The sequence below is a fragment of the Bos taurus genome, chromosome 1 (genome assembly GCF_002263795.3).
Source record: "Bos taurus isolate L1 Dominette 01449 registration number 42190680 breed Hereford chromosome 1, ARS-UCD2.0, whole genome shotgun sequence".
Taxonomy (NCBI): domain Eukaryota; kingdom Metazoa; phylum Chordata; class Mammalia; order Artiodactyla; family Bovidae; genus Bos; species Bos taurus.
In genome coordinates, this window is record NC_037328.1 from 112,476,263 (window position 1) to 112,620,441 (window position 144,179).

The following is a 144,179-nucleotide window of genomic DNA, read 5'->3' on the forward strand; positions in this document are numbered from 1 at the left end:
GTATGGAGGGAGACCAATGGAAGAGTGTGGCTAGATCAGTCCTTTAGCATTTTCAGGGGAAAAAAGAAACCCAAGCAGACCTTCCTAGAGCACATCTCTGTTCTTACAGAACCACTTCAAGTAGTCAGGGGGAAGTCCATCAAAGTCTCCTGCCTTATGTTAGGCAGCGTGTGTAGAAGCCACTTCGTAAATCTGAGAATTAGCCTGTTTTGTGTGTGCTTGTGTGGCAAGGCAGGTGAAGATGAGCGAAGGAAGCTCCTGACCCAGATTTTTTGCACTTGGATCTAAGTAGACTGAGATACCAAACTGACTAGCTTCTTAAATAAATCAACATAGCTTAAATCCAGGGGAATTATATTTCTCTTTTTTAGTCATTTCCCCCACCCCGCCCCATCATTCTTTCCCTTCCATCCTTGCTCCCATACTTCCTCCTTTCTTCCAAATGGTAAAATGTACCATTTTCACATTATAGAAATATTAAAATGCAATAAAAAATGGAAATAAGAACCACCTGCAATATCATCAACTGGAGACATTCCCTACTAATTTCTGGCATATATTCTTCCAACTCTTTTCCATGCAACTCTATTTAAACATGATTGAAATCATAATGCATACTCAGCACTGTGTCCTTTTCATATTTTCTTTGAACAAATCTAAACATTTTCTGCTGTTTATTTTTTCCTTCGGTATCATGGATAAAGATGTGGTGACCATTTTAGCATTCATTGCATCTTTGACAACATATTGTAGGGAACAGAGAGCTTGGCGAGCATATGTGTTGAATGATTAACACCAAGGTAATCAATATTCTTGCCTGAAAGATCCCACGGACTGAGGAGCCTGGCAGCCCACGGGGTCTCAAAGAGTCAGACAAGACTGAGTGACTTCACTTTCAATCAATAATCCAGGTATGTGACAAAATCAATAATCCATTTTTATCTTCTCGGATGTAGAGTAGATCTTCAGGATGCATTAGAATTTGAGATGATCAGGTCAGAAATGACAGCAAGTGCATTTACCAAAGTTGAATTAGATATGACCTGAAAAAATGATTGTTAGTTTTGGCAAGAAGTATAAAAATTAGTCATAACGGCTAGATGTCATCTTTCTTCATTCCCCAAGCTGAGTCCATCCTTGTTTCCAGCAAGAGCCAATGCCCATTCTTCTGCTAGACTTTGCTTGTACAACCTAGAGGATCTGCTTTGTCAAACAAAATAGAAGCAGTTTGGCCATGAGGTTGAAAATGCTAGTAGTATTTCTCACTGTTTTAGAGGAAATGCAAAAACAAACAATCCCCCTCCTCTAAACAAATAAACAAAGGAGTTGAAATTAAGACAGGGTTGTTAAAGACTAGAATGCAATAAACACGTGCCACTTGGACACCAGTCACATGTGGCTTCTCTCGTCACCTGATCAACCAAAAGTCAAGTCTCAGTCCTGGTACATTGCACAAAAACACTTTGGTTCCTGCCTAAGTCATCTGATTATACCTGTAATTCTCTATAGCATTTGGCAATCTTTTTTCTTAACTTCTGAAAACAAATCAGATCAGAAAACTATGGTATCTTTGCAAGATAGGTGTGGTGAAAACAAGAAAATACAAGTCAAAAACATCTGTCATTCATTTTTAAAAGATTCAATTTGAAGCTAGCAGGAAGTATAAGATTACAGTGACAAATGCTCCGTTTGGCCTTAATGTTTTTCCAGGCATAAATGCTGTGAAGGTTTACATGAGGGGTGGTGGGGAGGCTGGAACAGAGACTAGAAATAAGAGCAATAGTATGAAATATATGTGTTTTCACTATATATTTTTGAGACTGGAACCTGATAACAAAGGACTCCTCTCCCAGGATAGCATCCTTTCCACTTTGCTTCTAGAATTTATGTAGACAGTGCAGCACAGAGCAGGCACCTCACCAAAGTTGTTGCCAAGAACTTTTTCCTATTTTCATTCATGAGTAACATCAGCCCCCAACCCTTAGTGTCTCAGCTTAGGAACTCTTTTCTTGACCAGGATTCAAGCATGGTTAGACTTATGTGTGAGATCATTACAGATAGCTTTTATCTGATGGGATAATACCAAGTGATTGGGCATGGTTAAGAGAGACCATATCACCCCATACAACTCAACACAGTGCCGCGTACAATGGATGATGTCCACATGTGTCAGGGTGAGGAGGCGTTGGTATTCTGACTTTGGTCTATTTGGTAGTCTTCTATTTCTAGAGATAAAAAGATCCAGTTGACAGTTGGGAGGAGGGGCTTCTCAGGCACTGGTAATGTTGAGTTTCTCAGAGTCCTAGGCTATAGGACGTGCTCGGCTGAAGAAAGTTCACTGAGTTGTATGCTTATGCTTTATGAAATTTTGGTATATGTATTTCAATACCATTAAAAAATGTAAACAGGCATTTTTCAAGAGGTAGGAAAACCAACACTTGTATTTTGGATATTCCATTTTCATGTTTCACTAGGAAAAATAAGGATTTTGGACCCCTTCTGTAAAATATTACTCAAGTAATGAACTGAACTAGCTAACAGGACAGGAAAAGAGAACAAAAAAGCTTCAAGAACTGAACTGCTCTCAGGCACTAGATCCCTGCTTCCAGAACTCTAGGTGAGTCAGAATTTTAGAAACAAGCCCACTGGATATGCAGAAGCCTCTTATTTCTATTCAGAAATGCACTTCCAAAGCTGGACGGCTGGTACAATAAGCTTAGTGAATAATGGGTTCACAATTTCAATTTATTATCAAAATATTTCCATCATGACAAATCTGAAAAGACAGGAGATGCAGAGCTACATAAATGCAGTTGTGCCTTTTTATCATAGCCACCCTCAGAGAAGATTTCACGTTGAAAATCCTGCTTATAAACTACAACTTTTATGTTATCTTTAAACCACAACTCTTATGTACCTCTAGCCAACTGTCCAGGGGCAGTTTTTAACCCAAAGTTTGTGCTTAAAGCTTTTCATCAATATGATTTATAAGTTTAAAAAGTCTCAAATCTTTATCTGTACATCACTTTACAGACCTTGTTGTTTCATTAACTATTTATCTTGATCTGAAGCTTCAATATTCAATGGTTACTTATAATAACAATTATTTAGTCATAAATGTAGTTAATAATTAAATATAAAAATTATTATTTATACATTACTACAAATCTCTTAAAAAGACCAAGTTTTGAGAGAGAACAAGAAACTGCTTAGAAAATTGCAGGGAGCCTCAAGAATCTCATTATCAGTGGAAATAGGTACAACAAAAAACAGTTTTACACATTCATTTTAGCCCTAAGAGTGCTTAGAATACTCTCAGAATGAATAACTGATAACTGGTAAAATTAGATTAAAACTATGTTGAGTCCCAAGGCCCCAATATGTATAAGATTTCTTTGGAAGAGTTCTGAAGGAGTGTAAATGTTGCAAATAAAGGTAAAAATAGGTACACAGGCTTCATGTTTTTAACTCTTATGCTACTGCTGTACTTTTGGGGCCAAGTGAATTATTCTACCTTTTCTTTCTCTGTTTCATTAGAAATTCCAGTCCACATCAAGAGACAACATCAAACTGGCAGATCATATGGGAAACTGAAATGAATGGTAATATTCTGTCTAGAGATTAAGCATGATTTAGACACTGAGAATGAGTGATTTGATAGACAGTAGACCCTTCCTCCCTCCACACCTTTTCCAGAAAACCAAACTTCATTTTTATTGCCATGTTCTCACCCCTGTGAACCACCTCCATGTAATCAGTGACCTCTCTGACCCCTTCTCTCTCGGATAGAGTTCCCCATTTCTGTGATTTGGGCAAGCTTAGCCAAGGGCTGCACCACTTCTTCTGAAGATTACCAAACCCGGCATTTCTTTTCTGGATTCATGTATGAATTCTTGCGACAATGGAAGGCTTCTGAAAACTGAGGAGAGTTCTGCAAAGTCCCAATAATCCTGGGAAACAAACAAAAATCACCATCAGCATTTGATACTCATGTCCATGCCGTGTAAGAGCTCTACAGAATTTATGTAGATCAATTGAGTGAGTTTGGAACTTTAAGTTTAAAAGGAAACTAAAACGAAACAAAACAAAAAAACTGGTAGCCCACTCCTTTTCATTAACAGAATGTTTTAAATAGAGAGATAGCGAACTACAGGGGTTAAGTGCACAGATTTTGAAGACAGACCACATGCTCTGAATCCCAGTTATGAGCTGTTTTTATTTAGCCTGTCTGTGCCTCAGTTTCCTTTTCTGTAAAATGCATATAATAATATTACCTGCATTTTAAGCTTGGTTTGGGGAGTTAATTTATAAATACTCTCTATATTTTGGTAGGATAAATGAATAATTCAAGTTTGGAAGTGCAGTTATTTTAAGAAGAATTTGGTCAAAGAATAAAATTATGATTTCTTAAAAAGCAGAGACATTTCTTTGTCAACAAAGGCCCACCTAGTTAAGGCTATGGTTTTTCCAGTAGTTGTGTATGGATATGAGAGTTGGACCATAAAGAAAGCTCATTGCCGAAGAATTGATGCTTTGGAACTGTGGTGTTGGAGAAGACTCTTGAGAGTCCCTTGGACTGGAAGGAGATCCAACCAGTCCATCCTAAAGGAGATCAGTCCTGAGTGTTCATTGGAAGGACTGATGCTGAAGGTGAAGCTCCAATACTTTGGCCACCTCACGTGAAGAACTGACTCACTGGAAAACACCATGATGTTGGGCAAGATTGAAGGCAGGAGGGGAAGGGGATGACAGAGGATGAGATGGTTGGATGGCATCACTGACTCAATGGACATGAGTTTGAGTAAACTCCAGGAGTTGGTGATGGACAGGGAGGCCTGGCATGCTGCAGTCCATGGGGTCACAGAGTTGGACACAACTGAGTGACTGAACTGAACTGAATATATCTTGAAAGGTATCACAGTGTAACTTTATGATAGATTTTAAATAGGTATCTGTTGATTTAATAGGAAAAATAATAATTATTTCCCTTTCCCCCTCAAAGAACCCCATAGATTATCAAAAACTGGATTTAACCTGAGAACCTGGGAAGGGTTGGAAAAATACCAATTTCCTCTTATCTCTGAACCCCAATGGGCAAAACCAACACTGTCCAACCCACTATTGGCACCAAGCAGTACTTGAAGGACACTGGTCAGTACAGTGATGGAGAGGTGATGTTTTCCCATCAACCATGAACCAGCTCCTTCCCTTCTCTTTCCACTGGGACCATCCCAACTCAGCCACCTTGGGTTGGGGGCATGGGGTCAAGAGGCAAGCAAACTGGAGTCATCAGAAGACTATGAACATGTTCTAACTTGCTGAGATCTCCCTACATGGCAGATATATGAACTTCATGACTGTTGTTTAGTTACTAAGTTGTGTCCAACTCTTTGAGACCTGTGGATTGTAGCCCATCAGGCTCCTCTGTCCATGAGATTTCCCAGGCATGAATATTGGAGTGGGTTGCCATTTCCTTTTTTGAACTGTATACATCCCAACATTTCTCTCCTCCTCCAACCCATTTTCCACACAGCAGTGAGAGTGATGTTGTAAGTCAGAAAGAGAAAAAACAAATATTGTAAATTAATGTATATATGTGGAATCTAGAAAAATGGGACAGATGAATCTCTCTGCAAAGCAGAAATAGGGACACAGATGTAGAGAACAAACCTATGGACACCAAGCAGGAAAAGGAGGGGTCAAGTGAATTGGGAGACTAGGACTGACATACATACACTACTATGTATAAAGCACATGACTGATGAGAACCTACTGCGTAACACAGGGAGCTCTACTTAATGCTTAATACTGAATGTGGTGACCTAAAAGGGAAGGAAATCCAAAAAAGACGGGATATATGTATGACAGGTTCACTTTGCTATACAGCAGAAAATAATACAGCATTGTAAATCAACTATACCCCAATAAAAAGTTTAAAAGTATTTAAATCAGTAATTCTTTTACTTATAACCTTCTAGAGACTTGAAGAAAATCCAAACTCCTGTCCATCATCTCCAGTGTCCTGATGGCTCCAGCCTACCTTCCAGCCTCCTCATGATCTGTTTCCCCTATTCCTCATTAGGCTCAAACTACATGGATCCACCTTCCATTATGCAAACTGGCTAAGCTCTTGCCCTTGTCTGGCATTGTTGTGCCTGCCGACCCCACTCCCTACAAAGTTACTCCCCAATGACTATGCAGCTAACTCCTCATTGACTATGTGGCTAACTCCTCAGCCCCTGCTTCAACACATCATCTTAGAGGCCTTCTTGGAATACTGTCCATGTGAGCCCCTCTCACCTGTACCAGCCCCATCACAGCACTTATCATGAAATGTGATGATTTTTTTCTCCTTCTTTCCTTCCTGACATACTCTCGACACTGTAATCTCTATGAGGACAACATATGGAATATACTTTGCTCCCTGCTGCTCCACCACAGCTTAGCACAGTCCTTGTTTATTGCAGAACTCCAGAAATAATGAATGAGCCCGTCACCTGGTCATGGTGATTACATATAGAGAGCAACAGGACATTATGAAGAAAAACAAAGCTCAGTGTTTTTGGTATATTTGTTATAATGAACCAACAGGAGGGAAAGAAAGCATTTCCTTCCTCTATTTCATTCCACATAGAATTTGTAAAAGTCCTACTTCCTAATGTGTAACCCATCACCACATCAGTTATTTCTCAAATTTCCCATTCAAGGAGGATGTAAATTTTTTTGGTTGTATGTTTTTGAGGATTCCTAGAGCGATCTTTGGGGAAGGCAATGGCACCCCACTCCAGTACTCTTGCCTGGAAAATCTCATGGACAGAAGAGCCTGGTGGGCTGCAGTCCATGGGGTCTCGAAGAGTCGGACACGACTGAGCGACTTCACTTTCACTTTTCACTTTAATGCATTGGAAAAGGAAATGGCAACCCACTCCAGTATTCTTGCTTGGAGAATCCCAGGGATGGGGGTGCCTCGTGGGCTGCCATCAATGGGGTCGCACAGAGTCTGACACAACTGAAGGGACTTAGCAGCAGCAGCAGCAGCAGCAGCAGCAGAGCAATCTTGGGGCTACCCTGGTGGCTTAGACAGTAAGGAACCTGCCTGCAATTCAGGAGATGCAGAAGACACGGGTTTGATCTCTGGGTTGGGAAGATCCCCTGTAGGAAGGCTTGGCAACCCACTCCAGTATTCTTGCTGGAGAATCCCATGGACAGAGGAACCTGGTGGGCTACAGCCCATGGGGCTGCAAAGAGTCGGACACGACTGAGTGATCTCTCATGCATGCACTCAGAGCACTATTAAAGATCAAAAGGAATCTTCCCAGCATAAAGTGGAGTAGGGGAGAGAGGTAGAGCAGAAGAATCTATCTGTTCACTGGCTGAAGAGGGAGGTCTCCTCAAGCCTGAAAAGGGGCCCAGTAAAGGCAAGGATGTGTCTGCCTCTGAGCAGAGTCCAGAGAGGACCCCTGATAGGATGGTACGTGGCTGTCAGTGAGGCTGAACGTCAAGAGCAGTGGTTGCTGCCTAGCTTGACCATGACCAACGGAAGGAAAAGGAGCCACTTGACTTCAGATAGGACGAGAGGACTGCAAGGATGCCAGTACCCATGGCAGACCAGAAAAGGAGGTAATTTCTTGATTTCTAGGCTCATCAGATGCCTTTGGATTCCTGTATAACCCCAAGAAGGACTACACTGAAAATGACTGAAACTGAATTTCTCACCTCCTGGCTTAGGGTGGGAGCTTAGACTTTGAGTTAATTTGATTAATGATAATAATAATGTCCATGGTGTAATTTCTTACACTTGAAAGCTCATGAACAGATTTACTCGATACCTGGTCAAAGTGATCATACATATAACAATAGGAAGATTTCAGACATCAGGGATTTATAGGTGTACTTAGTCTTTAAGGTTGTAGGCTCATAGACTTGGAGTTGAGAAGGGCTTTGGTTCATTTAATCTGATTCTCTTCCTTTATTAGAAACCCTAAGTGCTCGCTGAGAGACAGTATGCTGGTGGTCTGACTATTCCTCTGAGGAGCAAGCTCCCTGATGGATGGGGTCATGACCATTTGAGCATCACTGGCTGGAAGAGCTGATCTCTTTGCTCTTACTTTATTAATATTTTTTCAAGGGATCATTATCTTAGACATCACCACATGGGGATAAGTACTTCAGTAAAAATGTCCAAACCCAAGACTTAATTCTACGTTTCTCTTAAAAATATTAAAGACATTTAAAAGAATATACCTCAAAACAAGAAAGCCCACAAAACACCACTGGGAGTTGGCCATGCAATGACACTCAAAGTAAGGAACACTCAGCCCTCCATTTCCATTCCAGTTCCTTTCTTTCCATCCAAAAACTCCAGTTTAGATAATCTGATTCTGAAAAATTAGGTCAACAGTGTACCAGGGCTTCACTTACTTTCCTAGGACTCTAATTAGTGCTTGTGTGTTTATAACATCAACTCTTTGGATGGATGACATAAATAATCTATTTCAAAAAGTAGATATATTATTGATAAATATAAATTTCTTCTCTAAGAATAGGATCATATTTCATAATTTTTAAATGCTATATGAAAACTATATATATTTGTGTTTATAATAAGAGGAGACAATAACATCTTTTATTATTTCCTAAAGTAATTTTCTTGAAACTTTTAGTTTATTATATAAAACATATATTACTGCTATTTTATCATATTCCTACTGCTTATTACCTTGGCAAATAATCACTTGTACTGAAAATATCTAAGAGATGTGCAGTTGAACATCATGTAATCAAGAATGAACTTTATCTACCACAAATCTGACTACTCCTGCTTGAAATTAACTGTTTTTTAAATTACTGAATGAGCTTTTAACAATTTATGAGTTCTCTGAAAATCTTTTGCTACTTGTTTAAAACACACAACAGGGATACAAGGTTAATTAGCTTCATTCATGAATAAACTGTTTAAAATTTATCATTAACTAACATTCATGATTCTTTTAAGGTAAGGTCACATTGGTCCACATGTGTTCCATTATAAATTCATCAAGAAATAAATGTGTGAATAGATTCGCAGGCATGGGCTAAAGATTAGTAAGTGCTAAAAGAAATTCTACAAAGCCCACTAATATCCACACCATGTATAAAATACCAGAAATGAATCCTAATATTTAAGGTAAATGGAGGAAACATCAGTATTTCAAAGAGGGCTTAGCTTCGACATGCTAAATCATAGAATGTGCTGTGTTGTGCTTAGTCACTCAGTCGTGTCCGACTCTTTGAGACCCCTTGGACTGTAGCCCACCAGGCTCCTCTGTCCATGGAGATTCTCCAGGCAAGAATACTGGAGTGGGTTGCCATGCCCTCCTCCAGGGAATCTTTCCAACCCAGGGATCAAACCCAGGTCTCCCACATTACAGGCAGATTCTTTACCATCTGAGCCACCAGGGAAGCCCGAGAATACTGGAGTGGGTAGCCTATCCCTTCTCCAGGGGATCTTCCCAACCCAGGAAATAAAACTGGGGTCTCCTGCATTGCAGGTGGATTCTTTACCAGTTGAGCCACCAGGGAAGACCAATCATAGAATAATAAGGAACAAAATAGCCACATTACTTTAAAATGTCTAAATAAATCATTAGAAAGAATATTCTTTTAAAAATATTAGATATTGCTGCTGCTGCTAAGTCGCTTCAGTTGTGTCCGACTCTGTGTGACCCTATAGACGACAGCCCACCAAGCTCTCCCGTCCCTGGGATTCTCCAGGCAAGAACACTGGAGTGGGTTGCCATTTCCTTCTCCAATGCATGAAAGTGAAAAGTGAAAGTGAAGTTGCTCAGTCGTGTCCAACTCTTAGCGACCTCATGAACTGCAGCCCACCAAGCTCCAAGCTGTGTTAAACATTTCTAGCATTAATAGTGGTATAGAATCTATCCAAGAAAAAGAACACATGGCTGTCTGGGGAGGCCTTACAAATAGCTGTGAAAAGAAGAGAAGCGAAAAGCAAGGGAGGAAAGGAAAGATGTACCCATTTGAATGCAGAGTTCCAAAGAATAGCAAGGAGAGATAAGAAAGCCCTCCTCAGTGATCAGTGCAAAGAAATAGAGGGAAAAAATAGAATGGGAAAGACTAGAGATCTCTTCAAGATAATCAGAGATACCAAGGGAACAATTTCATGCAAAGATGGGCTCAATAAAGGACAGAAATGGTATGGACCTAACAGAAGCAGAAGATATTAAGAAGAGGTGGCAAGAATACACAGAAGAACTGTACAAAAAAGATCTTCACGACCCAGATAATCACAATGTGTGATCACTGACCTAGAGCCAGACATCCTGGAATGTGAAGTCAACTGGGCCTTAGGAAGCATCACTATGAACAAAGCTAGTGGAGGTGATGGAATTCCAGTTGAGCTATTTCAAATCCTGGAAGATGATGCTATGAGTGTTGCACTCAATATGCCAGCAAATTTGGAAAACTCAGGAGTGGCCACGGAACTGGAAAAAGTCAGTTTTCATTCCAATCCCAAAGAAAGGCAATGCCAAAGAATGCACAAACTACCACACAATTGCACTCATCTCACACGCTAGCAAAGTAATGCTCAAAATTCTCCAAGTCAGGCTTCAGCAATCATGAAATTCCAGATGTTCAAGTGGGTTTTAGAGAAGGCAGAGGAACCAGAGATCAAATTGCCAACATCTGCTGGATCATTGAAAAAGCAAGAGAGTTCCAGAAAAACATCTATTTCTGCTTTATTGACTATGTCAAAGCCTTTGACTGTGTGGATCACAATAAACTGTGGAAAATTCTGAAAGAGATGGAATATCAGACCACCTGACCTGCCTCTTGAGAAACCCATATGCAGGTCAGGAAGCAAGTTAGGACTGGACATGGAACAACAGACTGGTTCCAAATAGGAAAAGGAGTACATCAAGGCTGTATATTGTCACCCTGCTTATTTAACTTATATGCAGAGTACATCATGAGAAACACTAGGCTGAATGAAGCACAAGCTGGAATCAAGATTGCCGGGAGAAATATCAATAACCTCAGATTTGCAGATGACACCACCCTTATGGCAGAAAGTGAAGAGGAACTCAAAAGCCTCTTGATCAAAGTGAAAGAGGAGAGTGAAAAAGTTGGCTTAAAGCTCAACATTCAGAAAACTAAGACCATGGCATCTGGTCCCATCACTTCATGGCAAATAGATGGGGAAACAGTGTCAGACTTTATTTTGGGGGAGGGGGTTCCAAAATCACTGCAGATGGTGATTGCAGCCATGAAATTAAAAGACGCTTACTCCTTGGAAGGAAAGTTATGACCAACCTAGATAGCATATTCAAAAGCAGAGACATTACTTTGCCAACAAAGGTCCGTCTAGTCAAGGCTATGGTTGTTCCAGTGGTCATGTATGGATGTAAGAGTTGGACTGTGAAGAAAGCTGAGCACAAAAGAATTGATGCTTTTGAACTGTGGTGTTGGAGGAGAGTCTTGAGAGTCCCTGGACTGCAAGGAGATCCAACCAGTCCATCCTGAAGGAGATCAGCCCTGGGTGTTCATTGGAAGGACTGATGCTGAAGCTAAAACTCCAATACTTTGGCCACCTGATGCAAAGAGCTGACTCATTTGTAAAGACCCTGATGCTGGGAAAGATTGTGGGCAGTAGGAGAAGGGGACGACAGAAGATGAGATGGTTGGACGGCATCACTGACTCAATGGACATGAGTTTGGGTAAAGTTGGGAGTTGGTGATGGACAAGGAGGCCTGGGGTGCTGCAGTCCATGGGGTCGCAAAGAGTTGTACACGACTGAGCGACTGAACTACTACTACTAGGATCTGTAAAATATACTTTATTCTGACTGGTGGATGATCTCAAGCAATCTAAGTATCTAGATTAGCACCCGTACTATTTAGGAAGCAGACATGGGTATCATTTTTGTCTATTTGGATTTACTTTAAAAATGATCAGACCTTTATATCTTATACAGAAATATTATATCTGAATAACCTTAGAAACACATTTATAGATTGTATAATAAATAGTATCATAGCAACCATTCCCTGAAGTGACTGTAGAGAGCTAACAAAAACTAGATTTCCAAATGAAGTCATTTAAATTTCCAGAATATCAGGAGGAAAGGTTTTTAAATACTAAAGTTTAAAGTACATAAGACTTTAGTTAGGAGGAATAAAATAATTATAGCCTAAACCTAGTGTTGTGTGTGAGCTTCCCAGGCGGCTCAGTGGTAAAGAATCCATCTTAAATGCAAGAGATGCAGATTCAATCCCTGCGTATGAAATGGCAACTGGGTCCAGTATTCTTGCCTGGAAAATCCCACGGACATCGGATTCTGGCGGGCTACATTTCATGGGGTTGCGAAAACTCAAACATGACAAAGCAACTGAGTGCACACACACACACACACACACACACACACACACAATGTGCTTCTATAGATTCAACTTAAACCAACTATACTTGGCCTTATACTTTTGATAGTGTGGTTATTTAAGTTACAAAATCTCCCTTCATTTCAGGTATATTTCTACAGAAACCACTATGCACAGTTTTTCAATAGCAACTCAGTGTCTATTGGTTTTTAAGGTTCTTTTAAAAAAAAATGTATTTTACTTTGTACAGCCAGGAAGCAGCCTGTTTCCAAAACTAACTATGACCTCAACCTTTTGCTGAGGAAATCCCTTTACCTCCAGAGAAAATAATAATTTTCCTGGAAAAAAGGTTGGCATTCCATTTACTCTTTTATAAAAAAATCAACACATACTTCTCTTATTATGAATGAAAAATAGTCAAAGAGGCATCTTTTGGGCCAGAACAAAGAAAACAAAAGTTACAAATAATTTTACATATTTATAACAAAATACTATTTTCAGTTTAAAATTGGGAGTGGAAAAAAATTCCTTGTTTACCTATATGATCACTTACTGGTGATCAGTTATTGACATTTTGAACTATGCAGACATAAGAAATGAGAGAAAAAAACCCAAAAAACCCTTGACTGTCAGCTAAATAGGGAATGACTGCAAAATCCATATGCTTTATTCATAGGAACTCTTATTCTGTTCACATTTCTCTCACATAAAAGTAATTCAGGCACTAATTTTCAAGCACATACATGTAATAGAGATTTCATATACATTAACATTAGCCCCCCAAGCAACTCTTATTATATATCAAGAAATTGAGACCCAGATGATTAAGAAACAGCTCATAAATGGCAGAGCCCTGAATGGAACTCAACACTTTTCTTAATTCAAGGTTTGCATTCATTTTCTACCATAAACTGTAGGATATGTTTTTTGAGCCAATAGGAATGGACAAATGGGATGGCTGAAGGCAGGCAATTTCATAATAAGAAAAAAAAAATACTAGGGAAGAGACAACAGGTAGAAAAATCCTAATAAAAAACCTTAACTGAAAAGTAAATAAAATCACCATAATGGCTCTATAGTGTAGGAATTACTCCACATGCTACAGCCTCTGAGGCCGTCTCTAACCTAATAAACAGTGAAACCATAAGTATTACTCATAACAAAAATCTATATCATCAAAAAAGAAAGCTGAGGTTTTCTTCAGGATGCTGTGTTAATAAGGCAGGAAGTTGGAAAATTTATTTTAAACACAGAAATTTTAATCCACTGGTTAAAATAAAAATGGTAATACTCAAGAGATAAACATTAGCTGTCAAAATATTAATATGCTACCCCTTGTTCTTTGAGGATGCTGTACATACAAAGTACTGGATAAAATTACTTAAATTAACCTGGGCATTTTATGGATATATGCTTTGGTTCATGATGCTCTATAGGGCAGAGCTTTGACAGATTAGTTATGGTCATTTGTGTGAGCTTATAAATACTCTGTTATCCCCAGATTTTTAGACCTTAACTTCTAAAGACTTCAGTAAGGAAAAAGACAACTTTAAAAAATTAAAGCTATTGAATCACTGTTTTGGAGCAGGAATTAACATGGTATTGTAGGTCAATTATACTCAATGCATGATACAGGATGCTTGGGGCTGGTGCACTGGGATGACCCAGAGGGATGGGATGGGGAGGGAAGTGGTAGGGGGGTTCAGTGGGGAACACATGTACACCTGTGGCGGATTCATGTTGACGGATGGCAAAACCAATACAATATTATAAAGTAATTAGCCTCCAATTAAAATAAATAAATTTATATTAAAAAATAAAATAAAGAAACACACTCAGAGGAAAATCTATCAGATTTGTGGTTATCAGGGGGAGGGGAATTGGATGAAGGTAGTTGAAAGGTACAAACTTCCGGTTATAAAAGAAATAAATACTAGGGATGCAATGCACAACATGACAGATAAAATTAACACTGCTGTATGTTACACATGACAGTTAAGAGTGTAAGATGGAAGAGTTCTCATCATAAGGAAAAAGTATTTTTTAGTTTAATTTTGTATATATTTGAGATGATAGTTCAATGAAGTTATTAATGTTATGGTAATCACTTCATGATGTATGCAATTTGAACCATTATGCTATACATCTGAAACTTATACCGTGGTGTATGTTAATTATATCTTAATAAAACTGGAAGTAAAATTTTTAAAATTAAAAAAAAAAAAAAAAAACACCTAAAAATTACAAAACCATAATGAGAATTGGTCCAGGGATTATGCTGCTCATGCCTCAGACAGTACAGGATCTACCTGCAATGTAAGAGACCAGGGTTCGATCCCTGGGTTGGGAAGATCCCCTGGAGAAGAGAATGGCTTCTCACTCCAGTATTCTTGCCTGGAGAATTCTATGAACAGAGGAGCCTGGCGGGCTGCAGTCTGCGGGGTTGCAAAGAGTTGGATGTAACTAAGTGACTAGCACTTCACTTTTTTATCTAAAAAAGAACCTAATTTGTACATCTTAGCAAGGATAAATTTAGTTTGCACTATACATATAATAGGCATACAATAATCAATTGTTGAATGAATGAATTTGAAAAAACTGTTAAGGCAAATACTAAATGGTGATGATGCTACAAGAATAAGATGAGTAAATTCTTTAATTTTAAATATGCTTTTTTATTATTTCACAATTGAATGTGTATTTTTCTCAGGAATGAATGATCTGGGTAGTATGTTTGTGTTTGTTTTAGGAGAAGCTTTTAAAATTAGCCCATTAGTTTCCTTTTGTTCTCAAACTGTTTCCCAATAAGCCTACAGAAATTTTAATTTGTTTCTCATACATTCATGCCTGAGAGGTGCTGCTGCTGATCAGCAAATCAGTGATGAAGAGTTTAGAACCTGAGGAAGGGGTAGGAATTAGGAACTCGGCCCTAAAACAGACACACAGGGACTTAAATTTAACATTCAAATGATAGCTGGTTGATCTTCTTTCAATCTGGTGTTCTCTTAGATTTTCTGAATTGGGAAGGACTTTAGATACCTTATAATTCAACCTTCTACTCTGCACAGAGTAGAATTTTCCTCCAGCATCCCTGCCAGGCTATTCTCTGACCTCTGCTTCATCATACTCTTTCCTGGAGTTTTGGGAACAACTTTACTCCACGTTGGGACCTTTTAATTACTAGAAAATTTTCCTCTGTGTTGAATGGAAATCTTTTTGGAACAGCTACTCACTGGTTCTAGGCCTTTGCCTTTTGTAGCCTTAGAAATGTCTCTGCTAGCTTTAAATAGAGCCACTGTTCCGAGGTGACATCTTTGTTGGAATTCATTAACAACTGGGCCTAGGTTATATACAATCTGAAGATAAGAGCAGTCAAGGCTATGCTTGGGTAAACATGACATATATCTTGATGTGTTTGGTTAATTCTTTCTGAGACCCTCAAAAAACAAAAAGAAAAAAATGAAAGGAAAAGAGTACAGATTGTACAGAATTGTACAGAATCCAAATTGTACAGAATCAGAGTCAAAAACAACCCTCCAAATCTGAAATAATGGAGCCAATATTGGAGCACTTTGACCCTATTGATACCCACACACCTGAAATTGCCTGGACTGTGCACATCTGTTTTAATGGAGTTGAGAGCATACTCCGTCCTGTAGGTTCCACACCACACCTAGGGACAGAAATGGAGAAAGGAAAGCAGTATTCTCAGGTTGCATCAAGGATTATTTGTTTGGGCAGTTTGGAAGAAAAGCAAACTTCCTATTGCAGAAATTAAATAGAAGTTCTGCATTCCACAGCCAATTACTCTTCAAATAATGTTTAATAATAGGCAACCAGAAACACAATTATCATTAATACGGTCTGACAGACTATTACACACAATGAAAGTCAGTCAATCAAATGCTCTGCCACAATCAATTAAAACAAGAAAACTCAGTATGCAATATCTAACTTAGTATGAAATTATAACTCAAAATGATTTTCATATCTATCAATCAAGAAAGATAACAATACCTGGGCAAAATTCAGGAAGAACAGTTGTCTGTGATTTAGGTCAAGTCCAGGAAGTAATTTTTCTTCACCATGCTTTTTAACATAGTTTTGATAGGCCTAGGCAGTTAACGAAATAGAAACATGATGTTTATAATTTTTAAATTTATACATAAACCTATTTGAAGATCATGTGACCAAGTAATTAATATCAGAATCACCATAATAATACATTTAGTTATGGCAACCTTCAAGTATTTAATGGATTAGAAAGAAAACTAGAATTTATTTACAAATACTCTGAAAAGAATAAGATTAATGATTAACAGATGATAAAAGCCTAGCTAATGTCAGAAAATCAACAAATGTTAACTGAAAGGATGGATTTACATAAGTGATAAAAAACTTATCTAAATGTTGTTCTATAGATGAGTAAGTCTAGCCAGTTGGAAGAAAGAGTAGCCAAGAGAATCTGTAATTGCTATACTTGACTGGGTTATCACTCTCGGTAAAAAGAGATTCACAACAGATTTCATTTGAGAGATACTTGAGAAAAGTTAAGGGCGTCTCCTGAGATTCCTTAGAGGTTTAGCACCATATGACTCTAAGAATAAGGATGAGCAATTATTATGGCCCCTGAAGACAGGGCAAAATAAATTGAACCTCAGTCATCCTACGAAGGAGGAATTTAGATTACTGAATGTTAGGAAATGTCCTTAATTCTTAAGGATTTATAGACACTATTGGAAAATATAGTTTTCCGCTACAAAATATACTTAAGAATGGGATTGACAACAAATTTCTGAGATGTGTTAGCTTTAATTGAAAAAAAGAAAGGTGATAATTAGATACACAGAAGATATATTTCATTTCTTCTTGCTTGTCATCAACATAGATTTTCTGCATCTCTAATGTGCAAAGATGCTGGAGATATAGGAAAGACATGAACCTACTCCTCTGAGGGATTTCACAATCTACCAGGGAGTATTACAAGTCAAGACTTCATATATAATAATATATTTGCACAATTGTAATTTGCTTTGTTATTCTTAACCTGTACTTGTTCTACATGAGGATCTCCATGGAATTACACTTAACTCAGACTTTGGCCGAATTTTTACAGCAGTGATTCTCAATCTGATTGTGTATTAGAATCACCAAGGACTATTAAAAGGGTCAATTCCTTCCACTTCCAGGCAAGATGGAGAGACTGAGACTGAATTTATCCTTCCGCTGAAACAACCAAATAATAGACAAAATATATTAAACAATGGTTTGCATGACGCTAGACATCAGGCAAAATCTGATCTCTAGGAGATAGTAAACAAAAGGAGCCCTATGACTGTCCTAGCTTATAACTTGAGCACTATGGAACACAAAATAGAGCAGCAAACCCCAGTGGAGCCTGGTGGACTTTGCGAACGGGTGAGGAAAAGGCATTGAGAATTCAAGGACACCAAGGACAGGGTGAAGAGGAGAAAATGCAGAGAAAGAGACTCTCAGAAATCAAACATCCCCTCAGTATTCAGCTGAGTACCTGAGTATACATGTGGGCAAACTATCCAAGGCTAGGGAAGGGACTGCAGAAAAGGATTCGAGATAAAATGTCTGGTACTCACACAGTACAAGAATGGAAGACCTCTAGGTTCACACAGGGTGTTGCTCAGCAGTGAAGAACTATCCCTAGACTGAGCACTACCCCAGACATACCTAACACGATGTAAAAGCAAGATCTAAAAGGATCTAGCCATTTCTGAGGGATTTAACTGCACCCTAAAATAAAGCTCAAGAATATTAACAGGAGAACAAAAATTTTCTCCACCCAAAGATGTAAAATGTACAATATGTGGCATCGAGTTTAAAAAAAGAAAACAGATCAAATATTCAAAGAAGCAGTAATCGACCATCCCCCAGGAATTGGCTGGGATTCATTCTTTAGGAAAATTTCCAGCCAGATTTATCTCCCAAGCCTCACACTTTGGTCATTCAGGTCACTGCCAATTTACAGGCCTCACAAGTCACCTCTCCCACATTGTTCTGATCATTCCTTCTTCCTGACCCAACCACCAAGTCTCTTCTCCCCTCCAACCCAAACATCTCTATGGTGAACAAAAAACACTACATCTTCATCCACTACAATGAACATTCCACCCATCTTATGTCAGTAGCCTGATTCTCTCCTGTGGACACCTTGTCCCGTGTCCTCTCACGTAGCCTCTGCTTTTTTCTCCCACATGTGGGCTATCTCAAGGTTGGGAAAACAACTCAAAATCATACTCACTCCATATTTACTTCCAAGATCATTATTCCCCCACTCTTTTTTGAAAAACTCTACTTTTTTTTGTGCACATAGTATCCACTAGGCCATCTTTGGAGAAGGCAATGGCATCCCACTCCAATACTCTTGCCTGGAAAATCCCATGGATGGAGGAACCTAGTAGGCTGCAGTCCATGGGGTCGCGAAGAGTCGGACACGACTGAGCAACTTCCCTTTCACTTTCCACTTTCATGCATTGGAGAAGGAAATGGCAACCCACTCCACTGTTCTTGCCTGGAGAATCCCAGGGACGGGGGAGCCTGGTGGGCTGCCGTCTATGGGGTCACACGGAGTTGGACACAACTGAAGTGACTTAGCAGCAGCAGCAGCAGGCCATCTTTAATCCTGGTTCAGATCATCAAATAATGGCATCTTTTATGAAGGGTTTGAAGCTGGATCTCTAGCACCAAGAATAGTGCCAAACACAGAGTGAAGGCCTCAGAAAGTATTGTTGAATGCAAGCCTAAATGAGATTCTAAAGGATATTCCAACAATATACTCCTCTGCGTTTACGGTATGGACCATTACAAGGCTACTTGCAGGAACCATATCACTTCAATCCTTCACTTATCACTGTAATTGGACTGGGTTTATGTTGATTATTATTCCCAAATACTGCTTCACCTGCTAAGAAACTGAGAGTCCTGTTCAGTACGTCAGTGAATGATTCTATAATAAATCTTTTTGTAGACTATCTTTCCTAAAAAACTATCTCAGAGATTATTTCTTAGGAAAATGTTGCCTCCTCTATGGAACTTGCATACTCCTCAATTCTGTCATTATAATATTCTGTTTCCTTTTCTCTTTACTTTCTTTGAAGCTTAGAGAATGGTATCTAGCTCAAGCCTATCAACTGTATTGTCCCTTCTTATTAGCATATTTACAATCCCCTTTCTCCTGTGTATTTTCAATTTTCTATTGTTACATGTATCTTTTGCAAAAAGCTTTAAAATGAATGATTAAATGTCATCAATATCCACTCTAACCACTAAAATGGAAAGAAAATATTACTCACTCTGTATGCTTGGCCAATACCACCATTATCAGCAATGTTTTCTCCCAGTGTATTAATTCCATTGAGCTGTTAAAAAAAAAAAAAAAAAAAAAACCACTTAAAGATCCTTAACTATGTTTGGATTGTTAAGAAAACATCAGTAATTCACTTAAGGTTGAATACAACTTTTGAAGAGAATGCTGATGACATACATGCTGTCCATTTGCTAGGTCCCAGGAGAAGTTCCCATACTGGTACACCATGCACTGGGATAGGTCTTTAAAATTATTTGCAGACTGTTGAGTCCACCAGTCAACAAGGTCTCCATCCTTGTTAAAATTTCTGCCTGGAATATATATTTATCTAAGTAAAATGAGAACTCATTACATCAAGAGTTGCAATAAGATATCTTTAATTCAAAGTGCAAGGACTGAAATACCAAGCATGCAAGAGAACATTAACCTGGACAGATGAGTAGATAAACTGTTCTGCTTTCTCATCTAGGGTTGATAAAAACCAGACCATTTGGGCTCTCTATGCTGATATGCCCTAGTATTAATCCAGATTAATCCAATTTTACCCACTTGGTTGTTGATGTCTCAGCCAAGGCCACCAGATAAATACTCCTGAAATCATGACTTGTTTCTGTTGGATGATTTTTGCCTGAACCAAATCTGTTCACTTTGATGTTCTGAGATTTTTAAAGAGGTCAGTATTTCACTATGGCATTCATTTCCTATCTCAAACCCTTCATTAGTAATTGTGGACTCATAGTTTTGCCCTACTTCAAGCATGAAAAAAAAGTCACCTTTACTCTTGGGGCTTTCTTGCTGATCCTAACTACATTGATCTTTCTCCTTCTTGAGCTTCAGCAGCATTTATATACATTATAGTTTTGACACTTGATTTTGTCATCTTTTAAACAGTTATCTATGATGTAGTGAATAAGGTAAGGGCTATAAAGACAGACTACCTGAACCCATATCCTGGTTCCACCAATTCCCAGTTTTGTAACTTTGACCAAGTCTTATGTGTCTCTATATTTTTCTGTTTGAAACGTGGAAATAGTATTAATATCTACTTGTGAAGATTGCTATATAGTTTAATTGAGTCAACAGACCCTTAGTATATCCCTCCTGTCTCCTTTTCTTCTTCTGAAGCTTTGAAGTTAGATTAAGGCTTAATTATTTTCTCGCTACTGTTTTTATTTTCTTTCCAATTGTGAACTGATCTTTGTTACAGCTTCAACTCCTACCTCTTTACATCTCTCATGTCTTTACTTCTATTCCTCTCAAATTTCATTGAAACTCGAAATCTATGTTGCTGTTTGGGGCAGCATGTAAACATTTAATTTCCTACTGTTTGCAAGGCTGTGAACTAAGTAGTAGATGTGAGATGCAGTCAAAAAAAAAAGTCTCTGACCACAGGAAGTTTAAAAGTCCTGGGGGCACCTTACTTTCTGAGTTTACATCTAATTTTAAGACATGGACTCTACCCTCTAAAATTCTGGAGAGATAAGACATAATCATGAAATGAGAACAAACATTATCATTGGTGTTGACAAATATCAGTGTTTTCTCAATGTGGATATTGTTTTATTCTGTCAGAGTAAAAAGCACACGTTACTAAACCTCACTATTAGAAAATTCTTATCTTCTAAAGCAACAATTTAAAAGGAACATTAAAAGTGCAGTGATTGTTAGGCTAATGATACACTGATGAATAAATGTGTTTTATATCGATACATTATTATAACTCCTAATTAGGTTTACTAGGGTATATCTCAGGCAAATAAAAGCATCAGTTGTACTTTACCATTGTCATCGAAGCCATGGGTGATTTCGTGTCCTATGACCATGCCAATGCCCCCATAGTTCAATGACTTAGGCTGCTGGGCACTGAAAAAGGGTGGCTGCAGAATGCCAGCTGGGAAGACTATAAGCAAAGAAGATGGTTAAAGATTACTTGTAGTTTTTTTCTGTAATGGCAGGCATTGGATTGGCTGTTTGCCTCCTAAGCTGCTTTCCAGTATGTCAGTTTCATTTAATTGTATACAAAAATCTTCTGTGACAGAAACAAATGCAGGTTATCTATTGGTTTTTTTTTTAAAAAAGGATATTAAGATGCTGTTATTTCTTTATATTTTATTTTATTTATTTTGGGTGCACCGCCAAGGCAAGCGGGATCTTAGTTCCCCAACAAGGGATCAAACCCATGCTCCCTGTAGTGAAAGAGCAGATTCTTAACCACTGGGCAACCAGGGAAATCCCCAGGTCATCATTTATTGTTGATGACAGTAAAGAGTTTATCCCAGAATGCATCATATCTGTGATTTATAATTACAACTGACTGTATAACATCCGTTAAGATTGTTTTCATGCTACAAGGAATTTAGAGCAAGGGAAAATTATCATCTCATTCAGAAGGTCTTTCCACTGCAAATATTTGGGAGAAACAGTTAGTAACAGAAGTAGTGTTTTTAACATGTCTAATAGTTTATCCACCTACAATAGCTTACTAAATAAACAGAGACAATCAAAAGTACCCCCTAATCACATAACTTCTTTAAATTTTCATCAAGGCATGTGACTATTTATTTATTTATGGTTGTTTAGTCCTTCATTTTTCATGTCTTCCTCAAAGCACCTCAAGTATTAGCTCTTTGAGAGCATAGATTTGGTTGCACATACATGTATTTGTTTATTTGTTTTTGAGTCCATTTGAATTTTTAATTATCTCTAGCACCTTAAATTGGATAGTGCCTGGAACATAACAGGTACTCAGGAAATGTGCTGAATAAATCAATAACTGATGAATGAATGAGTGAATTTTGTACAGTGTCCTAAAGACTTGTAAATAAATGAATTATGATTTTTATATCTACCCTGACATCTGTCTTAACTAGCTAATTTTCTATACTTAGACATTTCATACTGTTTAAATTTCATGTGTCACACATCAAACTCCTCATTTCCCTTCTAAACCATCTGAGTTTATTATTTCTGCTAATAGCATGTGAAGAGTCTCAATCACCCAAAGTGAACATTTTTCTGTTTATCTTTCATGTCTCCTTTCTTTCTACAAAGTCCTTATATGATCTAGTATGGAAAACATCAGGTCCTGTGCCTTCTTTCCAGAAGCATTTCTTCTGTTTATCTCCTCCTATCAGTCTTACTGGCCACCTTCTGAGTTCATGCTCTCATTTCTTACCTGAAGAATTACTTAATTTCCTAATTGGCTTTCTTAGATCTTCTTACTTCCAGTCTCCCCCAACTTCAGTCTATCCTAAATCTACTCTATCCTGCCTGCCAATTAAAGTGCCACTGTGGTCATTATCACTATCCTGCTAAAACACCTTGGACAGCTTATCATTGTTTCCTAACTAAAGACAGCATATTCTTCCTGGCCTTTGTCTCTATGGTGTTCTACTTCTCCACCTCCCCTATGCCCTTCCCTTCCCTCATAACGTTCATAGTTTTGAGATTTTATCTTTCACATTGTAAAATTCTACTATCCACTGAAGTATTATGTTCTGTAAGCAAAAATAAAAAATCATTAGTATCAACATCTGCTACATGTAAAGGCCTGGGCTATTGCTGCATGGAACATTAACAGCACAAAACAAAGGCCCTTATTTTAAGAAATATAAGACCTAGTTAATACAGAGTAGCAAACGTTGTTTTGTGTCATTCAGCTGGTGTGTGAGTATGACCTTAACTTGTTAGTGTTTCAGGGATAAATACGAGCTATTTACAAAGGAGACCTTAAAATATACACTGGGCAATTTAAGTACTCGTTAGATCTTTAAAAAATATCTGGAAAGTTGTCTTAACAATCAAAATGACTAAGTTAAAAAAAACACACAAAATTTTTGTCCTTGGAGAATTCTGATGAACATTATATGTCACGTGTAGCTGCCTGAGCTATCAACGGTGCCAAGAAATTATTTTTAGCTTGAAGTATAAAAATTATGTGCAGTACTTTATTAACTTAAAGTGAGGACTATCTCCCACACTATGTACTTTGATTAAAATCCATCCATTATATAAAATGCTCTTATGAAACACACTATTAAGACTAAACATTAACTATAAAGATCCTGCTGCTTTAATTATACCCTGATATACATTTTTCAGGCAAGTGATAAGATTTTTATGGCTCATATTAAATACTAGTCTTCAAGTTCAACTTTGCAAATCATGATTTCTCCTTTTACTCTGTCAGCTAAATATTTATGAGGATTTTACTGATTAGTCTTATCGTTGTTACTAGTAGACATCACAACTGTTGATAATTACCAACTGCTTCGTTGTGCATTTTTTATGTTCATGATTGTCAACAAGTTAGTTAGTTAAATACACCATTGTTCCATGAAACAAAAGACAGTGTTTCTCCTCACGCCTATCCCCTCACTTCCCTGGTTTATTTTGTTAAGGCTGCAAGCAACTCAATTTTAGAATCTTTGATATAAAGCTCAAGAGTGCAATCAGATAAAATCAATTTTGGTGGAAAAGTTAAACATTGTTTTTATATTAAATGAAATAGCAACCTGTTTGGAAAAATTTACTCTTAATTCTCAAGTCTGAAAATAAGAATCCTAATGACACCACTCTTATGGCAGAAAGTGAAGAGGAACTAAAGAGCTTCTTGTTGAAAGTGAAAGAGGAGAGTGAAAAAGTTGGCTTAAAGCTCAACATTCAGAAAACTAAGATCATGGCATCTGGTCCCACCACTTCAGGGGAAATAGATGGGAAAACAGTGGAAACAGTGTCAGACTTTATTTTTTGGGGGCTCCAAAATCACTGCAGATGGTGATTACAGCCATGAAATTAAAAAAGACACTTACTCCTTGGAAGGAAAGTTATGACCAACCTAGATAGCATATTCAAAAGCAGAGACATTACTTTGCCAACAAAGGTCCGTCTAGTCAAGGCTATGGTTTTTCCAGTGGTCATGTATGGATGTGAGAGTTGGGCTGTGAAGAAAGCTGAGCACCAAAGAATTGATGCTTTTGAACTGTGGTGTTGGAGAAGACTCTTGAGAGTCCCTTGGACTGCAAGGAGATCCAACCAGTCCATTCTAAAGGAGATCAGTCCTGGGAGTTCATTGGAAGGACTGATGCTAAAGCTGCAACTCCAGTACTTTGGCCACCTCATGCAAAGAGTTGACTCATTGGAAAAGACCCTGATGCTGGGAGGGATTGGGGGCAGGAGGAGAAGGGGACGACAGGGAACGAGATGGCTGGATGGCATCACTGCCTCGACGGACATGAATTTGAGTAAACTCCAGCAGTTGGTGATGGACAGGAAGGCCTGGTGTGCTGGGATTCATGGGGTCGCAAAGAGTCGGACATGACTGAGTGACTGAACTGAACTGAAGGATGAGTAAGACAATTTTACAAAGTTTAATTATGTCAAGGTAGTCACAGATCACCCAGGCTGAATATACTCTAAATTACTTATAAATTACCTAAAATTGGAAAAGAATTTTGTTGTTACTGAAAAAGGAGAATGCAGCAGTAGTAAGACTTCTCAAATGACTTGTCATTTCCTTGGATAAGACTTGAAAGTTTAATAAGATGACTGGATAGTGCCTGAAACTTACAGAGAAACACTTGACAAAACATTCAAGTGCAGCTTTTCTAATAACATGAAAGGTCCCTAAAGCTCTATGGTACAATTACATAAGGAAGAGGAACAAGTGAATTTACTGCTTTCAGCATGTCTTCCTGTCCTGAAAGTTGACTTTTTGTTTTTGAGAAGGGGCAAGGGTAATGGCACCCCACTCCAGTACTCTTTTGCCTGGAAAATCCATGGACAGAGGAGCCTGGTAGGCTGCAGTCCATGGGGTCGTGAAGAGTTGGACATGACTGAGCGACTTCATCTTCACTTTTCACTTTCATGCATTGGAGAAGGAAATGGAAACCCACTCCAGTGTTCTTGCCTGGAGAATCCCAGGGACAGGGAGCCTGGTGGGCTGCTGTCTATGGGGTCGCACAGAGTCGGACACGACTGACGCGACTTAGCAGTAGCAAGTGTGCATAAAAATTGGAATGTAGCCTACATGTGTGAGTTATGACAAAAAGTGGTCATAACTTTTTGACCACTTTTAGCCTACATGTGTGAGTTATGACAAAAAGTGGTCATAACTTTTTTCTACTTTTTAAAAAGTAGAAATTTTTTAAAAGTAGAAATTATTAATATGGATAACTCCCTATATAATAATAAAACAAGTTCTTTTTTCACCATAACATAAAAAGATCAATCCTGCAAGAAATTGCATGTGATATAGTTTAGGGGATTTGTGTGAAGGTGGGAGGGTCATTTATGAGACATGTTATTCTATACCAGTTCTAATTCTGTGATGCACATGATATCAAATCCATTAAGAGAGTTGCAAAAGCTGTATATCTAGGTATGGATGGACATGGATAGGCATACAAATACACTTTTATGAAGAAGAAAGTGAGAGATCAGGATCTTCAATTGTTTTTAGTTAAGACAATCCCCATTTTGGAGATTCAAATGAATTGTCAAGGAGAAAATGTACACGTCAAAGCGTTCTCATGCATGACACTTTCCCTTTCTCTGAACTGCTGTTATTAGCAGATAAGCATATGAAAAGAGGTTAGCAATTTTTCAGATTTCTTATTTCCATCAGAGGAATTTATATTAAGCATCTTTAAGAGGTCTTTCTTATACATTAAGAATGCTTATTACAGCCAATTCTTGATTATTCAGATGATAATTGTCTGCTTTGTGAGATGTCAGGCCACTTTTAACTTCTTTTTCCTTTTGCTGTAGCTTGTTTGGTTTGAGGGTATTAAATTCAAAATGAGAACATACCCAGGTCTTCTCTGCTCAGGGAATCTCTGAGGCAGACCAATTTTGAGCCAGCTTCAGGAACAAGGGGTAATTTAGAGACAAACGAAGTCTGTCTTGACCTGCCCTAGAATACTGAGAGGATGAACATGCCAGAGTGGTCTTCTTGGGAATGCTTCAGCACTAGGTCTGATAGGATACTGAGCTGGATTAATAGAAAGCAGTATCCTTTAGTCTGCCCTAATGCACAATTGAAGTTGAGGCTGCCTCACTTTGCCTTGGGAATCCTTTAAAAGTCAATTATCCTATTTAGTCTAAGTCTTGAATGAACGAGAGGCTTCCTAGGTAGCTCAATAGTAAAGAATCCACCTGCCAAGCAGGAGATGTGTGTTCAATCCCTGGGTTGGGAAGATCCCCTGGAGAAGGAAATGGCAACCCACTCCAGTATTCTTGCCTGGAGAATCCCATGGACAAAGGGGCCTGGCAGGTTATAGTCCATGGGGTTGCAAAGGGTTGGACGTGACTTAGTGACTAAACAGCAGCAGCAGCAGAATGAACTAGACTTTACACCGACAGAACTGCTGAACATCAAAGAGGTCTTCAAAGTAAAGACTCTCCAGAGAAAAAGCAAAGGTCTTTAATGATAAAGAGTTTCTCTGGTGGCTCAGATGGTAAAGAATCTGCCTGTAAGGCAGAACTGGGTTCGATCTCTGGGTCAGGAAAATCCCCTAGAAAAGGGAATAGCTACCTACTCCAGTACTCTTGCCTAGAGAATTCCATGGAAAGAGGAGCCTGGCAGGCTACAGTCCATGTGGTCACAAACAGTTGGACGCGACTGAGCAACTTTCAGGAAAAGATCTGAATGGTTTCTAGGAATACTTTATAAAGGACAGAGCGCACGGGTTCTCAGTTGATAATTAAACAGGCTCTGATCTAGTTTCAGGTAATCATTTTACTAGCTGGGAGATGTATCAGACTAGTTTTAAAAGCAATGCTAAGAAGTATCATCAAACTTTACCTTCCCACTTGATTTTTGACTACACTTAGAAATGAAGAGCTGGACTGAACAAACCTGGAGAAGCTGGCTATACTGTTAATACTTCCACTGAAGTACTAAATCAGTTGGTTGTCTTTCTTCATACTAAAATCCTTGGGGCAGGGGGAAATGTATCTATTTGTAAGATACTTAAGAGAGAGCTTCAAGATGACAAGGTATTCCCAGGAAGAGAAAAAATATATCTTTGGTTTATTAAGCCATTGCATTATTCATAGTGTTATTCACTGAGGTATTAATTTCTTTTTTTTTTTAAATTTTATTTTATTTTTAAACTTTACATAATTGTATTAGTTTTTCCAAATATCAAAATGAATCTGCCACAGGTATACATGTGTTCCCCATCCTGAACCCTCCTCCCTCCCCATACCATCCCTCTGGGTCGTCCCAGTGCACTAGCCCCAAGCATCCAGTATCGTGCATCGAACCTGGACTGGCATCTCGTTTCATACATGATATTTTACATATATCAATGCCATTCTCCCAAATCTTCCCACCCTCTCCCTCTCCCATAGAGTCCATAAGACTGTTCTATACATCAGTGTCTCTTCTGCTGTTTCATACACAGGGTTATCATTACCATCTTTCTAAATTCCATATATATGTGTTAGTATACTGTATTGGTGTTTTTCCTTCTGGCTTACTTCACTCTGTATAATAGGCTCCAGTTTCATCCACCTCATTAGAACTGATTCAAATGTATTCTTTTTAATGGCTGAGTAATACTCCATTGTGTATATGTACCACTGCTTTTTTATCCATTCATCTGCTGGTGGACATCTAGGTTGCTTCCATGTCCTGGCTATTATAAACAGTGCTGCGATGAACATTGGGGTACACGTGTCTCCTTCCCTTCTGGTTTCCTCAGTGTGTATGCCCAGCAGTGGGATTGCTGGATCATAAGGCAGTTCTATTTCCAGTTTTTTAAGGAATCTCCACACTGTTCTCCATGGTGGCTGTACTAGTTTGCATTCCCACCAACAGTGTAAGAGGGTTCCCTTTTCTCCACACCCTCTCCAGCATTTATTGCTTGTAGACTTTTGGATCACAGCCATTCTGACTGGCGTGAAATGGTACCTCATAGTGGTTTTGATTTGCATTTCTCTGATAATGAGTGATGTTGAGCATCTTTTCATGTGTTTGTTAGCCATCTGTATGTCTTCTTTGGAGAAGAAGAGCTAACACCTATCCTGCTCAAACTCTTCCAGAAAATTGCAGAGGAAGGTAAACTTCCAAACTCATTCTATGAGGCCACCATCACTCTAATACCAAAACCTGACAAAGATCCCACAAAAAAAGAAAACTACAGGCCAATATCACTGATGAACATAGATGCAAAAATCCTTAACAAAATTCTAGCAATCAGAATCCAACAACACATTAAAAAGATCATACACCATGACCAAGTGGGCTTTATCCCAGGGATGCAAGGATTCTTCAATACCTGCAAATCAATCAATGTAATACACCACATTAACAAATTGAAAAGTAAAAACCATATGATTATCTCAATAGATGCAGAGAAAGCCTTTGACAAAATTCAACACCCATTTATGATAAAAACTCTCCAGAAAGCAGGAATAGAAGGAACATACCTCAACATAATAAAAGCTATATATGACAAACCCACAGCAAACATTATCCTCAATGGTGAAAAATTGAAAGCATTTCCCCTAAAGTCAGGAACAAGACAGGGTGCCCACTTTCACCATTACTATTCAACATAGTTTTGGAAGTTTTGGCCACAGCAATCAGAGCAGAAAAAGAAATAAAAGGAATCCAAATTGGAAAAGAAGAAGTAAAACTCTCACTATTTGCAGATGACATGATCCTCTACATAGAAAACCCTAAAGACTCCACCAGAAAATTACTAGAACTAATCAATGACTATAGTAAAGTTGCAGGATGCAAAATCAACACACAGAAATCCCTTGCATTCCTATACACTAATAATGAGAAAACAGGAAGAGAAATTAAGGAAACAATTCCATTCACCATTGCAACGGAAAGAATAAAATACTTAGGAATATATCTACCTAAAGAAACTAAAGACCTATATATAGAAAACTATAAAACACTGGTGAAAGAAATCAAAGAGGACACTAATAGATGGAGAAATATACCATGTTCATGGATTGGAAGAATCAATATAGTGAAAATGAGTATACTACGCAAAGCAATTTATAGATTCAATGCAACCCCTATCAAGCTACCAACGGTATTCTTCACAGAGCTAGAACAAATAATTTCACAATTTGTATGGAAATACAAAAAACCTCGAATAGCCAAAGCTATCTTGAGAAAGAAGAATGGAACTGGAGGAATCAACCTACCTGACTTCAGGCTCTATTACAAAGCCCCAGTTATCAAGACAGTATGGTACTGGCACAAAGACAGAAATATTGATCAATGGAACAAAATAGAAAGCCCAGAGATAAATCCACGCACCTATGGACACCTTATCTTTGACAAAGGAGGCAAGAATATACAATGGAGAAAAGACAATCTCTTTAACAAGTGGTGCTGGGAAAACTGGTCAACCACTTGTAAAAGAATGAAACTAGAACACTTTCTAACACCATACACAAAAATAAACTCAAAATGGATTAAAGATCTAAACGTAAGACCAGAAACTATAAAACTCCTAGAGGAGAACATAGGCAAAACACTCTCCGACATACATCACAGCAGGATCCTCCATGACCCACCTCCCAGAATATTGGAAATAAAAGCAAAAATAAACACATGCGACCTAATTAAACTTAAAAGCTTCTGCACAACAAAGGAAACTATTAGCAAGGTGAAAAGACACCCTTCAGAATGGGAGAAAATAATAGCAAATGAAGCAACTGACAAACAACTAATCTCAAAAATATACAAGCAACTCCTACAGCTCAACTCCAGAAAAATAAATGACCCAATCAAAAACTGGGCCAAAGAACTAAATAGACATTTCTCCAAAGAGGTATTAATTTCTATGCTTATTTATGTGATATTACTACTAGTGAACATAAATTTTGGGGGGGATCAAAAGTGGTTGCTGCTGCTGCTGCTAAGTCACTTCAGTCGTGTCCGACTCTGTGCGACCCCATAGACGGCAGCCCACCAGGCTCTCCCGTCCCTGGGATTCTCCAGGCAAGAACACTGGAGTGGGTTGCCATTTGTGGTTAAGCAAACACAATTCCACATGGTTCAACCTAGTAAAACCGACTTTGCAACTTTCTGAGCTTCTCTCTTGGAACCTTCTAGGAAAAAACAATGATACAGAGCAGGATCATCTCTACCAATGCCTGCATACAGAACTGAGAAAAAAATTGGATTTCTGAAACTTTGGTTCTTGAAACTTAAACCACTTAAGATGCTGATGCTTAGAAAGTCCTAAAGTTAGTATAACTTTATGGAGATATAAGGGAATTTTTTTAAAAAGCAGTTTGAAATAAAAGTACTTAACAATAAGATAAACCACTTAGCTATAAATGAGAATGTTATAAAAGAAACAAAACCACTTAATGTGACTTATACTGATTTAAATTTTGCTATTATAGTGAAAAGAGGTACATGGATACATTTATTTCCAAGGAGGATATTCAATAAATCAGTAACTCAGCCTCAACACTGCTTTTATAGGGAATATAATAAATTGGTCATGCAAAGCACTAAAGCGTGGGACCAACAGAGAAATATTATACAGTTATTTAAGAACAGACCTTACCTATCTGATTTCTGCCTGACGAGTAAAATGCATTGACTACAGCTGCTCCGCTTATCCACCTATAGAAAACATAAGAACTTGTTACAAAAGATACTAAATTATCTGATTCAATCTGTTCACAACCATAAAAGCATTACCACTATTCCAAGATGAATTTTAATTTTCTGTTTGAAATATGATCAACAAATTAAAATTAATTCACTAGATGAGAGCATTCATTTAAAAATATTTCCACTTCTTGAAAAATGAGTGTACACAGGTCTTCAATCTGTTATTTAATTTGCATACATTTTTAATGATGGCATCTCACAGTGCAAAACCCATTCTAACACATCTCTTTGGAAACTGCAATGGATTAAAATTATATTGAAATTTATTTAGTTCTGTGTTCCTGATACTAGGTGACTATGCCAACAATTCTGGAACAGTTGACAAAATATAGAAATAATGCTAAAATTTCAATTCAGCAGATTTCAGGTTGCTAAAAAGTACATTTAAACTTTTTAAATTCTTGGTTTACAAAGAGCATCTTTGGGGACTAAGAGATCCCCTTGACAGGTATTTAGCTTTGTGTAGTGTGCCTACTCTGATTATTGTCACTTAAAATTTAAAAAAAAAAATATGACAGATAAGTGAGCAAAGGTATATTTTTGTATAATGACTGCAAAATGAAATCCAGGTGATTCTTAAATAAATCTGTCTGTCTGTATATGCCATGAATTAGGCTCTATATTGGACCTAGAGATTTTATAAAATACAATTCTTGACTTCAGAAGACCCTAGTTGAGGAAATGATAAAGAAGCATAAATAGCTTATACAAGAGTGAGTGAGAAAAAAACCAACAATCCAGTTCCCCAAACAACAATCTGAGAGCAGCAGTAAGGTAAAGGATGGAGCCAGTGTTCCCATGTCTTTCTGCTAAGATGTTATGAAGACTGCATATCAACAATCACTGTTAAGCACTTTTGTGCAACAGGAGTAATACTGTCTTCATAGGCTGTATTCTTATATACTCATTAATAGACACATATCCTTATATTGAAAGTGTCAATTTACTTGAATTCTGATACCTTCTTAAATGTCAGCACACATACACACACACACTCAAAACAACCATATATTGTTATCTAGTGGCCGCATAGTTACCCCACTTTTAGGGCAACAATTCAAGTGAAAATTATTATCCTACTCATGAAACAAGTTTACAGTAATTAACACAATGAGGTTAAATCAGAACTGTTTCCAGACCCTGCTTTGCAAGGTAAGCAGTCCAAAGTCAGCTGCCCAAATCAGCATTTTAGTTAAATTTTCAGTAACTATTCTGGGATATCAGATGTAAGTCCTATTTTGATCTATTAAAAGTAACTCAGACAGGGTCACATATAACAACTGTTAGATAAATTCTAATTAAGCATGAGTTTTACCTCCAATAACAAGACTAAGACATTCATATGAAGGATATATGGCTTAAAAAAAAATTCAGATAGAGTTTCTGTAGATAAAAAAAATTCAGATAGAATTTCTGGGAATTTTTCTTTAGGAAGAAAATAAGTTTGAAGATGGAGGGTTTGGGTTGGGGGATGGTCAATCAATGTGTTTCTTCTTTAGTTTGATTTTGTTGTTTCAAATAGAGAAAAACATTTTCAAACAGGATGGTATGACCAATATTTCAGTCCTCCCTAATTTCACCACAGCTGAGTCATCAATATTTTAATTTCTTGCAGGTTGATGATTATAAGCATACAATTTTATTTATTTTAATTAAACTTGACTTGCTTCCCACGTGCTTTGTAGTGACTCACAACAAAAACACGTATTTGTAAACCCAGGGATGTTAGACTAAAATCTTGATATCAGAAGCTACATAGGAAAAGTTGATTTTGTGTGGCCCAAAAGTATTATGAAAGAAAATATATAAATAAAACTCACGATCAGGAAAAATGATGCATTAGGACTATGTTTAAATAAATTCACACAGAACCACATGACTCACATATGGTTCAAGGCTATCTGGCAGGAGCAGAAAATAGGAAACATGCTCACCCCACTCCTGAGCAGAAACACTGCTCCTTGTGGTGAGTTTAGAGGTATTTCTGATGTGTCATCAACATTCTGAAAGTGTAAGACAGCAAAACTTGCCACCCATAAAAAGTCTCTTTGGCATGAAGATAATTTTGAGATGAAAACAAATCTCCCGGAAGACTTAGGAAGAAACTTCGACCTGCCCCATGACTGCCTAAAAAAATTTAGATAGAGGAGACCTGTTCCTGAAAAAGAGCCATCACCAGAGGGATCTTCAGGGAATATGGACTAGATGTGGTGGGGTAACTATTCAGAGCCTAGAGATCAGAGTCCATTCTGTATCCCTTTGTGACAGCATGACGCACTGAATAAGCATTTCCCAAACATTTGATTTTCCATCTTCATGTGAATTGCCTTCCTCCCCTTTGAGGTCCCAAACCACTATTCTCAACATCCTCTTTTGTCTTTAGCTGAAGATGGTATTTAGGGTTAGGGGTTCAGCCTTGGCAAGTTACTCAGTTTTCCTGGGTCTCTCTTGTGTATACATGGTATTAAACCTTGATTTTTCTCCTGTTAATCTGTCTCATGTCAATTTAATTCATAGACCAGCCAGAAGATCCTGGAAGGGTTGAAGAAAATTTCTTCCTCCCTGATAATAGCCAACATAACAGATTTTATGCATAAATAGCTTATACCTATTAGAATTTCAATTGTTTAAAAATTACTTTAACATATTTCTAGGCCCCAGTTGTTCAGTTCTGAACTTCTGATTTAGTGATAATATACTCTGCATGGACATTAGTGGGTAATCACAGATAATATATACAAATTGTTGGTTTTGCACTCAGGCACAGTACTAATAATGAAACACAAAAGGTGCCAAGTCAACATGTTTTCTATTTTTAAATTAGTATATTAGAGAGGAATAAACTAGATACAGCAATCTGATGTTGCAGATAGCAACAGATCTCAAAAGTTGGACATAGATGAATGGAGTTTGTATTATCCATCTCATGTTTATTGCTTTTGTAAAAATAAATGTCCCACCTGTTGTTTTAATGATTTTTTTTTTCTGCTCTTCTGTTTAAAATTGTACTTTGATCAATGTTTGTAACTTCTTAGCAGGGAAAGTTTTACATATTAAAATGTCCACTGTGAATTACACCTTCAAGAAAATAGGTAGCTATTTATGACCACAGAACACTCACATAAAATTAGAATCATGGTGGTTAGTTTCACAGAGCACAAGTGTGTAGTGTTTGCCTTTTCTTCCCCAAGACCTTTCACAGTGCATCCTCAGGCCAACCCTGGGTAATTATCCAGATCCAAAAGCACAGGGCACTTTGTCCCTGGGAATGACCAGAACTTAAGGTACTGTAATTGGATCATTCATCTTAAAGTGATGATAGCAGTTACAGACTCAGTGTCTAATATTTGTGGTCAATCATGAAATATCTCACTATGTTACAGCAGAAGCTAAATTAAAGGACAAAGAATATAGTTTTTAAAGTAAATGGTGATATAACAAAAACTGTAAGATCTTCTGATTTGGATGCAGCCTCAGAGTTTCAGGAGAGGCTTTCGTTTATGGAAAACAGACAAATGTGACCCTGAACAGCAGCACAGAAAAGAGAAAATGCACAACTAACGAGAGAACCAAGTGTCCAGTAACAAAATGGATAGTGCAAGTTATCTGAAGATACCTTTAAAGTATGGAGGCCAGACACTAGCATCTCCTACAGCAGGTACTGGAGCTGAGAGAGAGTGCACATCACTCTGTTCTTTGACTTCTCTTCCTGCCTCCACTATGTGGCTGTAGAAGGATGGGTATGTGCAGTATAAAGTGAAGGGTGGGGAAGCAAGAGGTAAGCAAACTTTACTTTCCATTTCTGAGAAACAATTTTGTCAAGTAATCTTATTCTGGTTTGGGGGCATTTACATAGAACAAACTGAACTAACAATGTAGTTGGGAAATATAACTGAAATCTCCTGGAGAGGAGGACCAGGTGCGTTTCTCCTCCACCTCTTAATTACCCTGAGGAACCTAAGTGATGATGAGATGAAAGCACAGGACACCGTTTTACCCAGGGCACTGAAAACAGAAGTCTACAGCCTGATCCTATAGCCTCTTGGATATAATAAACCGACTGGATTGCAAAGACATATGGAATAAAACTTCTTTCACTTATTCATGTGTAACTTTAAAACAAACATCTTTAAACAACAAAATCATGAATGCTCCTTTCCCTGAAAACATTTAATTTCCCAGCATCTAGTGGCTTTGAAGCAATTCCTTTGAAATCAGCAGTATAATACAAAGGTTTTTCTCTGTCTTACTCAAATACTTCTGGAAAGGAGAATTCTCATTTGTAATGGTAATTATCACTGTAATTCTTTATATTTATTAATATCGCCTCAGCAGGACTTCAAAGTTTTCTATATATTTTCATTCATCTTTCAAACCACCCATATAAGATAGATGATACCTCAATTTTCATGTATAGAAACTAAGGTACATCATAGATCAAACTCTTTTTCCTAATTTATTTATAGAGTTAGTGATACAACTGGGAAAAGAATATATAAACTATGGAGAAATATGACACACTCATCTTCCAATCAATCCCCTACTTCTAACATGTCGATCTGCACCATGCATAAAATTTCATTACAAAAATCAGTGCCATTTCCTTGCTAACCTCTTTAAAAATGAAGGTGTTCACATTTTTCATCATTTTTAAAGATTTATTTTATTTTTTGGCTATACTGTGCTTAGGATCTTAGTCCCCCGACCAGGGATCAAAACCATGGCCCCTGCATTGGAAGTGCAGAGTCTTAATCACTGGGAAGTCCCAGTGCTCATTTTTACATTACTTTATATTTAGGGCGGCCCCTACCCTAACAAGCTTTAGGATGCTGGCTTATACACCACCCTGAAGTCTCATCATGACCCAATCATAACGATGGCTACTGTTTAATGAACACCTAAGTTATGTGGCACAATACACAATACACAATGACCTCACAAAGCAAAAGTAAATGCTATTATCCTCAGTTTATAAAGGGACCATTGAGGCTCAGAGGTATCATGGTGGTTGTCTAACTTCACACAGTTAATAAGTGGCAGAGCAGGAATCTTAACTCATGGTTGCTCACTCTCTCTACCATCCACCTCAGCCCCCTGGTTCCAGAGTACAAGCTCTTTCCATTGCTGCATAAAGTACAATATTTTATACAAAGGCAAAAGCATAGTAGGACCAAAGAGCCTCAATAAACTGGTCCTTTAAGAGTTGTTAACAAGCACTCTGAGTGATTCACCTGATCCTCGGAGGTGAGAGCCAAGGTTCTTTCTCTAATAGCACAATAAGAGAATCAACTTCTCTTTCAACCAAAAAAAAAAAAACCAACCCCAAAATCATTGATTTTCTTCCTAGAAGTCATCAGTTGGTTGTGTATGGTTATACACTGGCAACAAGACGCAATCGCTTTAGTCTTCAGTAACTCTATGTGTGTGTACATGCATGATGTGTGCACTCATGTGAGCGCTATGTCAAATTCAGAGAAATTCCCAATTTGGAACATATAGGGGTGGGTGGATTTTTTTCTGTTAGAATTTTCTTGTAGTATTTATTCTCCTGACTGAGAATAATCTTGTGATCTTTCAGGAAAGAACTGAAAGCTCTTACATCCTATATACCCCTTAGCAAGGACATAACATTACAAGTCTATTGTCTGTCTAGCTCAGGAAATAGTGACTCCATGAAGGCAGCAATGTTTCATGTTTTGTCCTTTTTCTAAATTATGGCAATAATACTTACCATGAGATCTACCCATTTAATATATTTTAAGTATCTAGTACATTATGGTTGACACTTGGCACAATGCTGTAACTTACTCATTTTGCTTAACTGGAAAGTTTTTGCCTGTTGATTATTAACTTCTCATTTCCCTCTTCCCCCATCTTTTGGTAATAATGATTCTCTCCTTTGATTTTATGAAATTTGACTATTTTAGAAACCTCATATAAATGGAATCAGGCAGTACTTATCTTTCTGGGCTTATTTCAATTAGCGCATTTTCTTAAGTTCGTCAATGCATACTGCATAATTTCCTTCTTTTTAGATACTGAGTAGTGTTCCACTGTATACACAGATATTTTTTTTCCAACCATTCATCTGTTGAGGGAAAGAGGCTGCCTCCACATCTTAGCTATTGTGAATGGTACTGCTATGAACACGGGACTGCTAATATCTCTGAGATCCTGAGTTCAACTAGTTTGGCTATAGGCCCAGAATTGCTGGCTCTTATGACAGTTCTATTTCTAACTTTTTAAGGAATGTCTATGTTCTTTTCCATAACTTTTGCACCCTTTTGCATTCCCACCAATTGTGTTCCAATTTCTCCACATCCTTGCCAATACTTGTTGTCTTTTTATTTATTTTTTTAACAATATGTCATCCTGACAGGAGTGATGTGATATCTCACTAGGGTTTTGATTTGCATTTCCTTGATGATTAGTGGGGTTTCCCAGGTAGCACTAGTGGTAAAAAAAAACCACCTGCTAATGCAGGTAGACACAAGAGATGCAGGTTTGACCCTTTGATGGGTGGGAAGATCCCTTGGACGAGGGCACACCAACCCACTCCAGTATTCTTGCCTGGAGAATTTCATGGACAGAGGAGCCTGGTAGGCTACGGTCCATTGGGTCACAGAGCGGACATGGCTGAAGTGACTTAGCACACATGCATGATGATTAGTGATGTTGAGCATCTTTCCATCTACCTGGTGGCCATTTGTACATCTTTGGAGAAATGTCTATCCAAATCCTTGTGTGCACGCTCAGTTGCTAAGTCGCGTCTGACTCTTAGTGACCCAATGGACTGCAGCGCACCAGGCTCCTCTGTTCATGGGTCATTTTAAATTGGTTATTAGGGTTTTTTTTTTTCTGCTACTGAATTATAGGAGTGCCTTATATATATTGGAGATTAATCTGTTACCAGATATGTGATTGGCAAATACTTTCTCCCATTCCTTAAGATCAGATCAGATCAGTTGCTCAGTCGTGTCCAACTCTTTGCGACCCCATGAATTGCAGCATGCCAGGCCTCCCTGTCCATCACCAACTCCTGGAGTTCACTGAGACTCACGTCCATCGAGTCAGTGATGCCATCCAGCCATCTCATCCTCTGTTGTCCCCTTCTCCTCTTGCCCCCAATCCCTCCCAGCATCAGAGTCTTTTCCAGTGAGTCAACTCTTCGCATGAAGTGGCCAAAGTACTGGAGTTTCAGCTTTAGCATCATTCCTTCCAAAGAAATCCCAGGGCTGATCTCCTTCAGAATGGACTGCTTGGATCTCCTTGCAGTTCAAGGGACTCTCAAGAGTCTTCTCCAACACCACACTTCAAAAGCATCAATTCTTTGGCACTCAGCCTTCTTCACAGTCCAACTCTCACATCCATACATGACCACAGGAAAAACCATAGCCTTGACTAGATGGACCTTTGTTGGCAAAGTAATGTCTCTGCTTTTGAATATGCTATCTAGGTTGGTCATAACTTTCCTTCCAAGGAGTAAGCATCTTTTAATTTCATGGCTGCAGTCACCATCTGTAGTGATTTTGGAGGCCCCCAAAAATAAAATCTGACACTGTTTCCACTGTTTCCCCATTTTTTTCCCATGAAGTGGTGGGACCGGATGCCATGATCTTAGTTTTCTGAATGTTGAGCTTTAAGCCAACTTTTTCACTCTCCACTTTCACTTTCATCAAGAGGCTTTTGAGTTCCTCTTCACTTTCTGCCATAAGGGTGGTATCATCTGCATATCTGAGGTGATTGATATTTCTCCCGGCAATCTTGATTCCAGCTTGTGTTTCTTCCAGTCCAGCGTTTCTCATGATGTACTCTCTATATAAGTAAATAAGCAGGGTGACAGTATACAGCCATGATGCACTCCTTTTCCTATTTGGAACCAGTCTGTTGTTCCATGTCCAGTTCTAACTGTTGCTTCCTGACCTGCATACAAATTTCTCAAGAGGCAGATCAGGTGGTCTGGTATTCCCATCTCTTTCAGAATTTCCCAGTTTATTGTGATCCACACCGTCAAAGGCTTTGGCATAGTCAATAAAGCAGAAATAGATGCTTTTCTGGAACTCTCTTGCTTTTTCCATGATCCAGCAGATGTTGGCAATTTGATCTCTGGTTCTTCTGCCTTTTCTAAAACCAGCTTGAACATCAGGAAGTTCACGGTTCACATATTGCTGAAGCCTGGCTTGGAGAATTTTGAGCATTACTTTACTAGCGTGTGAGATGAGTGCAATTGTGCGGTAGTTTGAGCATTCTTTGGCATTGCCTTTCATTGGGATTGGAATGAAAACTGACCTTTTCCAGTCCTGTGGCCACTGCTGAGTTTTCCAAATTTGCTGGCATATTGAGTGCAGTACTTCACAGCATCATCTTTCAGGATTTGGAATAGCTCAACTGGAATTCCATCACCTCCACTAGCTTTGTTCGTAGTGATGCTTTCTAAGGCCCACTTGACTTCACATTCCAGGATGTCTGGCTCTAGGTCAGTGTCGATTCCTTAGAACCTTAAATTTTTTTTTTTTTTTTTTTGCTGGGCAGAAGCTTTTAAATTCCAAGGAGTCCCACTCCCACTTATTTATTTTATGCTTAGTTCTTAAAGCATCTCTAGGGCTTAACACAATATTGAGAACATGAAAGGCATGCACACACATATAGGTCTTGGGATACCAATGAGTCCTTCAGGCCCCAAGAGTACTGACTCTTTTCAATCTGGAAGGGTGATGCGTGGTAAGCCTAGGTGAGGCACTGCTGCCCTGCAGACTGTGGAGAGTCATGACAACCAGAAGCCATGCACTATCTGGGCATTGTCCTCTCAAGAGGGCACACTGGTATCAAGTTCTAGACTTCTTTTGCAAAGCTCTTCAGTTTAAACCTTTAACTTATTAGCCTTCCTTCTCTATCTCTTCTTTCCCCTCTGAAACAAACCTTCCTTGGTGCTAATTAAAATGCAAAAAAAATTTTTTTCACTGATAAGATATATTTTGCTTATAATCAAAAAACGTGTTGAAAAATCACAGTCTGTTATCTTAATGGGAATCTAAATAGATGGAACTTAATATTTTAATCTATTATTATAGGTGTAGAACATGAGCACACCAAGGCAGATACTGCCACAGGAAATCAGAGTGACTTGTCCAGGTTTAGTCTGTTAGTCTTTCTGACTAAGTAGTACTTGATGAGTCAAAACCATCTGCTTTATGTATCTTCCCATACATCTACACCATGGAGAGTCACTTGTGTCCCAAGTCTCCAGCACTCTAAATGCCCACCCTGCATGAGTCTTATCAATTTTCCACCTCTGGGCCATCTCATTACTTCACAGAAATCCTCTATAGCTATTCTTTTGAAATTCAAGTTCAATGATACAAGACTTAATTAGAAGACTAAGTCTAGAAACATCCCTGAAGGGGAAATAGCAGAAAAGATACTTCAGAAAGAAGTGAGGTACATCCCTACCTTATAAGAATATGGTCTTTCTCTCCTGGGTCACTTGTGGAAAAGCCAAGGACTAAAACATCTTGGCTCTTATCAAAACTTCACAGTAAGGGCCCGAAAATTTTAGTGCTGAAAAGAATCTTAAAGATGTTATAGGGTCTAAATCAACCTGCTCATTTCACAAATACCGAAACTTCAAGGCTTTTAAAAGGCTACAGATAGTAACTGGCAGAACTGAGACACTGAAAAAGGGGTAGCAAGTCACTGCAGCAGCAAAACAACAGTGGAACCAGCCACCCTGTCTTTTTGGTGCTGTTGGTTTTTCGGGAAGAACTACACAGAGCCACAGCTGTTGGCCGCCAACCTCCGTAGCACCACTTATTTCAGGGACTAGCAAACATCCAGTTGGTCCAGATTAGAAAAAACAGCAGACTTGAAGCAATAAAGGAGAAGAAACGAATCAATCATTTTGTTTGTTTTGCTCTAGTTCACCTCAACATTAATTTAAATGCTGACATGTTCCTTCCAGAGAATGTTTTACTAATAAGTAAAAGTTTAATTGTGGTTTTAGAAAAGTGCTATCCTAGCACCTTGTTGTCTTGTAATCGCAACAGCCAACTCCGCCTTCCATTGGCTTTCACTGTTACATACCTGCCTCTTCCATTAGATTGCTAGCTCTGAGTCTTACTCATCTCTGTATCCTCTACAAGGTAGCACAGTACTTTGCACACTGTAGCTATTTGGCAAAATGTTTATTGCTGCTGCTGCTGCTGCTAAGTCGTTTCAGTCGTGTCCGACTCTGTGCGACCCCATAGACGGCAGCCCACCAGGCTCCTCTGTCCCTGGGATTCTCCAGGCAAGAACACTGGAGTGGGTTGCCATTTCCTTCTCCAGTACATGAAAGTGAAAAGTGAAAGTGAAGTTGCTCGGTTGTACCCAACTCTTAGCGACCTCATGGACTGCAGCCTACCAGGCTCCGCCGTCCATGGGATTTTCCAGGCAAGAGTATTGGAGTGGGGTGCCATTGCCTTCTCCAATGTTTATTGAGTTGGCTGCTATTACTGTCAGATTGTTTTGAGTTTCATGAACAATGGCAGGAAAGATGCAGCAGTGAAATAAGTCATTGTAGTTTATGAAATGCAACTCCACATGCTCAACAGTCATAACTTACCAAGGCTGGTACTACTTGTCCAAATTATATTACAGAAAATCCTGTCTTGAGAAACTAACAAAATAATGTCAAGTCTAAAATTAAGGAATTCACTTTATTTTGTCCTAGTACGTTGCTTCTTTTTAAAGGTTTATGTTTGTTCCATAGAGTCTAAGTGAATACTCATGTTACTGAAAGTAAATTATTTCAGATACTTCGCCAAGTCACTTTGCCAATGGATATTACATTTTCAATCTAACATTATTACTATTTGATAACATGATGTGCTTGAAATTATTTACAAACTGTCATTAAGTCTGCAGAGAACATGATGTTTGAGGTAATTTTGGAAACATAAACTAGGTACTCAGAAACCCCATGAACCAACAGCCTTGTAAATTTAAATCTTTGTCCTTTGCAGTTGCCAGCTGCTTGAATGGGCAGAAGGAGGTTCTTTTAGCCAAATGACTAACTTAGGCATATCACACTCAAACTTTCTGACTTTCTCAATCTTTTGAATTCTTAAGCAGAGAAAACAGAGATCATATTGGACGTATTCACCAACGATGATGGTGAAATGCTTGGATATATCAGTATTTATTTTAGTGGCTGAGTTCACTTTATCAGCACTGTTACCAATTGACTGTTTTATCAATCATTCACTCTGTCATCATTGAAGGAAGGTCCACATTCTATTCATCAATGTTCAATCTCTGGTGGCACAAATACATGACTTCTGCTTTCTTTCAACAAGGGCTATTCCAGCTAAATGTAACATAATATACTGGTGACTAAAATATGTGTAAGGTATCATACAAGGACAAGGTGAAGAGAGAAATGTAAGGGATGCATGAGTAAGGAGATAACACTCAAGAAGAATTATAGTAAGTGTAGGTTTCTGATAAATGAACAAGGGTGGAAAGAGTGGTCCGAGGTAAGGGATAAGGAGGAAGAAGAGATGGAGCAGTGATTTTAAAGTAATTCCTATGGCTGGAGATTTGGGACAATGCTGTGGGGTAGGGTGACTCTGAAGGGATTCTAGAGTGTGAGCAGTAGATTGTAGAGCTTTGTACAAGCTTCATGAGATGGGCAGAACACATTGAAAGGTTTTCATCAGAAAACAACATGACTCAGTCTGTGTTTTTAAAAGCTCTCTAAGGTGGTAGCCTGGAAAATTAGCTCAAGATTGACTGTGAGATGATTGAGAAGATTAGGAAAAATATTGTAATCACTCTGGTGAACAATGAGAAATGTCCGAATAAGGCATGACAATGGAGATGTAAGATGGATCCACATGCCCTCATGCCAATAAAATAGTTAATTAGCAGCTGGTGGATATAAACATTTTTTAAGATAGGATTTGTAGTAAATATCACAGCAATTGCGAGAGATGATAGAAAAGAACTGCTCTGAAATGATGAACCCACGTGTGTGTGTGTGTTAGTCGTTCAGTCGTGTCCAACTCTTTGTGACCCACGGACTGTAACCCACCAGGCTCCTCTGTCCATGAGATTCTCCAGCCAAGAACACTGGAGTGGGTTGCCATGCCCTTCTCCATGGGAATCTTTCTGACCCAGGGATAGAAAACAAACTCATATCAGGACCTCCCTAGTAGTCTAGTTTCTAACACACTGTGCTCCCAATGCAGGGGGCTTGGGTTCCAAGCCTGATCAAGGAACTAGATCTCACATGCCATGGCTAGGATCCAGTGCAGCCAAATAAACAAATAAATATATTAAAAAAAAAAAGGAAAGCAAACTTATAGTTACCAAAAGGGAAAGGGGGAGGGGGATAAATTGGGAGTTTAGGATTGACATATACATACTGTTATATTTAAGGTAGATAACCAACAAAGGCCTAGAGTATAGCTAGTATAGTATACTAGAGTATAGCTATACTAGAGTATAGTATAGTTCCCTAGCATAGGGAACTTTACTCACTATTTTGCAATAACCTAAATAGGAAAAGAATTTGAAAAAAGAATAGATATATGTATAACTGAATCACCTTGCTGTACACCTGAAACTAACACAGCATTGCAAATCAAGTATGCTGCTGCTGCGTTGCTTTAGTCGTGTCCGACTCTGTGCAACCCCATAGACGGCGGCCAACTAGGCTTCCCGTCCCTGGGATTCTCCAGGCAAGAACACTGGAGTGGGTTGCCATTGCCTTCTCCAATGCATGAAAGTAAAAAGTGAAAGTGAAGTCGCTCAGTTGTGTCCGACTCTAGCGACCCCATGGTAGCGACCCCTGCAGCCTACCAGGCTCCTCCGTCCATGGGATTTTCTAGGCAAAAGTACTGGAGTGGGTAGTCCAATATAAATTTAATTTTTTAAAAAAAATCAAAATTCCTAAATTAAAAGTATCATCTTGTAAAAATATCTCACAATATTGAATATGAGCAAGTATGATTCAATATAAAAAGGAATTAACATTAATGCAAAGATTCTGACCTGAGAAGGGGGTGTGGTACTTAAAAAGAATACCAGTACCTGAGACCCCACCTAGAGGCAAGTCCATCACAATCTAGGGTGGGAAAGCTGGAGAATCAGTCTATTTCAAATGCTCTCCAGCTGAATCTAAAGTGCAATCAAGAGTGTTGAACCCTTGTATTCAGCATACAGGTAGAAGATGAAGAAGGAAGAAAAACTAGCCTCATATGGCAGTGAAGACCTTAAAAGGCATATTGCACTTGTCACTGACTGTCAGAGGCTCATGAAAAGATCCAAAAAGTACTACTGAGCTGTGCATGCTATTGAGAAAACATTCATTAAATCTTAGATACAGTCTTTGCTATTGAGTATCTGTGGTAAAGAGAAAAGAACTCAGAGAAGATCAACACATATGATGAAAAGGAGTGAAAATTACATACTACATTACAAAATTATTAAGGAACTGAGAATATATTAACTTCCAAAGAAAACATCAAGCAATAATTCAACAACGATTTTTTAAATTATGAAGAAATATTCTGATGTCAGGTGGATGCAGCTTATATTAGCTCTTTTCGGAAGGAATATTTGATGATAATTATATATAGGTATTTTACAAAGTGCTAACAATTATTAAATGTAAGTATATAGTATGTAACTATATTTTGTAAAGAAATAAAAACATTCAGACTTGATTATAAATTTTTCCACAAGGTATTCTTTTTGATGACTTTCTGTCAATTTCTACAGCTAGAACTTGACCACTGAGTATGACAGAAGCCATATGTACTCAATCTCTTTCTTTCCCACCTGGGGCACTAAACGTTCTCTGACATTTGCTGCCCTATTTTTAGTACCAGATAACATAACATTTGCTCCAGTGGAAACACAGGGGTCAGTAAAAGAAATTGCCGTCTTTTTCAGAATACCTGAAGGATTAAAAATGTTGTACAGGGATTGAAATGTATTGGCATTTTCATACTGGGAATTTTGTCCAACCTGTACTTGGTTTACTGAGAATAGAACACTCTGTCATCAAATAGTTCTTCTGCACTTTGTCCCTTTCTTGGCACATTTCCCTCCTGGAGGCAGTTTGTTATAACACATCTTTCCTACACTCTACTATTGTAATATAATGTAATTGAATCAAGGTTCACCTTTGATTTTTCCAGTTCCCATCTTGACTTGGTCGCTATTCCAAAATATTAACTTAATAAATGTTAGTGAAAGAATAAAGGAATATAGGAGTGAACCATACACTTCACTAGCATGGTATTGTGTCAGTTACCACAAAGATCAAGTTAGTATATTTACTTTGCACTTGCTCACTCATTAATTTAGTTTTAATTGAAAATCTCCTATGTATCCAGCACTGTGCTGAATGATCTCCTATTCTCTTGGAGCTGTGTGGGGAAAAGTCCACACAGTTCTAGGGACTTAAGTGCATAAACACTTATGTTGATAAATATTTTAAAGACATCCATTTAACCAAAAAATAAACATTAAGCTGATCATTACTATGATGTACTAATACCACTAGTAAGCAGAGACTGAATCATTTGAAAGCTATGAATGTGACTGAACCCTGATATCTCAGATTTGGTTCTCACAAGGTTGAGAGAAGTGTTACCTGGACAAGCTAGGTAGGGGATGGAGTTGCAGGATGGCTGAACAATAGAAAGGTAGGTGGGTCTGAGGGTAGATGATAATTCTGAGTACAGTAATAGACCCAAAGAAGGTTTGAAGGATCTAAGGACTGCTTAGACTAAAGTGTTCTAGGGAGCTCTGTCCACAAAGTAGAAGGGACAGACGATAATATGAGAAGAAACCAAGGGTAGTCTAACACCGTAAGGAAAAAATTTATATTTTGATTAAATCCTCCTATATTCTTAGATGCTCTTAGAAGTACTCAATAGAAAGAGAACATTTCACCTTTTAACATTTATTCTAAGTCAGGTTCTTAATCCAACAAAGGGCCTCTTCTGAATGAACATATTAGAAAATTGAAATATACATACTCATCCTTGTCCACCTTTTCTCGAAGCTTCTTTAGTTGTCTATTTTGGCCAAACTTCAAGTTTTGAATTATATTCTCAAAGTATTCTTCTTCCTGGTAGCTCAACTATATTAATTTAAAAGAATTTTGAGAACAATATTAAAAATGTGTCTCCAAAGTTTTGCTAAATAGCATTAAGAGATTATTACTTAATAAAGTTAGCAGAGAGCATTAAAACTTACCAAAGAAAAATTAAGTTCTAATTAATTCTATACAAGTCACTGCTGCTCTGGCTGAATTACTTCTTCAGTGTATTCTTTTCTAATTAATCAAATGAAACTAAGTGTCAAACAAGCTTTTCTATATTTGTATCAATCCTTACATGACAGATAACAGCATTCTTATTTACTGTGTTATAAGAACACTTATTCTTCTAATCCTCAAAATAATTTTATGAAGATGGGCTATTATCACCATTATTAAAGTTGAGGAAACTGAGGCACAGACAAGTCACTTGTCCAAGTTAATTAGTGATGAAGTTGAGATTTGAACCCTAGGAGTCTGACTTTGAGTTGATGCTCTTAGCCAGTTAGTGTGTGGTAGAGCTGAGATCTGAACCCATGCAGTTCAGCTCTGAGGCTATATGCTCAGCCACTAGACTCCTGCCACAAGGGCCCCAAGGATGCACATGCTACAGTGAGCTCATTTTTTTTAAAAGTCAAGCTTTTCTGCAATAGAAAAAGAAATGAGGACACTGTGCCTTGCAAACTCTCAAGTTAGGCTAGTAATCAACGATTAGAAATCATCATCACCGGATCTAGGCAAGGACCACCTTGTCACCAAGGTGGCAAGTAGTCGTGGAGACTGCAAGGTTAGCAATAAGCTCTTATGTGACTCTGAAATCCATACTTCAATCAACTCTGGTTTCATCATTTACATTACACAGGGGAATAAAACAGTTTCTTATTCTCGAATAATAGATGCTTTTTTTCCAAATAGAGAAGACATGACCAGGTTAATCCAGTGGAGAAATAATTAGAAATTGGAAAGAAACCTGAAGATTTGACTTTTCAGGCATGTATAAGAAGCCTGAGTACTGCCGGTTCATCACTTAAATATCCATGCCTTGATGCACTTAAAAAAAAAAACACCAAGTTTTTATCACTACTCTTAAAATGGACTATATAGAAAGCAAAATAAGAAAACCAAATACAGACCAGGCCAATGAAACAATAAGCTAACACTAAAACAAACAGTTCTGGCTTCAGTGTTAAAGGCTTAATATAATAAGAGCTCTCTGTGTAGGCCCTCATATGTTCTGGCCCCCCCATAGCAAGAAATGACATTGCCCCCAGCCTCAGGCATCATCAGTGTAGAGTCCTTTTAAGACTTACCTCAAGGTACTCTTTATTCAATTTGTCATCATTTGAAATAATGTCATCAGGATAGCCAATTCTTTCTTTAATTGCTAAGGCCTATGAAAATTATAATATTGAATGTGAGCATGATTATGAACTTTCAAATGCAAACTTTATGATTGTGCCCTTGACTGGAAATTGAATAACTTGATCCATACTGTTTACAAAATGAGTATTTGACCACACTTAAACAGAGTCTTTGCATGGCTTCTTCCTGGAATTCAAAATAAAAGTGTCCTGAAATTTAGCTTCTAATACCCTATTCTCATAGTCTGAAGCTTGCCCAAGAAAATTAACATTAAAAACTGACAAATCTTTGTTCCACAGGTATTGAAACAAAGGTATTACAAACACAGGTATTACTCTTATGAACTTTTTCTCTATAAGGCTTTTTTCGTCAATCTTACAGTCCATGGGGTCGCAAGAGTCGGACACAACTTAGCGACTTAACTACTACGACTACTACTACTATAGGAGAAATAATATTTAGAACTTCCCTTCTAGTAGCTTATCTTTCCACTTCACCAATTTGGCTGAGAAAACAGATGTGGGCTTACAGGTTCAGTGCCAAATATTCTTCTTGAATATTGGTTCCTGGAGTTTTTATGTTCTCTTTCGGTCTCCAGAGCTAGAGTACCCAACTTTCCACAGTTAAATGAATGATATTAGTTAAATGAGTAGAAAGCAGGGTTTTCCTTGTTATACCATCTCATGTTTACCACTTGCTTACTACTGTTTGTATATGTGCATGCTAAGTTACTTCAGTTGTGTCTGACTCTTTGCAACCCTATGGACTGTAGCCTTCCAGGCTTCTCTGTCCATGGGATTCTCTAGGCAAGAATACTGGAATGGGTTGCCATGCCTTCCTCTAGGGAATCTTCCCAATCCAGGGATCAAACCTGAGTCTCTTAAGTCTCCTGGGTTGGCAGGTCAGTTCTTTACCACTAGCACCACGTGGGCCATCCTTAAAATTGTTTACTTATAATTATTTCATTATTACCACTTGCTTGTGGTTGCTAAGTCACTTCAGTTGTGCCCAATTCTATGTGACACTATGGACCATAGCCCACCAGGCTCCTCTGTCCATGGGATTCTCCAGCCAAGAATATTGGAGTGGGTTGCTAAGCCCTCCTCCACGGGATCTTTCCAACCCAGGGATTGAACCTGTGTCTCTCATGTCTCTTGCACTGGCAGGCGAGTTCCTTACCACTAGCGCCACCTGGGAAGCCCACTTGCTTACTACTTGCTATTTCTATTTTTCACTTCTCTCATTTTTCTCAAAGATATTGGATTCAATCATGCCACACTGCTCTTAAATAATTTAACTAATTTACATTTTTCATGAGGTATTAAACTTGTATCTCTGAGTTATTAGTTTTGCCATCAAATGGATGCGGTTTTGTTACAAATCTGTTTCATGAGTCTAGGATTTCCCCAGTGGATCAGACAGAGGTGTCAGCTAATCTAATAGGCCCAGCCTATTTTCTTTCCATACTGTCAGCCCATAATAAATCACTCCCCTCTCAGTGGTATTTTCTTTTCTAGAAGATATTTCCCCCAAAAGTATTCTAAGGGATACAAAATCTACAGAAATGGGAGGTACTACATAAGAAAGGATATATTGTAAAATATTTGGGGTAAATACTGTGACCGCTTCCCAGGTGGTTCAGTAGGTAAAGAATCCACCTTGCTGGTGCAGAAGACTCAGGAGACATGGGTTCAGCCCTTGGGTTGGAAAGATCTCTGGAGAAGGAAATGGCAACCCACTCCAGTATTCTTGCCTGGAAAATTCCATAGACAGAGGAGCCTGGCAGGCTACAGTCCATGGGGTCGAAAAGAGTTGGACATGTCTGAGCGACTGAGCACGCGAGCACTATGACAGAAACATGAGCAGGCTCTTTCACTGAAGGATGTCTTAGAGTCTATAATTAAGTAATTGCAAGTATCCAAGAGGATGAATTAGTCTGCCTATTTATTCATTCAATTTGTGTTCTAGGGTCTACAACAAACCAGGTACTTTGTGAGGGGTTGAGGATACAATGCAAAAATTTCTGCTCATGGAGAGTTTATTGTAAAGGTCAATGGTAGGCAATCAAATGAATATTAACTCTCAAGTGTGATGTATGATGCCATAAAATCATACTCTAGAGGCATGTAACCTAATCGAGGGTAGGATCAAGGAAGCCTTCCTTCAGGAAGTGTTGCCTAAACTTTTTGAGTATGGGACTCTTTCACAAAGCAATTTGCAGATCCAGAGTTTTATATCACCTTGGGAAATTATTAAGTCTAGAACAACTTAATTGGTTACATCAAAAAGAACCATGTTATGACAGCTAGAACACTAAACGAGCAAATCCAGCCTGAACTTCTGAGGAGCTAGACACAGTGCTGCAAGGACAGCTATCCTGGGGTGCCAAATTCTAGATCTGAGTCATCCAGGGTTCTGTGGTCACTGAAGAAGATGATCCTTCTATGTGATCTAATCCTGAAGGAAAACTAGACTTCAGTTGGATTCTCTTATTATAAATAGATTTATGGACTCTTTCTGTGTTAAGTTTAGAGAATGGTCTGTTCTTCCTGCTACTCTAACTACTGAGGAATAATCAGGTTGCATGTGAATACTGCTTATAAAGCACATACAGTTTTCACTGGACATGTTCCTTCTAGTTTTATATAGTTATCAAGACAATGGCATAGTAAATTTAAACCTGGGATTTCCTTAGAATTTCCATTTTGCTTATTCTATGCAAGATGTTAAAAATCTCAATAAACGGTGAATAGTGGGGGTAAATAAGAATAGTTTATAAAGAGCTCCGTCAACATCTCTGTAACTGTAGGACACTCCATAGTATTCAAATAATGCACTACCTCAAATTGGCTTAATAGAAATTTGGTATTATTTTCCCTAGGTTATATTAAAAAAAAAAAACAAACAACTAAATAGCATATGTTTACAAATTTTTAGCTAGAAATTTGCATTAAAGATTACTGAATATTGGTAGAAGTCTTTTAAATATGTTTCATAAAAGGGAAAATATGAACCACTGATAATATCTTTTAATGCTTTCTTATTCACATAAGATTTTTCTCTTATTTTCTTGGTTTGTAAAGACTTCTTTTTTAAAGAAAAGGAGTTTTTCAAAGTTTTGAGCTGAACATGGAGAGTAGGAGCTAGTTGCAAAGAAATAATGAAAGACGAAAATAATAGGAAAAAACTTCATCCATGAAAATTGTTCCTGGATATGTTACATCTTGAAAGAGTGTATTTTTATTTTATACAATTCTTGATTAGCATATTTCCCCCAAATATCATAAAAGTTCATCATTTCTTATAGATTTTTCTTTGGTAGTTAGCTCTGCCTTGCTCTTTACCTTTTCTTCAGCTTTCTTTTTTGTTTCAGCATCCATCCAAGTTAGGTCATCTAAAGTTTGAATAAAAACCGCCCGGATCTGGGCAATTAAATCCTCAACCTTAAACCAAAAGAACAGAAAGCAAATATGAGCCATGAGATAATTTTTTGTAATAAAAATTAAGAAAAATAGAATTATAAGCTGTGTTGATGTGATTCAATAATATGTTAATAAATATAAATTTATAAATGGTCTAAACAAATGGATATATATGGATAATTATATTTTTAAAGCAGCACTTCCATTATCAACCCTAACGACTGAATAGATCCTAATGTATACATTAATAAAATTCTTCTTTAGAATGTATGGTTTCCATTATCAAGAAAGAAGAACTAACATAAAATAGTAGCTGTCATTACTATTAATAGTTCAGTTAAGCATGAAGTAGCATTTCAATAGATTCTTTCACCTTGCCTATAAGTTCCTTTGTCTTCCCTTCAGTAACAATAAAATATACAGTACTTGGCTTATACTTCAAATGAACTCTGATTTACTTTCTGTTTTTTTTTAAGAAAAAATACTAATTCTTAGTCAATTTTGCTAATAGAAGAGACTACAAATGACTATATTATAAGAACATGTGATTAGGTATTGTGAATACACTGCTTTTGGAAAATGGACAATTGCTTTTGGGTTAAACAATATTAGGATTAGAAAAATACGCAGACCCTTGGGGGAGGGAGGATAAGATTTATTGGGTAATAATGGCAAATGGTAATTCAGAAGTTCTCAGCCAATCAGTAAAATTTTAGGAAATGATGGACTACTGTGACTTCCCATTGATGCAAACTGATAGAGTACTGTGCTTAAAACATTACCACATGTTTACTATCTCCAGGAAATGCCGCTTCCACATAGAGCCTTCCCACGGCATTTTCCATATTCCCATTGACATAGTTTGCGCAGCGCCTCCAAGTTGCTGTTTCTGATGTTGTGCCATAAAGAGCCTATGGGAGAGAGAAAGGAAATGGCATTTGAGCAGGCGTAGATAGCCGAAGTGCAGTGAGAGCACAGATTTCATAGGACTCTACTCTTACATCTCAAATTCTTTCAATATTCATTGCTTCTCCTCACACGTCAGGATGTCCGTGCACAGGAAAAAATGTAATCCAATAGAATTATTACTTATATATGATCTGGAAATAAGGTATATTTTCAGTAGCAAGTCCTAGAAGAACTGTTGGCTACTGCAAGTTAATATCCTTCTGGACCACCTTAGGGAAAAAACTCTGCCCCGCCAAATCTCAAAATAATGCTGTTGCCACTGCATAAACATAAACATGAAGCAATATTCAATATATGTACCAAGGGAGAGACCTGGTATACAAGAAAACACATTGCTGTTTTTCAATGCTTTTGCTGAACTTCCAGTACTTAGAAGAACTGCATGTGTACACATTTAAGTACCAATAAAGGGATACATTTGTGGAAGGAAAATTTAGCAAAACACAGCTTTTATCTTCTTTAATTTTTAAAATATCTACATTTTCTTTTAAAGGGTAAAAAATTAAAAATTTCAATCAATGAGAATTATTCCCTTCCCATGACACCAACCAATACATTTGTGAGAATTTCTTCTTTTTCACATTAGGACTTTGTCTTTCCCCTCACATTAGGACCAAAATGATGATTGTTTAAATAATATGGGTACAGCCCAATAAAAGGTCTTAAGGGTATCTCCAGGTAGGTGTGTTCTCAGTGGGTAATCCACACAATGTAGTCCATCTGTTTGTATGTCTACTGTGCTGTGAGTACTAGAAAAATCAAATTAATTGAGATAGATAGCCCTGAAATTACTTGGAACACAACACCAAACCAAACCAGTACTCTTTCATGAACTGTGTAAATAACCAAATGCCCTTCCTTCCAGGGCAATTCAATCATGGTGCCAAAGTAGACAGGACAACAGAGCACCTGAAACCTGGCTTTCCTAGGCAACACGGCTTGAATACAGGCAAAGTAAGCAACATTTGGCCTTCTGTCTCTTCGCAAAGTTTACCACATTCTAGCAATGGACATGGCAAGCCTTCATAACCATGGATCTCTTTATGCTTTAAGTCTTAAGAAAAGAGAGATTTTTTCTTCACCTTGCGGAAAGCATTTCTGGACTCCTTGTAGTTTCGGCTGAGGCTGCTTACAAGATCCATTATGAACCGCCAGGACATTAAATTTTGAAGATCTCTGTATAAAAAAACCCACCACCCAGCAACAGAAAAGATGAGGCTGCAAAGCTTCTAAAGAATGATATTAAATGCAAACTTTGGGGACACGGGGACGCTGACATACCTACCTGGCAGAATATTTGGCAAGAATGAGCTTAAGATTGGTTAAATATTCTGGAGCATAAACAATCACTTCTTCCTCATGTGGAATATTGATATTCACGGTTGACATGATTTCATTTGTGAAATTTGACCAGCTGAATGGCTGGAAAAAATCAGGCACAAAACATTCAGTAATTATGGATTTTTCTTCTTGGTTCCAAGAATCAGTTATGGTTACATGGTCAGACATGGTTACAGTGTCAATTGTATCCTATATAATTATCACAATGGTCAGTGTGATATTTGTTTGGGCTTCTTCTTTAATTGCTTCTGTCAGTTTTTGAATAAAAATTAGTTCTGCAGCATAATTATTTAAATGCAGAATTAAACCAACCATTTAAGAGCAATAACAAAGCCTCTAAGAGTAGTAGTCATATGGTAGAAATCAGGCTCAATGTCATATTCTTGGTCTAGCCAGAAGAGAGAAAAAGAAATTTAGCTATAATGTTTTCTAGGTTTAAGCAAAAATTTAAATGGGTATAATATGCATATTCCTTAAAAGTGTATGTTAACAGACAATTCGTTTTAACACAGTAATCCATTTCAGTGGAGACTGTGTTGTACATGAAGGTGAAAGCACACTATTGTTCTAGCAGAGGTATAAGTAATGGTAATGACACAACACACATGGTCTCGTGAGGATGAACAAAACGTATTTTACGCTATCAATGTCAGGTCTATATAGACATGCAGTTTTCACACTTCAGAAGCTGGATTTGGAGTTACTGAGAGATAGAATCTTGTTTCTCTATTATTCTTTCAGTGGGAATTGTGGGTATTCAACCACCAATGGATATAAGGAAAGATAGCAAAAGTGAAGACTATGCAAATCTTGCTGAAATGTCACATTTCAATGCTTGAGAATGTTTAAGATTACAGATATATTAGGCTACCTAGAAGTACATAAATACACTGATCACTTACTCAGTATGAGGTGCTATGGCTTTTCTTGATTTCTTTTAGTGGCATGGACTATTTTTTCAAAACATTTATTAAACACTTATTAAAAAGCTTTATGTAAGAAATTCCTTGTTTATTGCAACTAGACAATAAACAAAACAACAACTGCAATTGTTTATTGCAATTCCAAATAGAATTCCATCACTGAATGTGGTAGTTTGTCGATTTTATGAATGTTGCTTCATTATTCAATTGTGTGCATCGGCTCACACACAGAATATATGCATAGCTTAGAAAAGATTATTAAATACTAGCTAAGGAATTACTACTAAGCAAAAAGATGTCAATTGACATTTATAAATGGTACCCACAGATTTTTCTGTTTCCTGTGTTCTATCTCTCCATTATTGCTTTGAACACCTCCATAGATGGCCCTGATGAGAACATGGCAAGTTCTATGAATAAATTATTCTTTTTTTGGAGGTAATAAGTCTGGTACATATTATATGACTGTCCAAGTCCCATAGTTATATAATGGCCTTTCAGAAGGATTTTCCCTTTTAATGTTTCTAAATCCTTTTTTATGATACTTTCTAATACTATTCCATAGCTGCTTTGAAAAGGCTTTTTATCTTTGAAATTCACTCTAATTAAATATAAATAGAATAGTTTTTTTCAAGTCTTTTCCTAAAATCAAATGATTGGTATCATCTAAATTCATTTTGATGTTCAATTTATCTCAATAAATTAAAAAATCATTGAATTTTAACTTCATTTTAATATTAACTTTGAAAATGACATAATAAGTACTTAAATCTTGCTACTTACCTTCCCACTGAATTCCAGTGAAAATTTATTTTGGACCTCAGCTAATGTCATTTTGTTATAAAGAAGCATTGGATCATTTCGATCTTCAGATTTAGTTGTAGCCTATGGATTTAATGTTTTATTATTATTTTAGATCAAGAATTCTTTTGAAAAATACACCTTTATACAAGGGGGAAAGAAATATGGCATTGGTACAACATAATTATATTTGTTTTTATATTCTGTATTTGTTTCATGATTTATCTTGTCACATCAAGAAGAAAAGAGAAATTAAGAGATTTTAAGTATATTTAGTAACAATCATCAAGATTTGGTTAGTGTTAAGTCTGAGGGCTTCTTTGCTGGCTCAGTCAATAAAGAATCGGTGAGCAGTGCAGGACATTGCCTGCAATGCAAGAGACCTGGGTTTGATCCCTGGGTCAGGAAGATTCCCCTGGAGCTACCCACTCCAGCATTCTTGGCTAGGAAATCCCATGGACACAGGAGCCTGGCAGGCTACAGTCCATGTGGTCTTCAAAAATCATTTTGTATTTTTATAACAATGAAAAACATCAGCAATATTTGCAGCCCTCCTTCCTTCCATGGCTAATGGGCAGCACAGTTGTGCCTGTGGCTATTTCATATAATGATTTTCTTGAATAAAGTAATTTCCAATTAATCCCTCAAATACTCTGCTGCTGCTACTGCTGCTAAGTCGCTTCAGTCGTGTCCGACTCTGTGCGACCCCATAGACAGCAGCCCACCAGGCTCCCCCGTCCCTGGGATTCTCCAGGCGAGAACACTGGAGTGGGTTACCATTGCCTTCTCCCACTCTGTCTGCTACCCACCACCATTCAGTGTCCTAGTTAAAATTCAGACAGGAAAACACACATACACACACCCACAATGATTTCTGCCAAGAACTGAAGGCAAGTGAGACCAAGAAAATCCCTAGTACACAGTGTAGGTAGGTGCCAAATTATCTGAGGGGAGTGCTAGCACTTACTTCTGTGACTGTCCGCTCATGTGGCCTAACGAGTTTAGTAATATCATCATCATCCAGTATTACTGTTTTCACTGACTGAAAAAAGAAAATTTCAATAACAACTCCCCAACTAGTGGTTGAAAGGAGTAGAAGCAATTTTAAGTGAAGAGAGACAAAAGGTAAAAATGGGAATTATTTCTCTAGTTAACAATGACTTGTGATTTCAGTTCACGGATTTATTTATTTACTTCAAGAAACATGCAAAAAGGCAAAATGGTTGTCTGAGGAGGCCTTACAAAGAGCTGAGAAAAGAAGAAAGTGAAAGGCAAAGGAGAAAAGGAAAGACATACCCATTTGAATGCAGAGTTCCAAAGAATAGCAACGAGAGAGAAGAAAGCCTTTCTAAGTGAACAAAGAAAAGAAATAGAGGAAAACAATAGAATGGGAAAGACTAGAGATCTCTTCAAGAAAATCAGATATCAAGGGAACATTCATGCAAAGATGGATATAATACAGGACAGAAACAATATGGACCTAACAGAAGCAGAAGATATTACGAGATGGCAAGAATACACAGAAGAGCTGTACCAAAAAGTCTTAATGACACAGGTAACCACAATGGTCTGGGCACCCACTTAGAGCCAGACATCATGGAGTGTGAAGTCCAGTGGGCCTTAGGAAGCACTGCTATGAACAAAGCTAGTGGAGGTGATAGAATTCCAGCTGAGCTATTTCACATCCTAAAAATTATGCTATTAAAGTGCTGTGCTCAACATGCCAGCAAATTTGGAAAACTCAGCAGCAGCCACAGGACTGGAAAATGTCAGATTTCATTCCAATCCCAAAGAAGGGCAATGCCAAAGAATGTTCAAACCTCACAGTTGCTCTCATTTCACTTGCTAGCAAGGTAATGCCCAAAGTCCTTCAAGCCAGTCTTCAACAAAAGGTGAACTGAGAACTTCCAAGTACACAAGCTGGATTTAGAAAAGGTAGAGGAATCAGAGATCAAATTGTCAACATCTGATGGACCATAGAAAAAGCAAGAGAACTCCAGAAAAAGTCTACTTCTGCTTCATTGATTACACTAAAGCCTTTTACTGTACGAATCACGAAAAACTGTGGAAAATTCTTAAAGAGGTGGAAATACCAGACCACCTTGCCTGCCTCCTAGAAGCTTGTATGTAGGTCACGAAGCAACAGTTAGAACTGGATATGGAACAACAACCGGTTCAAAATTGGGAAAGGATTATGACAAGGCTGTATATTGTTATCCTGCTTATTTAACTTCTATGCTGAGTATGTCATACAAAATGCCAGGCTGGATGACTCTCAAGCTGGAATCAAGATTGCCGGGAGAAATATCAACAACCTAAGATAGCAGATGACACTACCCTAATGGCAGAAAGTAAAGAGAAACTTAAGAGCCGCTTCATGAAGGTGAAAGAGAGCGAAACAGCTGGCTTAAAACTCAACATTCAAAAAAAATGGCATCTGGTTCCATCACTTCATGGCAAATAGATGAGGAAACAATGGAAACAGTGACAGACTTTATTTTCTGGGGCTCCAAAATCACTGCAGATTGTGACTGCAGCCATGAAATTAAAAGACGCTTGCTCCCTGGAAGAAAAGCTATTGCAAGCCTAGAAAGTATATGTATTAAAAAGCAGAGACATCACTTAGCTGATAAAGGTCCGTATAGTCAAAGCTATGGTTTTTCCAGTAATCATGTATGGATGTGAGAGTTGGACCATAAAGAAGGCTGAGTGCCAAAGAATTGATACTTTCAAACTATGGTGCTGGAGAAGACTCTTGAGAGTTCCTTTGACAGCAAGGAGATCAAACCAGTCAATCCTAAAGGAATCAACCCTGAATATTCACTGGAAGAACTGATGCTAAACTGAAACTCCAATACTTTGGACACCTGATGCGAAGGGCTGACTTATTGAAAAAGACCCTCATGTTGCGAAAGACTGAGGGCAAGAGGAGAAGGGGGCGACAATGGACAACTTGTCAATGGACATGAGTTTGAGCAAACTCCAAGAGATAGTGAATGATAGAGAAGGTTGGTATGCTGTAGTCCTCTGGGTCACAAAGAGTTGGATATGACTGAGTAACTGAACAACAACAACTTAAAGATTATGTTTGTAAAATCTGCCTGCAGTGATATGCTGGACATTGTTAGAGACACATAGGTGATTCAGAGAGCACTAAGACCCCACTAAATCTCAGTGTCTGAGAGGAGAGAAAATATAGACACAAAGAATTTTGAAGTAAGATACGACTATTATAGAGCTGAGGCTGATCAAAGGAGCACACAGTCTGATAAGGTACAAGTGGTAAAAACCCAGGGTAATAAACTATGCTTCTCTAAGAATTCTGTTTCCAACACAGAACCATGTGTAACCCATCAAACTGCCACTCATCCAGCTGCAGCTCCAACCAATGTCTGGTTCTGATTCTAGACTTTTAGTTTCATGTGGCCCCAGGAAAGCTAAAATTGCCCTCAAAGATCTTTCATTTTCAAGATTCTGATGGCAAACTGCCAAGCAGATGGGGATTTAGGACTGTAGGTTGCTGGTGGCAATGTCACAGCTCTGTGGATCCTAGACTGAAACTGACTATGAGATCAGTCAATAACCTGGATGCTGTTTAGACAGAGTTCACTTGCTTGAGACTGCAGATCCTGTCAGAGGAACGTCAGAACAGAATGTGCCAACTCAGCCTCTAAGGGCTGACCCAGAACCAGAGGAATCTCAGCAACAGACCCCTTTGGCTTTGCTGATAAACTCCTCCTGTCAGATCTCCCCTGAGCTAATAAGCAGCCTGACAGTCTGAACTCAGTGAATTTCATATGGTAGTGTGGCCATGTTAAGAGGCTAATACTTCTTAGCAAAGGGATAGAGACAATTTCTGTGGTCACCTTAAATTTTAAAACTTTAAAATAAAGCAAAATTGTATACATTAAAATTAAAACAGCTTTGCTGAATAGTCATCACATGTGTCCTGAATCTCAAGGGCATCTCAACAACAGTGTGACTGCAAATAGTTAAGATCTTGACGTGCTCCAGTTATAATAGGTCATTAAACAAATCTAGTTTAATATTTGTCAAACTTAGTATGTCTCCTGGATGTCTGGAATTTGGTTTACTGAAAAACTCCAGTTTCAAAGGTCCTCTTGAAGTCAATGATCCATTACTGAGCTGTACATTTTTATCACTTAGTTGAGGAGCTGTACCTTTTACCCTTAAAATACAATAGAGAGGAGAAAGAAATAAAAAGCAGTTGACATTATTCATTGTATAAGAGAATATGTGTTTTACATTGGCAATTTCTTTTTCCAAATCCATAACTTTATTCATTTCCAAAGAAAGCTGGTTTTCATCTATGGGCAGTCCTCTTTCCTGACGAATCAATTTGGCCACAGAAATCATAAAATCCACATATGCCGTACAAGCCTGCAAGAAATAAATAACAGTACATTACTGAAGAACCTTCTAAATATTCATCATGGCACTTAAAATTAAAATTTATTTTCAATTCAATATTCATTTTTGGTAACAGATGAAGCACAAAATAGAAATTCGTTTCTGAATCTTAAAAGAAATGACCTGCACAGATTCAAACTCAGTGTGTCTTTGAATCATAACAGATTCTCAATGTACCTTTGAATTAGAACAGAACAATGAGGGATCACTCTAAAAGTACTAAGTCATTTAAAACTATGTGGTTATGGAGATTTTATAATCTTCAACTTTTAACCAAGTTATACTGCTTTAATAAGAATACACTCGCAAAACACTTGGTAAGCAGTAAACTAGTATTTTTTCCTTAAAAATACATTATTTTGCCAAATTTCCTTTTATCAGGTTTTCTCTGCTCATATAAATTTTTTTCAATTATCCATGAAGAGATGGCCACAAGCATATCATATTATCAAGACATCTTTTAATTGTCTCCTCTAGCCAAGCAATATTTTTTTTTAATGAGACTGTTTTCCCATGAGCTCCTCCAAGACAAATCTGTGGGCTTTAGTTAATTCCATAGCTGGTTCTCATTACTGTGAAATTTCTAATATGCCATTTTGACTATCAGCTTTCTTCCAAAAACTCAAAATTTTCCATTTTCTATTCACACACATTTAACTGTATGAAGATAACCTATAACCTAATTATGTTATTGACCTTTTACAGAATATATAAATCCCTTATTCAAGTTCTGACTGGCACTGAACCCAGGAAATTGAATAACACTTTCATAAATCTCAGCCCACTGCTATTTAGTTATTATCTATCAGCAGTTTAAACAACTTAAAATTTATTCAAAATTTCAAGTCCCACATCAAAATTTACTCAAAATTTCAAGTCCCAGCATCAATTTGGTAAGGGCTTCCTGGTGGCTCAGTGGTAAAGAATCCACTTGCCAATGCAGGAGACTAGGGTTCAATCCCTGGGTCAGGAAGATCCCCTAGAGGAGGAAATGGCAATCCACTCTAATATTCTTGCCTGGGAAATCCCATGGATGGAAGAGCCTGATGGGCTATAGTCCATGAGGTAGCAAAAAAAATTGGACACAACAGCAACTAGACAACTACAATTAGGAAGGCCATACCACACATTTGGGATCAATGGGTAGTTCTGAGCTTCAAATATATGTCCACACAGGATAAATATGAAGAAGAGCTGAAGAGTACTTAACCCTTTCACAGTTTCCAGGGGGTTTTATAACCCTACTGATTATCAGTGAAAGGGGCATCCTTCCTGTCACGCTGAGTGAAAAGGCACATTTAAATTCACAGTGACTCAAGAGGATCACACAAAAAATTTGTAGGGAAATGAAAATATTTTATCAAACAAGAACCTAAGCAAAATGTAAGCTGTTATTAATTTGAAATTCAAGAGGACATCTTTAAGTAACATTTAGATACTGGTATTCCATGACCATTATTAAATGCTAAGTAAACAATTTCCTGGGGAGAGGGCTCTCTCTTCCAAGGATACCCTGCAATTAGGAGGCTGTCTAACTAGCATCTCTATCCTGGATCTGCTGTTCAATAAAAATTTCATCTGTTTCTGTATTAAACACTTAATCACTAAGGTAACAGGGATAAAAGGATGTTTTTATGTATAGTCCTGCCAACTCCATTCTTTTCCTATTAAAAAGTAATCAGAATTCTTGTTTCACTTTGAAGAAAATAAACATGTCTGAGTTCATACCTAATGGGACCAACGATTCCAAAGTACAAGCATGCAGTGTTTTGAATTAACTGTATTTCAAATCATATAAATTCATCTGCATTCAGCAGGGAATTGCTACTTGACTGCAAAGAAATGGTAATTTGAATTTTCCAATATCAATCTCTAAGATTTTTTTATACACTATGGGATGCTTTTTTGTTAATGAGGTGAGAAAACACTAGCAAGAGTACTCTCCTCCATTTCACTGACTCTGCAAGGGTGTTACTCCTGTGTCTTTATCCCTAAAGATGTATTTAAAGGCTACAGAACTTGGTGAGCACAAGAACTTTGTACAATGCTTCCAACCTAATGAACTGGTAAGCTTCCCAGAAAGCTAGAAGTATATGATATCATGGACTTCTGAGATGCTTGAATATTAAATACAGTTAACACAAAATACACTCTTTCCTTTAATGAGCTCCATTACCTGGCAAAATTGTACAGTGTGACTGATTAAAACATGTTTCAGTATTTTTTTTTTAAATTGGAGGATAATTGCTTTACAATGTTGTATTAGTTTTTGCCATACAACATGAATCAGCCATAAGTGTGTATATATATATATATATATATATATATATATATATATATTCCCTCTTGAGCCTTCCACCCACCACCACCCCCATCCCACCCCTCTAGGTCATCACAGAGCACCAGGCTGAGCTCCCTGTGTTATACAGCAATTTCCCACTAGCTAACTGTTTTATACATGGTAATGTATGTATTTCGATGCTACTCTCAATTTATCCCGCTCTCTCCTTCTTCCACTGTGTCCACAAGTCCATTCTCGACATCTGCATCTCTATTCCTGCCCTGCAAATAAGTTCATCAGTACCATTTTTTCTAGATTCCATATATATGCATTAATATGGTATTTGTTTTTCTCTTTGGAGATTTCCTTCAAAAACTAGGAATAAAACTGCCATATGACCCAGTAATCCCACTACTGGGCAAAGATTCTGAGAAACCGTAATTCAAAAAGACACATGTATCCCAAAGCGTTCATCACAACACTACCTACAATAGCCAGGACATGGAAGCAACCTAGATGTCTACTGATAGATAGTTGGATAAAGAAGTTGTGGCATATATGTACAATGGAATATTGCACGCTCAGTCACTCAGCTGTGTCTGACTCTTTGTGACCCCTTGGACTGTAGCCTGCCAGGCTTCTCTGTCCATGGGGTTTTCCAGGTAAGAATACTGGAGTGGGTTGCCATTTCCCCCTCCAGGGGATCTTCCTGACCCAGGAATCGAACCTACAACTCCTGTGTCTCCTGCAGTGGCAGGCAGATTCTTTACTACTGAGTTACCTGGGAAGCCCACAATGGAATGTTACTCAGCTGTAAAAAGGAACAAATTTGAGTCAGTTGAACTAAGATAGATGAACCTAGAGCTTGTTATACAGAGTGAAGTATGTCTTAGTATCTTGATTTTATCTTCTTTGGATTCCAAATTTATCCAGTAGCTGTCAAAACCCAGGCTTACTGCTGCTGTTAAATCCTTTTTACAAGGGAGGTTTCCCTGGTAGCCCAGTGGTTAAAAATCCACCCTGCAATGCAAGGGACACAGGTTTGATCCTTGGGTCAGGAAGATCCCATATGCCACAGAATAGCCAAGCCTGTGTCCCACAACTACTGAGCCTGTGCTCTAGAGCCCTCAAACCACAACTACTGAGCCCCTGCACTGCAGCTACCAAAGCCTGCAGCACGTAGAGCCCGCGCTCCACAAAAGAAGCCACCTCACTGGGAAAACTGCACACTGCAGCAAAGAGTAGCCCCTGCTCGCCACAACTAGAGAAGTCTCATACAGCAACAAAGACTCACCATAGTCAAAAAAGAAAAAATAAATAAACCTTTTAAAGTCTTTTCTACAAGATATGATTCTACCTTAACATATTAATTTTCTTCCTTGAGATACTTCTAGATATGTAAAATGCCAAATAATACCAGTTATAATTTGGGGAGAAAGTAATCAACACATATTTTAACCTTAAACAGTATATTAGCCAGAATATTTTTTAAATCAAAAATTTAATTTTTATTTTCTGTCACTAATAGAGCAACTAGATATTAGGACAAGGGTGAGAGGCAGCTATCTTCTTTGACAGTCGTAAGGTAGCCTAGTTAAAGCTTTGATACAGTGAATCCTTTACATGACAAAAAAAAAAAAAAACACAGAAAACAAAAAACCTAAATATCTATGTAGTCTTTCCTTTAAAAATAAAACATTATAAATCCCAATGCTTGTAATAGCAGGTTCGAAGATGATAATTGGTTTTAAATGGTTGGGTAAAATCCACAATCGCAGTTTTGTGAGCTTTTAAGTTATACACTATTGGTGAGATATTTACCAATACCTAACACCAGGAACTGTTACTCTAATTCTTTAATCTGCAGGACCAGGCAATAATATTTTTATGTTGGCTCTGTTCAGAAATTAGATTCCTTCTGCTAAGAAAAAAAGCTGCTATTTGTTTGAGTTGCCAAAGAGCAAGAGAGCAATGCCATTCAACTATTGTCCTTCACACTTAATATCTTTGTTAATAAGTAACAGCAAGTCCCAGGGAGGAACAGAGAGCACTCTGGAAATACTGCCTGATATTTGTGCACCTTGGTATGCCAACAACCATGGACCAGAAATTTCATTTCCCGGACACCTTAGTCTTAGCAATTTTCTGCCCTTCCCTTTCCCAGATATTATGTGGAGCATTAAACAACTGAAAAGTCACAGAACTGTCTTATTCCTAGCCGCTGATGCCAGGGGTGTTATTTAATAGTGTTACACAGGATGTTTCATGAGGGAACACACAGGGCCCCCACCAGGAGAGATATATTTCCTCTCAGAAGACTATGAATTTTTTTCCACTTGACGAAGCATGTCAGGGATCATGCAGCTGCCAGAACACAGAGACTTGCTCCCCAAAGATGGATACGAACATACAGAATCACACAGCGGATCCTGGAGACAGGAAGTGAGAAAGTCCCCAGAAGCTAACAGGGCTCAGAAACAGGAGAAACATAGGCACAAGAGAATCTACTGTGGACGAACATGGGGATGGTCAGAGGCTTTTGTCAGGTTACTAATGACAGCACCTGCAGATTCACATGAGAATTTATTGTGTAACTTCTAAGGTTTGTTGCTTATGTTTGGGAAGGTGCATGTACTTCTTTTTACAAACTGAGTTCAGATGATCTAAAAAAATTTCCCTTGACATACCCACTGAGTCCCAAGTTCAAAAGCTCCTTTATGTTTTGTTAAATACAGATACTTGGGTGAAACCTCCTGACTATTAGTCACCTGATGCCCAGAAAGAACAAAACGAGGTCAGCAGTTTCCCTTGCAGGATCTGTTTTATCAAGTCAACCAAGCAGCAGTCAGAGCAATCCTTGTAAAAACCAAATCAAATCACATCTAAATTATCCACTGACCTGGAGCGCCAGTCATTCACCTTTTATAACACTGCCTCCATTCACCTCTTTCCTTAAATTATTTTTTATTGTCTATCTCCTCTGATTAGAACATGAGCATTCTATGTGAATTAAAGACCATTTCTGCCTTGTTTCCTTGATATCCTTCCTGTCCAGAGGAGTATCTGTCACATAGTAGAAGCTCAATAAAAATAGTTAATTGTAAGTATACTGAGTAAATATCCCTCACTTACTGTGTCATCAGCCTTCTAATCGTAGTCCAAGTTCAGAGCAGTTTCTTTGAGGTTGCATTTTGGGTAAGCAGGCAAACAAAATCCTCTCTTGGTTTACCCTAAGTTCTAAAACCTGTTCATCTAAAGGACTGAAAATCTCAGTTTGTGCTATTTCCAGAGTAGGTACAGCTTAGAGAATTTCCCTGGATTGTGGTTGATTTCTCTTATTCAGTACACAAGCCTTGGATCATCTCTTTTTGGCTTCTAACCATCTCAGCCATATTCTAAGTCCTCTGTCTTCATCCCTAAAGTGTTTTCTTTTTACCTTTTTTTCATTTTTTTTAACTGCTCTAAATTTCTTCATAACTCTCATCTCCTCTTCCTACCCTGCCATGCCTCATAGCAATATACTATATAGCTTCTAATCTCGAACCCCTTTGCTACCTCCTCAGGCTTTCATGGGAGAAGGCAATGGCACCCCACTCCAGTACTCTTGCCTGGAAAATCCCATGGATGGAGGAGCCTGGTAGGCTGCAGTCCATGGGGTCGCTGAGGGTCGGACATGACTGAGCGGCTTCACTTTCACCTTTCACTTTCATGTATTGGAGAAGGCAATGGCAACTCACTCCAGTGTTCTTGCCTGGAGAATCCCAGGGACGGGGGAGCCTGGTGGGCTGCCGTCTATGGGGTTGAACAGAGTCGGACACGACTGAAGTGACGTAGCAACAGGCTTTCATTAACTAGATGAGAGATTTTCTCACTTTTATTTTAGCCCTGAAATGCTATATTCAGATGAATGTTTTGTTAATGTATAAACAAGTAAAATGAATCTTTAAGAATGTATACTTGAAGGTGTGGCTACACAGAACATTGTCACTGGCACACGCCAAGTGGTCCGAACATTCAGAAGCCACTCCTGTGGCTTATTCTACCTTCTCAGACAAACAGAACATAAACATAGCTACAATCCAATTATGCTCCAATATGCTGGTTACCTAACCTGTAGATTTCCTTATGAAGGAGGACAAGATAACAATTAGCCTTGAACCACTAAGGAGGTAGAGAAAGAGAAGATTTGAAACCAATTCCATTCTCCCGAATAGAGTTTAAAAACTCTTCTGAAGGTGTGATTGTTCAAGAAAATTAAGGTTGCTATTCCTTTCAGTGAATCAATATGCAAGCACTTTCCCACACTAAGTAGTTGGTTGGTTCCATTTGAAAATTCTGTGAATGGGATGATTATTTTTTATGGGCAATGGGTATCTCTCACATTGTTTTGCTAGCATAGAAAAATGTATGCTCTTGTACAGGATGGAGTTGTCTCAAATCTCATTACTTCTGTCCTCTGAGGTAGCAGTGTGTCATTAAGCGATCTCTTCAGATAATCAGAGTACCTCCAAAATAAAGTTCTATCTCTCCAGCAAGAGACTTCCAGCATGAGTGGCTCCTTAATGAACCCATTTTGAGAGCACAATTAAATCCCAATTTTTTAAATAAATGTATGTATTTGTTCGGTGTCTATACAGATGTCTATGTGGCCTTTCGCCTAATACTTGGCCAGAGGGACACTGTGTTAACAGTTTTACACTATAAACTCCTGGAAAAAGACAGTGTTTATCTAGTTGGGCACCTTATGTCATCCACATGAGCCAGCTTAGTTCACTATTTTCAATGAGAGCTGCTCTCCAGGTCTTTTTTTTAGAAATTGCACCATCTAGAAGTAAAACTAGTTGGGAATCGGAAGACAGGATCATGACGAGGGGAGCTACCCAGTAGCTATTTCTCGACAACTGCTCACAACAGAACCCTCTGTTCTTTTTCTTCTTGGTGGACAAGGGGTCTAGTTTCCTGAACCATTGAGATGGGTTGACAGTCAATCAAGGGGTCTACTTTCCTGAGCCACTGAGATGGGTTGACGGTACCAACTAGCTATTCAGAGAGCCTGGTTCCCTGGACATAGTGCTTGGTCAAAAGAAGGGCAGGTGGCTCAGTCAGGATCAGAGCCCTTTCCTGAGAAATCGATAGATAATAACAGAGATGGGATTTCTTTTCTCTAGATTGCAAAGCTGCCAAGGATCATCATTTAGCTCTTACAGTATGTGCATAAGTAAATATACTATGAAAATATATGATACTATGTAAAAAATACAAGAATATATTTCTTTGAGTTGCTACTGCCTTTAAGGCCTATTCCCTCTTTAGGAGGGAAAGCACAGAAAACAAAAAGGAACTGAGGTATTTAAGTTCAGAACAATAACGAGAGGAATACAATATGCATTTCTCAAAATATAACATTCAAAACTGCTGAATAAAAGCACACGTTTGAAAAGCAGCGTATTTTTTTTTTTTTAACAAGAGAAAAATAGGTTTTGTTTTAAGGAAGGAGGTTAGATATAGTTCTTTTAAAAAAATGCATTACCTATTTTCATCACTTAGTGGTATAATGACACATTTTACTATTTTGAATGCCAAACAAATATTTGAACACAAAAATTCCATTCCTAGGATATCAGAAGCCCCCAAATACCTCAGTGTGGTGGAATAGACTTCCTTGTAATCACAGGGGCTGTTTTCATTGCTCATAAGAAGTCTGGTTGTAGAATTGTAAGATGATTCCCTAGAAACAGGGATCAAAAAAGACCTGGGGGAAATGGCCTTAGGTAATGATTTGATCAAGGAAATCTATAATTAGGGTCCCTTTGATCAGAAAGGGATGCTTCCTCTTCCCCAGCCCCTGAGACAGATCTGCAAACCAGATGCCATATCATAGTGTGAAAATCACTGGCTACAGTGACAGACAAAGAAGCCAGTCTTCTCTAGTCAAAGATAAAGTACCTTTCCTGTCTTCCCTGACATCTTCCCTCTCAACCATTCATCCATAGATTCCACTGCTGCTGCTGCTACTGCTAAGTCGCTTCAGTCGTGTCCGACTCTGTGCGACCCCACAGACGGCAGCCCACCAGGCTCCGCCATCCCTGGGATTCTCCAGGCAAGAACACTGAAGTGGGTTGCCATTTCCTTCTCCAATGCATGAAAGTGAAAAGTGAAAGGGAAGTCGCTCAGTCGTGTCTGACTCTTAGCGACCCCATGGACTGCAGCCTACCAGGCTCCTCCATCCACGGGATTTTCCAGGCAAGAGTACTGGAGTGGGTTGCCATTGCCTTCTCCAAACCATGAATGATAAAATCCTAAAGAAAAAAGTACTTGAAGGGACTGAATTCTTTCAGAGACTGCAGAGTAGTGGAAAAACTAGAATGAACTTTAATTTGATATCTGGCTGGGGATGCAGATGAAACTAAGTGAGGGATTACAGGTAGTAATGAATGGGAAAGAGTAGCAATTATCATGAGGGAAATAGGTAGAAAATTGGAATTTTCTCCATAGTTATATACTCTTCGCCCTCCCCCTAACACTCCAAAAGAATGGATTTTAAGATGGGAAGAGTACAGAAATGTTCTAGCAATTACCCATTTTCAGGATGACAGAATTTCATCTCATTTAAAAAAAAAAGAATTCCATATTATATGCAGACTCCTTGCAACTGGAAGCACATTGCTTGGAGCTTGGAGCACTAAGCTGAGGCATATTCTGAGGTCGGAGGTTAGGGGGAAAGAGTGCAGTGACCATATAGCCATAGTTATGGAAGCGGGGTAAGGCACCCAGCATGCTGTGTGTTTGCTTCTCTTATCCAGATCACGGGAAGGCACCTAATTTGAGCTAATAATAACTTCCTAGCTGAAAGTGCTACTGCTACTGAGTTTTCTAAATCATTTGTTCCCGTAAAGAACTCTACTACTATGAAATACTACTCTTAGGAAGTTGGAATGATGTAATGGAAGGAACAGAAGATAGGGACTAAAGTTCTATCTCTGGTTCTACTATTGTTTGAGCGTTCTGACAAAGACTGACAACCTTTAGGCCTTGGATTTCTCACTTATAAACTCTAATCACATTACTAATTCCAGATTTAATCTCCACTCCATTGTTTGACTACAAATATTTTGACTATAAGTATTTTCCCGACCAGTGGATGCAATGGGTAGTAGAGACTGCCAAATGTAAATATCTTTGGTCTGAGCTCCTCTTCTTTTCAGTAATAGAACCTTGTTCCCATTAACCAAATTTTAATAAGGCATACACATGGCCACTTGTTTAACACTACATTTCTCAGCCTCACTGATACTTAGCTGTGTCCACATGACAATATTCTAAGCAATGAAATGTATACAACTCCTGCATCACTTCCATGACAAGAAATTGCTTGTCTATCACTACCTCTTTTCTTTTTCCTATGAACTGAAATGTGAACAGGGCACTGGTCAACCAACTTTGACCAAACTGACTACAAATAAAACACTTGAGGAGGTCAATATTAGAGGTCAAAGAAAACAGTGCTCCTGGCCATTCCCATGAAGAGAGCTTCCTACCTCTCCGGAGACAGAAATGAACTTCTCTCTTGCTTTTTCAGTCTCTTTTTTACCACAGTTTAGTAAGATCCCAACTAATTTACAAACTCAAATGTCTAGAGGAACCACAAAGTCAATAAAAATCAATGGATTATCTCGATGAGGACTGCCCAAGTCTGGAGAACAAAGGCCCTACCTGAAGCAAGAACCATAAAAAAACTCTGTCCCATAACTACATGGGGATGTAGGCCTAGGGTTTCCAATTCTGCTAATTTATCAGGAGATCTGGATTCTCAAGTAAAATCTTCAATTTTTAGAAAATCTTGGCAACTAATATAAAATTTTTAAACAACTAATCTCAAAAATATACAAGCAACTCCTCCAGCTCAACTCCAGAAAAATAAATGACCCAATCAAAAAATGGGCCAAAGATCTAAATAGACATTTCTCCAAAGAAGACATACAGATGGCTAACAAACACATGAAAAGATGCTCAACATCACTCATTATCAGAGAAATGCAAATCAAAACCACTATGAGATACCATTTCACACCAGTCAGAATGGCTGTGATCCAAAAGTCTACAAATAATAAATGCTGGAGAGGGTGTGGAGAAAAGGGAACCCTCTTACACTGTTGGTGGGAATGCAAACTAGTACAGCCACTATGGAGAACAGTGTGGAGATTCCTTCAAAAACTGGAAATAGAACTGCCTTATGATCCAGCAATCCCACTGCTGGGCATACACACTGAGGAAACCAGAAGGGAAAGAGACACGTGTACCCCAATGTTCATCGCAGCACTGTTTATAATAGCCAGGACATGGAAGCAACCTAGATGTCCATCAGCAGATGAATGGATAAGAAAGCTGTGGTACATATACACAATGGAGTATTACTCAGCCATTAAAAAGAATACATTTGAATCAGTTCTAATGAGGTGGATGAAACTGGAGCCTATTATACAGAGTGAAGTAAGCCAGAAGGAAAAACACCAATACAGTATACTAACGCATATATATGGAATTTAGAAAGATGGTAACCATAACCCTGTATACGAGACAGCAAAAGAGACACTGATGTATGGAACAGGCTTATGGACTCTGTGGGAGAGGGAGAGGGTGGGAAGATTTGGGAGAATGGCATTGAAACATGTGAAATGTCATGTATGAAACGAGATGCCAGTCCAGGTTCAATGCACGATGCTGGATGCTTGGGGCTAGTGCACTGGGACGACCCAGAGGGATGGTATGGGGAGGGAGGAGGGAGGAGGGTTCAGGATGGGGACACATGTATACCTGTGGCGCATTCATTTTGATATTTGGCAAAACTAATACAATTTTAGATAAAAAATAAATAAATAAATAAATAAATTCCATATATATGCATTAAAAAAAAATAAAAAATAAAAAATTAGCCACAGGTTAAACAAAATGTCTCTCTATGACTCAAACCTATGACCTAGATTATGACATTCTATTAATTATGAGACAATATTGAATACAAAATGCACATATACACCATCCTCTTAACAACAGGATCCTTTCCAAAAGAAAAAAAATGCAAAAAGGAAACTTTATCACATTACGTGTATACACTGACTGCCAGGTATACCTTGATATCAGGAATTTAAAATACAAAAAATATGTATCCTTTTTGTTGCTGTTGAGTTGCTAAGTCACGTCTGACTCTTTTGAGTCCCCATGGACTGGAGCCGGCCAGGCTCCTCTGTCCACCGGATTTCCCAGGCAAGAATACTGGAGTGGGCAGCCATTTCCTTCTCCAGGGGATCATCCTGGACCAGGGACTGAACCAACATCTCCTGGATTGGCAGGCAAATTTTTTGCCACTGAGTCACCAGGGAAGTCCTCACACATCTTTATAAGGTTGGATAAATATAGTATGTTTTTAGGACAAAATCCTAAATTTGAAAAACATTCCAGTTAATAACAATGAAAAGGTAGTGTAATGAGCCAAAATTCTTCAATCACCCTCAACTCTGCAATAGGAAGCAGCTAGATAGCTTGTAAAGACAACTGCAACCCACATGATACCTGCATTGTCAAGAACTCAAATATCCCACGCCCATTTGATTGTCTATGACATTAATTGTGGACTTTTATATTTACCTTTTTCTTCATTTCAATGCTGTGTAGCCACTCATAAAGTTACTTTATACTGAATTTATTCCATGGCTTTTGAACTTAATAATGAGGCAAAATGCACACTCAGTATGAACATATAGAGCTAATCATTTTAATTAAGAAGTAATTTCAGCCACAACACCTCTGATCCATTAGAATAAAAGGTAACTAAACTTACTTCTGAGCCTCAAATTAGGAAAGAAAACATTTATGGAACCAAAACCTTCCCCAAATACTTAATACCCTACTCTGCTAAGTTCATCTTCTGTGGTTCCCTTATATCAACAAGCAAGTACACACCAACACCAGCTTGAGCAAGGCAAGGCTGTGAGACAATAAGAAGCAGTGTTGTGGGGTGTGACGAACAGAGTCAGAAGGTGGCCACAAAGGATTGTCTAACCCAATGCCCCTATGTGGGCAGCCCTCTGAAAGTCAAATAGGAAGGCTCTAGAAAGAATGGTGCCGAGCACAATGTATGTACTTACTGGACCATTCCCTGGTCTTCACTGGCACTGACCTAGACTATGATTCATCTGTTCATTTTTAAATCATTTGAATTTATAAAGAAAAAAAGACATTTAAAATTGGCTTTTCAGGGAAAATGGATATACCATGATATGGTTGTTGATAACAACCTCAGATATGCAGATGACACCACTTTAATGGCAGAAAGTGAAGAACTAAAGAGCCTCCTAATGATGGTGAAAGAGGAGAGTAAAAAAACTGGCTTAAAACTTAACATTCAAAAACCGAAGATCATAGCATCTGGTCCCATCACTTCATGTCAAACAAATGGGAAAAAAGTAGAAACATAACAGATTTTATTTTCTTGGGCTCCAAAATCACTGTGACTGCAGCCATGAAATTAAAAGATGCTTGCTCCTTGGAAGAAAAGCTATGACAAACCTAAACAGAGTATTAAAAAACAGAGACATTATTTTGCCAACAAAGGTTCATATAGGCAAAGTTCTGGTTTTTCTAGTGGTCATGTACGGATGTGAGAGTTGGACCATAATGAAAGCTAAGCACCAAAGAATTGATGTTTTTGAACTGTGGTACTAGAGAAGACTCTTAGGAGTCCCTTGGACAACAAGATCAAATCCGTCAATCCTAAGGGAAATCAACCCTGAATATTCCTTGGAAGGACTGATTCTGAAGCTGAAGCTCCAATATTCTGGCTACCTGATGTGAAGAGCTGACTCATTAGAAAAGACCCTGATGCTGGAAAAGATTGAGGACAGAAGAGTGCGACAGAGGATGAGATAGTTGGAAGGCATCATCGACTCAATGGACATGAGTTTAGGCAAATTGTGGGAGATAATGAGGGACAGGGAAGCCTGGTGTGTTGCAGTTCATGGGGTCACAAAGGGAAGGACAGGGCTTAGTGACTGAACAACAACATACGTATGCTGAGCCCCTTCATTGTTCATCTGAAACTATCACAACATTGTTAATGGGCTGTACTCCAATATAAAATTAAAAGGTAAAAATAAATAAGTAAATAAAATTGGCTTTTAAAAATGGGCCACATGACTTAAATACTAAGAATCAAGACACAAACAAGGAATTTCAAGTTTCTTTGTTTCTTAAAAGATCTTCATTTGTTCTGTTGAGAATACTCAGTCAGTCAAAGGAAGCTCACTATTATGTATGATTTTCAGTATCTGCCTGAGTGAAGAAGATAGAGGGTTAAGTTTAAATTCTGTAGTTTTGTTGGTTTTTTGTTTTTGTTTTTACCTCTTTATATGCTGCAGTGCATTCATAGTAGTCTCTGGAAGGCAGGCCAAGTTGAGGTTGGTCAATCTATAAAAAATGTACAAAGAAGAAAATATTTAGTTGACAAATTATAAGCATGCCTACCTATGTGTAAACAAGATCTTAGTGTTCTTGCTCTATATAACAAGCTAACACTGAATGAATATACAATTAAGAAATGGTTTCCATAATACTTCTCAGTGTTAAACTGATGGGTAGGTGAGACAATCTGGAAGATCATATTACAGATATTTGAGAGAAACCAATGAAATCTTAAACCCACAATAACCATATGGGGAAAGAGTTTACTGTATAACAATGGGAGAGATAAACAAACACACATTAGAATCTAGGGCTGGGGAGTTTTATACTTTTATAGGACATTTCAGGTCCCTGAGTTTCTAATATACTCCCTTGCTGGATGTTTTCTTTTGCCCCTACCCTTAATTGTAACGGGAAAAAAAAAAAAAGTGGAAAACCTCTATGGTGACTCAAGAAATTCTAAGCTAGTAGAAATCTTGCCAGAGATTTTTTTGAGACTCTGTACCCTAAGAGGGGGCTTCCTTGGTAGCTCAGTTGGTAAAGAATCTGCCTGCAATGCAGGAGATCGGGGTTCAATCCCTGGGTCGGGAAGATTCCATGGAGAAGGGAATGTGTTAGTATTCTTCCCTGGAGAATCCGTATGGAAGAGGAGCCTCATGGGCTATAATCCATGAGGTGACAAAGAGTCGGACATGACTGAGCAAGTAACACACACACACAACACCCTAAGAGGACAGAGGAGACTCCTCTTCAGAGCTGCCCTGCTCAGGAGGTCAGCAGACCCAGCTGCCAGCTGAGCATATGAAAGAGGTAACCTATCTCTGCTCCAGCACGTCCACTCCACCCTGGATACCTCATGAAAGCTCCTAGACATCCTCGAAGCTTTGTGAGATTCCCTCCTACATGCTGCATGGTAAGTGGGTAAAGCAAACTATGGGTGGAAGTGAGAATCCTAGCAGTGTAAAGAAACAGGGCAATATAAAAGAAACAGAATGCAGAAGACTGGCAGGGAAAGAGCCAGAAGACATCCCCACAGGAGGGGCCCTGTTCCTTCTCTAACCTTCTGAGCCTCCTTAGCAATCCTCATATGGTGATCAAGCAGGATGCTGGCATTCCACAGCCAAAGGAGAGACTCTAGGAAGACAGAAAGGGTCCACTGCAGACAAGAGTCAGGTTCAATTGTTTTCATGGTTTTAATAAAAATGACCATAAGGATTTATATAACTGTGACATACATAAGCTTCTATGATCTGTAACTTTTGGTAGTTTCTTTTACAGGAGACTAAGGAAAAGCTCTGTAAATGTTTTACTCCATTCCAAACATACTTATTAAGTACTAATCTCATCTTATGTGATTCTTCAGATCAGATCAGATCAGATCAGTTGCTCAGTCATGTCCGACTCTTTGCAACCCCATGAATTGCAGCACGCCAAGCCTCCCTGTCCATCACCAACTCCCGGAGTTCACTCAGACTCACGTCCATCGAGTCAGTGATGCCATCCAGCCATCTCATCCTCTGTCGTCCCCTTCTCCTCCTGCCCCCAATCCCTCCCAGCATCAGTCTTTCCAATGAGTCAACTCTTCATATGAGGTGGCCAAAGTACTGGAGTTTCAGCTTTAGCATCATTCCTTCCAAAGAAATCCCAGGGCTGATCTCCTTCAGAATGGACTGGTTGGATCTCCCTGCAGTCCAAGGGACTCTCAAGAGTCTTCTCCAACACCACACTTCAAAAGCATCAATTCTTCGGCGCTCAGCCTTCTTCACAGTCCAACTCTCACATCCATATATGACCACAGGAAAAACCATAGCCTTGACTAGATGGACCTTTGTTGGCAAAGTAATGTCTCTGCTTTTGAATATGCTATCTAGGTTGGTCATAACTTTCCTTGCAAGGAGTAAGCGTCTTTTAATTTCATGGCTGCAGTCACCATCTGTAGTGATTTTGGAGCCCAGAAAAATAAAGTCTGACACAATTACCACTGTTTCCCCATCTATTTCCCATGAAGTGGTGGGACCGGATGCCATGATCTTCGTTTTCTGAATGTTGAGCTTTAAGCCAACTTTTTCACTCTCCACTTTCACTTTCATCAAGAGGCTTTTGAGTTCCTCTTCACTTTCTGCTATAAGGGTGGTGTCATCTGCATATCTGAGGTGATTGATATTTCTCCCGGCAATCTGGATTCCAGCTTGTGTTTCTTCCAGTCCAGTGTTTCTCATGATGTACTCTGCATATATGTTAAATAAGCAAGGTGACAATATACAGCCTTGACGTATTCCTTTTCCTATTTGGAACCAGTCTGTTGTTCCATGTCCAGTTCTAACTGTTGCTTACTGACCTGCATACAAATTTCTCAAGAGGCAGATCAGGTGGTCTGGTATTCCCATCTCTTTCAGAATTTTCCACAGTTTATTGTGATCCACACCGTCAAAGGCTTTGGCATAGTCAATAAAGCAGAAATAGATGTTTTTCTGGAACTCTTTTGCTTTTTCCATGATCCAGCGGATGTTGGCAATTTGATCTCTGGTTCCTCTGCCTTTTCTAAAACCAGCTTGAACATCAGGAAGTTCAAGGTCCACGTATTGCTGAAGCCTGGCTTGGAGAATTTTGAGCATTACTTTACTAGCGTGTGAGATGAGTGCAATTGTGCGGTAGTTTGAGCATTCTTTGGCATTGCCTTTCTTTGGGATTGGAATGAAAACTGACCTTTTCCAGTCCTGTGGCCACTGCTGAGTTTTCCAAATTTGCTGGCGTATTGAGTGCAGCACTTTCACAGCATCATCTTTTAGGATTTGGAATAGCTCAACTGGAATTCCATTACCTCCACTAGCTTTGTTCGTAGTGATGCTTTCTAAGGCCCACTTCACTTCTCATTCCAGCATGTCTGGCTCTAGGTCAGTGATCACACCGTCATGATTATCTGGGTCATGAAGATCTTTTTTGTATAGTTCTTCTGTGTATTCTTGCCATCTCTTCTTAATATCTTCTGCTTCTGTTAGGTCCATACCATTTCTGTCCTTTATCAAGCTCATCTTTGCATGAAATGTTCCTTTGATATCTCTGATTTTCTTGAAGAGATCCCTAGTCTTCCCATTCTGTTGTTTTCCTCTATTTCTTTGCATTGATCGCTGAAGAAGGCTTTCTAATCTCTTCTTGCTATTCTTTGGAACTCTGCATTCAGATGTTTATATCTTTCCTTTTCTCCTTTGCTTTTTGCTTCTCTTCTTTTCACAGCTATTTGTAAGGCCTCCCCAGACAGCCATTTTGCTTTTTTGCATTTTTTTTCCATGGGAATGGTCTTGATCCCTATCTCCTGTACAATGTCATGAACCTCATTCCACAGTTCATCAGGCATTCTATCTATCAGATCTAGGCCCTTAAATCTATTTCTCACTTCCACTGTATAATCATAAGGGATTTGATTTAGGTCATACCTGCATGGTCTAGTGGTTTTCCCTACTTTATTCAATTTGAGTCTGAATTTGGCAATAAGGAGTTCATGGTCTGAGCCACAGTCAGCTCCTGGTCTTGTTTTTGCTGATGTATAGAGCTTCTCCGTCTTTGGCTGCAAAGAATATAATCAATCTGATTTCGGTGTTCACCATCTGGTGATGTCCATGTATAGAGTCTTCTCTTGTGTTGTTGGAAGAGGGTGTTTGTTATGACCAGTGCATTTTCTTGGCAAAACTCTGTTAGTCTTTGCCCTGCTTCATTCCATCTTCCAAGGCCAAATTTGTCTGTTACTCCAGGTGTTTCTTGACTTCCTACTTTTGCATCCCAGTCCCCTATAATGAAAAGGACATCTTTTTTGGGTGTTAGTTCTAAAAGGTCTTGTAGGTCTTCACAGAACCATTCAACTTCAGCTTCTTCAGCATTACTGGTTGGGGCATAGACTTGGATTACTGTGATATTGAATGGTTTGCCTTGGAAACGAACAGATATCATTCTGTCGTTTTTGAGATTGCATCCAAGTACTGCATTTTGGACTCTTTTGTTGACCATGATGGCCAGTCCATTTCTTCTGAGGGATTCCTGCCCGCAGTAGTAGAAATAATGGTCATCTGAGTTAAATTCACCCATTCCAGTCCATTTCAGTTCGCTGATTCCTAGAATGTCAACATTCACTCTTGCCATCTCTTGTTTGACCACTTCCAATTTGCCTTGATTCATGGACCTGACATTCCAGGTTCCTATGCAATATTGCTCTTTACAGCATCGGACCTTGCTTCTATCAAGCCCTTTAAGAAGAATGACATTTTGCTTACCTTAACTGGGGAAAAAAAAAAGTACAGATGTAGCAAGCATCAAAATTATGTTCAATATCCCATTTTTGGGAGAAGGCAATGGCACCCCACTCCACTACTGTTGCCCGAAAAATCCCATGGATGGAGGAGCCTGATAGGCTGCAGTCCATGGGTCGATAAGACTCAGACACGACTGAGCGACTTCACTTTCACTTTCCACTTTCATGCATTGGAGAAGGAAATGGCAACCCACTCCAGTGTTCTTGCCTAGAGAATCCCATGGACAGAGAAGCCTGGTAGGCTGCAGTCCATGGGGTCCCACAGAGTCGGACATGACTGAAGCGACTTAGTAGTAGTAGTAGTAGTATCCCATTTTTATGATCTTTTTGGAGTCAATTAGGAATTTCTGATTTCCAACCCATATTACTTATATAAACAAGACCATGCTCCTTTCATGAACGTATAGAGAAATCAAGTGCTTTTTCTAAATTGTTATTGTTTAGTCACTAAGTTGTGTCTAACTCTTTGTGACTCCGTGGACTGTAGCCCACCAGGCTCCTCTGCCCCTGGGATTCCGTGAGTCAAGAATATTGGAGTGGGCTGCCATGCCCTCCTCCAGGGGATATTCCTGCCCCAGGGATCAAACTCAAGTTTCCTGTATTAGCGGGTGGGTTCTTTACCACTGAGCCACCAGTGAAGCCCCTTTTCTAAATAGGAGAGACCTAAAGTCTTTCATTTCTTATCTAAACAAAGATAGCAGAAAGGAGAGTTGAATGTCTAAAACATAGCATCAAGAAAACAGTTTCAAAATTGGAAAGCCAGGTATCTGTCCTTGAATTTATTACCACTTTGTTCCTACAAGTCAAATAAGAATAAGCCTTATTTTTTCTAAATATCAATAACAACAATGCATGTGAATGTTTTATCATGTTAAAGATAACTCTGGCTGTTGGCCATACAAACTTACATGAATTATATGATTCGTAGAGTTTTTATCATCAGTGCCAACAAAAAAATTAATAATGACTTTTTTTCCATATTTAGAATTCAGTTGTGCAATAGATTTCTCAGCTGTCCAAGAAGAACCTAAAGAAATGAAAGGTGAAGTATATCATTAGATGCTTGATGCATTAATATGATACTATAGTATAATAATAACAGATTTTATACAGAAATAATTTTTTTAAAGGGAAGACTGTCTTACCATATTTTTGCTCCCAGTTTTCTAGCGCCACTGGCCAATCATATATATCTGGCAACAGTCTAAGTAGAGGTTCCCCGCCTCTGCTCTCAATAGCAGCTTTTAAAAATAATGAATATAAATATATTATGAAGTATATACATATTTTGGCATACTCCTAGTAAAATAAAATAAAGAGCACTTACTTTCATTTATACAAGATCTATATAACATTTTTGCTTTCTGCACTGCTATTATATCTTCAGTTTTGGGTTCCTGAAGGACATCTGAAATGGAGTGTTGGTAAAATGCATCAGTATAATTGTTCATTTGCAGCTCTAAATAACACTTTCAATGCAAGTTTGGTTTAAAAAAAAAAAAAAAAAAAAACTTGTATGTGTTCATACCTCTCCCATTCCAAAACCCTATGAGAAAAACCAAACTCCTTATCAGATCATTATTCCTAGTGTAGAAGGAGGAGTTACTTTCATTAGCCAACTTAGATGAAAGTCTTTTTGACTAGATTATTAGTTTCTGGTGAACAGTGATATGTACTGCTCTGCCATACAGAAGTTACTTTTTCTGATATTGAGATTAAAAAGAAAACAAATTTGTTTTGGAATATGTAATTTAATATGATAGTCTTCTTGATGGTTGGAGGGTAATTATTTTTGTGTGATCATACTGTTCATGCTCCAAATGAAATGTTCTACTTGCTTGGATATTAAAAAATAGTAAAAAAAAAAAAAAAAAAAGTTTTGATTTTTACAAAGAATTCTAAACAAGAACACAGAATGTAGGATAACAAAGGACTAGACACAACTTCCTCAGCTTCCCGGGCAGAGTGTCTTGATCATATCTGGATTAGAACAAATATACCTAGTCTGGGAAGGCAAATCTTGGTACTATCTTACAGCAACTTCAACACAGGGCCAGGGTAAACATGCATGTCCTGTTTAGTGGCAATCATTTAATTTCTCCTGTAAAATGCATAGATACCACCTTCATGGATAATAGAGCATTTATCATGTTATATTCAAATGAAAGCAGGAATGCTGAGATGTCAACATATTCATTTTAGTGTCTTCCATCCTTAGAGTGACTCAGCAATGGTCCACAAAACTTGGAGGGATTATCAACTTTTAATTTTGTGTGACACTCCCTGTAATGGCTTTTACATTCCCAAGTAAAATCTTGAAAATGGATGTTATTTAGTTGCTAAGTTGTGCCTGACCCTTTTGTGACCCCATAGACTATGGCCCACCAGGCTCTTCTGTCCATGGGATTTCCCAGGCAAGAATAATGGAGCAGATTGCCATTTCCTTCTTCAGGGTATCTTCCTGACCCGGGGGACCGAACTCACATCTCCTGCACTGGCAGGCAGATTCTCTACCACTGAGCCACCTGGGAAGGCCTTAAAATGGATATATTAAGACAGAAATCTTTGATACATAGACTTAAACTTCACTAACCTTTCAAAACGACTTCTAATTCATCTCTTAAAATGTCAAAGTTACTGTAACGAGAGCTGGTTTCCGGAATGACGTTACGTTTCAACCAGCCTCCGCAAGCATATTTGAAAAAGTCTGTACAAGGCTCAACAGTGGCATCCATGTTCTGGATCAGTCGAGCGGCTGAAAGACCAGAGAAAGGATGAGATAAAGTGAAGGGTTTGTTTCGTAAGTAGTTTGGAAGGGGGGAAGAAAAAGAGACATGTTACTTCTTTATGATCAAGTCAACTGGACTGATGCTCTTCTTTTTACTTGTGGAACTGTGGACTTAGGTTGAATGATGAATAGTACGTGTGTATACTTCTTCTTCCTTTACTGTAGTTGGTTGGTTTTATTCTTGAGAGGTCTGGGTCCTCCTATCCTGCATCTTATCTCTTTCTTTAAATAACCAAGTGTCTCGCTAGTTTCTACCTCAGATGAAAGAGAAAATGCAGGCCTGCCTTAGCCGTCCTGGGCCTGGAGTCACTCTGCACTCTGATAACTTTTGCTGTTGACTTTGTTCTTCAAGGTGCTGTGACCTTTGAACATCTAGGAGGCTCTACGGTATGTGGGATTGTTAAGGGATTTTATTGTTTCAGTAAAGATCTGAAGCTACAGTTAATACTTCTTGGACTCTGCTTACAATATTTCTGCAATTCATACCGGATATCCAATTTGCATTTGTTTATGTAGAGTCTGTCATTATAAAATTAGCTGTAAGCTTGTTAGTTTTTCTTTCATCCATGATTTTATCTTTGAGAATTATGATGAAAAAACAAATCAACTAATGTTGAGTATTTAAAATGTGCAAAACACTGACTGTACTAGGTGTCTCAATTAATAGAAAGATAGATAAAGAGAAGATCTATGAAGAGAAAAATACTATATTATGTACAGGACTCCTGTGCTCACAATTTCTACACCTGGAACAGTGAGAAAACCCTACCATTGCCCTCCCCACATTCTTTCTCATACAAGTTGAACTGTTTTGCAAGGAAAACAAAAGAGCGATTGAGAATTCATCTGCATCAAGAGAGTATAAGTTCTCAAGTGAGCTTTTGAAAATACTTTGCCTTCTGAATAAATTAATTAAACACTTTTAAAGAACTGCTGAGCTGTGTGGATTTTTCCAGCTTGGAATGGTAAATCTGTCTTCCCGCTGAGCCTCGAGCCCCCACTTCTGACCACTTTTGGACATGTGTGCCTGACTGTCATCTCAGTCTCCATCTCTTTAAGACTAAACTCTGTGGGTCACCTCCAAACCAGTCCTCTCTGGATGTTTGTACTTTGGCATGTGGTACAATTGTTATCACAGCCTCCCAGGTTTGAAATCTTGAGTAGAATTCTGTATTTCATGCTCTCTCTTGGGCTATCAGTAACTCTTCTGCCTCTTTCTATCTATACTCTAGATAATCAATGTCAACCTAGTTTACATCTTCCTCCCTTTTGACTAGATGTCACCCAACTACTCCTCTTGCTATTCATAGTATTATCTCTCTACTTGTATACATATGTTGTGTATCTTTCACAGGTTAAACTTCCCCAAAGACCCTTTTGCTCTAGCTACTCCCTTGCTCAAAAATGTCAGTGGCTTGACACTGCCCAGGTTAAATTACGACTCTTTAACTTGGCTAATGTAAAGTCTCTACCTTCTCTCTTTTTTCCTCCCTGCGTTTTCACAAAAACACTGTACTTTGGCCAGGTGGGTTTTGCCGCAAGGACCACAAACACTCCTGTGCTTCTCTACCCTGCATCTTTGTTTCTCTCCTCCTCACTCCACCCTTTTTTAAAAAACAGTTTTATTGGAGTACAGTTCCTTTGTAATGTTGTGTTAGTTTCTCCTGTACAGCAAAGTGAATCAGCTATACATAAATATATATTCCCTCTTTGTCACCACAGAGCAACGAGTGGATTTCCCTGTGCCATACAGTAGGTTCCTGTTAGTTATTTTATACATAGTAGCATATACATGTCAAACCAATCTCCCAGTTCATCCCACCTTCTCTTTCCTTGCTTTGGTATCGTATGTTTGCGTCTTTATTTCTGCTTTGCAAATAGGTTCGTCTGTACCATTTTTCCTAGATTCCACATACATGTGTTAATATACGATTTTTTTTTCCTCCTTCTGACTTACTTCCCACTGTATGACATGCTCAAGGTCTACCCATGTCTCTGCAAATGGCACAGTTTTGTTCCTTTTTATGGCTGAGTAGAAACTGGACCCTTTCAACTTCTCCCATTCTTTCCAAATTCTACCCACTATTCAAGGTTCAGCTTCTGTCCCATCTCTTCCAAACCATAGAGAAAATTTCTTTCTCTGAACTCCTGGGAGGTCACTGTCTCACTCAGTCTTAAATGCTCTAGATTAGGCTATTTTGAATTTCTCATATAAATACCTGCTGAGTCTTCCTAACCATTCTGTTGATGAACTCAACCTCTTTGTATTCCTGTCACCTGGAATGTTCAGTAAAATGCGTTAAGTTTGTATGATGACATTACTGAATCATCAATGAGTCCCTTTACTTGTTCCTCCTACACATCTCCTTCCCTAGTTCCTGCAGGTCAGACCAGTTCTCATTTCACAGCCTCCAGGGTCAGTCCCATACTTCCAGTTTCCACTGTTTCCATTCTTTCTTGGGCCTTCGTCTCTAAGGCTCTATTCATGCCCTTTCACCAAAGTATGGCCCCAGGCCTCTCCCCATGCCATCCATCCTGTGTGTCAATTGGATTCACACCATCCTAGCATTTCAGTATGCCATTTTCCACTCCAAAGTATTCAATATTTCCACTCCAAACTATTCAATATTCCACTACAAAGTATTCAGTCCTCTCGCATTCATAATAAAATCCAGATTCATAGTATATTCTAACCTTAACATACCTAGTGAAGCTTCTCTCATCACTTTCTTACATGAGCCATCTGCCCCAAGTAAATGAATGTATTCATTTTATGCTATGGAACATCTTACAGTTCTCCATTTCTGTAACTTTGACTATGTTGCCTCAACCCTTGTCAAAATATCCTTTTTTATTTTCTCACATTCAGAAATTTCAGGCTTGTTCAAGGCCCAGTTCAAATCCTTTTTCTTCATGAAGGACTGTCCCTACAAAGCCCATACTGGCTGACATTCATTTTTCTGTTGGAAAACCCATTGCCTCTTCACCTGGATTGTGGTTCCCACAAAGGTAGAGATACAATTTCCAGTTTTCTCTCAGAGCCTAAGATTGTGCTTGATCAAGACTTGTCAGTAAAAACTCTAACTTGAAACCTCAGGTAAAGATTAAGAAATAGATCCTAAAAAGGTAGAAAGAAAATGAAAATCTCTTAAAGTTTTAAGGAAATGAAGATATGATGACAGGGGAAATAAAAATAAAAACCCTAAATAATAGAAGATTATTATGTAAAGTGAAAAGCCAGAAAACTGGAACCTGAAAGGACTACTAGCTAAAGACATTCTCAGCACACATTTTTTAGCAATTTTATACAACTCTTGTCTTTCAACAGACTTTAAAAAGTGTAAGCTGAATGTTGTAAAGGCAACCACCATTTTGAAAGCACTTCTACTTTCTTCTATTCTCGGAGGAAATAGATGGCTTCTATCCTAACACCACAAAGAGCCATAGACTCCTAGTTAGGAGGGCATCGAACACATACTGACCCACCCTGAATGAAAAGGAGGAGCAGTGGCTGAAGTCCCACATTCATGAGTGCAAATACACGCCATGTTCACACAGCCTCACCTCCCACCACGAAAAAGACGATCCTTCCCATCTTAGGTTGAATTCCTCACTTGATACACAGTGAAACTACTTACATCTGGACAACAAACCAAAGAAGCAGCATTCAAGCAATTTGTGAGGTATGTGCAGACGAGAGAGAGAGAAAGAGAGAGAGAGAGAGAACCTCTGCCAACCCCTTCTGTGCCACTTTTAAAGTTTCCCTTTGACCAGAGAGCTCATCGGAGCGCAGGAGCTTCCAATCACATCAAAGAAAGTTCTGTTCTGATGAATATTTTGGGGCCATGGGCCAAGGCAAGTCATGGGCTAGCACTTTCATGCTGGGGCTTTGATCAACCTTCCTTTAATCTCTTATCATGGGTTTTGATTCTCGTTTTGCACCTTATCCTCTGGACCTCCTCTGTGCTGGCTTTCCTTTGAAGTCAGCGGTAGACTCAGGGGTAGGAGGGCCATAGGAAACAGACGCACCACTGTCAAACTGACTGTAATTGTTTTTATATTTTGCACTTTGTTTTGAATTACTCAACCTCTCCACAAAGCCACACCTGGGGCTCTTCAGATGTTTCCGAATCTGTGAGTTTCTGACTTCTGAGTAAACAAATGTGGTTTAAAAACAAACAAAATTATTTTACCTTCATAAGCAGACACAAAAATGATGTAGTAAATACCAGTGTATTGACACAAAATGCTGTTGACCAGATGTTTATAAAGGTAAAAGAAAGTGTATATTATGACTTTTTGAAAATCTGCATAAAAACAGAGGAAGTCTAAAAGGTCTTTAGAGCAATTGTATCTGGGTAGAGAGATTATGAGTGTGTTTAATTTTGTGTTATTTGCTTATCTCTATTTTCCAGTTTGTATTAGGTAAATATGCTTTGCTTTTACAATAAGAAAAGAGTTTATTTTTAATTTAAGAAAATAGTCACATAAAGACAAGAAAAGTAATCTTTTATTAATAATGAGCTTATTTCTCATGAATGACAATTCTGAATGTTCTAGGCTGATAATAAATGGCACACCGTTTTTTTCTCCAACTAATCTTTTTGTAACATTTGCCCAATGTATTTGACCATAGGAATTTAAAAACAAGCTCAACTACCATGTGGGACATTATTAATTGCTGGATTCATTACCAGGCCCTATTGTATGGGTATGGATTAGAAGATGCTACATAAGCTGAGAAAATGTTTAGAGTTCTTAAATCAGTCAGGCTTGTTTTGAATCCCTGAGCTTCCCCACTTTTTAGCTGTAAAAGGCTAAGTAGTTCCTGGACTTCCCTGGTAGTCCAGTGGTTAAGAATTTGCCTTCCAATGCAGCGGACACAGGTTTGATCTCTGGTCAGGGAAGTAAGATCCCACATGATGCAAAGCAACTAAGCCCTCACTCAAGACACCGCAACTACTGAAGCCCACACACTGTAGAACCTGTGATCCACAACTAGAGAAACCTGTGCACTGCAACTAGAGAAAGCCTGTGTACCACAAGGAAGACCCGGGGCAGCCAAAAAAGAAAACAAGCCAAAAAAGTAGCTTCCCCAAGATCCAGAAGCTAGTAAGTAATGGAGACCCAGAACTTCCACTTGGGTGTGTGTGGCTCCCTGCTCACACTCTTCCCTCCACACTCTGGCCATAGCCGGAGTGTGTGAGAAGCAGTGAGTGTGCTCCATCCCTCTCTCCTCCTCCACTTCTTCCCAATTACCCTTTATTCTCCCCTTGCCCTGCCCTCTTCTTTACTTTCTTTCCTCCCCTCAGTGTTGAGCTCATCACCAGAAACTAGTGCAGAGTCCAAGGAAGGAAAAGGCATCAGAATTTGGAGTCTGTAGGGGCCAGGAAGAAGGACAGGGAAAGAAACAGATGAATTCTTCACAGGGTAACAAGCAGACAGAGGCACACCCAGGAGAGCTCTTCTTGAGGTGGACACGTAGCAGGGGTCTTGCCTAACCCTCCTCTAGATAGAGCAGGACGGATGATGGAGAGTGAAGATTTTCCATGATATATTTAACAGCAACAACTTTCAACTGTGGTTAACCATGTGAATCACCTTAGAAGCCTTTTAAACATAAAGATGCCAAGGATCAAGGATAGATCCCTGATCAATCAAAACCTTTGAGGTGGTTCCAGCATCTTTTAATGCTTCCTGAGTGATTTTAATGTCCATCCAAGGGAAGAACTATCAGATTAGACAATAGAGAAACATGGAAAATGACAACAAGAGAACTCAGTATCAGCAAGTAAAAACAGTACTATGCTTAGATGTATGTGTGTGTGCTCAGTTGTGTCCAACTTTTTGTGACCTGACTGACCCATGGACTCTAGCCTGTCAGGCTCTGCAATCAATGAAACTTTCAAGGGAAGAATACTGGAGTGGGTTGCCCTTTCCTACTCCAGGCATACTTGGATGGATCAGGCCTATTCCTTCTCGCCTTTCCAGCCTGTAAGTGTGAATGGGCTCGTGTCATGACAACCCATATTTCTAAGTGCATTGATCCTTTCCGAGTCCCTGGCACAGTATGGCAAGGAACCACACAAGTGTCTTCTGTACAAGCCCACTCTCCTTAGCCCTCCACTATACTGGCTTTGCCTCCACAGCCTCCTTTCCTGGATCCCATCCACAACCTCTGGTGCAGGGAACATGCTCTCTTCCATCAGTCACTGTCTTAGGGGAGTCCCAAGAGGGCTCATGGCCCCTCCAGGTGAGGAGCTCTCTTGATTTTATCTCCATGCCTTCCTCTACCAAGAACCACAAGGACCAGTGGGCCTGGTTTGGGAGGAGGGCCAAAACAGCAAAAACTGGACTGCATACAGAATCACTTCTCTGATGGGAAAGATTTTCTTCAACAGACATTTCTGTTGAGCTTGACTTTTATTCCTCTGAGATGAGCTCTATCTATCTCGGGAGGACCCTGACCCTCTCAGCAAACAGACCCAAGATACAACCACTCCACTAGTTATCAGACATGATTAGGCATGGTGGAATTCTAGCTTCACTGGAAACCAGCTACTGGTCTACCTCAAGAAGGGGCAATCCATGATCTGCCTTTGAATGCCAATAGCTTCCAATGTCTTAGGATCCCCCTTTTTTATCTATATGCCACGCTTTCAAATAACATCAATGGTTTGCTGAGTGAAAATGGAATTTGGGGCACTATCAAAAGAAAGATTTCTAAGTTTATACATGTACATTCCATAGAGGCCAGTTTTCTGGTCCTGTGTGTATGAATCTGCATGTGTATTTTAAAAAGACTTCTGCATGTCTCAAGTGCTCCTAGGAAGACTCTCAGGAACATAATGTAATCTGAAATAAATGATTGCCACTGGATAGCAAGAAGCTTTGTGCTGTGGCACTTTGTTGTAAGTTTAATTTTCTTTAATGTTGATCCTTACTTAGTAGATCACCGATACATTCCCGTGCAAATGAATTAACAGGAATTATGAATAGGGTTCAGACTTAAACTGAAGAAAGTAGGGAAAACCACTAAAACATTCAGGTATGACCTAAATCAAATCCCTTATTGATTATACAGTGGAAGTGAGAAATAGATTCAAGGGATTAGATCTGATAGACAGAGTGCCTGATGAACTATGGACAGAGGTTCATGACATTGTACAAGAAGCAGTGACCAAACCATCCCCAAGAAAAAGAAATGCAAAAAGGCAAAATGGGGGTCTGAGGAGGCCTTACAAGTAGCTATGAAAAGAAGATAAGCTAAAGGCAAAGAAGAAAAAGAAAGATATACCCAATTGAATGCGGAGTTCCAAAGAATAGCAAGGAGAGATAAGAAAGCCTTCCTCAGTGATCAGTGCAAAGAAATAGAGAAAAATAATAGAATGGGAAAGACTAGAGATTTCTTCAAGAAGATTAGAGATACCAAGGGAATATTTCATCCAAAGATGGGCACAATAAAGGACAGAAATGGTATGGACCTAAGAGAAGCAGAAGATATTAAGAATAAATGGCAAGAATACACAGAAGAACTATACAAAAAAGATCTTCATGACCCAGATAATCACGATGATATGATCACTCACCTAGGGTCAGACATCCTGGAATGAGAAGTGAAGTGGGCCTTAGGAAGCATCACTACGATCAAAGCTAGTGGAAGTGATGGAATTCCAGTTGAGTATTTCAAATTCTAAAAGATGATGCTGTGAAAGTGCTGCACTCAACATGCCAGCAAATTTGGAAAACTCAGCAGAGGCCACAGGGCTGGAAAAGGTCAGTTTTCATTCCAATCCCAAAGAAAGGTAATGCCTAAGAATGCTCAAACTACCGTACAATTGCAGTCATCTCAGTCAGTTCAGTTAAGTGGCTCAGTCGTGTCCGACTGTTTGCGACCCCATGGACTGCAGCACGCCAGGCCTCCCTGTCCATCACCAACTCCCAGGGTTTACCCAAACTCATGTCCATCAAGTCGGTGATACCATCCAACCATCTCATCCCTCTGTCATCCCCTTCTCCTCCCACCTTCAATCTTTCCCAGCATCAGGGTCTTTTACAATGAGTCAGTTCTTCGCATCAGGTGGCCAAAGTATTGGAGTTTCAGCTTCAACATCAGTCCTTCCAGTGAACATGCAGGACTGATCTCTTTTAGGATGGACTCGTTGGATCTCCTTGCAGTCCAAGGAACTCTCAAAAGTCTTCTCCAACATCACAGTTCAAAAGGATCAATTCTTTGGTGCTCAGCTTTCTTCACAGTCCAACTCTCACAACCATACATGACTACTGGAAAAACAACAGCCTTGACTAGACAGACCTTTGTTGACAAAGTAATGTCTCTGCTTTTTAATATGCTATCTAGGTTGGTCATAACTTTTCTTCAAAGGAGCAAGCATCTTTTAATTTCATGGCTGCAATCACCATCTGCAGTGATTTTGAAGCCCCCAAAAATAAAGTCTGCCACTGTTTCCACTGTTTGCCTATCTATTTGCCATGAAGTGATGGGACCAGATGCCATGATCTTAGTTTTCTGAATGCTGAGCTTTAAGCCAACTTTTTCACTCTCCTCTTTCATTTTCATCAAGAGGCTCTTTAGCTATTCTTCACTTTCTGCCATAAGAGTGGTGTCATCTGCATATCTGAGGTTATTGAGATTTCTCCTGGCAATCTTGATTCCAGCTTGTGCTTCTTCCAGCCCAACGTTCCTCATGATGTGGTCTGCATATAAGTTAAATAAGCAGGGTGACAATACACAGCCTTGATGTACTCCTTTTCCTATTTGGAACCAGTCTGTTGTTCCATGTCCAGTTCTAACTGTTGCTTCCTGACCTGCATACAGATTTCTCAAGAGGAAGGTCAGGTGGTCTGGTATTCCCATCTCCTTCAGAATTTTCCAGAGTTTGCTGTGATCCACACAAAGGCTTTGGCATAGTCAATAAAGCAGAAATAGATGCTTTTCTGGAACTCTCTTGCTTTTTCAATGATCCAGCAGATGTTGGCAATTTGATCTCTGGTTCCTCTGTCTTTTCTAAAACCAGCTTGAACATCTGGAAGTTCACGGTTCCTACATACTAGTAAAGTAATGCTCGAAATTCTCCAAGCCAGGCTTCAACAGTATGTGAACCATACTGTTCCAAATAGTGTTCCAAATAGACTGGTTCCAAATAGGGAAAGGAGTACGTCAAGGCTGTATACTGTCACCCTGCTTATTTAACTTATATGCAGAGTACATAATGAGAAACGCTGGGCTGGAGCAAGCACAAGCCAGAATCAGGATTGCCAGAAGAAATATCAATAACCTCAGATATGCAGATGACATCATCCTTATGGCAGAAAGTGAAGAAGAACTAAAGAGCCTCTTGATGAAAATGAAAGAGGAGAGTGAAAAAGTTGGCTTAAAGCTCAACATTCAGAAAATGAAGATCATGGCATTTGGTCCCATCACTTCATGGCAAATAGATGGAGAAACAGTGGCAGACTTTATCTTTTGGGGCTCCAAAATCACTGCAGATGGTGACTGCAGCCATGAAATTAAAAGACTCTTGCTCCTTGGAAGAAAAGTTATGACCAACCTAGATAGCATATTAAAAAGCAGAGACATTACTTTGTCAACAAAGGTCCGTTTAGTCAAAGCTATGGTTTTTCCATAGCTGTGTGAGAGTTGGACTATAAAGAAAGCTGAGCGCCAAAGAATTGATGTTTTTGACCTGTGGTGTTGGAAAAGACTTTTGAGGGTCCCTTGGACTGCAAGGAGATCCAACCAGTCCATCCTAAAGGAGATCAGTCTTGAATATTCATTGGAAGGACTGATGCTGAAGCTGAAACTCTAATATTTTGGCCACCTGATGCAAAGAACGGACTCATTGGAAAAGACCCAATGCTGGGAAAGATTGAAGGCGGGAGGAGAAGGGGACGACAGAGGATGAGATGGTTGGATAGCATCACCGACTTGATAGACATGAGTTTGGGTAAACCCTGTGAGTTGGTGATGGACAGGGAGGCCTAGTGTGCTGCAGTCCTTGAGGTCGCAAAGAGTCGGACATGACTGAGCAACTGAACTCAACTGAACTGAACTGATGAATAGGGTGAATATCTATTATTTGATGGATTTGTTCTAAAGTCAACAGTAACACTGAATTAACAAATATTGATACTTATAGCTCAGGGAACTCAGTGCTCTGTGGTGACCTTAATGGGAAGGAAGTTGACAAAAGAGGGGATATATGTATATGTATAGCAGATTCACTTTGTTGTACATAGAAACTAACACAAATTGTAAAGCAACTATTCTCCAATAAAAATGAATTTTAAAAAATTCTGAAGCATTGACCCTTGGTAAATGCAAGGTTAGGTTCCTATGAGCCTCTGATCACACAGCATTTTCATCAACTGATCAATACATAACCTCATTTTATGTGTTCCTGTTTAATTTCTGATTTAATATATACATCATTGATTCATTAACATTGAAGTCAACAGCACTACAACTCATACCTGAATGAAGCTTATGTATCACATGTCTTTTCTCTGTAAGGCACATCACAGCCTTCTTGCACTTAGGAACACTAGATAGCACTTCAGCACTAGTCCTGGGGACCATTTTAAACAATAAAATAATTAACAAATAGTATAAAAAATGTGAAACATGTGGCGGTAAAAAGACCAAGAGAAGGACCCTTATTTACAATCTCATTGGACATCAGAAGGGTACACATATGCAGGTGACGGAAATGTTTCATCAATCTATAAATGATCTCAAAAGTGTGAAGACTGATTTGGAGGTTACAAATAAATTTTAACCCATAGGCAAATTAGCAAATAGAAAATTTGTAAATGACTAGGGTCAACTACAGTTTTGTCCATTTTTTTCTTTCAGGCTTTTAAAAAATATCCAGGAAAATGTGCAAAACAAGCAACAATATTAAGTGGAAATGGACTCAAATCATTTCTTTCTCAGTTACTATTGTATTATTAAAAACTCCTGGCCCTATATGTTTTAGTGTTGAACATTTTAAATGGACTAGCCATCTATTTATTTACAACATATATGAAACATTCCTAGCTTGGTGGCAAATTCTCTTGACTATTCTTTCCATGCTTAAATCAGGTTTAAGAAAGCTGTTATGAGCAAAACTGTTTTCAGCTTATTCTCTCTCAATCGGCTTATGCCCTTGGTTTTTTGCTCCCAACCACACGACATTTTCATTTTGATACCTTAAAAATTACTATAATCATCAGCCTGGTCTATGACCATTTTCGAAGTGTCCAGAAGACATCAGAGAAATGCTGGGCATCAAGGAGCAAACGCTCCTGTGAAGACCAGAGGACATTCATTTCTGACTCAACCTCCTATCCTGTCTCCTTTATTAACACATACCAAGCTTGATACTCGGGTTTCCCTGGTGGCTCAGTAGTAAAGAACCCACCTGTCGATGCAGGAGACACAAGAGATGCGGGTTCAATCCCTGGGTTGCAAAGATCCCCTGGAGAAGGAAATGGCAGCCCACTCCATATTCTTGCCTGGGAAATCCCATGGACAGAGGAGCCTGGCGGGCTACAGTCCAAAGGCTTGCAAAGAGTCGGACATGACTATGCAACTAAACAGCAACAAACCACAAAGCTTGCTATTACTTACTAGGCAATTTTTAACAATTTAAAAATCTCCTTTGACAACATTCTGAAAGTACTGCTGACCTCATTCCCCTGCTGCCACCCTCCTCCCACCATCTCCCAACCAAAATCAAGGCGAAGTCAGAACGTTTTGAAAGAACACAAGGAAAATGCAATGTAATTACAACGGGTCACAAAGGACTCCATTCAGAAGGCAGCAATGTAGAAACTAGAATCCGGGGGACCATTCGTAAAGAGAAAATGACTGAAAATTAGCAAGCACACAGACTAACGCTAATAAAACCAAACAGTTTTCATTATAAATGTTCAGATTCTTGCAAAATCCAATCCTCCCTTTTAAATGAAATCCCTGTTTCAAATGGCTTTTCTGATACCTTGGTTAAAGAAAGGTTGGGGGAAGCAGGTGAGGGAATACCTGATGCTAGATGTAATCAAGATGTAATAAGAACTGCTAGTTAATCATTTAGTTCAACACTCCCTGTCAACCACTGGGTAAGTTCAAGCTAAGCCAAAGTCAAGTCTTGCACTAGTCCAACTGGTCAGTGCCAAAAGCCACCCTCTATACCACTGTTCAGAAACTGTGGATTTACACAAGTAGATTCGAAGAAAGTTTCAAGATAGTGAATTTTCTCTGTAGAGTTGAAACTCCCAGGAAAGGAGATTCACTTTCTGTGTTTTTGCTTGAAGAGTAATTAATTTAAAATTATATTTCATATATGACATGCATGTGTGCTCAGTCATGTCTGACTCTTTGTGACCCCATCTGGCACTGTAGCCTGCCAGGCTCCTCTGTCCAGGCAAGAATACTGGGGTGGCTTGCCATTTCCTCCTCCAGGGGATCTTCCCAACCCAGGGACTGAATTCTGCGTATGGCACATCTCCTGCATTGGCAGGCAGATTCGTTACCACTGTACCATTTACCTTGAATGCATAGGCACAAACATACACTTACAACCACGCCTCCACAGGCTCCATACCCACATACACACAGACACAAGCCATACATAGTTAACCTGGAATCCATTTGCTATCAGATTTACAGATAAACTCACTGTCAAATTTATAGGTAAAATATGAACTATAGGATTTTAATTAAGGTTCAGCCAAAGATGTGCATGTCATAATAACAATAAAAAGTCAATGTTTGACATGTGTTAGGCACCAGGCACTTACTTCATGCATTTGCTTCAAACTTTAAGTCTGAAGTACGGCAACAATATTTTTGTCCCCACTTTGTATGCTTAGTCACTCAGTCATGTCCGACTCTGAGACCCCATGGTCTGTAGCCCGCCAAGTTCCTCCATCCGTGGGGATTCTCCAGGCAAAAATACTGGAGAGGGTTGCCATGCCTTCCTCCAGGGGATCTTCCCAATCCAGGGATCGAACTCAGGTCTCCTGCATTGCAGGCAGATTCTTTACCGTCTGAGCCAACAGGGAAGCCCACTTTAGAGCCATAGTAATTGAGTCCCCACTTTAGAGCTAAAGAAATTGAGGATAAGGAATCTGTATGTGAAGTCACACTGTTGGTAAATAGCAATGCTGAAGGTTTTAATTATTTTTCTTTCTTACAACATCTTCCCATTGCTCTATAAATAGGACATATTATGTTTATTTTAAGGAAACCTAGGCATTGAGTGATTACATGCTTGAAGTTATCAATACGACTTTAGAGAGAGCCTAGGTCTAACTTTAAGCTGATGTCTTTCTACAGAATCATCCTTCTGTAACTCCAAATAACACTAAAAAACATTTTGAAAGCTCCAAGAATCTAAATTAAATTATATAGCAGTCACTGTTTTTTTGATGCCCAATTAAAATTTTAATTGCTTCATAACATGAGTACAGCTACATAAAGTTTTTCACCTCGTTTGACCCTAGACTTTAAAACTTGTATAGATAATTACAGAAATCTCAAGTCTAATGGACCTACAGTAATAATCCTTAGTTGGCGTTTCCAAATTAGTGAAATTCTTCAGCCTTATCTTACAGCCCATTTAAATGAATGGCTCATAGCCAAGAGAGGATAGTCAATAATTTTCCAGTAGGGATTCCTTCAAAATTCACAACCCAAAACATCCTGTTAACAAATGGAAGCCCTGAAACTGTGTTACAATTAAGTTAAAGTGCCCTAAGTCTAAAAATAAATTTTCTTTTTCAAGTCCAATTTGCATTTTAAATCCTAAAAGATTCTCTGCTGGCAAAAAGCTATTAAAGATTATACTGCAATTTAAATACAATATATCACTTAAAATAAGTTATCAAGGCTGCATGTTGATTATAATATTAATGAATAATAATGTTCCTCATTTAAGGAAAGATACAGAAGGTTATGAAAAGGCTACATTGTTCCCTTAGTAACTTTATTAGGTAGATCTCAAACTCTGGACACTGGTAGGTATCTCTAAGGAGAAAGCAATGAGATTACATAGCCATGTTTCTCCCATTTAAAAATTTTGCTATTTTGGATCATGCTGTCGAACAAAAGTGATCAGTCCAACTTCAATGATATATAATTACTGGGAGTAATTCAAAACATTCTGCCTTTGCATCAATTTTGGATAGGGAGTGGTGCAAGATCACAATAGAAGGATAAACTGGGTCACTGGTGCTTTAGAATGCTGCCTAAAGTGAAGTCAAAATTATAAAAACAAAACAAAACTCTAGTGGGCACTATGACATTGAGTACATATTAACAAATTAGAAATTTAGTGGATACAAGGTAGCGTAAGGCTCCATATATTTATCTTTTTAAAACCTATCTCTCTTCTATTACAGAAGACGCAGAAGATTATGTTAAATCATTTGCCTTCTCCAAAAAAGATTTTTTTTCTTTGTGGACCATGAAAAGACTCTGAAACTTTTCGACAACTATTTTGAGTACCCCTACATGTCTGACACTATTGGGATCTGAATATATGTCATGGTGAATAAACAGGTATAATCCCTGCCCTCACAGAAATTGCAGGGTTTCCTCTGACACAAGACTATTTCTTTCATGATGCACACGAATTCCTATAAAGTAACTGTATCTAGAAAGGAAGGGTTGTTATGCTCCACTCTCAGTGTGCTTCTATAAATGAGCTTATTATGGGTGATTGTGTGGACTAACCAGGAGTCTGAATGAGCATACTATGAGTGAAACATATTCCTAGGATAGAGGAATCTTTAAGGATGATGGTCAAAAACCAGCCACACTTAGCCAAACAGAGACATTCAAGAGAAGGTGAGCACGGGGTCTCATTAAAGGAGAGCAGAGATGAGTTATTGAGAAGGGAGAAGCTCTGAGAGAGCTGGTGTTAGAAAAAGAAAGGCCAGACTAGTGGAGATTTTGGTCATATGAAGTTGGAAATGCTTATGTAAGTAGAACATTAGTTACAAAATCTCCCTGAAAGAAGAAAATAGTGGGAAGAGAAATACATACAGAAACTGTCTTCTTGTTGACCCAGTTCTAGCTTAGAAGGGTAGAATTAACAAGGAAAATTAAACCACCAAGAAGAGAATAATTGACTTTACTGCTAGCAAAAGAGATAGATCAGACAGAAAAGGGCTAAACTCGGGAAATCTGATGGGGAGATACAAAACTAAGAAATCTGATTTACATATGTGGAACAGTCAGAATGAGACCACTTCTTTGCTACTGCATTTATGTATAAGGTGCCCTGAAAACACCTTGCCTAGACAACAGTGGCTTTGTAACCAAGATAAGGAACCTGACAGAATAAATATAAACAAATATAAAATGTAAATAAAATATATAAATATAAAACATAAATCTTCATATATGCAATCAGTATTTATTGGTGACTTACAATTTGCGATGCACCTTGTTAGCTGCGAGAAACAGACTGATGAGTAAGATAGAAATAGTTATTATAGTGGGGCAAATCTAGACATTGGAGAACTAACTACAAGTGTGATGGGAGTTATGGGTAAACATATAGGATGTGCTGGGAGCAAAGGAGTTAGCTAGGCAAAGGTGAAAGAGGGAAAACATTTCGTTCATTCACTCAACAGATAGTGGAGTCAGGAACAGAGCTGCGGTCCAGGCAGAGAAGGTGAGTGACAGGCTTCACAAAAGAGGCAACTGAAAGAGGACTGGAGCGTAGAGTGGCTCTCTGTGAGTATGGAAAGGTAGGCCATCCTCAGAAGGAAGGATACAGCATGGATAAAGAATGAAGGGCTAGATCCCCAGGGCTTCAACATCCCCAGGGCAGAGCATCCCTGAGGAGGATCCCTGCCTCTTCAATTGGTGGAAAGAGATCTGTGGGAGCCAACAAGCAGGGCTTGGCCTTTGTCACCCTGTCCAGTTTAGGGAAGGGAGTTGATCACGGGAAAGGATTTCCTCTTGCTGAGCTTGCAGGAAATAGCCAGCCTTGTCCTAGAAGTCCTCATCATGTGCATCTAATAGAAATGGGCCTTTTGATCCTCAATCTATCTGGATGGCTGGTCAGAAAGTTATAAACCATCTTTCAGCACATGCCCTTGCCCAGTCAACTTAGGCTTTGAGGAGCCCTTGCTTGGACAAGGCCTCCCCATGAATCCAGACAGAGTTCTCATGGATTACAGATATTAAGCTGCTGGTTGACCTCTTCTGTAAGATTTGTACACAAAGGCATCATTTGTATGACTGTATGGGCTAGGTTAGAGATGGAGCTTCAGACTATCAATCATGCAGTAACTTAAAAGTATGAGATGTGCAGTTTCTAAGAGTTAACTCAAGGTGTATTTCCAGGTAACCCACAGACTATAAAAGCAATGATAATTACAAGTATACCCTTTACCCACAGCAATGATTCTACTTCCAATACCTTAAACAATGACTATTCCATAAGAGACACTCCCAAACAACCCTTCCTTCTTGTCTTCTGTTAGTGAATTATCACCACCTGTTATTTTAAAGCTGTACTTTAACTGTATCAAAATCTTAAGATATTTTGATACTGGCTTCTTTTTTCCTGTTACTACAGTTAAATATGGCTTTTATTGTTCATTTAAAGTCAGATAGATCAGATCAGATCAGTCGCTCAGTCGTGTCTGACTCTTTGCGACCCCACGAATCGCAGCACGCCAGGCTTCCCTGTCCATCACCAACTCCCGGAGTTCACTCAAACTCACGTCCATCGACTCGGTGATGCCATTCAGCCATCTCATCCTCTGTTGTCCCCTTCTCCTCCTGCCCCCAATCCCTCCCAGCATCAGAGTATTTTCCAATGCGTCAACTCTTCGCTTGAGGTGGCCAAAGGACTGGAGTTTCAGCTTTAGCATCATTCCTTCCAAAGAAATCCCAGGGCTGATCTCCTTCAGAATGGACTGGTTGGATCTCCTTGCAGTCCAAGGGACTCTCAAGAGTCTTCTCCAACACCACAGTTCAAAAGCATCAATTCTTCGGTGCTCAGCCTTCTTCACAGTCCAACTCTCACATCCATACATGACCACTGGAAAAACCATAGCCTTGACTAGACGAACCTTTGTTGGCAAAGTAATGTCTCTGCTTTTGAATATGCTATCTAGGTTGGTCATAACTTTCCTTCCAAGGAGTAAGCGTCTTTTAATTTCATGGCTGCAGTCACCATCTGTAGTGATTTTGGAGTCCAGAAAAATAAAGTCTGACACTGTTTCCCCATCTATTTCCCACGAAGTGATGGGACCGGATGCCATGATCTTCATTTTCTGAATGTTGAGCTTTAAGCCAGTAGGCAGTATCTAAAAAATTTTGAACTTTTGACACATAGATTTTCTTGTATTGAAATAAAATAAGACAAAAAATTGATTCCTCCCTCTCTAAATTTTTTAATTTAACAGGCATGATTGGCTGATAGTTGAGAGAAAAGCCAGATCCTTGGCTTTCTGTATCAGCATACAACATCACTGAGCTCTTTCTTCGTCAGCAAATGAAGAAACATTTTCCTTCTATATAAAATGTTGTCATGTACATAAAGTGGGCTCAGGTAGAAGTAATCTGAGCCAATCCTGGGAGACTGAATCCCAATTTAGATAGACTATGAGGGATCAGCAACAGAGGAAGTTCCTGCCTAATAGCAAAAAGCTACCCAGGGACAAGGAGCAGTAGGCAGCTGTGATGAGGGCACTGTAACCAGCAGACTGTGTGCAAAAGGCAATAAGGTAGGTGCCAGTCCCAGAAGACAGGGAAGAAAAAGCAGAAACTCAATTTCCAAAACTGGGGGATGAGCCAGAAGTGAGGTCCCAAGGGACAAGGTAGGAACCCAGTCACTAGAGTTAGGTCAGAGGTAGTTCACCAGGCGCGAGACTGACCAGACTCGGGAGCCAGAGCCAATGACCTTGGCTTAGTAAGTGCCTGGGGCTGGAATGGAGCTGATCCTGCAACAAGGGCCTGCATGGAACTCAGCCAGTTTGTCAGCTTTGCAAATCTTTCCACTTCTTTACTTTAAGTTTATTACCATAGTTGTCGAAATATGTCAAGTTTCACAGCATCTGTAGCTGCTACCTTACATTCTCTTTTAGAGATTCATATTTGCATGGATTTGAGTTTAAGGAGACTTTCAAGGTTTCACTTGTACCATTTTTTCCCAACACATTGTCACTTCCTTACTACAGAATATTATACGCAGGGCTTAGAGAAACATTCTGTTCAGTTAATGACTTTTTAAATATTGTTTTTTTCTTTGATTCACTTATATATAATTAAATTATTTCTCTGAACATATATAATTTTAATACTTTGCTTTTTGGTTTCTAAGTTAGTGAAATCATTAATTACTATATATATGTGTTTGGGGGTAATGAATTCATTCTGGCTTCAGATTGGCAAGAGATATCAGAAACATCTTAATTTCACTCAATTAATTTAATTAAAGCAGAAAATTAAGCCTCTAGATTTAACAAACTTTCTTTTCTGGTAGTATTTTAAAATAACTACTAGATCCTCAACAACGTTTTATTATAAGTCTTTAATGATTTGCTAGTTCTTTAAATAAGAAATTCTCATGGCATCTGATCCCATCACTTCATGGCAAATAGATGGGTAAACAGTGGAAACAGTGGCTGACTTTGTTTTTCTGGGCTCTAAAATCACTGCAGATGGTGACTGCAGCAATGAAATTAAAAGACATTACTCCCTGGAAGGAAAGTTATGACCAACCTAGATAGCATATTCAAAAGCAGAGACATTACTTTGCCAACAAAGGTTCGTCTAGTCAAGACTATGGTTTTTCCAGTGGTCATGTATGGATGTGAGAGTTGGACTATAAAGAAAGCTGAGAGCCAAAGAATTGATGCTTTTGAACTGTGGTGTTGGAGAAGACTCTTGAGAGTCCCTTGGACTGCAAGGAGATCCAACCAGTCCATCCTAAAGGAGATCAGTCCTGGGTGTTCACTGGAAGGACTGATGTTGAAGCTGAAACTCCAATACTTTGGCCACCTGATGCGAAGAGCTGACTCATTTGAGAAGACCCTGATGCTGGGAAAGATTGAGGGTAGGAGGAGAAGGGGGCGACAGAGGGATGAGATGAGTCAATGGCATCACTGACTCGATGGACATGGATTTGGGTGGACTCCAGGAGTTGGTGATGGACAGGGAGGCCTGACGTGCTGCAGTTCATGGGGTTGTAAAGAGTCGGACACGACTGAGCAACTGAACCGAAGTTCAATAAAATCTTAATTAACAAAGGAAACTACTTAAAAGATATGGCCTAAGCCATCTTCACCACTTTATGGTTGGCTTCTTTATTCTTGCTTTAAGCATCAAGCCCAGAGAAACAGAGGTACTGCTGGCTATTGGTTACCTGCTAATCGATTTCAATTTGATTTCCTAATCCACCTAGTCCGTGCTATGGACCAAATCCCTTTTTATTAGTTTCAGGTTAAGGTACTACTTTGAAAAGTTTTTTTAAAAGACGTGTTGTGTCTAAAATGTGACAATTTTGTTTGGGCTTTTTTTTCCTTTTGATTTTGAAGGAAGATTATGCCTCTGAAAAATATTTAAACAAACATTTTGCTTTAAGAACTCACTGGTTCACTTTGAGTTTTCATCTAGGCTGATAAAAAAAAAAAAAAACAAATTCATGACTAATTCTAATTCCATCAAATGGAGTTCCCACACAACATGCTGGACGGGTGGCCCTCCAGCATCTCCTCTGACCCACTGCTGCGGACCCACTGGGGTGATACAATAACTGGTGACATATAGAAATCGAAAACCCTAACCAGAGTGGGTTAATTTCCAAAGTACAAATGATACATTTTATTTCATCTCTGAAAACAAGAACAAAAATGTCCACATCTAATGAGAAACTGAACAACTGTTCCCAAACTTTACCTGGAAATGATATGTACATAATTTCTTCACAGTAAGGCAGGGTATAGAGAAGGGTTTGGAAAGATACCTTTCATGAAATATTTTCCCATACTTATTTTAATAAAACATTATAATCATTGCTACTATGTCTGGCAGTGCTAACTTCTAGATCAGGTGGCCCATACTATGATTCTAGAATCTGATTCCTATCAGCAAACATTTACCTCCATTCAGAAGGGTATCTCCTGCAAGTCTGCCTTTAGAGAGTGAAAGAAAGCATTTTGGGTTGTGTGAGGAAGCAGGATCAGAAGAGCATTTCTAGAATTATCTTGGACAAGAAGGCATGATTTATTAATCCCTAAGCTTACTCACAAGTGATAAAGAATCTGCACACGATGCAAGAGACCCGGATTCGACCCGAGTCAGGAAGATACTCTGGAGGAGGAAAAGGCAACCCATTCCAGTATTCTTGCCTGAAGAAATCCATGGACAGAGGAGCCTGATGGGCTACAGTCCATGGGGTCACAAAGAATTGGACATGACTGAATGACTAACACACACACAGCCTACTCACAGGACACTCCCCCAGGTCTCTGATTTAAGGGAGGCCCTTTTCCCTGAAGCTCTCTCTTCGTCAGCACTCCACACACTGAAAAACAAAACCAGCCTCCTACCGTCACTCTACAAAGCTTCAGATCATTCCTCTCTACTGGGTTTATTTAGGCTTCTGCCAGCTGACCACCCCCACTTCATCTGCTTTATCTCTGTTGTCTACTAAATTCCTAGACATTCATCTGTATTAAAGACTCGACATCTCGCTCAGTCTTCCCTGCCACAAATGTTCTACCATGTTCCCAGATAACATGAGGGACTACGTGGACAATTGCTGCTACTATCTAATTTAAGAATTTCTTAACCTTACAAAGTCTCAGGACCTTCACCTCCATTCCGCATTCATATCTGCATTTTCAGGGTGATGTTCTGATGTTATCATATGGAATAGTTACCTTTGACATCTTTTACTTGCGTCATCTACACATCAGCCTTCCCATCTTCAGAAGCTTTTTCACTTCTTTAGTCCCTCTGCACCGGCCCTTTTACTTTGCTGAGAATTCTTACTTCAGGTCTACTCTGCTCTTTCTTGGCTTTTCCTTTACCTTCTATTAGGCTACATCCTATGGTGCCATCATTTAAACTGTCATCTCACCAGAGAGTTTATTCCCTTCCCCTTACAAATGAGCCCACCCTGAATGCTCCCTGCTACCTACCTTTTCCCTTCCAACTTTAGGTTAAGATAGTTCAGAATATTTGTATAGAATTATCAATTGACTTGTTTATTATCAGTCTCCCTTTTTACTGCATGCTCATTTTGAGCAGGGACTTTGTTGTTTACTTCTACATCTGCAGCAACTGGAACAATGTTCAGTAAATATCTGTGGAAGACATTATCTGTGATGCTGGGAAAACCCTGTAACTGCTTAGTTTAATGCCATTTCAAATAAGAAAACTTCAACAGGGCCATTAATTCTGTGCAAAGCCTTTCTACACGGGCCTGGTTAGTCTTTCCTTTCAACTCCACACACTGGCCCTTTCCAGCCTTCAAAACCTGTAATTTCTCTTACAAAGAGAAAACTGAAGTAACTGGGTGATGTGTCACACAGGTTCCCATCCTTGCCAGCCTCTAACCATACTAGCACTCACACTATCATTACCACTTTCCGCCTGGTAAGAGAGGAAGAGGGGTTCCTCCTCTGTTTAATAGTAGCCCTGCTGTCTTTTCTCTGAATGTATCCTCTCTTATGTCCCCAGGAACAAGATCCATCATTTTTCCCATCTTCCAATGGAATCTTCAATCTCTTCCTTCATTAAAAAAAAAAATTTTTTTTTTAATGTGGACCATTCTTTAAAGTCTTTATTGAATTTGTTACATTTTGCTTCTGCTTTATATTTTGGCTTTTTGGCCATGAGGCATGAAGGATCTTAGCTCTCAGATCAGGGATCAAACCCACACCCCCTGCATTGGAAGGCAAAGTCTTAACCACTGGACCACCAGGGAAATCCCAACCTCTTCATAGTTTCATAGTTTCATTTCTATCTTATCAACTTCTCAGCTGCATTTAACTCCAATGATCAGACTCTAGCTTTTAACATACTCTCTAATTTCTTCCCGTGTCCCCTGGCTGAGTGACTGGCAACACTTATCACCCAGTTTCCCAAGCCAGCAACGTCAGTTACATTTTACTCACTTCTTTTTCACAACCTCACATATTTACTTTATGCCTATATTTACTCCTAAAGAGCTCTCAAGTCCATCTATTCTCTCCACTCTGTTACCATCAAATCCAGGCAACCATTAGGGTTATGGTTAAGGGGTAGTAGACTAATTCCCTGCCCACAGCCCTTCTTTAGTTACAGTCAATGAACCTTCTCAACAATTCTGATCTTCACTGAAAACTTCATTCCATAACTTTTCACTGGTATTGGTAGAAGGTTCAAACACTTTACCATGGAATTTACCATGGACTACAAAATCCTGTGCCAATGCTGACATACCCTTATCACCCCTACTCTCACATCCACACACACGTCACCTATGACTTAGCCTTATAGTCATTATTCTAGTTCTTTGATCTTGCTAAGCTCTCCCTCATACCCAGGACACAGAAATAGTATTCCCTTGTATGGGTAAAGCTCTGTCTCCGCTTCACCAGGTTGGCATGAGCTAGCAGGCAAGCTTGACAATGCCATACCTCTGCTTAAATCCTTTAGATGCTCCCTAGAACATACTTATGCATTTTCTATAGACTTGAAGAGGAATTACAACCCAGTGCATTCCACATTACACTCCAGTCATCATGAACTCTTTGCAGACCCTACACTTACCCAGGTTTCCCAGGCGTATTGCATCCAGCCTGTGCACATGCTGCCCTCTGCTCCACTGGCCTGCCAACCCCTGCCTGGCCTTCTGAACCAGCAGGCAATGTTTCCTCTTGCAAATGCTTTCCTGGCCCTGTTACAATCACTCTAGCTGCCAAGCTATGTAAGGATTGATTTGGTTTTAGGTGCTCTGTTCTCAGAGCGCCTGAGGCACACTGCTTCTCTCTGCCCCAGCACTTACCCAAACCACATGGTAACTTTGTTTATTGGTCTGTCATGCTGAACAGACTGTCACTTTCCTGAGGGCAGGGTATACCTAAGTTCAAACTCCCAGTGCCTAGAAAAGTGCTTAATATTTAGAAAGTGTTCAATTAATGTTTTGGGGAACTATAAATGAATGAAGAGAGGAATAGATGAGGAAAGATGTTGTTCTGAAGTCTCTATGGAAATATCTGTGCCTATATTATACTAGGAAATTCAAAGGAACAATCAGGTTCAGCTTCTCCATTATAATTAGTTAAAAAAAAAAAAAAAACAGGCCCAGTGTCCCTCAGCTCTGACTTAGTTTTCACTGAGTAGCATTGTCCAAAATTGCACCTTTTAAAGCAATCAGTTGGTTGCATATAACTTCTTGTAAAAATGCAAATGCCTAGGGAATTTCTATATACCTTAATGTCACTTTATTTACTTAAATTCCTTTTCTGCCAACACTCAGCAGAAACCACTCTGCTGAAGGACTGGGAACTTTGTGTGTCAGGGAAAAGAGAGAGGCTGGCATGGGTATATTTTAAAAGTTTCCCCAATTATCGTAATAAGCAGCCATAGTTGAGAATCACTATTGCTCAGTGCTTCTCAATCCTTACTGTGCAGTGTCCTCTCCTGGCAATTTGACTAAAAATGCAGTTGCAGATTCAACAGGTCTGAGTTGGGATCTGAGAATTTGCATTTTTGCAAGTTCCCAGCTAATGCTGATGCTGCTAGTATGTGGACCACACTGTGAATAACAAGAATCTAGTTATTCTCCTCTTACTGTAGCCCTCTGGCTTCTTTACTTTTAGAGTTTAATCCCTGGGGAGGGAAGGGATAACAGTGAGTGTCTGCAAGGGTGAGCACAGAAGAGCTATGTGTTCAAATCAAAGTGTGCCTGACTGATTTCACACACACCCAAAAATGTGGTTTGCTTTACAGGAAACATGGATGCAAGTGCCCATTACTAATTTTGCTCATTTTACCTGATTTGCAGGCTGAACTGTCACTCCTTGTGCTAAGACAGAGCACAGTAGTCAAGGAAAATGTTAATAAGAGATGACACATTTTTACCTGAGTATCTAAAATATACTACTTTCTCTCTCTCTCCCCCTCCAGCCCCTACCCTCTCTCTTTTTTAGATACACCTTCCACTTAAAAAAAATACATTGACTGCCTTTTGATTCTCAATAAATAGATTTTTACCCTTCAAAACTCAGCCTTAAATAGTGCATCTGCAACTTTCATGAAAGAACATATTAAATGGAATACATCTGTGCATTATACCTGTGGTGTATCTCCTTGAAGAATGCATAAAATGAAATGGGCTGTCACTAGTCTTTGCTGTTTCCCTGTAAAATGAGACACTTTTAATTTCAATTTTGTAGATAAGGAAAATGGAATGCAGAGAGCTAAACTGACATAATTAAGATCACATACTAGCAACACAGGATGTGGCCCAGACTTACATCTCAGTTCTTTGGTGCTGCTGGCTTTGTGGAAAAAGAAGCCATAATCTTTCAAAAGATTTTGCCTTAATTATTCATAACACATCTCTTTGAAATAAAGTTTACCCTTTAACAGTCTTTCTCATGCACATATCTATTACTGGAAGTTCTCTATATTCTAGTCATCTAATTATTAACCTATGTGGTTCATAAAAGAATTCAAAGTGGCCTTACAGGGATATATAAAATAAAATCATATACATCAGCTGAGAAAGAAAAAGGAGGGCAGGGATAATGCTAATGAATCAAATGTATACAAAGAGGTCCTATCATTAGAGGTTAAAGACAAATCTCTTGACATATTAGTAGTCAGGGTGAAAAGGGAAACAATTCACAGAACTCTCGGGAAAACCCAACACCTTTTCCCAGGAGCACGATTATCCCCAAGAACCACTCTGCGGTAGACCCTGTATCCTGCCTTTGATTAAGAGGTGGTTGATCTACCTGGCCTACCATACCACATATATCCCGGACTTCCTCTGAAAATGCAACTCCAACATATGCAAACAATGCTTCCCATGTCCAATTCTAAAATAATTTTAACTTCTTAGTTGACTTACTATTTCCATAGACTTTTCATCAATACAATGTTAATGTAATCAGATAATAGGTACTCACTCAAATTGAGAACCTTAAATTATTTAGTGATTTGGTAGGCATAGAAAATGACACATAATTGCTTTGAATTGTGGATATGGGAATCAATGGACTCAACATTTACTAACGATTCCAAGTATAAGATCAAAACAGAAGATAACTACTTATAAATGGACACTGGAGAGATGGAAAAAAGGGATAACGGTGATTTTGCTGCTTTTAAATCATATACCATAAAATTCACCCAGTGACTTTTAATACATCTACATATTTGTACAATGATCACCACAATCCAACTCTAGAAACATTCCATCACCCCAGAATGTTTCCTTATGTCCATTTGTGGGAATCCTTGTTCCAATCTCAGCCTGTAGGCAATAGCTATTCCACTTTCTGCCCCTATAGTTTTGCCTTTTTAGTAAAATAAACCTTAAGATACCAAATGAACTTATCAGACATTGCCAATTTTTTTCCCTTTAGCCACTGAATCCAATTTATCTATGTTTTCCATACCTTGACCATGTACTAAAAAGAGACGGTGCATGACTGCTTAAAATCTACCTAGAACGTAAGAAAGATATGTTATATATGAGTGTACCTATCACATAATTGACTCCCTTTCTTGGAAAGGATCTGACTGACAAATGCTAATTTAGACTGGAGAATTTTTGAAGCTAGTATTTTTACACAATTGTCAGGAGAATGGTGTCAGGGAAGCCCAAAGCAAATTGCCACATGCCACATTTAAATTAACAAAGCTATGCTTCAGCAGTCTTCCCACTAAGATACCTGCTGTGTTCTTATTGCCTGAAGGATTTTTTTCAAGCTTAATTACATAATGAAATCACCTCATCCACTCTGAAAGGCCATTACATGGCTGGCAGCTCTCATGAGTCAGTCTGCAGTCTTCAGTGTACTTATCTAGTTGGTCATTTTTCTTCTTGGAGGTCTCGGGTGTCAGCAGACAAGGAGGGACCACGACCCATATCAATGCAGATATTCCCTGCTGTTGTCAGGAAAAGGCCAGTTGCTAACAAGATGCTTCACTGAGGTTACTACCAGGATCTGGCCCTTGCAGAAACGATCAGATATTTGGAAGGTTCATTTACTTCAAAGATTATAGCTTCAGCCACACAAAAGTGATTATATATCAGAATAGGAATACATTATCTCACCAAGCTGAATATATCTATCAAATGAATAGAATGCCTCCTTTCCTGTATTAATATTTAATACTTATCAAAAGTTTGCTTGGTAAGTAGAGAATTAAAGTAAAGAAAATGGATAGTTCTGAGAGGTTCATCCAGATCCTGGTGCTCCATAAATCTCTCAGGACTGCCACAATTGTGCAGTGTACAACCTGCACACCTGTACGGGTATTCCTGCTGTCTAGAGAACTGGACTGATCATGTATCTGAACTTGGTTTCTCTATCCCCTGGAGAGTTGAGGACCACACCACTAATGTTTGCTTCTATAAACGCCTCAATTCCAAGTTGAGTTTGATGTACTAAAGTCACTGATAAAGTTGCTTACTGTTCTCAGTAAAGTAGCTTGGTTCTTGGTCAAAGAGATATTCATTCTTCTCCTTCTCAGTTTGGATTTAATTATTTCAGGTCTCTGAGAGTCATTTATGTCCTTTAATTCCAAGTTCTAGCACGAGGGGAGGCAATTTGCTTTCAAATACTATATGTACAAGTATAGAGCATTAGAAGTTTGACAGATGCCTAATTTTCTTTAAGGCAACATGGAGAAGTGGTCATGAATACAGGCTCTAGAGCCAAGCTGCCTGGAGTGCAATGCTAGCTCAAGTTTGTTCATCTGTAAAAAGAATGTATGCTGCTGCTGCTGCTGCTAAGTCACTTCAGTCGTGTCCAACTCTGTGCGACCCCATAGACGGCAGCCCACTAGGCTCCCCCATTCCTGGGATTCTCCAGGCAAGAACACTGGAGTGGGTTGCCATTTCCTTCTCCAATGCATGAAAGTGAAAAGTGAAAGTGAAGTCGCTCAGTCGTGTCTGACTCTTTGCAACCCCACACACTGCAGCCTACCAGGCTCCTCCATCCATGGGATTTTCCAGGCAAGAGTACTGGAGTGGGGTGCCATCACCTTCTCCTAAAAGAATGTATAACGGTACCTAATTCACAAGGTCACTATAAGAATCAAATGTAAACTGCCTGCAACTGGGTCAGACACACAAACAGTCAATAAGTGTTAGCTATTATTATTCTATTTTATTATCTCCTATTTTTACTTTATTAGATTCGATTATTATTCTCCTGTATTATACCTCTCTATTAATCTTTTTAACATTTCTTCCTTATTTTTATATGTTACACACAATTTAGTAATAAAAGACTAGTTTAGCAAGAGACACTGTGTATGCATGTTTAACTCTTCAAAGACAGGCCTCAAATAAAGAAACTATAGAAGGGTATATTACTAGTTCCCTATTGCTGCTACAACAAACTGTCACAAACGCAGTGACTCAACAGAAATGCATTATCTTACGGCTCTGGAGGTCAACAGGGATACATTCCTTCTGGATACGCTAAAAAGAACCATGCCTTTCCTTTTTAAGCTTCTAGAGGCCACACACTTTCTCTGGCTTATGGCTGTATTACTCCAATCTTGGCTTCCTCTGCTTCAGTTCTCACATCTTCCTCTCTGATTCTGACCCTCCTGCTCCCTTCTCCTTATACTGGGTTGGCCAAAAGTTTCATTTGGGGTTTTCTATAAATGGTACCTGAGTGGACATTCTAGCCAACCCAATAAGAACTCCTGTGATCACATAAGACCATCCAGATAACTCAGGATAATCTCCCTGAGTTATCCTTAACTTAATAATCACATCTGCAAAGCATCCTTTGCCTTATAAGGTAACACATTCACAGGATCCAAGGACAGGAAGTGGACCTCTCTAGGGAAGCATTATTCTGCCTAGTACAAAGAGAAAGCATTAGATGATCTCCTGAGATTATTTAAGCCAGTGGTACTCAACTGGAGATGATTCTGCTGCCCCAAGGAGACTTCTAGCAATGTCTGGAGACATTTTTTGATTGTCACAATTGGGAAATGATGCTGCCAGTCACCTAGTGGTAGAAGCCAGGGATGCTATTAAACATCCTACTGTTCACAGGACAGTCCTTTCCACACAGTAAAGAATGATCCAGCCCCAAATGTCAACAGTGATGAAACTGGAAAACCTTGATTTAAAGTTCATGATTCTTTGACATCTCAGTAAGTTTTCAGTGCAGTGGAAGCCAGTTTCAAGATATAGATTTACAGAGACATTTGAGAAATCACATTCAGGCTCTGTAACTCCATGTTTTTTACAACCTTGTATGGTAAATAATATTACTCAGACTTTAAGAGTAGGGTTTTGAACACTGCCATAACTTGTTACATAGTAGTTGTTTCATTTTAGGTGTGGTGTAAGGCTCTGGCTTTTCCCTGTGGTCATGTATGGATGTGAGAGTTGGACTGTGAAGAAGGCTGAGCACCAAAGAATTGATGCTTTTGAACTGTGGTGTTGGAGAAGGCTCTTGAGAGTCCCTTGGACTGCAAGGAGATCCAACCAGTCCATTCTGAAGGAGATCAGCCCTGGGATTTCTTTGGAAGGAATGATGCTAACGCTGAAACTCCAGTACTTTGGCCACCTCATGTGAACAGTTGACTCATTGGAAAAGACTCTGATGTTGGGAGGGATTGGGGGCAGGAGGAAAAGGGGACAACAGAGGATGAGACGGCTGGATGGCATCACTGACTCGATGGACACGAGTTTGAGTGAACTCCGGGAGTTTGTGATGGACAGGGAGGCCTGGCGTGCTGTGATTCATGGGGTCGCAAAGAGTCGGACACGACTGAGCAAATGAACTGAACTGAATCTTTGATAGTGATGCAGTTTTTACACAAGCAAGTTAAAGTGTGTATTATAAACATAATTTTTGTGTATATTATAAATACTGGGTTGGCTAAAAAGTTTTTCAGGTTTTTCCATAACAGCTTATGGAAACCCTGAACTAACTTTTGGCCAAACCAATATTTAATATTGGCCAAACCAATATTTAAATTTATAGAGGTCTAAAGAACAAACACTAAATTTCAAGATGACCCACAGCCTTCTGTAATATTTTATTTTTGCCTTAGTATGGCTTGACCTCCATCCCTTGACTTCATAGGATCAAAGAGAGAAGTATACTTGCCATGACTTTCCCTTCCACGGGGAGAAAGATTTAAGCTACAACCAACTTTTACTTAAACACCATGGGTATCAATACCTAAACATTCCAATGCTCAACAATTTCTGTGCTCAGATTTGAATCTTCCCAACTGCAGATAGTGACTGCAGCCATGAAATTAAGACACTTACTCCTTGGAAGGGAAGTTATGACCAACCTAGATAGCATATTGAAAAGCAGAGACATTACTTTGCCAACAAATGTCCATTTAGGCGAAGGCACCCCACTCCAGTACTCTTGCCTGGAAAATCCCATGGATGGAGGAGCCTGGTGGGCGCAGTCCATGGGGTCGTGAAGAGTAGGACACGACTGAGCGACTTCACTTTGACTTTTCATTTTCATGTATTGGAGAAGGAAATGGCAACCCACTCCAGTGTTCTTGCCTGGAGAATCCCAGGGATGGGGGAGCCTGGTGGGCTGCCGTCTATGGGGTCGCATAGAGTCGGACACAACTGAAGCGACTTAGCAGCAGCAGCAGCAGCATGGTTTTTCTAGTGGTCATGTACGGATGTGAGAGTTGGACTGTAAAGAAAGCTGAGTGCTGAAGAATTGATGCTTTTGAACTGTGGTGTTGGAGAAGACTCTTGAGAGTCCCTTGGACTGCAAGGAGATCCAACCAGTCGATTCTAAAGGAGATCAGCCCTGGGTGTTCTTTGGAAGGAATGATGCTAAAGCTGAAACTCCAGTACTTTGGCCACCTCATATGAAGTGTTGACTCACTGGAAAAGACCCTTTTGCTGGGAGGATTGGCAGCAGGAGGAGAAGGGGACGACAGAGGACGAGATGGCTGGATGGCATCACCAACTCGATGGACGTGAATTTGAGTGAACTCCGGGAAATGTTGATGGACAGGGAGGTCTGGCATGCTGTGATTCATGGGGTTGCAAAGAATTGGACACCACTGAGTGACTGAACTGAACTGGTCTGAACTGAACCTTTTAAAGTAATCTATAGAATTGCTGGTGGGAGACTTTATATTTTTGTCAACATCCTTTTCTCCATCTTTCTTTTCTTTTCCATCCATTCCCCTCTTTCACTTTCTCACTTTTTTTTTCTTTCCAAAATTTCCCCCAGAGTTTTCTTAATCTATAGAAACTTCCAAAACTGACAGTTGTATTTTCTGACACAGAAAATATTTTCTAACCAGTAGAGGACTGTGTGTGTGCATGCGCGCGTGTGTGTGTGTGTGTATGTGTAAATAGAGCATGAAAACTCTATCCATAAGTGTAAGTTTCACCATTCTTCCCCCAGGGAGGAATAGTAACTAGGAATACAAATGTATTCTTAACAGCTTGTGAATCAACAAAGCAGAATGAAGAAAAACATACAGCTATTCAGCAATCTTGTTTATCACTGAAGTTATTCCTACTGTATACATTTCTCTGCCAAGATACAGTTCTGTGAGGTATTTTTTACATTTGGTATGATTTCTAAGCTACAATTAAAGGATCCAGTTTAAATACATTTTAATGAGTTAAGCCTGGCAGCCACTATCAAAAAGAGCCAGAGCCTTACCCCTAAACATTAAGTCACGTGTAAGATCTCAGATTCCAAATATCACATTGCTCATTGGGTGGGTATCACTGAAGAAACCTGCTCAGATCTCTAGGGTACAATCACCTAGATTGTAGGTGATCCTACAAATCCTAGGAATCAAAGGATCTAGTTTCTTCAAAAATAAAATCCAAGAAAAAAAAGTGAGAGGGAAAAAAAGAGTGTCCGAGAGAATCTACAGATTAAGAGACTTAATAGGTCTGTCAAGTGTATTGAAAAACAGAGATAATTAGAAGTCAACACGTAAGTGGGGTTTTTTCAAAACTGAACAGCATGAGCATATCATAGGGAACTGGTAAAGAGAAAGGAGGGATGGGACCCAGGGAGAGGGCAAACAGTAATTCAGACAAACAACTTGAGCATTACCAGCTTTAGCACAGAGACCCTGGATACCACCCAGCCAAGGGACCTGTGTAGCCATTCCCCTGAGGAATAAGGAAACTCTTTGGTTTCTGGGAAGGCTTTTGGATGGGAAGTATGTGTTGTTATGCTGAGGAGCAAATGGCTGGTATCCTAATCAGGTTGCCCTTAAGCTACCCACATCATGTCCCAAAATGTCTATATGGCTAGTGCCCTTAAGATCCAGTGGTTGGGGAAGGGTAAGCAAAAAGAGCACATATACACTCAGGACATTAGACTACAACCTATAATCCCATAGTTTTCCTATCATTATTCTGCACAAATCAGTAAATAACAAAAAACCACATAAGACAGTCCAACAGAAAACGTTTAATTTGTGACAGGTTATTTCTTAGAAGAAATGTAGACACTAGAAAGGAAGTTTAGAACCTCTTGCTAAAGGGCATATATATTATGTCCATATCCAAGGTGTTCACATATCTGCGACCACCTTTCTTCTCTTTGTCAAAATGTTCTTTTTTTCACCACACTCTAATTGATATGACGTCTAAAAGCATCATATACTTCTCTGTTCCCTTTGCTGATTTTTCTTCTCCTTCTACTCTAATTCTTGATGTCCTCTTAATTTCAACCTTATACTTCTCCTTTTAAGAACTCAGCTATTCCCAAGGCTTCAACCATCCCCTCTTGGCTGACAGACCCTAAATCCACTGCATCTTTACTGTCTTACTGTCGATCTTCACTTCGATATTACCCCTGACTTAGACCCAACAGATCTAAATCCACATTAATCACACCGCCCCCGAAAACAAACTTACCTAACTTCGTTGTTTCTGTGTGAACTGCCACAGTCGCCCAAGTCCCTTGAGGTTTCATACTTGGTGTCATGTTCAAATTATTCATATCCTTCCTTTAGCAAGTCAGTGCTATTGAGCCATCCAATTGTTTCATTGCTTTTTCATCCCACCGTAGGTAGCCCTCCTCAGTTCACATCTGAGTTACAGAAGCAGCCCCTACCTGCCTACTCTCCCTAGCTTCTCACTCAGTCCACCTACCCTAGCACTCCCAGAATCACCTTCCAACTATTGCCTTATTGAGTGATCTGTTTAGGAAAATATCCTTTCCACTCCTACTACAAAATCAGGGCTAAACATGAATTTTCAATGCTCTCTGTAACTTTTATCTATCAAGTCTATACTTTCACTGCTTTTCTACATGATTTATTCCTGTCTTTTCTCCTAGTTTAGAATTTTCTCTTCTGTACTTCCACTTCCACATCCCAGCCCTGCTTTAACACCCCTCCCAAATCTCAGTTTCTCTACCTTGCTTATGATCTGCATTGAGAAATTTAAAACTAAATGATACGACGTGTGCCATTTCAATGTGCTGATTTTCTTTCTCCAATTATAAGGCAAGCTTCATAAAGCTAGAGACACAGTTCTCCATCTCTACCCTACCATATACTCTGGGGTTCAAATGAGTGAATTCCTTCTTAGAATGAATAAATTAACTATCTACTACTTAAATGTATTTTTATTTTCTTTGACTATAAATTAGTGATTTATAATAAATAAAAATATACACAAACATAGAGATATATTAGCATTTGATTTTTAAATATTTATACATTAATTATAAAACTATTCAATTTAAAAACCATATTCTTACCTGATTTTATGCACTCTGATGACTTGCAAATACCATCTAGAAAAAGGAAGATATATGCATAAATACTTGCAATACATGTTTTCTATTTTCTGCCTACCTTTTCTTCTTTTATAAACTATCAATTAAATAATCAATTCCTTAGAGCAAGAATTAAACCCCAAGTATTATATACCACCGACAGAAGTTAGAAGAAAATAAAGAGGAATAAAATAAGCAAATCCTACATTTTTAAATGAAGAGAATGTATTTCTTATATCATCTCTGTCCCCTAAGCCCTTAGTACTATTTAATTGAAATATCAGTTGTTTTAGTCTGATAACCATACCATTTTTTTTCCCATTTGTGAAAAACTTTTAAGACTCAAATTAGACCTCTTAAATTCTCGTAAAGCTGTTTAGAATTTCAATGACACAACAAAAGTTGACCAAATGAAGTTGGTTTTAAAATTGTGAACATTGTCATCATGTAAAATTATACATTAGAATCTTCATCAAATAAGTATGAGTGCACTCACTATACTTGGCAATTAATAACTTAGTTCAAGCATAAAAAAACATTGTACTTTAGTCAAAGTTAATTGCTTTGGCATATTGATATTACATTTTATAAATGAATCTTTATATCACACAGTCTTTAAGTGTCTCTCTCCTTAACCTATTGTTTAATAGATGGGGAAAGTCTAGGATAAAGACTTCACTCTCTTCTGCATGTTTGTGGGCATGAGTGTGGGAATAACTCACCATCATAGGTTGCATAGAGAGCTATCATTGTCACTGCAATGATGGTGAGCAGCAGGACGAGGACGGAGAGGCTGATCTCCAATGGGGTCCATCTCTGTTTCTTCTTTGGCTTTGGTGTGTTGATATCAGTTATATCCATCTGACTTTCTGATCTGCCCATTACCTAAAATCTGCAAAAAACTGTTTCTTAATTTTTAAAAACTAGTCATAACAAATAAATAGATAAAACGAAGAGATCTATACACAATTTTCTAAATGCCTAACGTGGCTGAATAAAAGTAAAAGGCTGCTGCTGCTGCTAAGTCACTTCAGTCGTGTCTGACTCTGTGCGACCCCATAGACGGCAGCCCTCCAGGCTCCGCTGTCCCTGGGATTCTCCAGGCAAGAACACTGGAGTGGGTTGCCATTTCCTTCTCCAATGCATGAAAGTGAAGAGTGAAAGTGAAGTCACTCAGTCGTGTCCGACTCTTAGCGACCCCATGGACTGCAGCCCACCAGGCTCCTCCGTCCATGGGATTCTCCAGGCAAGAGTAATGGAGTGGGTTGCCATTGCTTTCTTCAGTAAAAGGCTAACTCAGTATAAAATTAGAAATAGAAGTTTTTTTGCTGAAAGTCAAAATTTTGATTCTGAAAGCAAGGAGTATATAGTCATATAAATTAGACAGATCCTGGCCACAATCTTTCGGGTTTTTTGACATATCACTAAAGATCCAAGCAAAATTAGACAAGGAAAGTTGCTTAAATACTCACATAGAATTTTTTCAGCGGTTCATAAGCAAGTAACTTCTGTACCATTAAGGAAATTTTTAAACTCACCCTTCTGAACTTTGGACAACATCAAAGGTGAATTTTATATCGTGTTCCACTGTCTTCTTTTACAAGCTTGGAAATCAACATCTAATACTTTGTGGTTTTGACTAAATAATAATTTGAAATGTGAATAAAGATAAAAACAAAAATGAACAAACATATGTGCTAGTTTTTTTTCAGTCTTAAAAAGTCTTTTATTTTTACAGTTCCAAATTACAACTGCTAACATGAGTATCTATTAACTAGTTAGACCGTCTTGGAGATGGTCATTCACTGGACCAAAAGTCATGGTTTACAACCTGGGATGAGAGATATTAACCACAATCACAGCTTCCTTGTGCAACTAAAGAAGGAAAAAATATGATTAAAAAAATTCAACTTTGCAGGTCAAGATAACAAGATACTTATTTAACTTGTTTTTAAATTACTAATATTAATACTTCTACTAATAATAGGTGACATTTATTACTTCCCCTGTGTCATTCATAGTTCTTAGTGCTTTGCATGTGCTTATTCTCTGAATCTTTGTGAGTTGGATTTTAATATTCCAGTTCTATACCTTAGGAAAGTGGGGCAAAGAAAAACCAGGTAACTTGCCCAGAGCTACACAACTAAGAATACATTTACAATGAATACATTTCAAAGAATATAATTACAAAGAATACATTTTGAAATAAAATTGAATCATCATAGAAAGATAGCTACTTTAAACCTTATTGCAAAAAAAAATAAAATAAAATAAACCTTATTGCAGAAGGCCAGGGGGTAAAATTAAAGGGATATAAGCCTAAATATTAAATTTCATTATGTTTCTTTTAGAGGCCTAGTGACTCTTTATCAGCCATTTACCAAAGCTTAGAACAGACAACTTCAATTTTCCTGGCTGATTGTAGAAAAAAGGATCGTAAACTAACAGATTAACTGTTTATAGCCTGATGCAAATTAAGCATATAATTTAGTTCCCAGATGAAATGACTGCTCAGAGATGCTCTTACTGTTAGAAATCTTTGTAATCTTCTGAGTGTGTTTTGTGGAAACTGAGGCACAGGATAAAGTAGATAAGGATTCTATGTTTAAAGGAAGGCCTGGATGATCCAGCAGATAACTAGGAATTTAATATGCCTAGTGAGTTATTACTAAGTGAACCACAACTGGACTTGAAATTTCTGGATACATATTTTTAAGTATGCTGTCCCCTTGATTACATGAGGCTATAACCAAGGACAGACTATCAAATAAAAATATTTTATTAGACCATGAAAACCGGGTCTACTCAATAAAAACGGAATGTAATGTACCTGAATGTTAAAATGTCTTAATGGTTATGTAACTCATGTTACCATAACATGAGGCTTCATCTCACAGCCTCTTTCTTGGGTTACGATATGGAATTGCACTGATAGTAGTCCTTGGAGTTTTAACAGGGGAGGTAGGTGGGGAAAGAAAATGGGCGACAAAGTGAACACTTGTATGCTGTACAGAAAGATAAACAATAAAAAGAATAATTTTCCCACTTCTCCCAGATGAATTCAAGACTGACTTCAAAAACATCTTAATATTAATCACATTTACTTGAGTATTTCCCTTTCCTGAATATTTCTCTCCCTTCTTTAATAATAGTTCAGAAGACAATTTAGAGAAACATTCTCTGATACATTATGACCCACTTCTCTTTTTAGTTCCTTCTTAGAAACGTCGGTTTCTCTAGCAAAACTTAGGGCCAGGAACCAGGGCAGCCATGGGGTTAAATTAAAGCTGCTCTTTGGCGCCACCAGGCTTCCACTATACAGGAAAACTAGCAGGCATGTGTATCTTTCTGTCTTCTGGGATACTTTTCCCAGGTTTCTCCTCCTTACCCATGAGATTGGGGTACTGAAGCAGTTGAGCTCTTAATGGTTCTGCACCTAAGGCAGCAGAAATTGTTACAGGGGTAAATGAAGGCCGTGACTGAGGCTGTTTAGTCCTTCTACCTGCATCAAAAGAATATCATTTTTTAACTACATGCTAACCCCTGGGATTTCTTTGGAAGGAATGATGCTAAAGCTGAAACTCCAGTACTTTGGCCACCTCATGTGAAGAGTTGACTCATTGGAAAAGACTCTGATGCTGGGAGGGACTGGGGGCAGGAGAAGGGGATGACAGCGGATGAGATGGCTGGATGGCATCACCGACTCGATAGGCGTGAGTCTGAGTGAACTCTGGGAGTTGGTGATGGACAGGGAGGCCTGGCGTGCTGCGATTCATGGGGTCGCAAAGAGTCGGACACGACTGAGCGACTGAACTGAACTGAACTCTCCATCTGCCCTTTTGTAAACGCCCAGTAAATTTGCAATCTTTGCTCCTAAGACACATTTTTCAACAGCACTTAGCAAAGCAAAAAGGAGGCAGGCATGTTTAACCACCTAATCAACTTTGTCATTCATTTCCAATCAATTCCAGTGGATTCACTATTTTCTTATATGAAAATAAGTGTCAATATCTTGAATTTCAGGAAGAAACTTACCACCATCTCTCAGATACTTAGATACCCAATGCAATCACACCCAACCCGTTTTAGAGAGGGGTAAAGGAGGCAATTATACAAAAGAATATAAAAATTATACAGCTGATACTTTTAGTCCCATATAAAGCAGGATATGCCAAAACATATCTACATCCTTAAAGTATTTCACCTCAATTGGAGATGTGTTGGCAAGTTCAAGCAAAAAAGTAGATATTTCTACGAGAAGAGAAATAGAATGTCTAACCTAACAAACTGCAGACTTCAGACAACATCTCCAAAAGAAAAAAATGATTATTTTGCCTAGGTAGAAACTGAGTTTCAAAGCAATATAAAGTAGCAATTTTTATGCCAGTTGAGCATACACATTACTTTTATCACATCATCAAAGAATCCAGAGGGTAACTGGTTTGTTAAAAAGAAGTCTATAAATCCAAGCAATGTTCATCTTCACAGTACATTAACATTTTTCTACTAGTCCCTGAGGTTAATCTATGCAATTACAGTTTGTATTATGGAAACTGAGGCATAGAAAGCAAGAGAAACAGGTTCCACCTGTAGGGGAGTATAATCTGCAAAAATACTGAACCACTATGCTATATGCCTGAAACTGACACATATAAATGAACTATACTTATGTTCAAAAAAAGATGGTAATGGGTCCCATATTTAGAGGGCAGCACATATACTAGAGGGTAGCTGCAGATCTGAGGAGGCACATATGCTAGAGAAATCACCTCCTTGTTTGCTCAGACATTAACTTGAAGGTATTTCCAGGATCTATTAATAATATACGGAGTTCTGAGCACAAAGTCCCAACCACATTACTCCCATATGCAGTATAGCAGCTATACAACAAAAGACACAGCATGGAGCGCAAGAAACTGTGGGACAATATTTCTGTAAGTGCTGAAACCCACCAATAATGCAAGGTAGATGGCTTCATAGCCGATTTGCGGATTAGCAACTTCCAAATGCTGACACTGCAAATCAAGGTACTACTTTTCAGTTTAATAAAATTACTATTTGCATCGTATATTGGGGAGGAATAGGCTTGATCAAGCGGCTAAAGAGAACAGTTCAGTTGCAATTACCCTTTTGTTCGAATAATACAAACTGGTTGAGACCGATTAAGGAAACTTTCATCTGCTAAAGAACTACCCACCCACTCCCACCAACCAACCCTCGAGAGATTTAAGCACTCTATCAGCATAAATTATGTAAGAGGAAACTAAGGTTCAAAGCAAGATGAAGAGGTGGGATAATAAAAAGATCTTCAGGTTAGGGAAAGTAAAAATAGAAAAGTGAGCTACAAAAAGGAAGAAAATCTGACAGAAACCAAAATGAAAACAAACCTTACTTTAAATATACAATAACACTGTCTGTCCAGCGGAATGGCAAATGCCCAGTCCCCAAATCAGCCCCGCTGCAATCTGGTACCGCTGAACTCAGTAACCAGACCTAACTCTCCGAGGAAGAGCCTGCAAGAAAGCTATGGAAATGAACCTGAAGAGTCGACCTCACATCACTTGCAGAGCCCTCCTCCAGGTTACCCTCTCTGCCCTGGTCCCTCACTCTTTAAGTCTGTTTCGGCTTTTCCCAGGGCACGCCTCCCTCGCCCGCAGGGTCGCGGGCGCTCTGATCGCGCCGGACCTGAGTCGTCAACCCGGTTCCGTGCACCTCCCGGGCAGCCGTGCCCCGCGGCCAGCTCTGCCCTCCAGCTGTCGTCCCAACAGCTCCCACCGCCCCAGGGGAGATCTCACGCCCTTTGGACCCATCTCCCTCAGCTCCCAGGTGCCCGCTCGCTCTCCCGGGACTCACCCGTGGGATTCGGGGGAAGTTGGCGGCTGCTGAGCAGACACATCCCCGACCAATGAGCGCACAGGGCCGGCGGCCGGCGGGGAGTCCCGCAGAGCGCGGGTGGGTAGGTGCGTCCGCCCAGGCGCGCCCGGAGCAGCGCGGGCTCCCGGCAGCTGGTGGCAGCGCAGAGCCCAGGCCGGACTCCAGGGAGGTTCCGGGCCCGCCTCGGCCGGGGCCCCGGGGGCCACGGGGAACCAGGGCATCTCCTGACCCGCATCCGGAGAGACTCACCGTGGCCTCTCAGCAGATCCCGCGCCGGGAGTTGGGCGGCTGCTCCCGCCTGCGCTGGGTCCAGCTTCGCCACTCGCACATCTCCGCGCCCCGCGCGTCTGGGCGCTCTCACCCCCCACCCCCCACCCCGCCTCGCTACTGCAGGACCAGCGAGAGGAGCAGTTCCCTGAGTGACCTGAAGGTTTCCTCTAAGTCTCCCAAATCCTGCCACATCCTGTGATGGGGCCAGGGCTGCGGGCTAGGGGTATGAGAAAGTCCTCCCCACTCGTCCCCTACCTCACCCTTCTCAAAAGGTCTTTGCCAAACATTCTTGGAATTGCTTAGCTTCTGGGCTTTCAAGAAAACAATACATTGCTTCTTCGAGATTCTGTTGTGCTGATAAAGGTTCTATTTCTCTTCCTAATGGACCTGAGACAAAAACAATTCTCCTCACACTCCCTTTTTCTCGTTCCCATCAGCGAAGCTTCCTTCCTTTCTCATTTTTTCTTTATTTTCTTTCCCTCCTTCATTTATGTGTTTCCTTTCGTTCTTTTCTTTCAATCCCTCGCTCCCTTTATTCCTTCTCTCCTGTTCCTTTCCCTCCCTTCCTCTTTGCTTACCCTCTCGTCTCTTTCTTCCCTTCCTTTCTTTTTCTTGGGGATGTCCAGAGCTACAATCTGTAGTGAAACTCTCCACTTCCATCTTCTGACTCTAGGGAATCTTGTAATGTGCATACCTGGGGGGCTGGAATGGGGAGTGAGAAAAAGAAACTCAAGTGTGTCTGCTCTACCTATTAAAATTAGCTATATAAAATAAAAAAAAATTTTTTTTTAATTAGCTATAATGTATCTGCTGGACCCTCATCATTTTAATGCAGTCAAGCAACATACCATTTTCATGTAAGACATGTGATTCCTTTTCAAGGGCACAAAAAACAGTTTAGCTTAGAAGAACTAAACCTCTTCTAATTTCGTTTTTTTTTAATTTTTTGCTTCAATAATTTTTGGTTCAGTTAATCAATGCCAGGTACATAGGTAGCTTTAACATCGATGTCTTTTTCCTTATATGTTTGTCAACATATGTACACACATATACACACATGACACATCCTGGGGTATTCATATTGGAATTCAGGTTGCGTTTTCCTGCATTTCCCGTTACTGTTTTTAACATCACAATGACTCAGTGCTTGTGAGAAGTCCCTTTGCATTAACAAATTTTGAATCTTTCTCATAACAAAGAAAGCTGAAAAGCTAAGAGAAAAAGTGATACTTGCTAATGAAAGGGCAAATGGGATACAATGGAGAGACATTAAGAAAAAGAACAATCATTGTATAATTAGATTATATAGCAAAATCAAAAGTACTCTCCTCAAACCTCTGTTCTCTACTCTTTCTAGATGCATGGTGCAGACACTACTTAATCCTCACAATACTACAATATGAATGTAATTACCCCACAAATAAGCATAAGGAACTCAGCTCAGGAATTTGAACCCAGTTCATTTTGACTCAAATAAGAGTTACTCTTATTCTCACTTTACAGAAAAGAGTGAAACATAGAAAGGTGATTTACTCAATCTGTGAGAAATCTAGATTTTTCTAACACTCAAGTACTTAATTTTTATTACTTTTCAGCTAAATCATCAGAATGTTATTTCAACCTTATGTAATTAACAATAAATTAAAATGAGCTAGAAAAGTCTTTTTTTTTTTTTTTAATGTAGTCAGTCCTCAGCTTCTTCATAAGGAGCCATGTACGTTAAAAGTTTAATACATTTCTTCTGATTAATATGTGATGAAAGTTGGTGGTGGAGGGGGAATACCTTGGCCAGAATAATCACCAAGTTTGCATATCAACAGGAAATGTAAGTAAAACTCAGTCCTGGTCCTAACATTTTTATTTGAATTTTTCAAGCTAGGTTCTGTTTTCAAATTTGCACAAAACTTTTAAAAAGAAAATTTTCCTTTGGAAGGTAATATTTATCCTTGCAGTTCAGGAATATCTTATTTCTGGTAGAAACAAAGATGGTCTGATTTGTTTATAGTGCCTCTGAACTTAGAGTTGAAACATAAAAACAAAGCTAATTCATTTAAATTGTCTTAAAAATTAAGATTTGTTAATGAAAACTTTTCAGACTATTCTTAACAGAGCATATGTCATAGATTTAAGTCTATTCAATTGCAATTAAAAAAAAACTGCAGGAATCCAATTCAAAATTCACTTTTGATAAGGTTGTTTCATAGAGAAAAAGACTGGATATAGAGTATACAGTTAACAACAAAAAAAAGTGCCAAGTTATTTTTAGAATGAGACTTCTAGCTGTTGGTCAAGTGTGTGTTTCCTACAAGAAAGCTTAATCTCATTAAAGTTCCCCAGAAATTTAAGGGTTATATCAAAAATGCCAAATGTCTTCCTAGACAGAGGTTAAACTGGGAAGATTTCTTTTATAATAGATCTAATAAAGAGTCAGGGGCTTCCCTTGTAGCTCAGTTGGTAAAGAATCTGCCTGCAGTGCAGGAGACCCAGGTTCGATCCCTGGGTTGGGAAGATCCCCTGGAGAAGGAAATGGCAGCCCACTCCAGTATCCTTGCCTGGAAAATCTCATGGACAGAGGAGCCTGGTGGGCTGCAGTCCATGGGGTCGCAAAGAGTCGGGCACGACTGAACGACTAACACTAACTAATAAAGAGTCGCTAGATAAGGAAACTCAGAAAACCGAGGTTTGTAGAGGTTTTCCAAAGTCAGGTAGTTTGGTGAGTTACAGAGATGGAGGAGAAGATTTTAGGGAACTGTTGGCCAGGCATGAGTTGCTGCACAACAGGAGGTCATGATAAGGAACACTATGCTGCTGCTAAAAACTAACAGAGAATTTAGGAGGGGTCAAAAAGAGGTGAGAGATACCATCCCCTGATATGTCTTGTAAGACTAATTGGGAGAATTTGGGAAGGGACAAAAGGAGGGAGGGGATGCCAGCCCATAATATGTTCTGCCAACCTTCCAGAAGCCCTTGTGCTGGAAACCACTTTAATTAACAGATGTGTGCACTGCCAGGAAGGGTCTTGAATCATTTTGCAGGGGCAAAATGATTGGCCAGAGGCAACCCAGAAAGCAAACCCCATCACCATAAAACCTAAGACTGCAAGCCTCATGACAGCACAGTTCTCTTGAGTTCCCTTACTCTCCTGCTTTCCACCTCGTGCCTATTCCCAATATATTCTTTTGCTTTGTTAGCATGTGTTTCTCCTCAGACAATTCATTTCTGAGTGGTAGACAAGAGCTCACTCTCGGACCCTGGAAGGGGTACTGTTTTGGTAACAAAAGTAGTCCTCCCGGCTGCTATGCATAAGTTATTAAGAGTGGAACGCAAGTTCTAGAAGGATGCAGAGTAGACCCTTCAAAGCTGTCCTTGTATGCAACACTTACAAATTCTTGATATTTTTTAAAGGCCCTTTAAGTGCACCACTGAGCTAGCAAGAAATGGAAGGAAAATCTGAAAAGCCAAAAGCTAGGAATCCAGAAAGGCATTTGAGTGATGAAAGTGGTGCTGCCCTGGTGACATTTACCTATCTCAGGAGGTCTTATCAAACCCAGGTGATCTAGAGCTTCAATTTTAACAAAATCTTACAAAACCTCCTTACAAAACCTAGTCCAGAACAAGGTGAAAGCCAGGTCAGATTCCTACATAAAGTCGAGATGACTAAAAAGGAACATCTGCAGTGAAAAGGTGAACTAGAAAAAAAGAAAAAAACTCAAATCCCACTTTCACTCTTTCCTACTCCCTAAACATAAATACATAAATATATATGTATTTTTAAGCCTCCACTTCAGGTATGTAAATTTATACCAAAAAGCTTCCAGTGAAAATTCATGATCAGACCAGACCTCAGATGGATATAGGGCTGAGATTTATACTAATTGTGCAGCCTGAAAATTCCCAAGTTAAAAATTCTTAGTAAAGTGGTCCCAGCTAGACTATGCCAAACAAAAATTGAGAGAATTATCACTACCTAACTCTCACTAAAGGAACTTGTTGAGAATGAATTTCTGAAACAAAATAATACTAGATATGAGATCTTATATGCAAGAAGAAATAGTAAGCAAATAAAATAGTAATAATATAGGTAAATCTAAGGAAACACTGATGACAAAATGTATGGGAATAAAAAAGATCAACTAAAATACTAGGCAATGGTGATGTGTAACTCAGGAAAGTATTAAATAGAGTTCAAACACTCTAAAGCGCTTACTTAGTTGCTGGAAAGGAGGATAATGACATTAATTTTAGACCTTATTAAATTAATTATACATGTAAAAATTACTAGTTAACCATAAAAAAAAATGAAGTGTATAAGGTCAAGTTTTACATAAGGAAAATAACTAGAATTAAAGGCAATATAATTTTGAACTGTGGTATTGGACAAGACTCTTGAGAGTCCCTTGGACTGCAAGGAGATCCAACCAGTCCATCCTAAAGGAGATCAGTCCTGGGTGTTCTTTGGAAGGACTGATGCTGAAGCTGAAACTCCAATACTTTGGCCACCTCATACGAAGAGTTGACTCATTTGGAAAAAACCCTGATGCCTGGAGGGACTGGGGGCAGGAGGAAAAGGGGACGACAGAGGATGAGATGGCTGGATGGCATCACCAACTCAATGGACATGAGTTTGAGTGAACTCCAGGAGTTGGTGATGGACAGGGAGGCCTGGCATGCTGCGATTCATGGGGTCGCAAAGAGTCGGACATGACTGAGTGACTGAACTGAACTGAACTGAATGATAAGGAAAGAGAAAAAATGAAATTCTAGAAATAAAATTGTAAAAATTAATCCAAATATGTTATTTATGGGCTTTGCTGTTGGCTCCGATGGAAAAGAATATATTAATTATAATAAATATAATTTGATCCAATTTTCCAATTATAGGACAAAGATTGTAATACAACAAATAAAAGCCAGCTATCTTCTGTTTAAGAAACACGTGCATGCTAAGGTGTTTCAGCCGTGTCCGACTCTTTGTGACCCTATGGACTGTAGCCTGCAGGCTCCTCAGTCCATGTGATTCTCCAAGCAAGAATACTGGAGTGGGTTGCCATTCCCTTCTCCAGGAGGTCTTCCTGATCCAGGGATCAAACCTGGGTCTCCTGCATTGCAGGCAGATTCTTTGCTGTCTCAACCACCAGGGAAGCCCAAGAGACACACTTATAACCTAATAATATAGAATGGTTGAAAGCAAAATGATGTTAAAAAAAGATACTTCAAACAAATGTTAACCAAAAGATAGCTGGTATAGCTATATTGTAATCAGACAAAATAAACTTAAAACTTATCAAAGAAAGATACCAGTCAGTTCAGCAGGGTGATACAATTCTAAACTTTATTAGATCCAGTACTATAAAGTTTAAATATGTACTGTAAAAAAAATAACAGCAGAATTGCAAGAGAAAAATGATAATTCACCATGATAATGGGTGATTTTAATACATCATTCATGATATTTGACAAATCATGTACATAGCAGTAATGATACAAAAGATCTAAATAACAATATTAAAAGCATGCCTAATGGAATATATTGAACATTTTAACCAAGAACTGGAGAAAACACATTTTTTAAAGCACCCGCTGAATATTTATAAACATTGATTACATATCAAACCGTTAAACAAGTGCCAATGAATTTCAAAGACTTTTCATTATAAATAACAGATTTTTGGAACTTAACACAACTAAAGAAAGCTAAATCAAAATCACATGTACACTTAGAAATTGTTAAATGATGCACACAAACACTTTTACATATGTTAAAGACAAGAATACAGGCCCCAAATGGAGTGTAGCATATGTTAATTCCCACAACACTTAAAACTGTGCCTGGACTTAATTATAGTTTAGGCTATTCCAGAAACGGAATTTTAAACTAGTCAATCAGGATTGCCTGATCAGCACTAGGTAGCTAATCTGCCTGGTGGACTCCTGCCAAAGGAAAATAATTTTGCAATAACTAATCTGTCTTCTTTTTTTATTTTGTCTAGTACAACTTCCGTGTTCCTCCTTCCTTGTATCTATAAAATCTCTTGCCCTGTATAGAACTTCAGAACTCTTATCTACCTGCTAGGTTGAATGTTTCTGCTTTTAAGAATTGTTGATTTTTATATTTTACTCAGTTGAATTGTTTTTAAATAAATAACACATGAATCAAAGATGAAAGTTAAAAAACAAAACTGGATGACAATGAAAATACTGCCTATCAATTGACTTATCTATAGGGAGACTTACAGTCTTAAATGTTTTTAATTTAAAAAGAAAAATGTTGAAACTTCATGAGGTGAGCATTAACTTAAAAAGTTAACGAACAACAGGAAACATTCTAACAAAATGAAAGGAAAGAAATAACTACCTTAAAATAATAAAATTCATGAAATATAATAGAACGTGAAAGTGAAGTTGCTCAGTCGTATTCAACTCTTTGCAACCCCATGGACTGTAGCCTACCAGGCTTCTCCATCCATGGGATTTTCCAGGCAAGAATACTGGAGTGGGTTGCCATTTCCTTCTCCAGGAGATATCCCAACCCAGGGATTGAACCCAGGTCTCCCGCATTGTAGGCACTTTACCATCTGAGCCACCAAGAGCAACAAATCCAAAATTGGATCTTACAAAAGACAAATAAAACTGCTACTGCTACTGCTAAGTCACCTCAGTCATGTCCGACTCTGTGAGACCCCATAGACGGCAGCCCACCAGGCTCCCCTGTCCCTGGGATTCTCCAGGCAAGAACACTGGAGCGGGTTGCCATTTCCTTCTCCAATGCATGAAAGTGAAAAGTGAAAGGGAAGTTGCTCAGTCGTGTCCGACTCTTAGCGACCCCATGGACTGCAGCCTACTAGGCTCCTCCATCCATGGGATTTTCCAGGCAAGAGTAATGGAGTGGGGTGCCATTGCCTTCTCCAAAATAAAACTGGCAAGGCTAAATGTAAGGTAAGGGAGTTAGAGAAGGTGAGGTTCAGAAAAAGGAGACCGGCACTTTACAGGAACAGATCACCTTTAATGAGGCGAGAAGGGGCAGCAGTCAGATTATCGAGCTGCTGCACTTATCCAAGAAAAGAGTAAGTATATATAGGCATGTATGTGGAAAGTTACCGGCTGGGAACTGGGTGTAACCATCCTTAATGTCCATTTTTTTCCTCGGGATGAGAGAGTTCTTTGTTTTGCATAGAATGGTGGGGAGGATCTGGAAGGGAGTTTTAACTTCAGGCTATTTTGAGCCATGTAACTTTTCTTTTTTTTTTTTTAGCCATATAACTTTTCTTCACTAAAAAAGATGGATGAGTCAAGGTTACAATTGAACCTTGCATGGCTTGAATAAAAGAAAAAACAAAAAATAAACAGAAATTAAAGGATAATGAAAATGTTGTATGCTGTTATATCCAATATATTTAAGAAATTAGGTAAAATGAACAGATTCCTAGGACAATACAAATTACAAAAATTGTTTCAAGAATAAATAGAGAATCTAAATAATCTTATAATCATTATAAGTTTAACAGTTAGGAATCTTCCCATAAAGAAAAAAGAAATAGGCCTACACATTTTAAAGGCAAATTCTATCTTATTAATGGGCAATTCCATTCTCATACAAACTTTCCTAGCAAATAAAATAAGGAACAATATCTCCTAAGTCATTTTATGAGATTAATATAACCTTGATGCTAATAACAGAAGAGTATCTGAAGGGAAAATTAAGATCAAACATCCATGAGTTTTGAAGCAAAACCAAAATAATGGTAAACTGAATACAGGCAGTATATAAAAATGATCCAAAAGCTAGAAATACAAGTTTGTACATTAAGTGTTGTATTTAGAGAACTGAGACAATACAGTTAGAAATTAAACAAAGAAAGAGAGAGAGGAGGCAGGAAAAAGGAGAAAAGAAAAAAAGAAGGAAAGAATGAAGGAAAGAATGTCAAACTGTCATTGTTTGAAAATAGTATGATTGTTACCAAGTCCAAGCTTGCTCTGCTCACTGGACAACAGGCCAAGAAATTTACAAATGAGGTGTTGCGGCAAGGAGTAAAGACTTTATTCAGAAAGCCAGCAGACAGAGAAGGTAGCAGATTAGTGTTACCAGATACCCATCTCATCAGGGTCTGGGTGTCAGTTCCTTTTTTAAAATCAGGGAGTGGGAGGAGGTGAGGAAGTAAGATAAAAAGGCCATTTACCTCACAAAATAGGAGAGGATGTATTAATTTCTTCTTTTCGGTAGCCATTCACAGGTGGGCAGGGTTCTCTGAAGCAGGTCATTATGTAAGATTATATAACAAAAGCAATGGTCAAAGTCAAAACAACAGATCCAACATGGAGTCAAAATTGGCCCTTCCCTGCTACATGATCATCAATATAGGAAAATGAATGCAATCAATAAAAAATTGTTAGTATTTGTAAAAGTGTAATAACATCATTGAATATAAAGTCAGTATTAAAAAGCTAATTGTATCTTTATACAGCAGAAATAAAATTTTAGAAAGTGTAACCTTTAAAAGACCTGTCTACAGTAACAAAGATATATATATATATATATATATATATATATATATATGAGAAATGAAATATTTCTTGCCATATCAGTAAACAAGGATGTCCCAGTCATCAGTGATTGCAGCCCTTTAAGGTGAGCCCTAAGGGAAACTCTGGAAGAAGAGTATCTGTGAACTAGCAGCCATCAGGACTGCAGCCACTCCCTATGGTGAGCCCCAAGGAAGCTCAGGATGTGAAATAACACAGGATACTGACCCCAGATAGCTGAGATGCACACGAAAGGAATGATTTCAGTGAACCCAGACTCTTGCATTTTCCCATGCATAGAAAAGCACTAAATTCCTTAGCTTAGGATATCTGGTTTTCTTTAGTTAACAATAGTCTTTTGATGTTCAGACTATCTGCCCTTTGTTGCAAAATTTCTATATAATCTGCCTCCTCCCCTCATCTGCTTGGAGAAGTTCTCACAGGGTTACTTAAAATGCTGTCTCCCAGGCTTGAAGTCCTAATAATCCATACCAAATAAAACACAACTTTCAACTTTTAGGTTGTGACTATTTTTTTTAGGTTGATATATGTATAGATAGATAATGATATAATTATGGACATAGAAAGATTTTTTTCCTAGAAATAAATCTCATAAAAAACATACAAGCTATAAATCTTCCCAAAAGTTATGAAGAAAACCAGGTAAACTGAGAAACAAATCAAGAACTCAGAGTTGAATATTTAATATTATAAGAATATAAATTCTTAATCTATAGATTAAATTAGATGTCAATCAAATGCCCAAAATATTTTTGGAAATATGATAAGCTGATTGTAAAATGATCATGAAAGAAACAGAAAATTATAGCTGAGACAATCCTGAAAAGGAGCAGGTAGAAGGAATTTAACCTTCTAGAAGATAAGACTTATAAATTAATTTTAATAGTAATTTAGTAATTAGCAATAGTTTATGGTTCAAAGAAAAATGTATCAAATGAAATAGGGATATAAAATATAGACTCATTTTTTTAAGAAAACTTGATATATCTATCAGATCAGATCAGATCAGATCAGTCGCATAGAGTTGGCTTATAGATAGAGAAAGAATTTTTAATTATTTAAATAGTGATAAAACCTCAGATAGAAAATACATTGCATTTCTATACAGTATACAAAATTAGCTATATGTGAATTAGAAATTTAAATGTGGTAAGCAAACATTTTTAAAGTGTTAAAAGTGTTAGAAATAAATATAAAAGCATATCTTATGAAATGGAATTATTTCAAAGCCCCAAAAGTTCAAAACCTAAAGAGACTGATAAATATAATTACAAATTGAATTCTATTTGCTTACCAAAAAAAAAAAAACTTTAAAGAAAATAAAAAGACAAGTAATGCACTAGGGAAAGATATCTCCAACACATAAAAGTGGAAAATTATTAGAGTATATAAGGATCTGCAAATAGAAGCCAAGTTAATCACTCCAAATGAATAAGAGACATAAACAGACATTAAATAGAAATGGGCTTCTCTGATAGCTCAATTGGTAAAGAATCTGCCAGCAATGCAGGAGACCCCAGTTCAATTTCTGGGTTGGAAAGATCTCCTGGAGAAGGGACAGACTACCCATTGCAGTATTCTTGGGCTTCCCTTGTGGCTCAGCTGGTAAAGAATCCATCTGCAATGTGGGAGACCTGGGTTCGATCCCTGGGTTGGGAAGATCTCCTGGCGAAGGGAAAGGTTTCCCATTCCAGTATTCCAGCCTAGAGAATTCCGTGGACTGTATAGTCCATGGGATCGCAAAAAGTTGGACAAGACTAAGCGACTTTCACTTTCATTTTAAATAAAAATGATACACAATCTCATTAATTAACAGGTAAATATCAATTAAAACTCCAAGATAAAACCAAATTTTACTCACCTGACTTCTTACATACCACGGATAAGAGTATCAATTTGTTCAGTCTCACAGGAGGAAAAAACAATTGTCCTTGTAAAGGACAAAAGAGATTATTTTTAATGGAATTGAGAGAATTGGCTAGCACAAAAGTAGGAAAACTTGTTCTGTAAAGGACCAGAAAGTTAATATTTTAGGGTTGCCCACATATGTTTGTTGCATATTTTTTTCTTTTTAAAAACTCTTTAAAAATGTAAAAAAATTGTATGTGGAATCTAAGAAGCAGGCTACTACTGGATTTGGCTAGCCAGTGGTAGCTTGCAGATCCCTGGCTAGCAGATCCTGCAGGACTATCTGATTCTATTGGTCTGTACAACTTTGGCTGACTCTTTATTGGCCATGCTATTTTACAACTCTGCAAAGATATCCATTTTTGGAAATTGATAGGAAAGTACGTGTATTCAAATATTTAGTAATTTGTAAGAAACTGATAGGAATCAAAATAATTATTGCTTAAAAAATACAAATAAACTTTTTCGGACAGAAATTCTGTTAATTTCCATTGAAAAGATAACCCCAAACATTACATTTAACTGACACTGGCCAATCAGTTCAGTTCAGTTGCTCAGTTGTGTCCTACTCTTTGCGATGCCACAGACTGCAGCACACCAGGCTTCCCTGTACATCACCAACTCTCTGAGCTTGCTCAAACTCACGTTCATTGAGTTGGTGATGCCATCCAACCATCTAATCCTCTGTCGTCCCCTTCTCCTCCCCCTTCAGTCTTTCCCAGCATCAGGGTCTTTTCCAATGAGTCAGTTCTTCACATCAGGTGGCCAAAGTATTGGAGTTTCAACTTTAGTATGAGTCCTTCCAATGAATATTCAGGACTGATTGCCTTTAGGATCGACTGGTTGGATATCCTTGCAGTCCAAGGGACTTTCAAGAATCTTTTCCAACACCACAGTTCAAAAGCGTCAGTTTTTCGGTGCTCAGCTTTCTTTATAGTCCAACTCTCACATCCGTACATGACTACTGGAAAAACCATAGCTTGACAGACCTTTGTTGGCAAAGTAATGTCTCTGCCTTTTAATATGGTGTCTAGGTTGGCCATAGTTTTTCTGCCAAGGAGCAAGTGTCTTTTAATTTCATGACTTCAGTCACTATCTGCAGTGATTTTGGAGCCCCCAAAATAAAGTCTCTCACTGTTTCCATTGTTCTATTACTGGCCAATAGAATTTTGAAAAAAAATTATATATATACTTTAGCAAATCATTTTGAAAAATTTTTGCATTGTCTAGAAAAATTGAAGTACATGATTGACATTCCAGCAATTTTACCTTCAAATGCATACTTGTGTACATGTGCATCTGGAGATGTGTGAAAGACTTCATGGCAACATTGTCTATAATAATAATAATATACAAGAAACAAAAGTCAACTTATGGAAGATTGGATAAACTATTCTAATACATTCATAAAATGGAATCCTAGAATATTACACAGAATGTAAAATAACCAATTGCAGCTAAACAAATCAATATGGATGACTCAGAAAGAAATTTTGAGTGAAAAAGCAAGCAAATCCTTTGCAGGATTGTGTAGATAAAAAGAAAACAAAAGATAAGATGATTAGGTAATCAAGGAAGTCATAGTTTAGTGAGTAAGACAAATACAAACAAACTTTTACAATAGAACATAGTTATTTTTGTAATTGAATAATATACAAAGTTCACTTGAAATATGTGACAGGGCATTTTTTTTTTATCATTGGGTACATCAGAACACTTCATCACTTAATATATTTATTTGACTTGAGGTATTTGGCAGATAAAAGAGAGGATAAGAGCAGTCAAGACAGAGAGAACATAGAGAACCTTTCTATGTCCTGAATATTGTATGAGATACCTTGCAATAGTCTGATGACTTTGAGTAGCTAGTTATTGCTGAAGTGTAAAAGACGTAGGGAGGAAGCAGGAGGTTTCTCAAGAGAAGACTGAAGAGAGGAACCAGATAATGAAGAAATTTGTATGTGCTACAAACTGTTTACATTTGGTTGCATGCAGTAGAGAGCATGGTAAAATCTGTACAAGGGAGAAATACTATCAGAGTGGTACATGAGAATACCTCTGCTGCATGGATGGTAATGGGAAGCACGGCTGGAGGAGGCAAAAAATGGAGGCAGAGAGACCTGTTAGAAAGCTAGTGCAATAGTTCTTATGAGAGGTGTCTTAAAAGCAAATGATCTAAGGCAATCAAAGGAGAGATTTTTGAGGTGGAATCATAGGACTTTGGATTTTTTTTTTAATATTAAAGGTACAGAAGAAGGAATCTAGAATGATTCCTGTCGTTTGGGGCAAGGAGATGGATCTATCACTTCACTGAGACAGGGAACATTTGGTGGTGGTGAGTTATAGATAGAATGTAGAACAAATTGTTGAAATTGCTGTATTTCTGTGAAATGACAGAACGTAACAATGGGAAGTTTGTTGTTTCTGACAAACTGACAAAACATCTAAATATTTGTTATGTGCCAAAGGCAATCAGAGTCTTTCCTGGTGGCTCCAATGGTAAAGCATCTGCCTGCAGTGCTGGAGACCAGGGTTCGATCCCTGGGTTGGGAAGATCTCCTGGAGAAGGAAATGGCAACCCAACCTGGAGAATCCCACGGACGGACGGAGGAGCCTGGTAGGCTACATTCCATGGGGTCGCAAAGAGTCGGACATGACTGAGTGACTTCACTTTCACTTTCAAAGGCAATCATTAATTGTGACAATGATACAAATAAGGCTCAGAAACATTGTAACACCAAGCTCTACTCATCAAGCAATTTTTTGATTGACGTGAAAGTGAAAGTGAAGTCACTCAGTTGTATCCGACTCTTTGTGACCCCGTGGACTGTAGCCCACCAGGCTCCTCTGCCCATGAGATTCTCCAGGCTTAAGAATACTGGAGTGGGTTGCTGTTTCCTTCTCCAGGGGATCTTCCTGACCCAGGGATCGAAGCCAGGTCTCCCGCATTGCAGACACTTTAACCTCTGAGCCACTGAAAATTGCATTTTAAAACATGGAATCGAGCCTCTTCTCTGGCTAAACTGTTCCATATGCTCTGATATTGTGGGGCAGGAAAATCCGTCTGGGGACAGGCTGCACTTACCCCTCACCTAGAACGTGACTAAGCTCAGTTACAAAGATGTGCTCATCCCTCACATCCCCAAGATGATTACATGTTTCATCTCAGCAACACTCTAACATTCCATCGCTGACACTGTACTGAGAAGGGGAAGGAGAGGCGGTTTTCCAGCACAACTTGTGCAGACACTCGGCATTCACAAGCCTGGAAACAATTCTGGCCTGAGGGAGCCCTGCCTGTGGCCGGCACTTTGAGGATGCCCATCACCACATACCAAGGAACATGTGCATCTGATTCACTCCCCTTAGACCTCTCAGATGCATTTCCTGTGGACATCTGTGGCCCTGGCTCTGGGGTAAGAGTGGGGAGTTGAATACAACACAGCAACAGCCACAGGAAGAATCCAGACTGTGGACAGCTGTCCAGCCTTGGCACAGTTCACCTTTAAATATCTGGTACTTTCTGACTCTGACTGTGGAGGGGGAAGAGGGATGTTTACAAATAGTCAAAACCAGGAGAAGCACGATAAAGAAAAGAAATGTGTCTTCTAAGCAATCCTGAAGAGGAAAGCTGGTATCTTACCTTGATATACTCATATTTTAAATATAATTGATTCCCGACTTCTTGAATGCCTAATGTTTGCAGGAAAAGTGCCAAATGAAATAGAAATATCTTGATTTTAGACTCATGTTTTCTGCTTTAGTTTCTACCAATTCATTTGCAAAGATAAAGCTGACCTTTAACCCCATCCATCTTAATCCTTTCCACCAGACAGTCATTCTTACCAATCAGATTATTACATTTACCTACATTCTTTAAGTTCAATTGTAAAGAAAACTTTAAAAACTTCAATCGGATCTGTACAAGCAGATGTATGTACCTAGTGGCTTTCAGTGTATATTTTTAATAATGTTCAAAATTTCTGAATGCCAATTCCTAAATAAAACCAACTGCTCATTGCTACAAGATACTTTTTAATGTAAAAAATCTTTTCAAGTATAGTGATTGGGGAATATTACTTAAAAAGTTTGTTCAATGTACATTAATGCATTGTAACTTTCAAAACTGGGCCAGGAAAATTAAAGAAATTTCACTAGGGAAAAATTGATGTAATTGAAAGCTTCAGACATATTAAACTGTGTGGTCTGCCATGTTTTTACTTCTATCAAACTAATTTTATTTGTATAGACAAGTTATTTGGAGAAGGAAATGGCAACCCACTCTAGTATTCTTGCCTAGAGAATCCCATGGTCAGAGGAGCCTGGTGGGCTGCTGTCCATAGGGTCGCACGGAGCCAGACACGACTGAAGCGATTTAGCATGCATGCATGCATTGGAGAAGGAAATGGCAACCCACTCCAGTATTCTTGCCTGGAGAATCCTGGGGACAGGGGAGCCTGGTGGGCTGCCGTCTATGGGGTCACACAGAGTTTGACACGACTGAAGTGACTTAGTGGCAGCAGCAGCAGACCAGTTATTGTCCCTTCCCCTAGTCCACCTGTGATATCTGTTGGTTTTGGGTAGAGGTGGCAGTTACATTCCAAAGGGAAAATAATCTCTTCCTGTTCTCTCTGGTTGTGCTCATTTCTGGCTGCTTCTGGAGCTGGGTAGGAAGGCAAATCCCAAAGAGGTGTTTTTGCTGGGGTTGCCTGACATCACAAAGATAAGGAATAGGTTCAGTGTCATTCTTGCCAAATTGAGTCAGTATCTGGGTATTAAAATAGCTGAAGGTAATGGAGCCTATTCTCAGTTTGTTAAGCTGATGGTATTGCTTCCTACTCATCTGAAACTCAATGAGTTTCTTTCTGCTAAGGAATTCAGGGCCAGATTAATTTCTCCAAGAACTCTTTGAAGTAGGAGTTAATATAAAAGTAAAAAAGATTTCTCCATAAAGTACAATTTTTCTCCTCCTCCAGTATCTTCAGTAAATTGCTAGGGCACCATTTCACATTCTAGCAAGAAATTAATACTCCTATAAAGTGCCTCAGAGCAAAAGGGTCAGGTTAGTGCTCTTCATTTACTGGAATGTTCATCTTCCCTCTAGCCTTATCCCAGGCCTGGACAAAGCTCTCAACTCTGAGTTGTCCACTCTCTTACTGAAAGCCTTCAATTTTCTCGATTATTTCTTCTCCTGAAACCCTTAACACATATATTTCTTGAACTTTTAACTCAGCTTCTGCCATGCTATGCTAACACTGTGCCTACACTGGCCTCCCCTGTCCTCTTTTCCCTCTGTGTGTCTAGTAAACAAAGCATCTTTTCTTCTCTTTTCATCTCTCTACCGTTTCTTCCTTGATTATTTTTATCCATTCCCATTATCTCAGCTATGATCTCATGACAGACAACTACCAAATTGATGTCAGTCTGTCCAGTGTATTTCCTGAGTGGTAGACCCAACTTTCTTTCCATCTGCAGGAAACTCCACATACCCATGCTCTTATGAACCCATACATTTTATAGAATTACCATTGTCCCAGGTCACCTAGGCTTTACACATTCAAGTGACCTTTAATGACTTCTTTATTACTAACCATACAATAGGTTTCCAAATCCTAATGTTTTTACCTCTATAGGATCTGCTGTATTCTTCCCCTATACCCTATTCCAAAGCTAACATTAACCAGCATGAATGCTCTTACTTTTTCTGAATTATTATACTAACATTTTAACTATTATTCTTACAAATGCACAATTTCATCTTTTCTTTATGCCAATTTATTGTTCACTATACTCTCTGGTAGATTGTTTTAAATAGAAGCTCAGATTATTTCACTCCTCAACTGTTCAAAAACTTTCAATAATTCCCTACTGCTGTAGACTTCTGCAGTCTAAAATGTTACTCATGCTACACTAAATTTATTAAAACTTGTTAAGTGTGTGGTGGGCCAATTAGAATGGGAAAGGTGTTTATAAGTACAGAGACTTCAAGCAAAGTAGTTGATAACACCAATGATACTGTATCAGACACGCTTATGGTACCCAAGTTTTGGGGGGGCATTATTTTGGCTTCAACAACTTTATTAATGTTTAATTGACATATATTTAAGTGTACAACTTGATACATTTTGGCATATGTACATATCAATGGAAGAATCATTGCAAGATAACAAATTTATCCGTCACTCTCCAAAAATTCCTTCTGCCCCTTGATAATCTTTCTCTCCTGCCCCTCCTCTACCTTTCTCTTATCCTCAGGCAACATTTAATTGGCTCTCTGTCACTATATGATAGTTTTCACTTTCTAGAATTTATGTAAATATAATCACATATATATGTATATTTATTAATATGTAGTTAGTTACTTAGATTTATAAAAGTATACTCTTTTTTTGCCTGGCTTTTTCACTTAAAATAGTTATTCATCCATTTAATAGCAAAAGTCTGGTTTTTTTTTTTTAATTGTTGAGTGGTGTCATCGTATGGATACACCACAGCTTGCTTAGCCATTAGTCCTTGTGCTGTTTCCCATTTAGGCTACTACAAATAAAACTGCTATGAAAATTAATGTGCAAGTCTTTGTACAAGCATAGGAGCATATGCTTTCATTTCTCTTGGATAAATACCTAGGAGTGCAATGATTGGATATGGTAGGCATGTTTAACTTTTCAGCAAACTGCCAAACTGTTTTCCAAAGTGGCTGTAGCTTTCTTTCTTTTCACCAGTAATGTATAAGGGTTCTGTTTGGTCCACATCCTTGCCAACACTGGCATGGTCAATCTTTTAATTTTAGCCATTGGGTCAGATACATAGTAATGCCTCATTGTGATTTCAATGTATATATTTTTTAATTACTAGTGACTTTGAATCTTTCCATGTGCCTGTTTTTTTATCCTTATATCTTGCTTGTTAAAGTGTCTATTAAAAAACAATTTAAAAAACTTTCAATAAGGTAAGTAATATTCAATTGATACTCAGATATGCCAAACTCACTAACATAATATACAAATGTGGCTAGCAGAAAGCAGTTGTATAGCATAGGGAACTCAGCTCAGTGCTCAGAGATGACCTAGAGGGGTGGGATGGGAGTGGATGGGAGGGAGGCTCAAAGGTGGGAGATATATATATATATATATATATATATATATATATATATATACACACACACACACACTTATAGCCGACTCATGTTGTTGTACAAGCAGAAACCAACACAACATTGTAAAGCAATTTTCCTCCAAATACACACACATGCACACAAATGACTGAAATTTGGGAAAAGCTGCTTTAATATTTATCCTAATTACTTTAAAACTATGCTACCCAAGAAATGAGAGTTTACATGGGGGTGCCTTCACTATTGGCAACCGGTAAGCAAGGAGAGATGAACAAACAAATTTAGGGTGCCCAACCTTGGGACCAATCATAACAGCTCATAATATTTATTTATAGGAAATAGGAAATATCAGAAAATGCGAAGAAGACAATAATCATCTGTGTTCGTTTGTGCTATCATTTCCTTTCAGTGCACATCCTGTACTCTCTTTCTATGTCCATATGGATTATTTTGGGGCTTCCTTGATGACTCAGTGGTAAAGAACCTGCCTCCCAATGCAGGAGACGCAGGTTCAATCCCTGAGTTGCGAAGACCCCCTGGAGAAGGAAATGGCAACCCACTCTAGTATTCTTGCCTGGGAAATCCCATGGATAGAGGAACCTGGTGGGCTACAGTCTATGGAGTCTCAAAGAGTCAGACACAGCTTAGCTACTAAACAACAACATGTTATTTTATAAATAAGATTGTGTCATTATTTTATATATTTCTTTAAGAAATAAATACTGGAAAAGGTTTATTTTCTGTCATTACATAGTCTTTGAAAGTTGATTTTTGAAACAGAGTACTTAAACTGTGAGCCTCAGTTTCACTTCTACAAAGTGAGAGGTGGACTATATGATATCTAGAACACTTTCCTGCTCTAACACTCCTTGATTCATTAGGTGAATCAGCTAGAAGCTCTTGAGTGGCTTAAAAATATCAGTCCCTCCTTATTCATCCTGGAAGGCACTATACATATGGAGCTGTCCATGTAAAAGTAGCTCCATATACAGCAGTGACAGTAATTAGGAACATCAGTGCATATCAGTACAATTTGGGTTCATATTTAAAGCTACTGTTCTTTTACAACCACAGTGTCTTATTATGTATGGAAAGCTTCTTCTAGTTAATCTCTGACCTCTCACTTCACCTCAGCTTTGGTTGCTCTGGACAATGACTGCCTGTTTATTTAAGGCACCTCCTAGTGCTCTACAAGGTAGATTGTGTTTATGTCATATAGCTCATATTTTAAGTTAGATAATACAAAACTCACCCTGATGAAAGAATGCCTAAAGTGGTCAATTAAAAAAAAAAGAATTCACACAGATTGTCTTTGAAGAAACTGCCAAACACTACTTTACTGGGCTTAATAATGTTCCCACTCCAAATTCATGTCTTTTTGGAACCTCAGACTAAGAATTTATTTGGAAATAAGGTCATTGCAGTTATAATTCATTAAGATGTGGCCCTATTGGAGTGCATGCATGCTGAGTCATTCGGTTGTGTCCGTCTCTGCTACCCCATGGACCATAGCCCTCCAGGCTCCTCTGTCTAGGGGACTTCCCAGGCAAGAATACTAGAGTAGGTAGTCATTTCCTTCTCCAGGGGATCATCCCAATCCAGGGATTGAACCTGTATTTCCTGTGTCTCTTACACTGTAGGTGGATTCCTTACCACTGAGCCATCTGGGAAGTCTTGAAATAGAGTGAGTCTTAATTTAGTATGCCTGATGTCTTTGAAGAGAAAAGACTCAGAGCAGAGTCACGCAGGGAGAAGGTGACCATGCAACAGTCAAGGCAAGGGTTAGAGTGGTGCTTCTACAAGCCAAGGAATGCCAAGGGTTGCTACCAACAAGTACCAGAAGCTAGAAGAGGCAAGAATGAATTCTCCCTTACAGACTTTACAGGGAGCCTGGCCCTATTTACACTTGGCTTTTGAATTTCTAGCTTCTAGAGCAGTGACACAATAAATTTCATGATTGTTTTAAGCAGCCAATGGTGGTACTTTGTTAAAAATGTCCTTGGGAGACTAGGACTAGGTATCCTAGTCCAGATACCTAGAAGCTCACTGAGTACACTGAAGGGAAAGATTTTCTAAGTAAAGGTGCCAGCATGTTCAAAGGCAAAGGAATAGAAGAGTCCTATTAACACAATTGAGTTATAATTCAACATGCTATGTGTGGTTAAATGAATAATAAATACAACCAGTGATGTTCCTTATCATGCTGTACAATTGAGCATATGCCACAGGAAGAACACGAGAAATGAGACACAGACTTTAGCCTGTTTTTTGTTTTTTTTTAAGCTGGTCACCATGCCTCTCATCTGGAGAAGGCAATGGCAAGCCACTCCAGTACTCTTGCCTGGAAAATCCCATGGATGGAGGAGCCTGGTGAGCTACAGTCCATGCGGTCGCCACGAGTCGGTCGCGACTGAGCGACTTTACTTTCACTTTTCACTTTCACACAATGGAGAAGGAAATGGTAACCCACTCCAGTGTTCTTGCCTGGAGAATCCCAGGGACAGCAGAGCCTGGTGGGCTGCTGTCTATGGGGTCGCACAGAGTCGGACATGACTGAAGCGACTTAGCAGCAGCAGCAGCACGCCTCTCATTGAGTATTTTGAAAATTGGAGGGTTAATACAGTTGTTAAATATAGTTTTTAAAAAAGCACCATGGCCCCAAACACTTCATCTGGTACTCAACTGAAGAAACAGTTCTATTCCAATATGAACTAAAATTGGATATCTTAATTACTCAGAGATCATTAATAAGTTTCCAGTTTAGCAACTTTCTAATGGTTTACAAGAGTAATTTTGGCTCTACCTAGTTTTTGTCTATCACTGGACTGATCTACAGTGAAGATTCTACTTCACTGTAAAAGGTTATAAAATGACAAGTTTTCTGTTTCTATTCTCCTCAGAATTGGAGGGCAGGGTGTAGGTCATTAACAGTAAGCAATTATTATTTTCTTCTTTATCAGGTCAATGAAGTATTGAGAAAGTTTACAAAGCTATTTTTCACAGTTTGTTCTTGTATGATCCTTTTAAGGATACTACAAACTGCCATATATATTAAATAGCTACATATATTTACCCACATTTGTATAGCATATGAACATATATATGCATCTGTGTGCATGTGTACAGTGGGGAAGCTGAGATGGGAGAAATTAAGGAATTTTCTGAAGTTCATTGATTAATAATGATAAAATCTAGCATATTAATTTAAGTATTCTAACTTCAAATTTAGCATCTTTCCCACTTGAGTTTGATGACTAATTATATATACATGATTTTCAAGCAAAGAGGTTCTCAACCAGGAATTTTTTGTTTTCTAGACAATATTTGACAATTTCTAGAGACATTTTTAGTTGTCCCACTGAGGGGATACTGCTGGCATCTGATGAACAGAGGTCAAGATAACCTCTGAAAATTTTACTATATATAGGATATTTTCTCAGAGAAAGTTATTCAGTCCAAAATGTCAAGAGCTAAGGTTGAAAACTGTGATCTAGCATAATGGCTAATAATAAATATCTTTATTAAATATTTATCAGATACCAAGCATTGTGCTAAATAAATCATTTCTAAACAATGGTTTCTTTATCCTCAAGATATTCTTGATTTAGTACATAGTGTTATGAATACCATTTTACAAATGAGGAAACTAAAGGTTGGAGAAATTAATCTGTCCCAGCAAATGATGGGCTACAAGTCAAGCATGGGTGTTTTTGTTGCAAAAGACTCTGCGTTTAACTGCTACATTCTGTCTCATTGACAGAAAGGTCATCATATGACACTGTGTGATTCTAAATAATTTTTGTTAAATATTATTTTATAGTTTGGTTGCCTTTGCATGATAACAACTATTGCATCTTTTATAAGATGATGATATGGTATAAAATTTGCTGAGATCAGTTGGCATAACAAAATCAATCACATAATTAACACAGGATCCAGTTATTTTGCCTTAAAAATAAATATTTCTTCCTGAATTATATCTTGAAAAGCTAGAAATACAATTTTTAAATCCTTTTTTACCTCTTTTAAGATAAAATTTATAAAGTAATTCTATGATCAGCAACTTCTTTTTAGCTATATCATGGTTAAGAAATTTAAAAAAAAGGACCAGAAGACCTTATGAGTTTGAATTAGAAAGAATTGGCTTATCTATAATAGCAGACTAAATGCGCTCAGTCACTTTAGTTGTGTCCCATTCTTTGTGACCCTATTGACTGTAGCCTGCCAGGCTCGTCTGTCCATGGGATTCTCCAGGCAAGAATCCTGGAGTAGGTTGCCATGCCCTCCTCCAAAAGTGAAAGTCACTCAGTCATGTCCGACTCTTTGCGACCCCACGGACTATGCAGTCCATGGAATTCTCCAAGCCAGAATACTGGAGTGGGTAGCCTTTCCCTTCTTCAGGTGATCTTCCCAACCCAGGGATAGAACCCAGGTCTCCTGCATTGCACGTGGATTCTTTACACTGAGCTATCAGGGAGGATCTTCCCAACCCATGTCTCCTGTGTCTCCTATATTGCAGGCAAATTCTTTACCCACTGAGCCACCTAGGAAGCCCCAGCAGACTGTGTAATTCAGAGCAAAATTTCTATTGTGAACAACAGAAAAAGCAAGGAAGATAATATAATAAAATAGTGGGACATCAAAGGGTCAAAATCCAGGAGAAAAAGATCACCTAGGAAGTGAGCCCTCAGTTTGGAGCACTGTTCCTCCAGGGTCATACGCTCATATTTGAAGAGATGTCTGAGAGCCTGAGATGAAGCAGTGCTTTTCACAGTTTTGCACAACTAGATTTAAAAAAAAAAACAAAAAACAAAAATTGAGTATAGCACCAGCCAATAGAAAACAAATGAAACAGTAAATGTCTCACTGCTTTGAGTTGAGACTGCACTTTAAGAATTAAAGTGTTTGAAAATAACCTGTTTCTTCTAGGAACTGAAGTTCAGTGTAAAACACATCTATCCCTTAAATTGAATTAAGGTAACCCAGCATTGTTAGCCCCTCACCAGTAAAGAAACCTGTTTCAGTATTCTTGCCTGGAAAATTCCATGGACAGAGGATCCTGGTGGGCCCTCTGAGTCACAAAGAGTCACAGGGGGTCACAAAGAGTCAGACACAGCTGAGCATGCATACACCAGTAAAGAAGCAAATCTAAATCCTCCATGGTTTAGAAAAATTATTTCAAAAAATAATATTACACTATGCTTAGAATTGTTCCACAGTTTTTAATACACAATTTTTAGCACTCAGTCAAAAATAAACAGGCACATGAGCAAAAGAGAGAAAGGAAACAAAACATTGGATAAACAATATACAAGAGAAGTGACTGAGAAGTAATGGACACTGATATTATCAAAAATAGATTTTAAAATAATTCAGTTCAGTTCAGTTCAGTTCGGTGGCTCATTCATGTCCGACTCTTTGCAACCCCATGAATCACAGCACGCCAGGCCTCCCTGTCCATCACCAACTCCCGGAGTTCACTGAGACTCACGTCCATCGAGTCAGTGATGCCATCCAGCCGTCTCATCCTCTGTTGTCCCCTCCTCCTCCTGCCCCCAATCCCTCCCAGCATCAGAGTCTTTTCCAATGAGTCAACTCTTTGCATGAGGTGGCCAAAGTACTGGAGTTTCAGCTTTAGCATCATTCCTTCCAAAGAAATCCCAGGGCTGATCTCCTTCAGAATGGACTGCTTGGATCTCCTTGCAGTCCAAGGGACTCTCAAGAGTCTTCTTCAACACCACACTTCAAAAGCATCAATTCTTCAAAATAATTATGATTATTATGATCCAAGACATAAAAGCCAAGCTTGAATACTTTTTCATATAGCTGGAAACTTAAAAAAAAAAAGAACTAAATTTGAAGATAAATATAGGATTATTTACCTTGAATCTAAATCAGAAAAACAAATCAAAAGAAAACAAAAATTACCCAGAACAAAACACTAGGAAACAAAGGGGTGGACAATAAAGAAAAGAAGGTAAAAGGCAGGAGGATACAGAATACATTGAGAAGATCTGACATACTTGTAACTGAAGTCCCAGAGGAAGAGAGAAAGTAGGGTAGAAACATTGTTTGGAGATAGTGCCTAAGAATTTTCCAAAACTGATAAAAGGTATCAATCAACTAATTCAGAAAGCTGAAGCTAAATTTAAAAAGAAATAAATATGAAAGGAATGGTTTCAGTGAGCCCAGAGTCCTGTATCTTCCTATACACAGAAAAGATAAGTCCTCGAGGTCAGTAGATGTCCAATATGTCTTATGGGGAAGAGCAGAGAAACACTCCAGAGGGAATGAAAAGGCTATGCCAAAGTGGAAACAGTGCTTAAATGTGGGTGTGTCTGATGGTGAAAGTAAAGTTGGATGCTGGAAAGAACAATATTGCAGAAGAACCTGGGATGTTAGATCCATAAATCAAGGTAAACTGGAAACAACAAGCAGGAAATGGCAAGACTGAACATTAAACTCTTAGGAATCAGTGAACTAAAATGGACAGGAATGGGTAAATTTAATTCAGATGACCGTTACATCTACTACTGAGGGCAAGAATCCCTTTGAAGAAATGGGGTAGTCTTCATAGTCAACAAGAGAGTCCAAAATACAGTACTTGGGTGCAATCTCAAAAACAACAGAATGACCTTGCTTCATTTCCAAGGTAAACCATTCAACATCATAGTGATCAAAGTCTATGCCACAACCACTGATGCCGAAGAAGCTGAACTCAAATGGTTCTATGAAGATCTACAAGAACTTCTGGAACTAACATCAAAAAAAGGTGTCCTTTTCACCACAGGGGATTGGAATACAGAAGTAGCAAGAGATACCTGGAGTAACAGGCAAGTTTGGCATTGGAGTACAAAATGAAGCAGGGCAAAGACTAACAGAGTTTTGTCAAGAAAACACACTGATCATAGCAAACACACTCTTCCAACAACACCAAAAATGACACTACACATG

General features: G+C 38.7%; 1 protein-coding gene across 5 annotated transcripts; it reads right to left on the reverse strand.

Moving 5' to 3' along the window:
- Positions 1 to 2,726: 2,726 nt before the first annotated feature.
- On the reverse strand, positions 2,727 to 119,741 carry MME (membrane metalloendopeptidase). 5 transcript variants are annotated; one of them, NM_001192884.1, is made up of 23 exons: positions 118,911 to 119,245; positions 114,241 to 114,410; positions 113,501 to 113,536; positions 80,354 to 80,515; positions 79,088 to 79,168; positions 78,906 to 79,001; positions 78,669 to 78,787; positions 73,398 to 73,463; positions 59,555 to 59,689; positions 55,271 to 55,372; positions 53,509 to 53,645; positions 53,306 to 53,399; positions 52,037 to 52,165; positions 51,177 to 51,275; positions 47,781 to 47,861; positions 46,409 to 46,512; positions 31,270 to 31,328; positions 21,498 to 21,617; positions 19,895 to 20,028; positions 19,704 to 19,769; positions 16,396 to 16,491; positions 15,975 to 16,051; positions 2,727 to 3,950 (listed from the first exon to the last, which is right to left on the reverse strand). In NM_001192884.1, exons 2-23 carry the CDS (start codon positions 114,398 to 114,400, stop codon positions 3,851 to 3,853), a joined length of 2,253 nt encoding a protein of 750 aa, NP_001179813.1. In that variant the 5' UTR covers positions 114,401 to 114,410; positions 118,911 to 119,245; the 3' UTR covers positions 2,727 to 3,850. The 5 variants fall into 5 exon arrangements, with proteins under 5 accessions (NP_001179813.1, XP_024846345.1, XP_024846352.1 ...); XM_024990577.2 differs by lacking the exon at positions 118,911 to 119,245 and adding an exon at positions 119,642 to 119,741 and having other exon boundaries at positions 2,728 to 3,950; XM_024990584.2 differs by lacking the exon at positions 118,911 to 119,245 and adding an exon at positions 119,372 to 119,741 and having other exon boundaries at positions 2,728 to 3,950.
- Between the last annotated feature and the right edge of the window lie 24,438 nt (positions 119,742 to 144,179).

Excerpts from the sequence above, each read along its gene's own strand:
- MME (NM_001192884.1), bottom strand. The coding sequence starts at position 114,400 with ATGGGCAGATCAGAAAGTCAGATGGATATAACTGATATCAACACACCA. Across the intron at positions 51,276-52,036 it reads CTGGAGATAGTAAACATGTG|GTTGAGGATTTAATTGCCCA; the intron begins GTAATGTTTTAA and ends TTTTGGTTTAAG. Across the intron at positions 19,770-19,894 it reads ACCTAGCAAATGGACAGCAT|CTCAATGGAATTAATACACT; the intron begins GTATGTCATCAG and ends TTTTTTTAACAG.